The 144,179-nt window shown below is 40.7% G+C and overlaps 2 protein-coding genes and 1 long non-coding RNA gene across 7 annotated transcripts; all 3 read left to right on the forward strand.

The window, feature by feature from the left end:
* Positions 1-708: 708 nt before the first annotated feature.
* npas2 (neuronal PAS domain protein 2) lies at positions 709-75,196 on the forward strand. 4 transcript variants are annotated; one of them, XM_036937284.1, is made up of 22 exons: positions 709-876; positions 33,722-33,926; positions 36,908-36,964; positions 38,537-38,691; positions 42,845-42,936; positions 43,153-43,242; positions 45,069-45,189; positions 52,341-52,454; positions 53,838-53,956; positions 63,242-63,324; positions 64,542-64,648; positions 64,936-65,083; positions 65,529-65,613; positions 65,937-66,066; positions 66,284-66,390; positions 66,504-66,590; positions 67,162-67,350; positions 67,619-67,828; positions 70,973-71,166; positions 71,739-71,831; positions 73,713-73,923; positions 74,048-75,196. In XM_036937284.1, exons 2-22 carry the CDS (start codon positions 33,871-33,873, stop codon positions 74,243-74,245), a joined length of 2,646 nt encoding a protein of 881 aa, XP_036793179.1. In that variant the 5' UTR covers positions 709-876; positions 33,722-33,870; the 3' UTR covers positions 74,246-75,196. The 4 variants fall into 4 exon arrangements, with proteins under 4 accessions (XP_036793179.1, XP_021478858.1, XP_021478857.1 ...); XM_021623182.2 differs by lacking the exon at positions 709-876 and adding an exon at positions 28,579-29,149; XM_021623183.2 differs by lacking the exons at positions 709-876; positions 66,504-66,590 and adding an exon at positions 28,577-29,149.
* Positions 75,197-85,822: 10,626 nt separating this feature from the next.
* On the forward strand, positions 85,823-86,899 carry LOC118937880. The gene is made up of 3 exons (XR_005035294.1): positions 85,823-86,281; positions 86,526-86,598; positions 86,748-86,899. It is a non-coding gene; the product is annotated as an uncharacterized LOC118937880 (long non-coding RNA).
* A 20,729-nt stretch (positions 86,900-107,628) lies between these two features.
* On the forward strand, positions 107,629-139,001 carry rnf128a (ring finger protein 128a). 2 transcript variants are annotated; one of them, XM_021623184.2, is made up of 7 exons: positions 107,629-108,175; positions 130,694-130,941; positions 134,479-134,550; positions 136,218-136,300; positions 136,433-136,529; positions 136,726-136,915; positions 137,444-139,001. In XM_021623184.2, exons 1-7 carry the CDS (start codon positions 107,749-107,751, stop codon positions 137,551-137,553), a joined length of 1,227 nt encoding a protein of 408 aa, XP_021478859.2. In that variant the 5' UTR covers positions 107,629-107,748; the 3' UTR covers positions 137,554-139,001. The 2 variants fall into 2 exon arrangements, with proteins under 2 accessions (XP_021478859.2, XP_021478860.2); XM_021623185.2 differs by lacking the exon at positions 107,629-108,175 and adding an exon at positions 125,196-125,783.
* Positions 139,002-144,179: the final 5,178 nt, after the last annotated feature.

Raw genomic sequence — 144,179 nt, forward strand, 5'->3', positions numbered from 1 at the left:
GTTAAGGTAGTGACACAATATCAGTCCATTCTGCAATTTCAATAATTTACTGCGATGGAAGGTTGCAAGTAGCAGAAGCCCTGTACTTGCAAAATAATGGTTGTTGTGTAACTTAGTTGGCTGCTGGGCACACGTCAATTTATGGTGCTTTCAAGACAACTGGGAACTCAGAAAAATTCGAGACCAAATCATAACGTCAGTGATCTTCAAGTGCAAAGTCGGAGCTCTAAAAAGAGGCCCAAAATTGGAATTCCGAGTTGGATGACCATCAAAACGATTTTTCCAATCGGAGTTCCCAGTTGTCCTGAACGCACTGAAGTTAGAAGTCGGAGATTTTCGAGTTTCCAGTTGTTTAATGCGACAATAGAACTAAAGCTACAGCACTATGATGCATGCATAAATCGGAAAAATAGCAATGTGATAAAAATGGGATGAGGTCGTCCTGAAGCACTAGATGCCAGATGGCCTCGATCATTACTGTGAACGAATTGGCTGAGTAGTGAATGTTGTCCATAATTTTAGGCGATGACGTTGGCGGGCTACGCTTCAATGGCAATGAACTGAGGATATGCGCTCGTGCCGGACGCTCCTCCTCCCTCCCCTACTGTAGCGAATCTGGACACGACGCGCTTGGTTAGGTCACTCCCTGTAGCTCCTTTTAAGGTGCGACGACGGCTGATGATGTAAATTGTGAGGTGTGTGGTTTGGAAAATGAACATCAGCAGTGAAAACACTTCGAAGTATCTCATTGCCTACAGAAACGGTGCCAGTTACTTAACACTATTTCATGGTAGGAATAGGAGTCTAAAAGCCTTGTTGTACTTCTCGATGGGATTTTCATATCGGAATCGTCCCCTCGTTGCTGCTTTACATTAAGTAAGTTAATGCATTACTTTTACTCGCTTACAGCAAGTTCACGCGTAACCTACATTGAGCGGACTGAGTGACATCTGGCTAAGGTTGATCGAAAGTTGATGTTCCATTGATATGCCGGTGCATGATAGTCTATGGTTTTATAGTCGTGCAGTTGTCGGAAATGGGAACTTCCAGGTGATTTCACGGTTTTCTATTAGATTACCTAATTTGACAGGCTAGACCAAGTTATTTTAATTTATTTTCATACAGTATTAAGACTAAGGCTGCACGTTTTGGATGTGTTGAATAGCCTGTAGTCTTTTGGAAATACAGTAGGATATCCATGCGAGCCAGACCAGTCGTGGAATTATAGTTTTGGTCCTATATAAAAGTTACTTCGTTCTGAAAGGTTGATCGTGACCACACTGTCAGGAGAGCACTCCTTACAACATCTAATTTATGTAGGTTAATCACTAAAAGAGACATTGTTATGTAACTCATGACTCATGAAGAAGCATGAGCCAGAGCCAGTTGCAGTGACGTCACGCCTCAGATGTATTTATTAAAGAAGGGAAACTAAATTTACCCGTGCTGCGCAGTTGTTCTGGGCGCCAGGAGAAAATATTTGCAACGAAAGCTGTTCATCCTTATGAGAAAATGCAGGCCTATGATTGCGTGGTACGATTGATGATGATGATGGGGACTCTTCTCCACTCACACCGATCCTGAATGTATATCAGACTCGCAGAAATAGTGCTGGCTTAGTTCAGATAATGGATATTATTCACAAAAACAATCTATGATGGCAAAAAGTTTGTGGTCATCGTTGAATTATTCAACACACACTACAATCATGTGAGACATTATTTTGAAGACATCACATTATTTAAGTTTCCATTTGCCTTGATACTGACGATTTGATGATTTTTGGCTCACAATGATCCTGATAAAGTGTTCAAGGAGCAAGGATTGGAAGCCTATGTTGATGGTTTTACTATTGTTCAGTTGGTCTGTGATGAGGCTGGTCCTATGTGGTCAGGTTTTTGGTTGCCACGAGTAGGTGAGGTGAAGTAATGGTGAAGTGAGGTAGCTAAGCTTATTTCACTGAGCCAACCCACTAAGAGTTAGACTTTTAACTCAAGAGATACACTGTCTGCCCTCTACTGGCTGACATCTCCTTTTCTCTTTCTTTTCCTCACTCATCTGCCCATTTTTATCTATCTCTTCATGTAACTTCCCCTTCCATCGATAGATACTTCTACTATAGAGTACCACAGTACCACAGTATGAGTCATAATACCAAAACGGAAATGGTTCCTATCGGTATTTCCACAATTTATTTTTCCCTCGGGGGATTTTAGAAACACATAAAATAAGGGTTATGTGTCGTGTAGGCTTACCTTGGCGTGATGTTTTTATAACCGTGTAAAACTCTCTAGGATAAGGTGACTTATCTTATAAATGAAACGCTAATTAGCTACTAATGTGGCTATCATAAAAAACTACAAATGCCATGATGATCTGGACGAGACTGCCGAATCAAGGCAAAGGTACGAATCTCTGAATTAACTATCTAATGTTATATAAATGTAGTAATGAATAAATTGGCCAAATGTATTTAAATGGACAGTTCTGTGAAATGTCTTGTACGAGTTTTAAATTGACACAGTACCTGTTAGAAAAGGTGTCAGCTAGAGATGACCTGTAGGAGCTTGCAGGGAATTGTAGTTTTGCATGATGTCTACTTTGATTCTAATTAGCATTTTCAAATATGAGAGTAAATCGAGCCGAATATACAGTACCAGTCAAAAGTTTGGACACACCTACTCATTCAAGGGTTTTTCTTTATTTTACTATTTTCTACTTCGTAGAATAATTAGTGAAGACATCGAAACTAAAAAATAAAACATGTGGAATCATGTGGAATCATCACAAAGAAGTGTTAAACAAATCAAAATATATTTTACAGTTGAAGTCGGAAGTTTACATACACCTTAGCCAAATACATTTATACTCAGTTTTTCACAATTCCTGACATTTAATCCTAGTACAAAATTCCCTGTCTTAGGTCAGTTAGCATCACTACTTTATTTTAAGAACGTGAAATGTCAGAATAATAGTAGAGAGAATTATTTATTTCAGCTTTTATTTCTTTCATCACAGTCTCAGTGGGTCAGAAGTTTACATACACTCAATAAGTATTTGGTAGCATTGCCTTTAAATTGTTTAATTTGGGTCAAACGTTTTGGGTAGTCTTCAACAAGCTTCCCACAATAAGTTGGGTACATTCTAGCCCATTCCTCCTGACAGGGCTGGTGTAACTGAGTCAGGTTTGTAGGCCTCCTTGCTCGCACACGCTTTTTCAGTTCTGCCCACAGATTTTTGATAAGATTGAGGTCAGGGCTTTGAGATGGTCACTCCAATACCTTGACTTTGTTGTCCTTAAGCCATTCTGCCACAACTTTGGAAGTATGCTTGGGGTCATTGTCCATTTGGAAGACGCATTTGCAACCAAGCTTTAACTTCCTGACTGATGTCTTGAGATGTTGCTTCAATATATCCACATAATTTTACTTCCTCATGATGCCATCTATTTTGTGAAGTGCACCAGTCCCTCCTGCAGCAAAGCACCCCCACAACATGATGTTGCCACCCCCGTGCTTCACGGTTGGGATGGTGTTCTTCGGCATTCAAGCCTCCCCTTTTTTCCTCCAAACATAATGATGGTCATTATGGCCAAACAGTTCTATATTTGTTTCATCAGACCAGAGGACATTTCTCCAAAAAGTATTATCTTTGTCCCTTTGTGCAGTTGCAAACTGTAGTCTGGCTTTTTTTATGGCGGTTTTGGAGCAGTGGCTTCCAGGTTAAGTCGATATAGGACTCGTTTTACTGTGGATATAGATACTTTTGAACCTGTTTCCTCCAGCATCTTCACAAGGTCCTTTGCTGTTGTTCTGGGATTAATTTGTACTTTTCGCACCAAAGTACATTCATCTCTAGGAGACAGAATGCGTCTGTGTCAGCAGCAAAGCACCCCCACACCATCACACCACCTCCTCCATGCTTCACAGTGGAAACCACACATGCAGAGATCATCCGTTCACCTACTCTGTGTCTCGCAAAGACACAGTGGTTGGAACCAAAAATTGCAAATTTGGACTCATCAGACCAAAGGACAGATTTCCACCGGTCTAATGTCCATTGCTCGTGTTTCTTGGCCCAAGCAAGTCTCTTTTTCTTATTGGTGTCCTTTAGTAGTGGTTTCTTTGTCAGCAATTCGACCATGAAGGCCTGATTCACGCAGTCTCCTCTGAACAGTTGATGTTGAGATGAGTCTGTTACTTGAACTCTGTGAAGCATTTATTTGGGCTGCAATTTCTGAGGCTGGTAAATCTAATGAACTTATTCTCTTCAGCAGAGGTAACTCTGGGTCGTCCCCTCCTGTGGCGGTCCTCATGAGAGCCAGTTTCATTTATAGTGCTCAATGGTTTTTGCGACTGCACTTGAAGAAACTTTCAAAGTTCTTGAAATGTTCCAGATTGACTGACCTTCATGTCTTAAGGTAATGATAGACTGTCATTTCTCTTTGCTTATTTGAGTTGTTCTTGCCATAATATGTTTTTTTTACCAAATAGGACTCTCTTCTGAATACCACCCTTACCTTGTCACAACACAACTGATTGGCTCAAAAGCATTAAGAAGGAAAGAAATTCCACAAATGAACTTTTAACAAGGAACACCTGTTAATTGAAATGCATTTCAGGTGACTACCTCATGAAGCTGGTTGAGATAATGGCAAGAGTGTGCAAAGCTGTCATCAAGGCAAAGGGTGGCTTCTTATAAAAATCTCAAATATAAAATATATATATAAAACACTTTTTTGGTTACTACATCTTTTCATATGTGTTATTTCATCGTTTTGATGTCTTCACTATTATTCCACAATATAGAAAATAGTAAATATTAAGAATATCCCTTTAATGAGTAGGTGTGTCCAAACATTTGACTGGTACTGCATTGATAAAAGTCACCTTGTCCAAGAGAGATTTACATGGTTATTAAAACGTCACAGCAGGGTAAGCCTACACCAAACACAGCCCTTATTTTAAGTGTTTCTAAAATACCCTATTGGAAAATTGAATGGTGGAAAAACAATTGGAACAATTTCCCTGTTTTACAGCTAGGTTATGTGAGTATTATGACACATCCACTGTGGGGCTCTATAAGGTCTTCTTAGCAAAGCTGTGTCATGGCAGTATAGAGGGTCAGTTCAAGCCTTGGCTATTTTATTTATTTATTTATCTAGGCAAGTCAGTTAAGAAAAATATCTTATTTTCAGTGACAGCCTATGAACAGTGGGTCAACTGCCTTGTTCAGGGGCAGAACAACAGATTTTTACCTTGTCAGCTTGGGAATTTGATCTTGCAACCTTTCAGTTACTAGTCCAACATTCTAACCACTAGGCTACCTGCTGCCCTATAAAGGTTGAAAATATGCAACATGCTTTTTATGAGCTTTTAGAACAGATGCAGTGAGCTCTGTTAAAGAGGTGATGCCAAAACCTTTACTTTCACAGAGCTCCTTGACAAGTGTTTATTTTTAATCGAAAGGTGTACAGAGAGGAAATAGGGGTCTCTGCCCCCTCCTTATGCTGTAGAGGGTTTTCATGTCTCTCTGCCTGAAAATATGCTGTGTGAATGTTAGGTAACTCATGACACGCAGCCTCTGCTGTTACGGAGCCTGCTGGAGGGAAAGTAGGTTACTGGGCCATGTCCTGCAAGATTAAACTGAACGCTAGTTGGAATATCGCTGGGGATGCTAAGTGTGACTAGCCATGCACAAATGGAGCAGGTCCGTGTAAAAGCAAAGTCATTTTTCCCCCTGTGCTCTGTCCCTTTAAGAAAGACTCTCTTCAAGGCTTTGATGAATGTTCAACTCATGATGGTTCATTTCAAGCACACAATAAATTAGTGAAACATGACTACAGGTTTATTTCATAGAGGTCTCGAGATGAGCAGTGAATTCACTTTATTGTTAGGTCTAGCTGTGAGCAGTGAGGATCGATCGCACCGCACCATTTCCTGTTTCTATAATGTACCTGAGAATGTTTCATTATGAACTCTTTCAATGGAATGTACCTGCTGGTCGTTTTTCATTGCATGAAGGCTAACCTGAGAAGAATGTCTATTGCTGAAGTGTTTTTATTATTTTGTTATTAGGTGTAGTTGTTAAAGTGAAGCATCAAGCTCAACTCAAGTGTGCTGGCTGGAGTTTTTCTTTTTAAAGGGCAGTTTTATATTACCGAAAACTTCAATTTTATGAAGCGACATTTTAGCATTGTGACACCCAGGTGAACTCCTCTATTTTGGGACATCAGTGAGGATTTAGCCTACTGTGTCGGTTCCCAACCTTTTCCGTTCTGAGGACCACCAAATCATCGTCAGTGGCTCTGATTGGACAGTGCATTCTGCTCAGCAGCAATTCAGGACACAATCTAATCATACCTGCACTTCAGAAAAGTGACTCTGCAGAGAAATAGCAATGCTCCTAATCCAGTGTAAATGCAAGTGTTAGATAAAAAAATACATCCAGAGAATGATTCGGAATGGATTCACTTGATTAAATCAGCCAGACTGTGGTCAGACCGAGACTGTGCCATGACCCTTTATGTCACAGACAGGTCAGGGCCAAGCCGAGAAAAGCGTTTAACTCCAAAACTATGATGGTTTGATTTGGGGGGCTAAATGCCTGGTAGCGTTAGTCGTCAATTGTCTAGTGTGTTTGTATGGGAACAGGAGGTTTGAAAGATAGCAGATGTCAGGGGTTATCATAGCTTCACAGGCCAGTAGAAGTCAATAGTTAGTGATTTTGAGTACATTTTTAACCTCCTTATACCTCTAGAATTTGAAGTAAAAATAAAGGCAGTCACGTTGGCAGTGAACAGCTGTTGCACAGCAAGCATCTATTTACGGGCCCCTCTTCACTTGTTAAATCACCTAGTGGTTGTAGTATGTTTCTTTGGGACACTGACAATGGAATGTCACATGGGTGTCAGCTGCACTGTTCCACATTAGATATCAACATAAACATGCCTCCCATCACCAACGTCATGCATTTGATGGTTGGTTTCCTGCGGCTTATGTCCTCAAGCAGTGACTGACATGAATTGACCTGGACAACGGGTGCTTGTTTCCTGGAAATTTGTTGAATAGTCAAATATTTATTTAATTCATTTTTGAAGGGGATTGCTAAGCCCTACTTTCGGCACCTAATTGGAATGGATGTAAGAGCAGTAATTAACATGTAACTTCTGTACTGAAGTGACAGTCAAGTGTGATGCATCTATCAACAGGATAAGAATATGACGTACTTATAATCACCTCATGAGCAATTCCATGGTAACGGATTTACGCTTTGACTCAGTTTATTCACTTGAAATTGTATGTCAAATAAAAAACATTGATTTGAAAGTTTAACAAACCATACAAATCTATGCACAAAGACTACTTTTAACAATTTCCACTGAAACATTTACAAAAACGTATTTAGTGGAAGAACTGTGCAGAGACAAACTTTGGTAATGGAATCATGGTAAAATCTCCCTCAGGTTTTTATGCGACCACGTTTTCAAAAAATTCTCAAATATCTGCTCCATATTAAGATTCAAAGATGTCTGCAGAAAGAATGGGGTGTCAGCTATGACATGACACGTTGAGTTATTGAACTACAATAAAAAGTGGATTTACAGCCGGTAATGGAATTACATCATGGGTCCCTGATCTCTAATACCCAGAAATGCATAATTATGGATATGAATGTCATTCTCCTCATGTTTCACAAGTGTGGACATCACAGTGTAGCAGCGCTGTACTCCTTGTATTGTACTGTACTACTGTATTGTACTGTACTCCACTGTGCTCTACTCACTGTACAGTGCTGTACTGTACTGTGCTAACCAAACTTGTCCGGTCCGTCTGTGGACGTTAACATCAATACCAGGTTGGGCTGATCAAATGTAAACTACTTTTCAACATCAATGGATGTCCGGTGTCGGTAGGTGCTCATTGGGCGAGGATGCTGGTTAATGTAAATGGAAAGGTAGAAGGCTCATGGGTAGGTGTCAGTAAGAGCTAGGACCGGTGACATTAACTGGAGAGTGAGAGTGAAAAGGCAGAGAGAGAGAGAGGGAGGGGTTGTCTAGACTTAGACTGTTTTAACATTCTTGGTTTGACCACTAGATGACAGAAAGACAAAGAAAACAGTTATGAGCTCAACATAACAGTATGGCAGTGGAAGGGAGGACAGTAGCAGGTGACCCAACTGTGGGTTGAGACTATTCTGATTTCCCATTGTAGCCAATTCAGTTGTAATAATTCGGTTACTGACTTTTTTGGGTATTCCATTACCAATTTGGTAACGGAATTACGAGTTTTAATCACTTAATAATTCATTTTAAAAAGTTCATATCAGTAAAATCACTAACTAATTGGTAGGTCTATCATTGCTTGTTACTTTTGTAAACTTTTATTATCCTCCCTTCTCATGAGGGACAGAAATTAGAAACTATCTTGAAGATATGTGGGTTTTTAGTAATGGAATTATAAGGCACCAGGCAATATTTCTTAAACTTAAGGTAAACAATGTCTCAAACAAAATACAACTGTTGATATTAGTTGGCAGGGGTCTTTACTAGAGGTCGACCGATTATGATTTTTCAACGCCGATACCAATTCCGATTATTAGAGGACCAAAATAGCCAATACTGATTAATCGGACAATTTTTATTTTTATATTTGTAATAATGACAATTACAACAATACTGAATGAACACTTTTATTTTAACCTAATATAATACATAAATAAAATCAATTTAGTCTCAAATAATTAATGAAACATGTTCAATTTGGTTTAAATAATACAAAAACACAGTGTTGGAGAAGAAAGTAAAAGTGCAATATGTGCCATGTGAAAAAAGCTAATGTTTAAGTTCCTCAGAACATGAGAACATATGAAAGCTGGTGGTTCCTTTTAACATGAATCTTCAATATTCCCAGTTAAGAAGTTTTAGGTTGTAGTTATTATAGGAATTATAGGACAAGTTCTCTCTATACCATTTGTATTTCATATACCTTTGACTATTGGATGTTCTTATAGGCACTATAGTATTGCCAGCCTAATCTTGATAGGCTTGAAGTCATAAACAGAGCTGTGCTTCAAGCATTGCGAAGAGCTGCTGGAAAACGCAGTAAAGTGCTGTTTGAATGAATGCTTACGAGCCTGCTGCTGCCTCAGTCAGACTGCTCTATCAAATATCAAATCATATACTTAATTATAATATAATAAACAGACAGAAATACGAGCCTTAGGCCATTAATATGGTCAAATCTGGAAAAATATCATTTTGAAAACTAAACGTTTATTCTTTCAGTGAAATACGAAACCGTTCCGTATTTTATCGAACGGGTGGCAACCCTAAGTCTAAATATTGCTGTTACATTGCACAACCTTCAATGTTATGTCATAATTATGTAAAATTCTGGCAAATTAATTACGGTCTATGTTAGTAAGAAATGGTCTTCACAAAGTTCGCAACGAGACAGGAGGCCCAAACTGCTCCATATACCCTGACACAATTTCCCTAGTTAATATTGCCTGCTAACATGAATTTATTTTAACTAAATATGCAGGTTTAAAAAAATATACTTGTGTATTGATTTTAAGAAAGGCATTGATGTTTTTGGTTAGGTGCATTGGTGCAACGATTGTGCTTTTTTCTCGAATGAGCTTTTGTTAAATCATCACCCGTTTAGCGACGTAGGCTGTGATTTGATGATAAATTAACAGGCACCGCATTGATTATATTCAATGCAGGACAAAAAAGTAGTAATATCATCAACCATGTGTAGTTAACAAGTGATTTTGTTAAGATTGATTGTTTTTTATAAGATAATGATGCCTCTCCTTAATGTCAATATGTCTTGTCTATTGCTGTTCTGGTTAGTGTTTATTGGCTTATTTCACTGTAGAGCTTCTAGTCCTGCTCACTATACCTTATCCAACCTATTAGTTCCACCACCCACACATGCAATGACATCTCCTGGTTTCAATGATGTTTCTAGAGACAATATCTCTCTCTTCATCACTCAATACCTAGGTTTACCTCCACTGTATTCACATCCTACCTTACCTTTGTCTGTACATTATACCTTGATGCTATTTTATCGCCCCCAGAAACCTCCTTTTACTCTCTGTTCCAGACGTTCTAGACGACCAATTCTTATTGCTTTCAGTCGCACCCTTATTCTACTCCTCCTATGTTCCTCTGGCGATGTAGAGGTGAATCCAGGCCCTGCAGTGCCTAGCTCCACTCCTATTCCCCAGGCGCTCTCTTTTGACGACTTCTGTAACCGTAATAGCCTTGGTTTCATGCATGTTAACATTAGAAGCCTCCTCCCTAAGTTTGTTCTTTTCACTGCTTTAGCACACTCTGCCAACCCGGATGTTCTAGCTGTGTCTGAATCCTGGCTTAGGAAGACCACCAAAAATTCAGACATTTTAATTCCAAACTACAACATTTTCAGACAAGATAGAACTGCCAAAGGGGGCGGTGTTGCAATTTACTGCAAAGATAGCCTGCAGAGTTCTGTCCTACTATCCAGGTCTGTACCCAAACAATTTGAACTTCTACTTTTAAAAATCCACCTTTCTAAAAACAAGTCTCTCACCGTTGCCGCCTGCTATAGACCACCCTCTGCCCCCAGCTGTGCTCTGGACACCATATGTGAACTGATTGCCCCCCATCTATCTTCAGAGCTCGTGCTGCTAGGCGACCTAAACTGGAACATGCTTAACACCCCAGCCATCCTACAATCTAAACTTGATGCCCTCAATCTCACACAAATTATCAATGAACCTACCAGGTACCTCCCCAAAGCCTTAAACACGGGCACCCTCATAGATATCATCCTAACCAACTTCCCCTCTAAATACACCTCTGCTGTCTTCAACCAAGATCTCAGCGATCACTGCCTCATTGCCTGCATCCGTAATGGGTCAGCGGTCAAACGACCTCCTCTCATCACTGTAAAACGCTCCCTGAAACACTTCAGCGAGCAGGCCTTTCTAATCGACCTGGCCGGGGTATCCTGGAAGGATATTGACCTCATCCCGTCAGTAGAGGATGCCTGGATATTTTTTAAAAATGCCTTCCTAACCATCTTAAATAAACATGCCCCATTCAAGAAATTTAGAACCAGGAACAGATATAGCCCTTGGTTCTCCCCAGACCTGACTGCCCTTAATCAACACAAAAACGTCCTATGGCGTTCTGCATTAGCATCGAACAGCCCCCGTGATATGCAGCTGTTCAGGGAAGCTAGAAACCATTATACACAGGCAGTTAGAAAAGCCAAGGCTAGCTTTTTCAAGCAGAAATTTGCTTCTTGCAACACTAACTCAAAAAAGTTCTGGGACACTGTAAAGTCCATGGAGAATAAGAACACCTCCTCCCAGCTGCCCACTGCACTGAAGATAGGAAACACTGTCACCACTGATAAATCCACCATAATTGAAAATTTCAATAAGCATTTTTCTACTGCTGGCCATGCTTTCCACCTGGCTACTCCTACCCCTGTCAACAGCACTGCACCCCCAACAGCAACTCGCCCAAGCCTTCCCCATTTCTCCTTCTCCCAAATCCATTCAGCTGATGTTCTGAAAGAGCTGCAAAATCTGGACCCCTACAAATCAGCCGGGCTAGACAATCTGGACCCTTTCTTTCTAAAATTATCTGCCGAAATTGTTGCCACCCCTATTACTAGCCTGTTCAACCTCTCTTTCGTGTCGTCTGAGATTCCCAAAGATTGGAAAGCAGCTGCGGTCATCCCCCTCTTCAAAGGGGGGGACACTCTTGACCCAAACTGCTACAGACCTATATCTATCCTACCATGCCTTTCTAAGGTCTTCGAAAGCCAAGTCAACAAACAGATTACCGACCATTTTGAATCTCACCATACCTTCTCTGCTATGCAATCTGGTTTCAGAGCTGGTCATGGGTGCACCTCAGCCACGCTCAAGGTCCTAAACGATATCTTAACCGCCATCGATAAGAAACATTACTGTGCAGCCGTATTCATTGATCTGGCCAAGGCTTTCGACTCTGTCAATCACCACATCCTCATCGGCAGACTCAACAGCCTTGGTTTCTCAAATGATTGCCTCGCCTGGTTCACCAACTACTTCTCTGATAGAGTTCAGTGTGTCAAATCTGAGGGTCTGTTGTCCGGACCTCTGGCAGTCTCTATGGGGGTGCCACAGGGTTCAATTCTTGGACCGACTCTCTTCTCTGTATACATCAATGAGGTCGCTCTTGCTGCTGGTGAGTCTCTGATCCACCTCTACGCAGACGACACCATTCTGTATACTTCCGGCCCTTCTTTGGACACTGTGTTAACAACCCTCCAGGCAAGCTTCAATGCCATACAACTCTCCTTCCGTGGCCTCCAACTGCTCTTAAATACAAGTAAAACTAAATGCATGCTCTTCAACCGATCACTACCTGCACCTACCCGCCTGTCCAACATCACTACTCTGGACGGCTCTGACTTAGAATACGTGGACAACTACAAATACTTAGGTGTCTGGTTAGACTGTAAACTCTCCTTCCAGACCCATATCAAACATCTCCAATCCAAAGTTAAATCTAGAATTGGCTTCCTATTTCGCAACAAAGCATCCTTCACTCATGCTGCCAAACATACCCTTGTAAAACTGACCATCCTACCAATCCTCGACTTTGGCGATGTAATTTACAAAATAGCCTCCAATACCCTACTCAACAAACTGGATGCAGTCTATCACAGTGCAATCCGTTTTGTCACCAAAGCCCCATACACTACCCACCATTGCGACCTGTACGCTCTCGTTGGCTGGCCCTCGCTTCATACTCGTCGCCAAACCCACTGGCTCCATGTCATCTACAAGACCCTGCTAGGTAAAGTCCCCCCTTATCTCAGCTCGCTGGTCACCATAGCATCTCCCACCTGTAGCACACGCTCCAGCAGGTATATCTCTCTAGTCACCCCCAAAACCAATTCTTTCTTTGGCCGCCTCTCTTTCCAGTTCTCTGCTGCCAATGACTGGAACGAACTACAAAAATCTCTGAAACTGGAAACTCTTATCTCCCTCACTAGCTTTAAGCACCAACTGTCAGAGCAGCTCACAGATTACTGCACCTGTACATAGCCCACATATAATTTAGCCCTATCAACTACCTCTTTCCCAACTGTATTTAATTTATTTATTTATTTTGCTCCTTTGCACCCCATTATTTTTATTTCTACTTTGCACATTCTTCCATTGCAAAACTACCATTCCAGTGTTTTACTTGCTATATTGTATTTACCTTGCCACTAAGGCCTTTTTTTGCCTTTACCTCCCTTCTCACCTCATTTGCTCACATTGTATATAGACTTGTTTATACTTTATTATTGACTGTATGTTTGTTTTACTCCATGTGTAACTCTGTGTTGTTGTATCTGTCGAACTGCTTTGCTTTATCTTGGCCAGGTCGCAATTGTAAATGAGAACTTGTTCTCAACTTGCCTACCTGGTTAAATAAAGGTAAAATAAATAAATAAATAAAAAATAAGTTTAATGCTAGCTAGCAACTTACCTTGGCTCCTTACTGCACTCGCGTGACAGGTTGTCAGCCTGCCACGCAGTCTCCTTGTGGATTGCAATGCAATCGGCCATAATCGGCATCCAAAAATGCTGATTACCGATTGTTATGGAAACTTGAAATCGGCCTTAAAATCGGCCCTAATCGACCATTGACCTCTAGTCTTTACATCAACATTGTTTTTTAAAATGTATTTCTCATACCTTTTTAAGACTTTTTCTGGTAGATACTTTCTAAAACCTATTTTCCATCTGTTTATCCACAAAATAAAGCCTTTACTTATGCCTAATTGTTAAGATTGAAAATAGTTGACAAATTTATCTATGCCTTCTTTCCCCCAAAATATAGACTCTTAGCTTTCATTTGACACCCAAAATGATATGCTTTTATGAACTTCACAGGTTGGGGCTCATGTGTCCTTTTCGATGGAAATGCCCTCATGGAAATTATAGTCTTGTGATTTTGGTGTCCTCTGCTGGGATAGGTTGAGGATACAACTACAGATGTAGGATCTTAATTTGATCACCCAGTTGCAGGATAATTTTTTTTTTATCTTGTAGTGTATTTGAGGTTTAAAAAGGGTTCTCAAGTTTGTAATTTCCACTTTGAAATTTCAGACTTGATTTTCAGTTACAAAAATGTATCAACCCCTACAAAAATATCCATGAATTATAATCCACATAATAATTAACATATTCTGTTGCTTATTATTTTCCTGCTGTAGCAAACTTGCTCATATTAAGATCCCACATCTGTATTGATCTGTTATAATTAGGTCACATCTGGAATACATGATTCATTAATCACACCTCCTTTTTTGAGGCAGTGGGCCCAGGCTGCATCTGTCACCAGTGTGATGAGTGATTAAAATAACAGCTAGCATGAACTGGAGATTTTCTATGAAAGCTGCCTCTACTGGCAATTACTTGTAACTGAACTACGGCAACCTCAGTTCATTCTTTGTAGATTCCTTGAATTGAATTTAGGTGAATTGATAGCTTGTATAAACCTCTTGAACAGTGATATATTATAGAGAGTAAAGTATCTTTCCCCTACTCTTTTATGTCCCAATGCATAGTGATAACATTTTGATAAAAAATAAATCATAACCAACCAAGCATTTTTGGAAAGTCATTCATGGCACCTCCACTTCTTTCAGCAGTGGGGAATATTCTTTGCGTTTCACGTTTTGAAAAGGAAGTGTAACAAAGATGAGATCAAGGTTCACATGCTGATAATTACCCCAGTTGATAAGACATGACAGACTAAACTACAAGTATGACACAACACAATCCTATCAAACTATGGATTATATGACATGTACTACTTAGTGCTTGTCATATAAGCAACAAATAGGCATTCCTGCTACTGTCAGACAACTCACCTAACATATTAAACATATGGTGAAAATATAGCCATTCAAATCTAGAGGTAGAAAGCTTGACATGATAATCTAAATACAGTGCATTTGGAAAGTATTCAGTCCCCTTGATTTTTTTTCCACATTTTGTTACGTTAAAGCCTTATTCTAAACTGGATAAACATATTTTTCCCCCTCATCAATCTACATACAATACCCCATAATAACAAAGCAAAACCAGGTTTTTAGATTTGTGCAACTGAAATATCACATTTACGTAACTATTCAGACCCTTTACTCAATATTTGTTGAAGCACCTTTGGCAGCGATTACAGCCTCGAGTGTTCCTGGGAATGACGCTACGAGCTTGGAACACCTGCAAATCCTCTCAAGCTCTGTCAGGTTGGATGGGGAGCGTCGCTGCACAGCTATGGCCACTCAAGGACATTCAGAGACTTGTTCCAAAACCACTCCTGTGTTGTCTTGGCTGTGTGCTAAGGGTCGTTGTCCTGTTGGAAGGTGAACCTTCGCCCCACTCTGAGGTGCTGAGCACTCTGGAGCAGGTTTTCATCAAGGATCTCTCTGTACTTTGCTCTGTTCATCTTTCCCTTGATCCTGACTACTCTCCCAGTCACTGCTGCTGAAAAACATCCCCACAGCATGATGCTGCCACCACCATGCTTCACCGTAGGGATGGTGCCAGGTTTCCTCCAGACGCGACACTTGGCATTCAGGCCAAGAGTTCAATCTTGGTTTCATCAGAGCAGAGAATCTTGTTACTCATGGTCTGAGAGTCCTTCAGGTGCCTTTTGGCAAACTTGAAACTGGCTGTCATGTGCCTTTTACTGAGGAGTGGCTTCCGTCTGGCCTCTCTACCATAAAGGCCTGATTGGTGGTGTGCTGCAGAGATGGTTGTCTTTCAGGGAGGTTCTCCGATCTCCTCAGAGGAACTCAAGAGTTACCATTGGGTTCTTGGTCACCTCCCTGACCAAGGCCATTCTACCCCGATGGCTCAGTTTGGCCAGGCGGCCAGCACTAGGAAGAGTCTTGGTGGTTCCAAACTTCTTCCATTTAAGAATGATGGAGGCCACTGTGTTCTTGGGGACCTTCAATGCTGCAGAACTTTTTTGGTCCTCTTCCCCAGATCTGTGTCTCGACACAATCCTGTCTCGGAGCTCTACGGACAATTCCTTTGATCTAATGGCTTTTTCTCTGACATGCACTGTCAACTTTGGGACCTTATATAGACAGGTGTGTGCTTTTCCAAATCATGTCCAATCAATTGAATTTACCATAGGTGGACTCCAAGTTGTAGAAGCATCTCAAGGATGATCAATGGAAACAGGATGCACCTGAGAGCAATTTCGCATCTCATAGCAAAGGGTCTGAATAGAATAATATCTAAATAAGGTATTTCTGTTTTTTATGGTTCATTTTGCAACATTTCTAAAACCTGTTTTCGCTTTGTCATTATGGGGTATTGTGTGTAGATTGAGGAAATGTTTTTATTTAATCAATTTTAGAATAAGGCTGTAACGTAACAAAATGTGGAAAAAGGGAAGGGGTCTGAATACTTTCCGAAGGGACTGTATATCAGGTAGCTTGTGGTGCAGTATGTCATTAAGCAGAAAATCCTGGTGATCCTGTGTGCTGTAGTAGTACTGTAGCATTCCTTGGTATACTTGGCGGCGGCTTCATTCACCCAGTGGAACTATGTTGCACATGACCCTTGAGAGTATGTCTGGTATTCATGTCACCCTCTTTAACCTTCTTACTGTGACAGACGAAATGTTCAGCTCGGGTTATAACTGCCAGTACAGACGTCATTAGCCTCTCTGCTGATGTCGCTCATCTCTGGTCCACAGCACACTGTCTTTGTACTCACTAGCTACAGGCAGAGACCTACTAGGGCATGACAAGACACTTAATTGCTTTACCTTTTATGTTCCTTTCTTCCGGTTGTTCAAATATGATTAATGTTTTGTGTGTCAGCATCTCGCTTCAGAGAATCCATGGAAATTAGTTAGGGGAAATGGCATAACGTTTCTCACAGCATTGTTTTTCCCCATAGCACAGTAAGCTGTGGGGTGGTTACTGTAAGTAGACGACCTGGAATCCTCAAACATACTGTGATCAGTGCAGCTTGTTCATGGAAGTGTCCTCCCACATAATGAGTCTAGTTAACTTAGAGGTAAATTTACTTCAATCTGGGTGTATTTTAATCCTTGACCGTGTGCAAGACAGGGAGGCCTTCTGTATATCTGGGCTATTCCTTTTTTCTGGAGTGTCTATTCTCATGTCTTGTTGTGATAATCCTGACTGCTCAGGATTTACCGGAGTCTCCCAAGGCAAAAGGTCACAGTCAAGGGTTGGGTGTGGCTACACTGGTGTCTCAGAGGAAGACAGTTTGGTTTCACAATCTGAGTAGGCCCAGCCCTTCAGATCTTGTTCTCAGGGTGTTGGTTGTGCGTCTCTATTACTGACGTAATAATTTGTTTGTGTTACGGAATACTACAATGTACAGACGATCCGTGGATTGTCTGAGGCGCCACTCCCTGAACATTTAATACATTTGCAAATGTCTAATTCACTGTACAGTAGAGCAGTGCTTCCCAAATGTTTTCACTCATGCCACACCTAAAAGCCCCTACCTCTCTGCCAACCCCTTGTACCCCACAGTTTAGGAACCACTGCAGTAGAGTGTAGGTCTGACAACTCCCTGGTATGAACCAGAAAAAAGTATTTACACCTGTTCATACATTTGAATGGATCAGGATACTGTACATGTCATTTTTTACAGGTTATAAACTTTTACTCACATGGGTTAAAATGTCAAAAGTGTGCAAATTCTGTGTACACATGTCAAGAGTGAGACATATATATATCTTAAGCAGTTTCTGGTGAAAGCATTGGCATTCCCAGACCAGACTAGAGGGAGGATAGGGAGATGTGCTAAACTCTTACACAATGAGGAAAATGAGGTAGCAATTGACAGGAATAGGATCATATTTTTCATGGGTAGTTTGCTTTCACTCTCAAAGCTGTTCCAGTGTGCTTTGCTTCCAACTGTATCAGCTGCACCTCTTAAATGTATGTGGTTTATTATAATGATGGTGACGATGATGATACTTTGTTCGCCTAAAGTATCCCTTCAGGGTATTGTAACATAATCAGCGCCTTTCTGCAGCCAATAATTGAATTAAAGATGTAACCTCCTCTCAGAGCTTGTGTGCACAAAGTGTGAGCTGCATGGTCCTTCCATCCGTGCCCTAGAATCATGACCTACATACTGTATCTGCTCACACACTGCTTTAGGTAATTGTCATCATGTAGGCCGCAAAGATCATGTCTTTTGCTCCTGAGCAGGACGGTATAAGAGGCCTGTTCAATCATAGGACTGATGATTTATTTATTTTGTGGTGTATGCTTAGCAGTTTGTTAAACTGTAATAAATGTCTGAAATCTATGTAGTGTAATAGTGAATAAGTATTTAATAAAAAACAAAAACATCTTTACCAAGCTACATAAAAAATAATATTTAGTTTTTAGGTTGAGTATTATTCAAACGTTCACCTTTTAAATAAATGCAATACAGCAGAGTCTATTGAATGTTGGTATAAATGTTAGTTTTAACGTAATTCATAAGTTGCAAAGACATTTGCTTTAGGCCCAGTTCATAATGAAACCCTTTGATTAATTGATTTACCTGATGTTCATTTATAAATTATAACATTTGTACAAGGACTCTATTTGCTCGCTCTCCGAATGATTGATGAATCTGAACTTGTATTAATTGATTGAACCAGATTAGTACAATCAAACATCTCCGAATAAGGCATTCCCTAGAGTTATCTGAATTATATAGGGCGGCAGGTAGCTTAGCTGTTAAGAGGTTTGGGCCAGTAACTGAAAGGCCACTGATTCCCCCGAGCCGGCTAGGTGAAATATCTGTCGATGTGCCCTTGAGCAAGGCACTTAATCTTAATTGCACCTGTAAGTCACTCTGGATAAGAGTGTCTACTAAAATGTATGGTTTTGCTGTTACCAATGGATTATTTAGGAATATTCACCTTTGGATGTTTATTTATTTGTCACCTAATGATTGTTCATTTCTTGGTCAATCACTATATTCATGTCACTCATCATTTTGAAGATAACAAATACATTGATGCATGCTTTGTAGGCTGCTTGTTTACTTATTGTAAGGTCCATTAGTGTCAAATGCAGTTTATGCTTAAGCAAACCATCCAGTTACTTTCTGTTAAGCTGCTTGATAAGATCAGATATCCTCATTTTATCTCGATGTGGAATATGTGAACATACTGAGCATACTCAGTTCCTGCATGCATGGCATGAAATTAATTCTGAGGTACAGTCTATATTTGATTTGTGATTTTTAGACCTGTCAGCTGCTCTCCACTCACATGATACCTGCTGCCTCAAGGCCTCCAAAGGTGTCTCATTTGGAAACATTGTCTACACAATACATCTCAAACGGTCATAAGGACAGGATGACTTTTTGCCAGATGAGATGGGACATGGGGCGTTTCATTTTGCAAAGAAAGAAAAGCTATGTTAAACAATGTTAAGCCTTGTGAACATCAATTGCATGAAAAATGTATCAACAATTTACTCTTAGTTTTGCCAACAAGGATGATGAGGCTACATTTAAAAGGTTTAGGTTAGGATTGCATCAGACTTTAGAAAGCTAGTCCTCGGTATAAAGCCAGTCCTCAGTAGAAAGCCAGTCCTCAGTAGAAAGCTAGTCCTCAGTAGAAAGCTGGTCCTCAGTAGAAAGCCAGTTCTCAGTAGAAATCCAGTCCTCAGTAGAAAGCTAGTCCTCAGTAGAAAGCCAGTCCTCAGTAGAAAGCCAGTCCTCAGTAAAAATCCAGTCCTCAGGAGAAAGCCAGTCCTCAGGAGAAAGCTAGTCCTCAGTAAAAATCCAGTCCTCAGTAGAAAGCCAGTCCTCAGGAGAAAGCTAGTCCTCAGTAGAAATCCAGTCCTCAGTAGAAAGCCAGTCCTCAGTAGAAAGCCAGTCCTCAGTAGAAATCCAGTCCTCAGTAGAAAGCCACTCCTCAGTAAAAAGCCAGTCCTCAGGAGAAAGCCAGTCCTCAGGAGAAAGACAGTCCTCAGGAGAAAGCCAGTCCTCAGGAGAAAGCCAGTCCTCAGGAGAAAGCCAGTCCTTAGTCTTGTGGAAATGAGGCCATTCTGAGACTAACTTCCAATAATTGTGTACCTATGGTAGGACTCTGCTTTGAGTCAGTGAGTTGAGGGGAAGAACTGCGTTGGCTGATGGAAAAGAGAGGACCGCATGCGTTTCCACCACACAATGTTTCCATGGGAACACAGAGAGAACCGAAGTACCACAGCCTGATACATTTTATTTGATTTAACTTTTATTTTGGCAGGGATCATGCAGATGAGCCCAGTAATTAATGACAGTCAGTGCATCAAATGACGACTGTGATGACATCACGACACCAGCATCACAGATGCCTGCTAGAGGTAGTTTGGCTCAACATCTCATTGATTGCAATGTTAAAAGACACTTTATTTTTCCTAAGATCTGAGGGTAACAGCTAGGCTTTAGGTACAGGGGAGTGACACACGCTGCAGTCCCTCAATTTATTACGTAGAAGGGGACCATTTATGAACACTGAGTGTCATCCCATTATCCAATCGCCTGACCTACATAACAGAGGAACTAATCTCTACGTAGGCGGATGGTGAATAATGCAGTAAAATGTGGGTGATCTTTATGAATCATAAATGCCTCAGACTTGTTGGCCGCTGGCATAGGATGGTTATTTCAGTGTGATACAGCATCATCATCCTGGAATCAGTTCACTCTGGGATCATCATGCAATAAGGGTACATTTTTGACAAGAATGAGTGAATGTTTTTTAGGTTTTACTCAGATAACCTTATTTGAATCAAAACTATGGTCAATATACACTACATGGCCAAAAGGATGTGGACACCCCTTCAAATGAGTGAATTTGGCTATTTCTGCTACACCCGTTGCTGACAGGTGTATAAAATCGAGCACAAAGCCATGCAATCTCCATAAACACATATTAGCAGTAGAATGTCCTGTACTGAAGAGCTCAGTGACTTTAAACATGGCATCATCATAGGATGCCACCTATCAAACACGTCAGGTCGCTCTGGATGGGAGTCTGTTAGATGACTGAATGTAATGTAAATGCTGGATGGTTTCACTGCAAGTAGATTCTATGTTTTAATACTCACTAAAAATAAAATAAATAAAAAAATTGTTCACCATGTGCTATGCCACATGTCAGCTGGAGTGGTGTTAAGTTCGCCGCCGTTGGACTCTGGAGCAGTAGAAACGTGTTCTCTGGAGCGGTGAATCACGCTTCACCATCTGGCAGTCCGACGGACCAATCTGGGTTTGGTGGATGCAAGGAGAATGCTACTTGCCCGAATGCATTGTGCCAACTGTAAAGTTTGGTGGAGGAGGAAAAATGGTCTGGAACTGTTTTTCATGGTTCGGGCTAGGCCCCTTAGTTCCAGTGAAGGGAAATCTTAACACTACAGCATACATTCTAAACGATTCTGTGCTTCCAACTTTGTGGAAACAGTTTGTGGAAGGACCATTCCTGTTTCAGCATGACAATGCCCCGTGCACAAAGCGAGGTCCATACAGAAATGGTTTGTGGAGGTTGGTGTGGAAGAACTTGACTGACCTGCACATAGCCCTGACCTAAACCCCATCGAGTACCTTTGGGATCAATTGGAATGCGTACTGTGAGGCCTAATTGCCCAACATCAGTGCCCCTACTTCACTAATGCTCTTGTGGCTGAATGGATGGAAGTCCCCACAGCAATGTTCCAACATCTAGTGTTAAGCATTCCCAGAAGAGTGGAGACTGTTATAGTAGCAAAATGGGGGACCAAGTCAATATTCATGATTTTGGAATGAGATGTTCGACGAGCACATACTTTTGGTTACATAGTGTTTTTGAATAATTCTGATTTAAAAACTGGCCCCGTCAACACCAATACGGGCACATTTTTATATCTAATAAAATATATATAATTACAATGATGGCATCATGGTTCATTGAAAGATCAATCATTTTCCTAATTGAATGGATAACTATAATTCTAAGAGCCACGACCAAGAATATGGCATAGTTACCATAGCTTAACATTATCACAAATGCTTGCAAAATAGCAAGGGTAAAGTCAGCAATATTATTTGCCATATGAGTAAATTAGTCTGTTATACTGTATGTAGATGAATGAAACCACATGCACAACAACTTTTTAAAGGGTACTGTAATTAATGAAACATACTTGCAATTAACCATATTCCCTTGATATTAATTAAGCATGGGACTCTGAAAATAGTTATATTTCTTTAATTATGCCTTTGAGCAGCGTTGTTTTCGCAGACCTGTAAGAACAGTGGTTAATGAGTCAACTGTCAGTCATTTTTTTCACTACTCAGAGATTATATGGAAAGCAATTGCTGTAGCCGGTAACACAAATGCTCTTCACAGCCTGCAAGCCTCTGATTTAATTGAGCTGTCATTTGGGTTTTCTGTGTGATAAAAAAGTGGCTCGTAGTTAAATTCAAAACAGGTCACCTTAATTATAGGCTCCTACATTGTTTAATTAGTTTGAGACTTTCCTCATCTCCTCTTATACAATAGACCCACATGTAAATGTTCATTTACCATTCATCATGAGCTAGGCCTAGTGTAGCTTACGGCTTTAATGAAAGAACATTAGTCTGATAATAAAGCAAATTAATAGACAGAGAGAGGGAGAGAAAATTGTAGGTTGTTCATAACTGTAACCTTGCTTATTATGGTCTATGACGCAAGTGTGTAGATGCAAGTGCCATACATATACAGTATGTAAGGTGTACTAGGTTCTAAAAGTAAGGGCAAAATTCCTCATTTCAGGTTAGGATTGTGTCTTGAACTAGACAAATAGGGGGTGGTGTGTCTCTGTGTGTCTGACTGAATGATTGTTGAAGGGAAATCAGGCATCTAAAACCTGCCAGAATTTCTGCATCAACTTGCATTTTGTCATTACGAGATTAAGAGTTATTATTGTGTTATTAATATATTACTACTGCAATAGGCAAAAGTATATACAATATAATTAAATAGAATAAAACAGGAAATGATCTCATGATTATTTAGATACACAGGACATGGCAATGCAGGAGACAAAACGAAAGAGCTGATTGTGGACTTCAGGAAACAGCAGAGAGACCACGCTCATATGCTCATCGACGGGATCACAGTGGAGAAGGTGGAAAGCTTCAAGTTCCTCGGCGTACACATCACTGACAATCTGAAATGGTCCACCCACACAGATAGTGTGGTGAAGTAGGAGGCTGAAGAAATTCGGCTTGGCCCTTAAGACCCTCACTAACATTTACAGATGCACAGTTGAGAACATCCTGTAGGCCTGGTACTGCAACTGCACCTCCCACAACCGCAGGGCTCTCCAGAGGCCCAACGCATCACCGGGGGCACACAGGAAGGCCAAAAAGATAATCAAGGACATCAACCACCCATACCACGGCCTGTTCACCCCGCTATCATCCAGAAGGCGAGGTCAGTACAGGTGCATCAAAGCTGGGACCGAGACTGAAAAACAGCTTCTATCTCAAGGCCATCAGACTGTTAAATAGCCATCACTAGCCGGCTACCACCCGCTTACTCAACCCTGCACCTTAGAGGCTGCTGCCCTATATACATGGACATGGAATCACTGGCCACTTTAATAATGGAACACTAGTCACTTTTATAATCTTTACATACTGCTTTACTCATCTAATATGTACATTGAGGGAAACAAGTATTTGATCCCCTGCTGATTTTGTACATTTGCCCACTGACAAAGAAATTATCAGTCTATAATTTTAATGGTAGGTTTATTTGAACAGTGAGAGACAGAATAACAACAAAACAAATCCAGAAAAACGCATGTCAAAAATGTTATAAATTGATTTGCATTTTAATGAGGGAAATAAGTATTTGACCCCTCTGCAAAACATGACTTAGTACTTGGTGGCAAAACCCTTGTTGGCAATCACAGAGGTCAGACGTTTCTTGTAGTTGGCCACAAGGTTTGTCCCACTCCTCTTTGCAGATCTTCTCCAAGTCTTTAAGGTTTCGAGGCTAGGCCACTCAGGACCTTAATGTGCTTCTTCTTGAGCCACTCCTTTTTTGCCTTGGCTGTGTGTTTTGGGTCATTGTCATGCTGGAATACCCATCCACGAACCATTTTCATTGCCCAAACCATTTTCATCGTCCCCTTAGCAGAAAAACACCCCCAAAGCATAATGTTTCCACCTCCATGTTTGACGGTGGGGATGGTGTTCTTGGGGTCATAGGCAGTATTCCTCCTCCTCCAAACACAGCAAGTTGAGTTGATGCCAAAGAGCTCCATTTTGGTCTCATCTGACCACAACACTTTCACTAAGTTGTCCTCTGAATCATTCAGATGGTCATTGGCAAACTTCAGACGGGCATGTATATGTGCTTTCTTGAGCAGAGGGACCTTGCGGGCGCTGCAGGATTTCAGTCCTTCACGGCATAGTGTGTGACCTATTGTTTTCTTGGTGACTATTTTCCCAGCTGCCTTGAGATCATTGACAAGATCCTCCCGTGCAGTTCTGGGCTGATACCTCACCGTTCTCATGATCATTGCATCTCCACGAGGTGAGATCTTGCATGGAGCCCCAGGCCGAGGGAGATTGACAGGTCTTTTGTGTTTCTTCCATTTGCGAATAATCGCACCAACTATTGTCACCTTCTCACCAAGCTGCTTTGTGAAGGTGTTATATCCCATTCCAGCCTTGTGTAGGTCTACAATCTTGTCCCTGACATCCTTGGAGAGCTGTTTGGACTTGGCCATAATGGAGAGTTTGGAATCTGATTGATTGATTGCTTCTGTGGACAGGAGTCTTTTATACAGGTAACAAACTGAGATTAGGAGCACTCCCTTTAAGAGTGTGCTCCTAATCTCAGCTCGTTACTTGTATAAAAGACACCTGGGAGCCAGAAATCTTTCTGATTGAGAGGGGGTCAAATACTTATTTCCCTCATTCAAATGCAAATCAATTTATAACATTTTTGACATTCGTTTTTCTGGATTTTTTTGTTGTTATTCTGTCTCTCACTGTTCAAATAAACCTACCATTAAAATTATAGACGGATACTTTCTTTGTCAGTGGGCAAACGTACAACATCAGCAGGGAATCAAATAGTTTTTTCCCTCACTGTATATACTGTATTCTATTCTACTGTATTTTAGTCAATGCCACTTCGACATTGCTCGTCCTGATATTTATATAATTCTGAATTCCATTCCTTTACTTTTAGATTTGTGTGACTTGTTAAATACTACTGCATTGTTGGAGCTGGGAACACAAGCATTTCGCTACACCCACACTAACATCTGCTAAATATGTGTATGTGACCAATAAAATTGGATTTGATTACAGAAGAGAGAGCATGTCTTGCCATCAGTGAGTGTAGAAGTGACTCCCCTGGTGTGAATGTGCATACTAAGTACTAAGGGACTTTTGAATCTGATTTTGCTCTATCGGTTTGACTATTGCTGGCATTGAAAACCAAGCCTTGTATTATCCAGCTTGTGCTTCACAGTATTTCCAAAGGTCTCAAAAGGAAAGAAACAGTCCTGTTTTTTATCCAGTGTGAGTTCGTAGACAGGTCTTGGAGCTGAAGCCTGTATAGAAAGAACATATTTCCACCCTTGAGACTTTAGCTGCAGACATTTTACATTTTTTACAGGAAGCTTATGGCTGTAATTAGTTATTCATTTACTGACAAGTTTAAAGTTGAAACGTGCACAATATATGTGTCCTGATGTTCAATTTCATAGACAAACAACGTAATAAGGTTTTATTGCAGCCAGTTAGGTAGTTACGGCTGTTATGGCTTGGGAAGCTTTCTCATTCATATGATTCTCTTTTCATGAGGAGGTTGTCGAAAGCTGTGTGTTGTGGACTAAATGTCACCTGGACCCCGGCAACAAATGCAAATTGTAAGTTGTCTAGTTTAAAAGATAAATATAAAATACAGATGAGGGATTCAAATTATTTTGATGCTACAGACAAAAACTGTGGAACAGTTCTATGGGAACAGACTTAACCTAGGACAGAAAGGTGTTTTAATAAATTTGAATATCATTGTTAAATTGAGAGTGTATGTGATACAGTGCTTAGACTGTGTGTGACTCAGTTGTGATTGGCATGAGTAGTCCTTCCATCTGTCATGTCCCTCACAGGTGGCTGCATGTGTGTGATATATCACTACATATATGTGTACAGTAGCCTGCATTTTGTGTATGTGTACAGTAGCCTGCGTTTTGATACTCATAAAGCATTGAGTAACATGTGTTTGTTAATAGATAAGAGCAGCTTCCAAACACATTTATTGATATATCAATATTTCCAGTGTAGCAGAAGTTAACAAGCGAGGCTAGTGGTGAAGGGACATTTCATGCACAGGGTATTCATGGAACTGGACACTGACCTTACTGAATAATGTTTTTGTAAAAAAAATACAATATGTAGAATCTGAATCTGTGTGTCACCATGTGTGCACTGTAAATGTGGGTTTGTGTGTGGTTGTGACAGTTTATCAGATATTGGGCTATTTCCCATAACTGGGTTGTGTATATACAGTATCTCAATGGAGAAAGCATCCGAGCGAACAAAACAGTGCCCCTCTGTCTCTGTATGTGTAGGCCATCTATCTGATGCGGTCTGGTCATAAAGAGTATGACGTTGTTGCTGCCAGTAGCATGGAATGCAAGAGAAGCATATGGTGAGCATATGGTTTCACTTGATTAAAAAAGTATAAAATAATAGCCAATCATCATTGGGCTAAACTGAGTGAGCTCAACTCCACACCCCAAACAAGTGTCAACGGAAGCCAGTTTGGATTTGGCTTCACTCCTATTAAAGAGAAATACATCATCGATAGAAACAACTTGAATTGTTGCATCTTGTTATGTTGTTGTCCTCCGGTGGCTAGCCAGCTAGCTAAAATGGTCCCTTTACTAAATTAGCCATGGATGGAGATAGGGATTTGGACTTGTGGTTTTACTAAATTCTCCGTACTGGCCAATGATTATACCGGCAATTCTGATCCAAGCATAAAATACATTGTGCCCCTGGACTGAGAGGATGGAAGTTCAATATGTGTAATGGGTGCTTGCTGATGGCAGGGAAGTCAGACGCAGGAGAACGAACTTGGTATAAACGGAGTTGTTTAATAAGTGCTCACAAAACTCAGAAAACCATAATATACAAAATAATAAAAGTGGGTACAAAACCCGTCGCACACCAAATCATAACTTGAACATAACATACAATCACCGACAAGGACATGAGGGGAAACAGAGGGTTAAATACACAACATGTAATTGATGGGATTGGAACCAGGTGTGAAGGAAGACAAGACAAAACAAAGGAAAATGAAAAATGGATCAGCGATGGCTAGAAGATTGGTGACGTCGACCGCCGAACACCGCCCGAACAAGGAGAGGGACCGACTTCGGCGGAAGTCGTGACAATATGTAGCTAGATGTAGAAGCCTTATGTTAGGTATCTAACGGTGCCCATGAAATAAAGTTCGGCTAGCGAGCAAGCATTTTAGCCAGGTAGCCTAGGACAACAAAAAAATAAAAGTGTGTACTGTATGACAGAGTCATAGACCATTTAATCAACATGAAAGAGAGGAGGATGGCATGTTTTTTCATGTTTTTTCTACTTGTACGAACACACACACACACACACACACACAAATCAGAACCATGGACAGCAACACCATACTGTATTTAGCTTACGTTGATTGGACTAAATTGTTTTTGCTGTAATTTAGTTGTCATTGTATTAGAGCCATTGCATATGGCATTTGATGTTGAAATGTTGAAGTTGAAATGGTGCTGAAATAGTGGCAGCAGCTCCTGTTTTCTTTGCAACTTGCAGTAACTCTCTGTGGTTCTAAATCAATAGTTGTTTAGAAGTCAGAACATTTCGGGAACATGAACTTTCTTAACCAAGCTGTAGGTCATGTAACTCTTTGTTACATGCAATATGTTTTGTGGACTTCACCGGACAGTGGTTGCTCTCCGGTTTTGTGATGAAACAAAGATGTGGATTTATTCTGCCACTGGGTCTTCTTATTGTCTCGGCCTTAGGCCTTTTTATCTCGGCCTTAGGCCTTTATATCACGGTGGCAAGGCATATGAACTAACACGCTATAGAGCAAACAATGCAATTTTGACATGTTGTAATATGGCTTTTTTCTGTATTGTAGCTCTACTGCAGTTAGGGCAAGATATTTTATTAGAATAGACCTAAGAATTGTGAAAATAATTTCCCCTTGTACAGTATGTTGGCCAACTGCAAAGACTGGTAAAATGTCATTCATCTTCATCTCAGAACTTTTCAGGATCAAATTGTAATTACAATATTTGATAGACAACCTAACCTGATTTGTCACCATGTCATGAATTTCCAGCCTACAGGCTACATGAAACAGGTAACACGAAGGTGAGGCCTCAATTGTATACGTCATTAGCAACGTTACTATAAACGTTATTACAGTGATCGGGAGCCAAAACCATTGAGAGCAAACCTCGAACCTATCAGAGATACTACATGTCCCGCTCTCTACCCCATGATGTTGGCTACAACGTTTAATGGAATAAACTCGGCACTGAAAAGAATACATACGTTCGAATTCAGAATAATGTGACCTAAATGCCGTTCAAGTGTTAGTATTATCCGAACTATTATTTTTCTCACTATGTATACTCCTAGTCGTGTGTTGTACAGCCGGTTGCTAATGATGTCCTTAGCTAAGTATTGAGCTACCGACTGACCTACTTTCCCTGTTCGCAGCGGCTCAGTCCTGTTTACAAGGGACTGCCAACGGAGGTTGAGTGGTAGAGGAAAACAGACAGAGCATAGACCTGAAAACGATTACTCCCGAAATCTTGTACAGTGTATGTACCGAATAGGGATTGTTACATGAATCGGATTTCGAATGATACTTAGGCAGCGTATGTATGCAATAATTTATGGTCTTTTCGCGATGCGTTTGTGGTGAGTCAAGCTTAGGATAGTCTACTTGGCTCAGTGAATTGCACGGTAGGCTATGTGGGAAAATGAGTACCGACAAAAGTAAAGTATGGATCTTTATGTCAACTAAAGTCTTGTTTTCAAGGTATGTAAAATGTTTATGTCCTTTGCATTTTTTGTCACTCTAGTCTCGTGATAATGAAAACGTTTACCGGTTGGGTTTGCTTCCATTTTGGATGAATAGATCTGTAGGCTACTGCTTCTAACTAACGGTGTCAAAATACAAATAAAGTAGGCTAACTATTATCAATGTTAATTTATATGCATTATATGTCGTTTTCATAGAGAATTGTTATATGTCCTTTGTGTATTCCCCAACGTAGTTATTAATTTTCTTAACAGGCTCCATGACAGTTCAGCTCACTGGTAGCCTATAGATTTACGAGTAGAGCGTGTCCTTGCAAGTGTATGAGTTGTCTGTTTTGAGAAACATCGTTTTAAAACCATGTTTACGTTGATTAGAACATAGTGCTTTTGGCACTTGCATGGTAACTGATTGGTTGAGGAGGCTTAGTGCCTTGTCAAATCATGTCTGGTCAATTAATCAAGTGAGGAATCTTGAAGTTATTTAAATGATGTATTTTGGGAACTTCCAGTAGGGCTTTTAGCAAGCTCTGGATATAGCTCAGTGACTTGTCATCTGAGGAGTGTAATATAAATGTACCTACAATTGCTGTACAATACTTCATGTAAATGTTGCATTTGCAAATATTTAAATTTTGATGAATTTTCACATCATGATTTGAAAGGTTTGACATCTGTCATTTGACATTTCCATATAATAATTTGTCTTCTTCTGTCAGCAGCCTAAGTAGATGGTTAGCTAAGTAGGCCTAGTGTATGAAACCATATGAATTAATTATCTGCCAATGTAATTTTCCCCCAGTTTAGTCAGGGGACATTATTATTTCTTCACCTCAGTGGATGTTGGTTGGAGGAGAAGGTCAGTGAGTGCGTGAGATGTCCCTCCCATTGTTTGGCTTAGGGAGCCAATGGAGGTGAATCTCTCTGATGTTGTTTCCTTTTCACTCAAGACAGGGTTTAGTTAGTTGACTAGTTTAATCATGGAGACGCACATTGATCCAGGAAGTAAAGTCAACGATTAATTCTCTTTCCAGATTGATGGTTGTCACTACAAAAAGCATTAATGGTTGATTGATGGTTGTCACTAACATTAAGCTTAGGCATAAGGTTAGCAGTGTGGTTAAGGTTAGGGTTTGGGTTAGGGTTAGGTTTAAAGTCAGAATTTAAGAAAATAAATTGTAGAAATACTATGCAGGGTTTAGCCATAATGATTACTTTGTAGCTGTGGTAACTAATGACGACCCAGATTGATTGGCGGTATTGGTTTGTAAAGGCTAAGTGAATCTATGATAAGAAATGATCGTGAGCCAGAAAAAAACCCTGGGCAAATTATGTTGTGTTTCTAAAGAACATTTGGCACCCTATAGGCTAGTTCTACATTTATCACAAATCATGACCAAGTTGAGTTTTTTTTACATTTCAAATTACACTAATTCAAGATTTAAATATTACAGTAAAAGTGTTACAAGAATCCTACTTAGTTGAGGAGTAAATTATGGCTTTGAATCTATTATTCATGAGGCCACGTAGGCTTGTCCAAAAACAAAGCTGAAGACAAGTAGAAAATATGAGCCTAATATAATTTAGACCGGGGTAATGTAGATTGGGGAAAACACTGGCATTACATATCACAGAAACATCACATTATGATTGGTTTGTGTTGAGAGTCAAGTACAATGAAATCACCCCCTCGACCCTTAAAGTATATATCATCAGCCCGAAACACTTCATGTCATATGTGTTTAGTCTCACATTCTCTTTTCCTGTTTCCACCGTATGTGTCACTGACACTTCAGCCTAGATTTACTAACCTTATGCCATCTTGGGCCACCTCTCACCTCTCATGGAATTACATCCTTGATGAAGACTTAAATACGTCACCTTTTTTATGAAAGGGTTCAGATCTATGACCAGCAGCTCCCGCCCAAACCATTCTCAGCAGTGATATCTTGACAGGTGTAAGAGTTAAAACATTGTAAGATTAAAGATGGCTGCTTCAATAGAAATTATAACTCTCTGAATGTGTGTCTGTGTGAAGGTGAACCATTGACAGTGTGAATATACTATTGCATGGCTTTTCAATAAAGGGAAACATCACAATTGGAAACACTTATCTTTCTCCATCTTTTTACTACAAAACATAGAAACACACCATTTTCACATATGTTGATGTTGGGGTGGTGCTGGAGATGATGAATCAAAATTGTGATGTTTCCCTTTAAGGAAACAACCTGAAATACGGAATGATTGATTCATTCTTTGACACAGGCATGAGGTAAAGTCGAGACTTGATTGAAAAACCCCTCAACAACAAAAGGGAAGATTAAAGCTGAAGTAGGTATCAATTGTGCCTAAAATATAATCTTTGAGTTAAGCGAACCCTCTGAGTAATGAAGGGAGCCATAGTAAAGATTTATTGTGCATAATCTTATTGGGCATGGTGACAAGCAGCAGGCACCATCAAGAAACCATTTTCATGTCAGTGTCATAAATACCATAAAGTGTTTTGGTTAATTTGTTGAGCTTTGAAATGTATTATGAGAAAAAAATGTGTTTTTTATGGCTCATCATTTTATCACAGTTTACAACTCTTATTGGATTTTCCTTTCAGTTTTCCTCGCCTGAGCGCATGGATTTCATTTAGATGAAGAGAGCTATGTGAAATGTAATATCCATGTTGGCCCCTTCTCAGGCCGCTTCTGTATGTCAGTCAGTGAACGTATGGAATAAGAACTGGGTCTCGGCCCAATGGAAATGGGCACAGAGTCACCATTCTCAGACATCCTGAACCGCAAAGAACGGAAAATGGCCACCAACTGTCATAATTACACAGACATAATATATATATATATTTTAAACATTTCCAGCCCACAGACCTCTATTCTTTTAATTGGAGTAAAGGAAAGAATGATGTGTTGTTCCCCCACTCAAGATTATTGGAAAGATTTTTGCATGGAATACTATCTTGGTGTAAGAGTGGATCTTGGTTCATTGGTTTCATTGAATTTGATCGAAAAGGTTGGTGCCTGCTGTAGTTTACTACATCTGAAAGTGGAAGATGGAAAAGGAGGGTATCTCAGATTTTAAAGAAGGGAAAGGGGGATACCTAGTCAGTTGCATAACTGAATGCATTCAACAGAAATGTGCCTTCCGCATTTAACCCTACCCCCCTGAATCAGAGAGGTGCAGGGGGCTGCCTTAATCTACATCATCAGCACCTGGGGAGCAGGTGTTAACTGCCTTTCTCAAGGGCAGAACAGCAGATTTTCCCACCTTGCCAGCTCAACGATTTGAACCAGTAACCTCTAAATTACTAGCCCAATGCTCTTAACCTCTAGGCTATGATTCAGACACTGCAGACCTGAAGCTAAGATGAACAGGGTTCAATCATGGGGCTTAATAGTACATGGCTAATTAACTCTTTCATCTGACCTCAACATGTCAATCACATTCCTCTCGTTTAAACACATGGTTAATGGTTCCTCCTCGGTTGTATTTGATTTGATGGCTTCTGATTTACTTTTCTATTAGGGTTACATTTGCAAATGGACAAAGGCTGTTTGAATTCCCAGAGGTGTTACTCAAGTTTTTCTTTATATTTCGTGATGGGTTGAATGAGGTAACTCTTCCATTCTCTTTGTTAACAAAAGAGGTGTCTCTGCCTCTGGGATTTTTCTAGGTCAGTAGAGCTCCTCCCGCACGTAATGCTGCGTCCTCCGTGTTGAATTGCTGTGTCCAGGTGGTAATTTATGTTTACCACACTTCCTTTAATACATGCTGTTCACTGTTGGAAATCATGGCTAACAATGAATAATTGTTTTTTTCTGGTAATGTGTTCAATCACTGATATTATATTCACTGAGATATGCACAGGATCTGGGTGGATAAATAATAGTTCTCCTTGTATTTTACAATAAACATAATACTTTTGTATGCATTTATTGTTGTTGTTTTTCACAAGCATAGCTGCTGACCTGTTGAACCCTCTACAACCACTGTGATTATTATTATTATTTGACCCTGCTGGTCATCTATGAACGTTTGAACATCTTGGCCATGTACTGTTAAAATCTCCACCCGGCACAGCCAGAAGAGCCTGGTTCCTCTCTAGGTTTCATCCTAGGTTCCTGCCTTTCTATGGAGTTGTTCCTAGCCACTGTGCTTCTACATCTGCATTGCTTGCTGTTTGGGGTTTTAGGCTGGGTTTCTGTATAGCACTTTGTGACATCGGCTGATGTAAAAAGGGCTTTATAAATACATTTGATTGATTTAGCTCCAATGAAAGCTCAAAAGGAAGCATTACAAAGTACACCTGTTCAGAAAATAATTGGAAATAGGATGACTTTCAAGTAGGTTTGGGGACTTGCTTGAGTGTGAATAAGAAAATACTGAGGGCAGTACTGTTGCTGGGCATAATACAGCTATGATACTTGAATTAAACTACTGCAGATTAATTAAGACACAGTAATTATCAGATGTATGTGTAATTGACATAGATATGCCATAACTACAGTAGACTCCCCCCCCCCCCCCTTTAATTCAAGCCCACTTTCTGTCTTATTATCCTCCCCAGGTTTTTGTATTTCTGTGGCGGACTCCTGGAGGAGGAGGTGGGCAGCAGCAGCAGGTGATCACTAGATTTTTCCTGGGAGTTTCAGTGCAGCTAGCGCGAATGGGATACATCAGACTTCAGATAGGGCCTGGCTGGGAGAGGGAGTAAGTATGGACAACCTTTCCGACTTTGGGTCCCTATGTCCGTCTAGCCGGAGGGAATGGGAGTGAGTATCTAGGCTACTTTTATTGTCTTTGTTGTGTTTTCTGTCACTGCTAAATACATGTGTTTGTATGGAGAAATACATTATATATACAAGAGTATGTGGACACCACTTCAAATGACTGGATTTGGCTATTTCAGCCATACCCGTAAACAAATATTGGAGCCATGCAATCGCCATAGACAAACATTGACAGTAGAATGGCCTTTCTGAAGAGCTCAGTGACTTTCAATGTGGCACCGTCATAGGATGCCACCTTTCCAACAAGTCAGGTTGTCAAGTTTCTGCCTTGCTAGAGCTGCCCCGGTCAACTGTTAGTGCTGTTATTGTGAAGTGGAAACGTCTAGAAACAACAACAGCTGCGAAGTGCTAGGCCACACAAGCTCACAGAATCGGACCGCCGAATTTTGAAGCGCGTAGCACGTAAAAATCATCTGTCCTTGGTTGCAACACTCACTACCGAGTTTTAAACTGCCTCTGGAAGCAACGTCAGCACAATAACTGTTCATCAGGAGATTCGTGAAATGGGTTTCCATGACCGAGCAGCCGCACATAAGCCTAAGATCACCATGTGCAATGCCAAGTGTCGGCTGGAGTGGTGTAAAGCTCACCGCCATTGGACTCTGGAGCAATGGAAACACATTCTCTGTGGTGATGAATCATGCTTCACCATCTGGCAGTCCGACGGACCAATTTGTGTTTGGCAGATGCCAGGAAAACGCTACTTGCCCCAATGCATTGTGCCAACTGTAAAGTTTGGTGGAGGAGGAATAGTGGTCTGGGGCTGTTTTTCATGATTCGGGCTAGGCCCCTTAGTTCCAGTGAAGGGAAATCTTAACACTACAGCATACAATGACATTCTTAACGATTCTGTGCTTCCAACTTTGTAGCACAGTTAGGGGAAGGACCTTTCCTGTTTCAGCAATCCCCCCGTGCACAATGTGAGGTCCATACAGAAATGGTTTGTTGAGATCAGTGTGGAAGAACTTGACTGGCCTGCACAGAGCCCTGACTACAACCCCATTGAACACCTTTTGAAGGAATTGGAACGCCAACTGCGAGCCAGGCCTAATCGCCCCCACATCAGTGCCCAACCTCACTAATGCTCTTGTGGCTGAATGGAAGTAAGTCCCCACAGCAATGTTCCAACATCTAGTGGAAAGCCTTCCCAGAAGATTGGAGGGTGTTATAGCAGCAAAGGGGGTACCAACTCTATATTAATGGCCATGATTTTGGAATGAGATATTTGGCGAGCAGGTGTCCACATACATTTGGTCATGTAGTGTATGACTTACCGGAATACCCTACATTCTAACAATATACAGTGCCTTTAGAAAGTATTCACACCCATATACTTTTTCTACATTCTATTGTGTTACAGCCTGAATTTAAAATATTAAACCGACCTACACACAATACCACATAAAGTAAAATTGGAATTGTCTTTGTAGAAATGTTTACAAACAAAAAATGTGAAAAGTCTTGAGTCAATAATTATTCAACCCTTTTGTTATGGCAAGCCTAATTAAGTTCAGGAGTAAACATGTCATAATAATAAGTTGCATTGACTCAATCTGTGTACAATAATATTGTTTAACAATTTTTAAATGACTACCTCACCTGTACCCCACACATACAATTAATGACATGTAAGGTCCCTCAATCGAGCAGTGAATTTCAAATACAGATTCAACCACAAAGACCAGTTTTCCAATGCCTAGCAAATAAGAAATAAAAAAAACAGACATTGAATATCCCTTTGAACATGGTGCAGTTATTAATTAGACTTTGGATGGTGTATCAATACACTCATTCACTACAAAAATATAGGCGTCTTCCCTAACTCAGTTGCCGGAGAGGAAGGAAACCGCTCAGGGATTTCACCATGAGGCTAACGGTGACCTTAAAATAGTTACAGAGTTTAATGGCTGTGATAGGGGAAAACTGAGGATGGTAGTTACTCCACAACACTAACCTAAATGAAAGAGTGAGAAGAAGGAAGCATGTACAGAATAAAAACATTCCAAAACATGAATCGTGTTTGCAATAAGGCACTAAAGTAAAACTGAAAAAAAATGTGTCAAATAAAGTTAATTTATCACTGAGTACCACTCTTCATACAGTATGTTCATCATGTTATGGGTATGCTAGTCATCGGCAAGGATTTGGGAGTTTTTTTTTAGGATAAACTGGGAGACAAATTCACCTTTCAGCAGGAAAATAACCTAAAACACATGCCCAAATATACACTGGAATTGCGAACCAAGACGACATTGAATGTTCCAGAGTGTTACAGTTACAGTTTTGACTTAAATCGTCGTGAAAATCTATGGCAAGACATGAAAATGTCTAACAATGATCAACAACCAACTTGACAGAACTTGAAGAATTTTCAAAAGAATAATATTGGACAATCCAGTTGTGCGAAGTTCTTAGAGACTTACCCAGAAAGACTAATCACTGCTAAAGGTGATTCTAACATGTATTGACTCTGGTGTGTGAATAGTTATGTAAATTATATATTTATGTTTACATTTTCAATAAGTTAGCAAAAATGTCTAAAACATGTTTTCACTTTGTCATTACAAGGTATTGTGTGTAGATGGGTGATTATTATTTTTAAATGATATTTTATCCATTCTGAATTCAGGCTGTAACACAACAAAATGTGGAATAAGTCAAGGGGTATGAATACTTTCTGAATGCACTGTATGCAGGGATATACTTGGTCGACTACTGTACTATGTGAACACCCTAGAATAAAGCATCTGGGCACTTTTGGACCATAGTTGGAGACTGCTGTTGTATAAGATGACATTTTGAAGAATGGTTTACATTCCAAGGGTGTCTATCTCTGTTCATAATGTTGTATGGGAGAGGGGGATTTGTATCTGCTTTGTATCTATCTGTTGATGACTTTGGTGTTAATTCAGAGAAACAGCATTCCAACTGATTTCCCCCTCCCCTCTCCCTTCTCCCTCTAGCACCAGCAGCTGTGTGGACGATTTGATGGATGAAGATGAGAAAGACAGGGCAAAAAGGTATTCCACCACTGTGTGTGTGTGTGTGTGTGTTTAATGGTGGTGTGTCTGTGTGTAATAGTTGTGTGTGGGTTGTGTGTATGTTTGTAATGGTTGTGTGTGAGTGTGTGTGTCCAATGAGAGACAGACGGTTAAGTGTAAGGACGAGAGACGAGGCAGACGGAGAAGTTCCCTACTTCAGCTTGTATGTGTTAATGAAAGGTCCTCTTGGCATGGCCCTACTTTGACATTCCATCTGTGAAGGTGTTTGCTTTCCTGATGTGAAGACTCTTCACACTTTCAGCTCTATAAACCTCAACACTTTCAGCACAAAGACAAGTGTTTCTGTGCCTAGACAGTTTACAACATATCATAGGAAACTGTTAAATATAGTCAACAAGGTCAAGCCATTTTTTGCTTTTCAGTTATGATGCATACAAGCCTGACTGAAAGTAGACTTTTAAACCATTAGTCAGTGTATCAGTTTTCTGGTGGGTTCAGCTGGGGTCAGATTCATCGAAGGTTTGTGTGGGGAGAATGGCAGCAAAAACTACAAGCACAAAAAAAGATATGTTTGTTTGTTTTAATGGTAGATTTTGTACATGCTATGCTGTTGATATCAGAGTGTTTTCCATAAAAAATAAGTCCATATGGGATGAATCTTCAGAAACGTTTGCTTGTGATATCAGAAGGGATACGGTTGGGTTTCACTAGACTGTCATCCTTCTCTTAGCATCCTGCAAGCTGTTTTATGGTGGCTGAGGAATGAGTGAATTGTGATGGTGGTTATTTATTTGCAGCTGTCACTTCTTAGCTTGAGTGTGTTTAATAAATAAGAAGCTGTATGTCGAATCGTTGAGCTCGCAACTTCCACTGCATCTTTTGCGCATTAGCTACTGTCCTCAAATGCACTTCTTTATAAATCATTTATAAAGTGTATATGTTCAAAGTTTTAAATTACAATGAGTGTACAAAACATTAGGAATACTTGCTCTTTCCATGATGGACTGGCCAGGTGAATCCAGGTGAAAGCTATGATCCCTTATTGATGTCACCTGTTAAATCCACTTCAGTCAGTGTAGATTTTTATTTTATTTTACCTTTATTTAACCTTTATTTAACTAGGTAAATCATAGATGAAGATGATACGATAGGTTAAACAAGGATTTTTATGCTTTGAGACAATTGAGACATGGATTGTGTATGTGCCATTCAGAGGGTGAATGGGCAAGACAAAATATTTAAGTGCCTTTGAACGGGGTATGGTAGTAGGTGCCAGGCGCACCGGTTTGAGTGTGTCAAGAACTGCAACGCTGCCGGGTTTTTCATGCTCAACAGTTTCCCTTGTGTATCAAGAATTATCCACCACCAAAGGACATCCAGCCAACTTGACACAACTGTGGGAAGCATTGGAATCAACATGGGCTAGCATCCCTGTGGAATGCTTTCGACACCTTGCCTGATGAATTTAGGCTGTTCTGAGGGCAAAAGGGTCTGCAACTCAATAGTAGGAAGGTGTTCCTAATGTTTTGTACACTCAGTGTAAAGGGTGAGAAATGTAATCCTGTACATTTATCATGTTTTCTATTAAAGGGCATCTCGTAACAAATCGGAAAAGAAAAGAAGAGACCAATTCAATGTGCTCATCAAGGAGCTGTGCACCATGCTGCAGGGCCAAGGTCATCCGCGCAAGATGGACAAGTCCACCATACTGCAGAGAACGATCAACTTCCTGCAGACACAGAAAGGTAGGAGCGTGTAATGTAGTCGGCTGCGTCATTCCTCACATTGACGTTGGCCACCTGCTGACCTGTGTGTGTGGCGTCTAAAAAACAACCAGAAAACATCAACACTTGAACTTTTCCTAAAAGCTCTGACTTTGCTGATAGCTACTTTATTGAGGAAAAATGCACTTACTGTGATATGTGGTTGTCCCACCTATCTTAAGATGAATGCACTAGCTGTAAGTCGCTCTGGATAAGAGCGTCTGTCTGCTAAGTGACTCAAATGTAAAATGCGTGTGCATGAGGCACTTGTGTCCTGCCGTACATAAAGAACATCACTGCTCCCAGAACGGGTGGGAAAAGAAGGAAGGAACTAGGAGGGTGGAGGGCATTAGCTGTCTAGTATAGTATTTGTTTGGACAGGAACATAGAGAAAAGAGAGGAGTTCTCCACTTTCCTACCAAGCTTGGCCCAGACAGACAGAACTTCAACTCACATGGAACCCAAACCGTCTGTGTGCGTGCGCCATCGTGCATACATGTATTTTGTCCCCCCACACCAAACGCGATCACGACACGCAGGTTAAAATATCAAAACAAACTCTGAACCAATTATATTAATTTGGGGACAGGTCGAAAAGCGTTAAACATTTATGGCAAATTAGCTAGCTAGCTTGCGCTTACTAGCTAATTTGTCCTATTTAGCTAGCTTGCGCTTACTAGCTAATTTGTCCTATTTAGCTAGCTTGCTGTTGCTAGCTAATTTGTCCTGGGATATAAACATTGAGTTGTTATTTTACCTGAAATGCACAAAATCCTCTACTCCTCCAATTAATCCACACATAAAACGGTCAACCGAATCGTTTCTAGTCATCTCTCCTCCTTCCAGGCCTTTTCTTCTCTTGACTTTATATTGTGATTGGCAACTTTCATAAATTAGGTGCATTACCGCCACCGACCTTGTTTATCTTTCAGTCACCCACGTGGGTATAACCAATGAGGAGATGGCACATGGGTACCTGCTTCTATAAACTAATGAGGAGATGGGAGAGGTAGGACTTGCAGCGCGATCTGCGTCACAAATAGAACTGACTTCTATTTTAGCCCTTGGCAACGCAGACGCTCATTGGCGCGCGCGTGGGTACAATAATTTAAGAATATACATTTCTAAATTTATTTTGCAACGCTCGCTCACGTGACGCGAGCAGTGTAGTCAGCCTGTCAGTCTCCTGTCAGAATCAAGGTCACAGCTGTCAGTGTTTACGAGATGGCTTTTAGACAGAAACAGTCCCGATCTGGGATATTTCTTAACCGCTCTTCCACTTCTGTTATGCTTCTCCTATTTTATCTGAGAGATTGATCAGTTGGGTCTATTCAGAGGTATTCATCAGGATCCTTCTACTACTAGCCGATTTAGCAGCGATGGTCCCCTGGATGTTGGTGTGTTTAGTCGACTGGCCGATTGTTTGGTCGATAGGCTGTTGGTCGACCATGATTTCTTTAGTTGAGCAGTAGAAAAAAATGTTTTTTTGATCATGGTGTACAAGACACCGGAGTTAGGAGACGAGAAAACAGCCCTTGCTGTAATTGTCTAAGAAAAATGATGAGAGAGGAAACCCCAACTTAATTTGGTCTGTAATCAATAGCCTACAGTAACTGTTAAATGTGCCTGGCTTTATATATCATCAACACACAGTGCATTTGGAAAGTATTCAGACCTCTTGACTTTTTCCACCTTTTGTTACGTTACAGCCTTATTCTAAAATGGATTAAATAAACAATGTTCCTCATCACTCTACACACAATTCACTATAAGGACAAAGCGAAAACATGTATATTTTTTTGTTTGTTACAGAAATACCTTATTTGCATAAGTATTCAAACACTTTGCTATGAGACTCGAAATTGAGCTCAATGAAAACAGGATTCACCTGATCATCCTTGATGTTTTCTACAACTTGATTGGATTCCACCTGTGGTAAATTCAATAATTGGACATGATTTTCAGTGGCAGGGACTGGGAGACAAGTCAGGATTGAGGGAAAGATTAACGGTCAAGTACAACGATCCTAAGCACACAGCCAAGACAACGCAGGAGTGGCTTCAGGGCAAGTCTCTGAATGTCCTTGAGTGGCCCAGCCAGAGTCTGGACATGAACCCGATCGAACATCTCTGGCGAGCCCTGAAAATAGCTGTGCAGCAACGCTCCCCATCCAACCTGACAGAGCTTGAGAGGATCTGCAGAGAAGAATGGGAGAAACTCCCTAAATACATGTGTGCCGCCAAGCTTGTAGCATCATACCCAAGAAGACTCAAGGCTGTAATCACTGCCAAAGGTGCTTCAAAAAAGTACTGAGTAAATTATCTGAATACTTATGTAAATGTGATATTTCCCTTTATTATATTTTATTACATTTGCAATAAATTAAAAAAACTTTTGCTTTGTCATTATGGGGTATTGTGTGTAGATTGTTGATGGGGGGGAAAAAACTATTTAATCTATTTTAGAATAAGGCTGTAACGTAACAAAATGTGGAAAAAGTCAAAGGGTCTGAATACTTTCCAAATGAACTGTATATCTACAGAAATAAGACAGATGCTGCTTCTGTTGCCTGTGAGTGTTTGTTTAATAACCTACTGATCACCAATCCTCAAGCAACCACAACATGTCAGATAAACAATTTCACAAATGTGGCTGTTTTTAATTTCTGCTATGCTGTAAGAAAGGCTTTACACTTTTTTTGTTAGACCAGCCTCTCTGGTATTATTTATCATTTATTTGCTGTTGTTTACACTCTTCCAAATTGTCAGAAAAATTATATTTATAATAATAATCCTCCTTTTTCCTTGATGTCCTTCTTGTTATTATTACTATTATTATTATGATCATCATTATTATAATAATAAGTCATGTTATTATCATTAGTAGGCTTCGTATAGCAGCCTTGTATACCCTCATCGAGCTATAAGCCTAAGAGCTCATCCTGTTTAGTCTTAGTAGCTTAACTAACTTAGGCCTATATTTCAATACTTTTATAGGCTACTGTATCAATCAATATTTTATTTGTTCATGTCATCACACAGCATAGGAGTCATTCATGATATGAAATGCAATCAAGGATTTTAGTTTTAAAATAAAATAACAAAGTGACATTACATAATTAGCGTAAACAATAAATAGGCCTAAACCTTTCCAATTCGAAAATTGCATTCACAAATGAATGCGACTGTTTTTAGTCTTTGCTGTAATAAAGGCTTTACAAAACACAATTACAACAGACCCTCTGGTACGCTTATTTATTCAGTGTTGTTTACATTGTTCCAAACAGTCAGAAAAATGATGTTGTCATCTAATAGATACTGTTTGGCAAACATAATATGCATGTGGAACTTGCTCCTTAGCTTCTTTTTCTTGATCTCCAGTATTTTCCACAACTAGTAAAATGTATTCCACTCTTCAGACTTCCTCCTGAGCAACCAGTAAACATTCCCTCAATTCGAGTGTATTTGTCACGTCCTCTGCATCTGATTTGCTGTCACTTGTTACTGTGTTCAGAGTTGTGTATTAACCAATTTATTGATGTGATTATGATATGTTATAGGCCAGGTCCTATTGGTTACGTGCATGTGATGCGTACATGTGTCACGTAAAGAGAGCAACGGTTGAGGGAATAGGGAATGTTTTTCCTAAACCAATGAGAGATTTTGGTAACATAACTTTTCAGTCAGAAATGGATGTAATTATGTTGCAGCTTCAGCAACACGAACAGCGTGATACACACTGTTGATGTTCTGTGGTGGTCGCTGCAGCAGGGAGGAGAAAGAGACAATAGGTGCTAGTCACACAGTCACTCACAGTTTTTTTTAACACGGCTCAGCAAGTCTGAGCCAGGCCCGGCACATTCAAATCAACTGCGGTCAAACGAGTCACGAGTGTGTCTTAATTATTGAATCAAACAGTTTGCTTAAAGCATCAGACAAGCTCAGTGCATATAGTTGATTTGATTAAAACACATAGGATGTGTCTAAAAATACACATTTTGAAATTTCAACAAATCGATTGGTTGAAAAAACAGATGATTTTTGGTCGACCAAGATTTATTTTTGTTGGGGACAGCAGTAGTGTCGTGCTAACAGATCTATCTAACCCCTATACTTGGCCTTATCCTCTGTTTCAGAAATCACAGCACAGACCGAGTCGTGTGAGATCCGGCAGGACTGGAAGCCTTCGTTCCTCAGTAATGAGGAGTTCACCCAGTTGATGCTGGAGGTAAAATCAGCTTAGCACCACGTTAATCTCCTCAGATATTAAATAAAGCCAAAGGACATCCTTCACTTGTACTGGAAGGAATACTGTATTTTGACATCCTGATGAACCGCTGTACGCCAGCACCAGCATTACCCATGATGCACCTCTGAAACAAATGTAGCACACAACAATTATAGTTGCTGGTATTAGAATAATCACTTTGTTTTCCTTCCACAGGCTTTAGACGGTTTCCTCATAGCACTAACTACAGATGGAAACATTATATATGTGTCCGACAGCGTGTCTTCACTCATTACCCATTTACCGGTGAGTGAGAGTTAGGCTGATCTAGCTCGTAACAGCATTGTTCTTTGTAACTTAATATTCATGTACAGTGGGGAGAATAAGTATTTGATACACTGCAGATTTTGCAAGTTTTCCTACTTACAAAGCATGTAGAGGTCTGTAATTTTTATAATGGGTACAATTCAACTGTGAGAGACGGAATCTAAAACAAAAATCCAGAAAATCACATTGTATGATTTTTAAGTAATTAATTAGCATTTTATTGCATGACATAAGTATTTGATCACCTACCAACCAGTAAGAATTTCGGCTCTCACAGACCTGTTAGTTTTTTTTAAGAAGCCCTCCTGTTCTCCACTCATTACCTGTATTAACTGCACCTGTTTGAACTCGTTACCTGTATAAAAGACACCTGTCCACACACTCAATCAAACAGACTCCAACCTCTCCACAATGGCCAAGACCAGAGAGCTGTGTAAGGACATCAGGGATAAAATTGTAGACCCGCACAAGGCTGGGATGGGCTACAGGACAATAGGCAAGCAGCTTGGTGAGAAGGCAACAACTGTTGGCGCAATTATTAGAAAATGGAAGAAGTTCAAGATGACGGTCAATCACCCTCGGTCTGGGGCTCCATGCAAGATCTCACCTCGTGGTGCATCAATGATCATGAGGAAGGTGAGGGATCAGCCCAGAACTACACGGCAGGACCTGGTCAATGACCTGAAGAGAGCCGGGACCACAGTCTCAAAGAAAACCATTAGTAACACACTACGCCATCATGGATTAAAATCCTGCAGCGCACGCAAGGTCCCCCTGCTCAAGCATGTCCAGGCCCGTCTGAAGTTTGCCAATGACCATCTGGATGATCCAGAGGATGAATGGGAGAAGGTCATGTGGTCTGATGAGACAAAAATAGAGCTTTTTGGTCTAAACTCAACTCGCAAATGCAAATGCAAATGAATTACTTAAAAATCATACAATGTGATTTTCTGGAATTTCGTTTTAGATTCCGTCTCTCACAGTTGAAGTGTACCTATGATAAAAATGACAGACCTCTACGTGCTTTGTAAGTTGGAAAACTTGCAAAATCGGCAGTGTATCAAATACTTGTTCTCCCCACTGTATATTAAAAGAGCTGCACAGTAAACAAGGATATAGATTAAATCTTGCAACCACCATGTTTCTGATTGTATCATGCGTTAAACGTTAAGCTTCCAAGGCCTCTCGAGTAGCGCAAAGGTCTAAGGCACTGCAATGCAGTACTAGAGGCGTTACTACAGATCCGGGTTCGATCCCGAGCTGTGTCGCAGCCGGCCGTGACCGTGAGACCCATGAGGCGGCGCACAATTGGCCCAGCGTCATCCGGGTTAGGGGAGGGTTTGGCCGGCTGGGATGTTCTTGTCCCATTGCTCTCTAGCGACTCCTTGTGGCGGCTGGGTGCATGAACACTGACTTCGGTCGCCAGCTGTACGGTGTTTCCTCCGACACATTGGTGCGGCTGGCATCCGGGTTAAGTGAACAGTGTGTCAAGATGCAAAGCGGCTTGGCGGGGTGGTGAGGCCTTCGACCTTCGACTCTCCTGAGGCCATGCTGGAGTTGCAGCGATGGGACAAGACTGTAACTACCAATTAGGGAGAAAAAAGGGGTAAAAAAAGTACCCACAAAAAATTACTTTATGATCTAAATATACTAATTCAAATCAGTGTATACCATATTGCAATTGGGACACTAACTATGGTATGTAATACAGTATCTTATAATATGACTGTGATATGACATGTGCATGCATGGACAATGATGGGCCATAGACACTGACGTTCCCACCTTTTATCCTTTTGTATCAGTCAGATATGGTGGACCAAAATATCTTGAACTTTCTCCCTGAGCGTGAGCATGGGGAGGTCTATAAGCTGCTATCATCCCACATGCTGATGACTGACCCCATCTCTGCTGACTTCCTAGACAGTGAGTATTTAGTCCTCCTCTTCACTCCCTCAGTACTGAACCCATATTTCTTCTTCACTCCCTCAGTACTGAACCCATATTTCCTCTTCACTCCCTCAGTACTGAACCCATCTTTCCTTCGTAGTACTGAACCCATCTTTCCTCTTCAATCCCTCAGTACTGAACCCATCTTTCTTTCTCAGTACTGAACCCATATTTCCTTTTCACTCCCTCAGTACTGAACCCATATTTCCTCTTCACTCCCTCAGTACTGAACCCATCTTTCCTTCTTAGTACTGAACCCATCTTTCCTCTTCAATCCCTCAGTACTGAACCCATCTTTCTTTCTCAGTACTGAACCCATCTTTCTTTCTCAGTACTGAACCCATATTTCCTTTTCACTCCCTCAGTACTGAACCCATATTTCCTCTTCACCCCCTCAGTACTGAACCCATATTTCCTCTTCACTCCCTCAGTACTGAACCCATCTTTCCTTCTTAGTACTGAACCCATATTTCCTCTTCACTCCCTCAGTACTGAACCAATATTTCCTCTTCACTCCCTCAGTACTGAACCCATCTTTCCTTCTTAGTACTGAACCCATCTTTCGTCTTTTGTACCTCAGTACTAATTCCATATTTCTTTCTCAGTACTGAACCCATATTTCCTCTTCACTCCCTCAGTACTGAACCCATCTTTCCTTTTCACTCCCTCAATACTGAACCCATCTTTCCTCTTCACTCCCTCATTATTGAACCCATCTTTCCTCTTTTCTCCTTCAGTACTAAACCAATCTTTCTTTCTCAGTACTGAACCCATATTTCTTCTTCACTCCCTCAGTACTGAACCAATATTTCCTCTATACTCCCTGAGTACTGAACCCATTTTCCTTATTAGTACTGAACCCATCTTTCCTCTTCACTCCCTCAGGTCTGAACCCATCTTAACTCTTTTCTACATCAGTACTAAGTCCATCTTTCTTTCTCAGTACTGAACCCATATTTCCTCTTCACTCCCTCCATACTGAACCCATCTTTCCTCTTCACTCCCTGAGTACTGAACCCATCTTTCCTCTTCACTCCCTGAGTACTGAACCCATCTTTCCTCTTCACTCCCTCAGTACTGAACCCATATTTCCTCTTCACTCCCTCCATACTGAACCCATCTTTCCTCTTCACTCCCTCCATACTGAACCCATCTTTCCTCTTCACTCCCTGAGTACTGAACCCATCTTTCCTCTTCACCCCCTCAGTACTGAACCCATCTTTCCTCTTCACTCCCTCAGGTCTGAACCCATTTTTCCTTGTCAGTCAATCAGTACTGGGTCGATCTCCAGCTCTGGCATCACCAGGGATGCTTAGCTTAGGAGATGTCTGGATAGAGATGTCTGTGTATTTCACAATAGTGTTGTTTGATGAGACGTTTGAAATGTTCTTACCTATCTCCGAGTGTCTTGGACTCTTGTATTTAAACAAAATGTTTTCACCTTTATTTAACCAGGTAGGCAAGTTGAGAACAAGTTCTCATTTACAATTGCGACCTGGCCAAGATAAAGCAAAGCAGTTCGACACATACAACGACACAGAGTTACACATGGAGTAAAACAAACATACAGTCAATAATACAGTAGAAACAAGTCTATATACGATGTGAGCAAATGAGGTGAGATAAGGTGGTGGCAAAGTAAATACAATATAGCAAGTAAAACGCTGGAATGGTAGATTTGCAGTGGAAGAATGTGCAAAGTAGAAATAAAAATAATGGGGTGCAAAGGAGCAAAATAAATAAATAAATAAAATAAAATAAATACAGAAGGGAAAGAGGTAGTTGTTTGGGCCAAATTATAGGTGGGCATCACTCTTGGTGATGACACCAAGAATCCAAGTCATCTGTGCTGTATAATCAGAGAGTCAGTCCATCACCATATTAATTAGATTTTACATAAATATTATGGGTGGCATTTAACCAACATTTACACTTTAATTATATTGTTGTTCATCCACAGGTCTAAACTAGGGTCACTGAATGAAAGTTAGTAATGCTTTGTTTTTCTTATTGGCATTATGTTGCAGAACAATTATTCATAAGCATTTGTACCAGCCTCCTATTTTGTCCTGTAGCTGTGCTTTGTTTTGCTTAATTGAATGCACTACAGCAATGAACAGGGCTGTGGTGACCTTTTATTTCTTTTGATGTTGGCTATTTCACTTTTATGAGCGATATCCCCATGAATTATACATCAAACCATGCAGTGGCCCAACAGTCACACGCCACAGCCTTCAAAACAAACAGCGATTTTATGCCAACATTGGGAAAGATTCTGTTTGACAAAGTGTTAAATCTCTCCTGTAGGCATTCATCCAGTTCTATTGTATTTACATGACTAATTCCTCTGTGTGTTATTCACACTCTACTGTACTGAACCTCACACTTCTGCCCTGCAGTCCTGATACTGAATTGACCGTGAATATAGGGCAGGTTGCCATGTTTGGTGCTGCCAGTTTATTGGATTGCTGGACACTGTGGTCCTATGATTAGTCCTTTAGCTAATAATAGTAGTTAGCCTAGCAGTGTGGTTAGGAGTTTTAATCACTGTAGCTTCAGTAATACTGTATCTAGGGCTCGAGACACTGAGCTTAATCCCATGCTACAATTGTTCTCTTCTGAGAAAGAGACTGATGTGGAATCATCTAGGTCTATGTTTAGAACTATAGGAATACAAAGCATAGAAAACTATTGTAGACGCTGTGTGTCTGGAATAATCATAATTTTCTCCTAGCCTCATTAACAGGCAGTTCCTGCATTTATCTTTCATCTCCTTTCTTTCGTTAAAAACAATACTGCTTCTCCTGCTCAACACACAAATAGTTTTGGAAGTCAGCTATCTTCTTGGTTGACGTGTTACTATCATTCTGTTGAAGAAGAGCTATGGGAATGTTTGTTGCGCTGAGTTGAGTGTTCATCAATAATACATACATTATGTGCACTGCACTCCCACCTGAGGACAAAGGAGCTCTCAGGTACTTATGAACGCCTAGCTACTCTTGGATAAGTGAACTCAGATACTTGACTCGGAGCTTATGGTACCACAGAGGAAGCATTTTACTTAATTTAATCCCGTTAGATATGTGTAATAATGGAGTGATGATATCATTCTTGGTTTAATAAGGAACCTTTTTTCCTTTGCACTTTAAATCCCAAATGTGTGTGTCATTCTATACAGATGTTTGCAAATGTATTAAAAATACAAATCGGAATTATATCATTTACATAAGTATTCAGACCCTTAACTCAGTACTTTGTTGAACCACCTTTTGCAGCAATTACAGCCTCAAGTCTTCTTGGCTATGACTCTGCAAGCTTGGCACACCTGTATTTGGGGAGTTTCTCCCATTCTTCTCTGCAGATCCTCTTGAGTTCTGTCAGGTTGGATGGGGAGCGTCGCTGCCCAGCTATTTTCAGGTCTCTCCAGAGATGTTCGATCGGGTTCAAGTCCGGGCTCTGGCTGGAACACTCAAGGACATTCAGAGAATTGTCCCAAAGCCACTCCTTCGTTGTCTTGGCTGTGTGCTTAGGGTTGTTGTCCTGTTGGAGGGTGAACCTTCACCCCAGTGTGAGGTCCTGAGCGCTTTGGAGCAGGTTTTCATCAAGGATCTCTCTGTACTTCGCTCTGTTAAACTTTCCCTTGATGCTGACTAGTCTCTCAGTCCATGCCTCTGAAAAACCTCCCCACAGCATGATGCTGCCACCATGCTTCACCATAGGGATGGTGCCAGGTTTACACCAGATGTAACGCTTGGCATTCAGGCCAAATAGTTAAATCTTGGCACCATCCCTACAGGGAAACATGGTGGTGGCAGCATCATGCTGTGGGGATGTTTTTCAGCGCCTTTTTCAGTGCCTTTTGGCAAACTCCAAGCAGGCTGTCATGTGCCTTTTACTGAGGACTGGCTCCCGTCTGGACACTCTACCATAAAGGCCTGATTGGTGGAGTGCCTCAGAGATGGTTGTCCTTCTGGAAGTTTCTCCCATCTCCACAGAGGAACTCTGGAGCTCTGTCAGGGTAACCATCGGGTTCTTGGTCACCTCCCTGACCAAGGCCCTTCTCCCCTGATTGCTTAGTTTTCCCAGGCGGCCAGCTCTAGGAAGAGTCTTGATAGTTCCAAACTTCTTCCATTTAAGAATGATGGAGGCCACTGTGTTCCCAGGGACCCTTCCCCAGATCTGTGCCTCGACACAATCCTGTCTCAGAGCTCTACGGACAATTCCTTCGACCTCATGTCTTGGTTTTTGCTCTGACGAGCGCTGTCAACTGTGGGACCTTATATAGACAGGTGTGTGCCTTTCCAAATCATGTCCAGTCAATTGAATATACCACAGGTGGACTCCAGTCAAGTTGGAGAAATACCTCAAGGATGATCAATGGAAACAGGATACACCAGAGCTCAAGTTCGAGTCACATAGCAAAGGGTCTGAATACTTACAGTACCAGTCAAAAGTTTGGACACACCTACTTATTCAAGAGTTTTTCTTTATTTTTAGTGTTTTCTAAATTGTAGAATAATAGTGAAGACATCAAAACTATGAACTATTAATTAGCACATATGGAATCATGTAGTAACCAAAAGTGTTAATAATATATTTTATATTCTATATTATTTTTATATTATTCATATTCTTCAAAGTAGCCACCCTTTGCCTTGATGACAGCTTTGCACACTCTTGGCATTCTCTCAACCAGGTTCATGAGGAATGCTTTTCCAACAGTCTTGAAGGAGTTCCCACATATGCTGAGCACTTGTTGGCTGCTTTTCCTTCACTCTGCTGTCCAACACATCCCAAACTATCTCAATTGGGTTGAGGTCGGGTGATTTTGGAGGCCAGGTCATCTGATGCAGCACTCCATCACTCTCCTTCTTGGTCAAATAGCCCTTACACAGGCTGGAGGTGTTTTGGTTTGTTGTCCTGTGGAGAAACACGTGAAAGTCCCATTAAGTGCAAACTAGATGGGATGGTGTATCGCTGCAGAATGCTGTGGTAGCCATGCTGGTTAAGTGTGACTTGAATTGTAAATAAATCACTGACAGTGTCACCAGCAAAGCACCCCAAACTATCACACCTTCTCCTCCATGCTTCACAGTGGCAACCACACATGCGGAGATCATCCGTTCATCTACTCTGCGTCTGTCTCACAAAGACACGGCGTTTGGAATCTAAAATCTCAAATTTGGACTCATCAGAGGACAGATTTACCTCAGTCTAATGTCCATTGCTCGTGTTTCTTGGCGCGAGCAAATCTCTTCTTATTATTGGTGTCCTTTAGTAGTGGTTTCTCTGCAGCAATTCGATCATGAAGGCCTGATTCACACAGTCTCCTCTGAACAGTTGATGAACAGTTGATGTTGAGATGTGTCTGTTACTTGAACTCTGTGAAACATTGATTTGGGCTGCAATCTAAGGCTGGTAACTCTAATGAACTTATCCTCTGCAGCAGAGGCAACTCTGCGTCTTCCTTTCCTGTGGCGGTCCTCATGAGAGCCAGTTTCATCATAGCACTTGATGGTTCTTGCGACTGCACTTGAAGAAACGTTCAAGTTCTTAAAATGTTCCGTATTGACTGACCTTCATGTCTTAAGGTAATGATGGACTGTCGTTTTTCTTTGCTTATTTGAGCTGTTCTTGGCATAATATGGACTTAGCTCTATTTGGTGAAGTACCATCTCTGTATACCACCCCTACCTTGTCTCAACACAACTAATTGGCTCAAACACATTAAGAAGGAAAGAAATTCCACAAATTAACTTTTAACAAGGCACACCTGTTCGTTTTCATCCATTCCAGGTGACTACCTCATGAAGCTGGTTGAGAGAATGCTAAGTGTGTGGAAAGCTGTCATCAAGGCAAAGGGTGGCTACTTTAAAGAATCTCAAATATAAAATGTTTTGATTTGTTTAACACTTTTTTGGTTACTACATGATTCCATATGTGTTATTTCATAGTTTTGATGTCTTCACTATTATTCCACAATGTAGAAAATAGTAAAATATTAAGAAAAAACATTAAATGAGTAGGTATGTACAAACTTTTGACTGGTACTGTATGTAAATAATATATTTCAGTTTTTTTTATTTGTAATACATTTGCTAAAATTTCTATTAAAAAAACAGCTTTCACTTTGATATTATGGGTTATTGTGGGTAAATTGATGACGACAATTTCTTAATAAATCAATTTTAGATTAATGCTGTAACGTAACAAAATGTGGAAAAAGGGAAGGGGTCTGAATACTTTCCGAATGCACTGTATATCTCAGTTTGAATGGCACAGGGCCACTGGTATTCCCAGCCTCCTGACAACGCCACAATGCTCTATTTTTAGTGTAATGAAGAGCCACACATTGGCTTTGGAGGATTAGTAGAACATTAACACAGTGAGTCCCCTCAGTGTGTACAGTATGTCTGAGCTAGTGCTCTGACAGAAGTCCGCGGAGGCATTCTCTTCCGCAAAGGTAACCCGTTTAAACGGAGCCATGGATTCTGTAGAAAATGGGATGACTGTATTCAGACATTCTGTGTGACTGTGACATTGTGTCTGATTGAGGAGTATTTAGAACATCATCAGTGCACAGTTTTAGTGTGTCGATTGCTCAGTGACATACTCCCCCTCTTCCTCTCCCACCACTGGTCTCATTCCCCTGCCAAGTGAAGCCTCGTCTGTAGGAACAACACTGCTGAGCCATCCCATGACAACTGAGACAAACTATGCTGGGTTCAATGCCATTTACTGGGAGCTGTGTGCTGATTTCCAGCCATGAGAGAAAAGCCAAAACGTCTGAGCTGTCAGTGGTTGTTAGGAGCAGAAGTTGTAATGGCAAAATAATTATTGTCATCATTCTTTTCTCTGAGATTTACTCTGTCAGAGTTTTATCCAAGGCTCTTACATAAAATTTCAACCTATTTGAAACGAGTTTATCATGTTGCACCATGAAGACTTCAAGATGATTTATATGAAAAAGATGTGCCAATAGAGTATGTGTAAATACACACTGAAAATGGGTTATTCGCTTTGTCAGTAAATTATTTTTCTTACTTTATTTTTCTTCATGATGATGGAAAAAGCATTGTTTTGTTGAGGACACTGCAGCTAACTTCCATTTGGTATTTTTTTTACAGGTAAGACACACATTGAGTTCTGCTGTCATTTAGCCAGAGGAAACATCGACCCAAAGGAACCCCCTACATATGAGTACGTGAAATTTGTAGGAGATTTCAAGTTTCATAACAATGGTGAGTGTTCTGTTATTCTATCCTGAGCTCGCTTGACATTTTAAAGTTGTGCAATACTTTGCAATGTTTTAGTTCCCAAATCTTTGTTTCCTTGACATACTTGCATAACAACAGAAATGACTTTCCCTTTCAACTGCCAGAACTATTGTTCTATGATCATGTGTATTTTATGTGCCATTACATCTACAACTACTGACCGAGCTTCAACCTGATGAATGGACAGTAAACCATCTAGTTATATTAATAAGGCCAAACTCTGCATTCTATTGAATATTAGAATGGAGATGTTATGTCATAAAAACTTACTTGAAACATAAAACAGGACAGAAAATCAAACAGGTTATAAAACCGTTTCAGAACTGCATATCTCATTGTTGATCACTATTCAAATACCTGGCTAAATGACTGGAAAATTAGACGTATGAGGAAATGTTTCCCTCTCGTCTGAAATTATGCTTCGGACTTTTGGATATTTCCATACTTTTTTAAATTTTGGACTTCCAGTCGTTTGAATGGCATAATGACGTAGTAAGGTCATCAGAGTGTGGTGAGATGGAAAGGTAGAGTGTGGTGAGATGGAAAGGCAGAGTGTGGTGAGATGGAAAGGCAGAGTGTGGTGAGATGGAAAGGCAGAGTGTGGTGAGATGGAAAGGCAGAGTGTGGTGAGATGGAAAGGCAGAGTGTGGTGAGATGGAAATGCAGAGTGTGGTGAGATGGAAATGCAGAGTGTGGTGAGATGGAAAGGCAGAGTGTGGTGAGATGGAAAGGCAGAGTGTGGTGAGATGGAAAGGCAGAGTGTGGTGAGATGGAAAGGCAGAGTGTGGTGAGATGGAAAGGCAGAGTGTGGTGAGATGGAAAGGCAGAGTGTGGTGAGATGGAAATGCAGAGTGTGGTGAGATGGAAATGCAGAGTGTGGTGAGATGGAAAGGCAGAGTGTGGTGAGATGGAAAGGCAGAGTGTGGTGAGATGGAAAGGCAGAGTGTGGTGAGATGGAAAGGCAGAGTGTGGTGAGATGGAAAGGCAGAGTGTGGTGAGATTGAACGGTTATGTAAAGTTATTTGGCACTCGTAGAATAACTCCAGTCACTGCTAATCAAAGATTTATTGCCTGATTTGCCATTGCCCCCGACCCTCAGCTGGGGATCACTACCACAGTCTTCAGGGGCCACAGTCCTTCTGATTTTCCTTTCTCAAATGAGTGTGTGATTAAAGGGCAAAATCCCCAGCACACACTCCTCTTGTAACAGATATACCTGTTTGGGGTTGATGATAATCACTCCTCGTGTCTATACTATACTGTTGTAATGCACCAAATGAATTGTTGCTATGCCTACATTCATCCTCTGGGGAGGTATTGAGTGACTGTTTTTGTTGTTTGACTCAGTGCCTACTTCCTCTTGTAACGGGTTTGAGTTGACATTACCAAGAACCCTGCAGTCATCACTGGAAGAGCAGGTCTGCCTTGTTGCCACTGTACGATTAGTCACTCCGCAGTTTTTAAAGGTAAGATCATGTTTCTTTTGCTAAATCTTTGCTGATTCCATTTGAGAACATACAGATGTTTTATATTACCTTGTAAAGAGGAAGAAGAAAATAATATATTTTGAAAAGCCATGTATTTAATTTTTAATTTTTTTTATTTCACCTTTATTTAACCAGGTAAGCTAGTTGAGAACAAGTTCTCATTTACAACTGCGACCTGGCCAAGATAAAGCAAAGCAGTGCGACACAAACAACAACACAGAGGTACACATGGAATAAACAAGCGTACAGTCAATAACACAATAGAAAAAAAGAAAGTCTTTATACAGTGTGTGCAAATGGCGTGAGGAGGTAAGGCAATAAATAGGCCATGGTAGCGAAGTAATTACAATTTAGCAAATTAACACTGGAGTGATAGATGAGCAGATGGTGATGTGCAAGTAGAAATACTGGTGTGTAAAAGAGCAGAAAAGTAAATAAAAACAATATGGGGATGAGGTAGGTAGATTGGGTGGGCTATTTACAGATGGGCTATGTACAGCTGCAGTGATCGGTTAGCTGCTCAGATAGCTGATGTTTAAAGTTAGTGAGGGAAATATAAGTCTCCAGCTTCCGCGATTTTTGCAATTCATTCCAGTCATTGGCAGCAGAGAACTGGAAGGAAAGGCGGCCAAAGTAGGTGTTGGCTTTGGGGATGACCAGTGAGATATACCTGCTGGAGTGCGTGCTACGGGTGGGTGTTGTTATCGTGACCAATGAGCTGAGATAAGGCGGAGCTTTACCTAGCATAGACTTATAGATGATGTGGAACCAGTGGGTCTGGCGACGAATATGTAGCGAGGGCCAGCCGACTAGAGAATACAGGTCGCAGTGGTGGGAGGTATAAGGGGCTTTGGTGACAAAATGGATGGCACTGTGATAGACTGCATTTAGTTTGCTGACTAGAGTATTGGAAGCTATTTTGTAAATGACATCGCCGAAGTCAAGGATCGGTAGGATAGTCAGTTTTACGAGGGTATGTTTGGCGGCGTGAGTGAGTGAAGGAGGCTTTGTTACGAAATAGGAAGCCGATTCTAGATTTAATTTTGGATTTGATATGTTTAATATGAATCTGGAGGGAGAGTTTACAGTCTAGCCAGACACCTAGGTATTTGTAGTTGTCCACATATTCTAATTCAGAACCGTCCAGAGTAGTGATGCTAGTTGGGCGGGCGGGTGTGGGCAGAAAACAGTTGAAAAGCATGCATTTGGTTTTACTAGCGTTTAAGAGCGATTGGAGGCCACGGAAGGAGTGTTGTATGGCATTGAAGCTCGCTTGGAGGTTTGTTAACAGTGTCCAAAGAATGGCCAGATGTATACAGAATGGTGTTGTCTGCATAGAGGTGGATCAGGGAATCACCCGCAGCAAGAGCGACATCGTTGATATATACAGAGAAAAGAGTCGGCCCGAGAATTGAACCCTGTGGTATCCCTATAGAGACTGCCAGAGGTCCGGACAACAGGCCCTCTGATTTGACACACTGAACTCTGTCTGAGAAGTAGTTGGTGAACCAGGTGAGGAAGTTATTTGAGAAACCAAGGCTACTGAGTCTGCCGATAAGAATGAGGTGATTGACAGAGTCGAAAGCCTTGGCCAGGTCGATGAAGATGGCTGCACAGTACTGTCTTTTATCGATGGTGGTTATGATTACGTTTAGTACCTTGAGCATGGCTGAGGTGCACCCATGACCAGCTCGAAAACCGGATTGCACAGTGAAGAAGATACGGTGGGATTTGAAATGAATCCGGTGTTGTAGTGGAGAAAACAGTCCGATACTGGCAGGCTGGCAAGTATTATCCAGGCAAAAAAAAGCAACTGGTGTCTGTGCAGAAGGTAAATGCAACTAGCAGTGGCTAACAATGACTCAATAGCTAGTAGCTAATTAGCTGGTTAGCTTCTGATGGAGGTTCTGGCTATAAGGTCTAAAAAATAGCGGATCCGTGTCACATTGGGTGAGGCAGGTTACCGGAAGGTATATTTAATTTAAAAATTGAAAAGATATTTAAAATATATTGAAATATACAGTGCCTTGCGAAAGTATTCGGCCCCCTTGAACTTTGCGACCTTTTGCCACATTTCAGGCTTCAAACATAAAGATATAAAACTGTATTTTTTTGTGAAGAATCAACAACAAGTGGGACACAATCATGAAGTGGAACAACATTTATTGGATATTTCAAACTTTTTTAACAAATCAAAAACTGAAAAATTGGGCGTGCAAAATTATTCAGCCCCCTTAAGTTAATACTTTGTAGCGCCACCTTTTGCTGCGATTACAGCTGTAAGTCGCTTGGGGTATGTCTCTATCAGTTTTGCACATCGAGAGACTGACATTTTTTCCCATTCCTCCTTGCAAAACAGCTCGAGCTCAGTGAGGTTGGATGGAGAGCATTTGTGAACAGCAGTTTTAAGTTCTTTCCACAGATTCTCGATTGGATTCAGGTCTGGACTTTGACTTGGCAATTCTAACACCTGGATATGTTTATTTTTGAACCATTCCATTGTAGATTTTGCTTTATGTTTTGGATCATTGTCTTGTTGGAAGACAAATCTCCGTCCCAGTCTCAGGTCTTTTGCAGACTCCATCAGGTTTTCTTCCAGAATGGTCCTGTATTTGGCTCCATCCATCCTCCCATCAATTTTAACCATCTTCCCTGTCCCTGCTGAAGAAAAGCAGGCCCAAACCATGATGCTGCCACCACCATGTTTGACAGTGGGGATGGTGTGTTCAGCTGTGTTGCTTTTACGCCAAACATAACGTTTTGCATTGTTGCCAAAAAGTTCCATTTTGGTTTCATCTGACCAGAGCACCTTCTTCCACATGTTTGGTGTGTCTCCCAGGTGGCTTGTGGCAAACTTTAAACGACACTTTTTATGGATATCTTTAAGAAATGGCTTTATTCTTGCCACTCTTCCATAAAGGCCAGATTTGTGCAATATACGACTGATTGTTGTCCTATGGACAGAGTCTCCCACCTCAGCTGTAGATCTCTGCAGTTCATCCAGAGTGATCATGGGCCTCTTGGCTGCATCTCTGATCAGTCTTCTCCTTGTATGAGCTGAAAGTTTAGAGGGACGGCCAGGTCTTGGTAGATTTGCAGTGGTCTGATACTCCTTCCATTTCAATATTATCGCTTCCACAGTGCTCCTTGGGATGTTTAAAGCTTGGGAAATATTTTTGTATCCAAATCCGGCTTTAAACTTCTTCACAATAGTATCTCGGACCTGCCTGGTGTGTTCCTTGTTCTTCATGATGCTTTCTGCGCTTTTAACGGACCTCTGAGACTATCACAGTGCAGGTGCATTTATACGGAGACTTGATTACACACAGGTGGATTGTATTTATCATCATTAGTCATTTAGGTCAACATTGGATCATTCAGAGATCCTCACTGAACTTCTGGAGAGAGTTTGCTGCACTGAAAGTAAAGGGGCTGAATAATTTTGCACGCCCAATTTTTCAGTTTTTGATTTGTTAAAAAAGTTTGAAATATCCAATAAATGTCGTTCCACTTCATGATTGTGTCCCACTTGTTGTTGATTCTTCACAAAAAAATACAGTTTTATATCTTTATGTTTGAAGCCTGAAATGTGGCAAAAGGTCGCAAAGTTCAAGGGGGCCGAATACTTTCGCAAGGCACTGTATATACAAAACAGACGAAAAATACAAAAAGTAAACGAGAGGACGACAAACCACGTCTGCACTGCTACGCCATCTTTGAATGACAAGACAAAACAAGAGTTTTTTGCATTGTGAATCATTATATTATTATTTTGTCACTTCTGGTTGGGTTGCATGTTTCACTTGCAAACGGAAAATAATATATATATTTTTTTTTACCAGACCTTGGAATAATTGTACTTTTTGGGGATTTTTTTGTTTGTTATTCACATAGTTGCTCTTTTGATGATCCATCACGTGACATACATTGCACCCCTCCCCCCTTTTGCCCTCAGAACAGCCTCAATTCTTTGGGGCATGGACTCTACAAGGTGTCGAAAGCATTCCACAGGCATGCTGGCCCATGTTGACCCCAATGCTTCCCATAGTTGTGCTTTGGGTGGTAGACCAGTCTTGATACACACGGGAAACTGTTAAGCGTGAAAAACCCAGCAGCGTTGCACTTCTTGACACAAACCGGTGCTCCTGGCACCTACTACTTACTATACACCATTCAAAGGCACTTAATTATTTTGTCTTGCCCATTCACCCTCTGAAAGGCACACACACAATCCATGTCTCAATTGTCTCAATGCTTATTCCCTTCATCTACACTGATTTGAAGTGGATTTAACAAGTTAAATCATTAAGGGATCATAGCTTTCACCTCAATTTACCTGGTCAGTCTATGTCATAAAAAGAGAAGGTGTTCTTAATAAAATAAAATACATCTATTTACGATGACATTTTTATAATTTTTTTAATCTGCGAAGCAACTTTGAACTTGATCTTAAAAGGTTCTATCTCAATCCAATCACACATTACTGAGTTTCCAATCAAACATATTTGCGTGTAAGGGGATGCATTGAGTCATGAAAGAGGAAGACATCACAAAACACTTCTGAGATCTGGGACTTGAATAATACTCCATATCTCAGAACTATACATTTAGTAGATTAGTGCTGAGCGATTAATGCTTTTTGAGGTCAGTTTGATTATTAAAAAAGGTTTTCGGTTTCGATAATTGTTTTAGACATTAAATGAACTATGCTTTACGTGGGTTGAATGCTGCAACAACACTGAGTAAAACAATTCATATGTCCCATGATGGTAATGACTGCCCATTACGGCTTATCAGAGGTGTGACCAAGTCACTATTATTCGAGTCACAAGCAAGTCTCAAGTCACAAGGTCTGAGTCTCAAGTCGAGTCCCAAGTAGAACGGGTCAAGACTCGCGTCAAGTCCAAGTCGTGCATTCTAAGAGCAAGTCAAGTCGAGTCACAAGTTTTCAAGCAAAGTCTCAAGTCAAGTAACAAAAAAATCTATACATGCAACGACTTGTTCAACTACAAATCTCTGTCTATTTATTGAGGCCACCAGACAGCACTTTTCATTATTTTGATTAGCATTTGTAAGTGTAAAATAGGGACATGTAGCAGTCGTAAGGGCATGACATCAGCAGAAAACAAGGCAGGTTGACGTGCTCAGAGTGTACATTTTATTTACAGGTCTTGGTAATCCAATGGTGAAAGCGCCAGATCATACAAAATAGCCTCTGTATCAGGCTTAACCTGTCCTATCTGAACTGACACAGATAGAGGGCAAGACTATACAGCCTCCTTTTGAGAAAGTAAATCTGTCTAACAGGAGCTCAAACAGGTAGGCCTACATAAAAGGCACTTGGCCCCCAGGACCATACAATTATCCAATTGGCAATTAAAACCAATAAAACTGGTTCTACAATTTAAAAGGAAAATTCCACATCCATTGTTACATTCGTATTAATCCGACTTAATGATTATTAATGATATTTCAACACTGTGCATACATGGAACAGTCATTTTATCTTGTTCAACGTTCTGACTCCAGAGCGTGGAGAGCAGACCACGTAGCCTATTTCTATGCACACTGAGGCGCTTGTGCAGATATTACGCACAACCAGAATGACCAGAATGACAGACACACAGAACCCAGACATAGCTCAAGCAATATGAACAAAGGAAACCATACATTTAATTAAATAAACAGTACTTCTACCTCATGAGTCTTGCGAATGTTCATGGGCACAATAGAAATCATGCCAACTCATGCCACTCGTAGCACACGCTCCAGCAGGTATATCTCACTGGTCACCCCCAAAGCCAATTCCTCCTTTGGTCGCCTTTCCTTCCAGTTCTCTGCTGCCACTGACTGGAATGAACTGCAAAAATCACGGAAGCTGGAGATTCCCATCTCCCTCTCTAGCTTTAAGAACCAGCTGTCAGAGCAGCTCACAGATCACTGCACCTGCTCATAGCCCATCTGTATACAGCCCATCTATCTACCTCATTCCCATACTGTATTTATTTATTTAGCTCCTTTTGCACCACAATATCTCTACTTGCATATCCATCTTTTGCACTTCTACCATTCCAGTGTTTAATTGCCACATTGTAATTACTTCGCCACCATGGCCTATTTATTGCCTTAACTCCCTTATTTGACCTTATTTGCACTCACTGTAAATATACTTTTTTTTCTTTTTTTTCTACTGTATTATTGACTGTATGTTTTGTTTATTCCATGTGTAACTACTCTGTGTTGTTGAATGTGTCGAACTGCTACGCTTTATCTTGGCCCGGGTCGCAGTTGCAAATGAGAACTTGTTCTCAACTAGCTTACCTGGTTAAATAAAGGTGAAATAAAAATAAAAATAAAATAAAATAATTAATGTTTGGCTAAATGCAAATGTATCGTAGGCCTGTCAAACATGTAACAGAAATATCTACGTGTTGCAAAACACGGTATGGGGATGGAATGATGAAACGCTAGCAATTATTTTAATATAGATATACCACATAGGGCCTATGAATTTAAACATATGAAAGCAAGAGAAAACATTTCAACAAGAGAAAATAATCACTTTCCACTGGCTGGAGTTTGGAGAGTGCAAGTGAAGAGCAGTGCCTATGGTAATAATTCATTTTAAACAAATTCCAAATGCAAGTTTCATAAGCAAATGATCAATTTCAAGCAATTGTTAGATACAAAAATAGCAGTAGGCCTTTGCTAAAAATGGTTGCCCCTCTGCTGATGAGCTTGTAAAGTAAACAGTTCATATTTTTGATCACCAACATTGTTTTGAGCTGCATATTTAACTATTATGGCAATACTCTCTTCTTATAATTTGACGTTTGTGCTGCACCCAATCCTATAGCTGTATAGCAAATCACCAATATGTTTGCTTATTCACCACCTGAGCTGTGTTGATTGACAGTTTGACCCTCCTCAGGGGGTGGCTGAATGGAAGACATACAAGAACAGAGTTTAATGGCTGTGATACTGTAGGAGATAACTGAGGATGGATCAGCAACATTGTAGTTACTCCACAATACTAACATAAATGACAGAGTGAAAAGAAGGAATCCTGTACAGAAAAAATATATTCCAAAACATGCACCCTGTTTGCAATAACTCACTAAAGTAATACTGCAAAAAAATGTGGCAAAATAAATAACTTTTTGTCCTGAATACAAAACATTATCTTTGGGGCAAATCCACTGGAGTTGCTTACTAAGACAACATTGAATGTTTCTGACTGGTCTAGTTACATTTAAAAAAATATTAAATTGACTTGAAAATCTATGGCAAGACTTGAAAATGGCTGTCTAGCAATGATCAACATTATTTGACAGAGCAAATTTTGTGCAATCCAGGTGTGCAAAGCTCAGAGACTCACTCAGAAAGACTCACAGCTGTAATCACTGCCTAAGGTGTTAACATGTATAGACTCAGGGGGTTGAATACTTTTCTAATCCAGATATATTAGTGTTTTTCTTTATTATTATTATATATTTTTTCTAACTTTGACATTACAGAGTATTTTGTGTAAGTGGTTGACAGAAAATGTAAATTAAATCAATTTTAATCCCACTTTGTAACAAAATAAAATGTGGGAAAAGTCAAGGGGTGTGAATACTTTTTGAAATCACTGTAGGGTAGTTGTCATTTCATTGAACTATTGTCAAAATCAAAATCAAATTACATTTTATTGGTCACATACACATATTTAGAAGATGTTATTGGTTACATACACATATTTAGAAGATGTTATTGGTTACATACACATATTTAGAAGATGTTATTGGTTACATACACATATTTAGAAGATGTTATTGGTTACATACACATATTTAGAAGATGTTATTGGTCACATACACATATTTAGAAGATGTTATTGGTCACATACACATATTTAGAAGATGTTATTGGTCACATACACATATTTAGAAGATGTTATTGGTTACATACACATATTTAGAAGATGTTATTGGTTACATTGTAACGACGTTCGTCTGTAGGAGGAGAAGCGGACCAAAAAGCAGCGTGGTGGTTACTCATGTTCTTTAATGGAAACCTGAACGATACATGAAATAACTTAAATCTACAAAACAACAAACGGAACGTGAAAACCTATACAGCCTATCCTGTGACAACAAACACAGAGACAGGAACAATCACCCACAAACACACAGTGAAACCCAGGCTACCTAAGTATGATTCTCAATCAGAGACAACTAATGACACCTGCCTCTGATTGAGAACCATACTAGGCCGAAAACATAGAAATGCCCCAAAACATAGAAAAACAAACATAGACTGCCCACCCAACTCACGCCCTGACCATACTAAATAAATACAAAACAACAGAAATAGAGGTCAGAACGTGACATACATACACATATTTAGAAGATGTTATTGGTCACATACACATATTTAGAAGATGTTATAGCAGGTGTAGCGAAATGCTTGTGTTCCTAGCTCCAACAGTACAGTAATATCTAAAAATTCACAACAATACACACAAATCTAAAAGTAAAATAGAAAGAATGGAATTAAGAAATATATAAATATTAGGATGAGCAATGTCGGAGTGGCATTACAGTATATACATATGAAATGAGTAAAGCAGTATGTAGTGTTCCATTATTAAAGTGGCCAGTGATTCCATGTCCATGTATATAGGGCAGCAGCCTCTAAGGTGCAGGGTTGAGTAAGCAGGTGGTAGCCGGCTAGTGATGGCTATTTAACAGTCTGATGGCCTTGAGATAGAAGCTGTTCTTAGCTTTGATGCAAGGACAAGTGTTTGGTGATTTTGAATTAATGTTGAATTGATGTTGAATATGAAATTATGTATTACATCATGTGGTTTGAAGGAAGGAAGGTTATTCTCTTCATTTAATCATTAAATGGCTTTACTTTTCTATTAACGTTGAAATAATCGTATCATTAAGTGCCAGAAAGAACCTTTTTACACAACACGGATCCACTTTTGAGACTTACAAGGTTACAATTACAACACCCCCCTAAAAAAAACAAATTTACACAAGTCTCAGGATTTTGATACTCTGCACTTTAAGTACCTCTATGGTGAGGGACTTGATTAGTTATGAACGAGGAATTCACTACAAAGCAGTTCTGAGATATGACGTGAAAACTTATAACTCAGATCTAGACTTTTTGTAGATAGAACCTTATAATTACATGGTCACCAATAGTTTTTTTGGGGGGATTTAAGGATTGGTTCTCTAGTGCCTGAAATTGTATTTTTGTTACTTTGACCAGGATTTGTGTAATGTGGAAGATCCCTGTGATGAATTCACATCCAGACACAGCCTTGAATGGAAGTTCCTGTTCTTAGATCACAGGTAAGAGGAGCAAAGAAAACTGTACATTTTGTACATCTGTTATCAGTCTTTAATTGAGTAGCTTCATATCCTGATGGAAAGCCACACTGTCATCGGTGCCCATCAACTGACATCCTCTGGGCTGCACATCTTTGGCGCTACAGTAACATATATATTTAAGAGGACAACTGCTGTTCTCTCCTGTCCCTATCTTGGCATTAACATGACATTGTTGTTTGTAAACTCTGTCTACTGGCGTGTCATACTGCCCCGCTGTGTCCCTTGGTTATGTTCCATCTGATTGGCTTTGGGTGAACAGGCTCAGTGTTCAGCAGACTGCTGGTGCTAGTGGCGTGACTGACTGATTGTGCTAGTTTCCACTGTGTGGCCTGGCGTCCTCACTAAGTAAGGCATTTAGACCTGCTGCCCTGCCCTGGATAGTGAGAGTGAGACACAAGATTAGTCTGCAATGTCACAGCTAATAAAGGACCAATGAGAAACAGCCCAGACTGCAACATTCTATCATTCATGACACCACCAGTGCAGTATCAAATCAAATCCCTTAGTACCTGCTAATCAAAGACCCTTGTGAATTCAGATCAGGGAGGATGGCAACCTCCCCAGGATTATTAGATAACTGTAAAGAAGGTAAAACCAAGGGAGGAAATTGTACGTCCAGTGCTCTGCTGAGCTATAATTGGACATTCACAGCTCCTTGCCAAACTGCTGTGCTCTGCGCTGGGTCTCAAGAATGGCTCCCTCTATAATGTGACCTGCATGCCATTCTGAATTTGGCTTATGGGGGCCTAGGCTAAGTGGATTTAACTGAGCATTGATGAATGAAATGCACCAAGTGAGCCAAAATCACGTCATAATCATAGCTGTGATTATACGACATTGCCATGTTTACGCATTTTTTAGGCATTCGCAACATCGCACTCGCTCAGCCCTAGCCTATTTAGAGTGGTGATATTCTGTCAATGTGTCATAACTGTATGGATCATATGAAGTTATATTGCCCTGTGTGCTTGAGGCAGTACAAACTTAGGTTTATTAATCATAATGTTTATGCATTTTTCAATGTACTTGTCAAGGTAATTATGGCATTATCAATCAAGTTATTCTCTCAAGGCTGCAAAATAGTACATTCTGACAAAATAAATAATGTCACAGTTTAACCAGTCTGTTGTTGTTATAAAACATAGCTGCCTAATATCTTGGTTATTCTCTCTTTCCAGAGCTTCACCAATCATTGGCTACTTGCCCTTTGAGGTTCTTGGGACTTCTGGCTATGATTACTATCATGTGGATGACTTGGAGCTTATAGCGCGGTGTCATAAGCAATGTAAGCAACTCTCTCCACTACCTCTTTCATCCCTCTCTCCCTCTCTCCCGCTCTCCCTCACTACCACAGGATCCAGGCAGCCATTTCAAAGAAAGAGGTCATCCCACTGTAGTTACATTTCTATTTCCACTTCACCAATGTGCATAAAAAGCCTTCTGAGACTTCTGAGACGGCTTAGAGCTTGCTACTCCTGATGTTTTAGGATTTTGGGAACAAGGGCAGTGTAGTGATTTGTGTATGCCTGACTGCTCTGTTGAAAATGTCCCTGTGTTGTGTTGTCTTCACAGTAATGCAGTTTGGGAAGGGTAAATCCTGCTACTATCGGTTTCTGACCAAGGGTCAGCAGTGGATCTGGCTCCAGACACACTACTACATTACATACCACCAGTGGAACTCCAAGCCAGAGTTCATAGTGTGCACTCACACAGTCGTCAGGTAAACCTAATTCCTCTGTCTCTCTCTGTCATGTTTGGTCAAATATACTCTGATGCTGCCTGAGGGTCAGAACCCTCAGGCAGCTGTCTGTCATTAGATATTGTAAATTGAGGATGAATATCTGAACGTCTTGAAGAAAGATCTGGCCTTAATGGCCATGTACTCTTATAATCTCCACCCAGCACAGCCAGAAGAGGACTGGCCACCCCTCAGAGCCTGGTTCCTCTCTAGGTTACTTCCTAGGTTCCAACCTTTCTGGAGAGTTTTTCCTTGCCACTGTGCTTCTGCATCTGCATTGCTTGCTCTTTGGAGCTTTAGACTGGGTAGATGTAAAAAGTGCTTTATAAAACAAATTTGATTGATTGTTGATGGAAAAGCTAGGCTTATGGGCAAATCATTTGACATTTGATCTGTCTTTCTATCGCACTCTGTCACGGACTTGAAGTTACGCGGAGGTGAGAGCGGAGAGGAGGAGAGAGTTTGGCTTGGAGGAGACGTCACCTGAGATGGCCACTTCGTCCTCCATAAAGGTATGAAGAAGAGTAACTAGGATCAAATATAAATAATGAATCATAAAGAATGTTACAATAACTTCCAGTATTCAAGTTTCCCAATAAACAGCCATTTTACCACGTTCAATCATGTACATTACAATCATGTACAGTAGTGCTCTACTTCCCTATCCTGTGTCAGTGTTCAGAGCTAAGTGGGATGGTGAAATGCCATGCAAATACAGAGCTTTCAAGTGTCAGGCATTGTTGTGTGTATTCTGAGTGGGTAAAAGCTAATATGTCCCAGATCTTATTGGCGCTGTCAGTACTTGATACTCCTCTGTCTATCCTGTGTGTTCCAGGCTCAGGAGGTGTACCTGGACATCTGTCCCAATCTGGACCCTCCCGGACAGGACAGGATGAGCGGGGCATGCTCAGTGTCCTCCCACAGCTCCCGGAAATCCTCCCACACAGCCCTGTCCGACTCGGCATGTGAGTCCCTCTGTTGCTCTCTTTGTCCAGCTAACCCAAATACCCCCATACTGAATTAGTCCGTTTAGACTTGAACCCTGTACTATACAACACCACTTTCACCCTAATCCAAACTCTGCACCACCATACACTCACTTACTGTATACAATTTTGGATTTAAATGGTTAATTATGAAGTATGCATAACCTTCTACATATTGAATCATTTTCCCCACCAGCCAACACGTCCTTGCGGTTCACAGACGCTTGCACACCATCACGACAGTCTGCATCAGTCGCGGGGACAGAGAAGAATTTGGCCAGACTCATACCCAGTAGTGCAAAGGTCAGTTCACCTCATTAAGAACTAGCCAGTGGAAAAACCAATACTTGTAGAAAAACATCAGCCTGGAATCCTGCTCAACTCCCCGTCTGTTTTTGTTGTCCTTCACCTTATAGACATTGGTACAGAGGCAAAACTCCTTTGACCTCCTTCCCCAACTGAGCCTACCCCCTTCTCCTACCTGCAGCCAGCACTCCGTAATGGTTGGTGTTTAGTCTAATCTCTCCTGTCTGTCTGTCGCCTGCCTGCTTACTGTTTGTCTAGTAGTCTCCCAGTATTATGACAGCTTGCTCTTGTCTGTTGGCTGACATCCTCGTTTGTTTGTGTGAAATGCCTCCACTCCCACTTGATTTTAGACCACAGCAACGTAATTGGGGATGATCATATTATAGCTGTAAATGTAGATGACAATTAAATTCCAGATGTAAAACTACTATTCTCAAGTATGTATAAATTGTCTCAAGATGATCACTTCAACTCATGTTAAATGAGGCCCAGTAAAAGCATCTCCTACATCTGCATGAAAACAAGAAGAAGAGCTGGAAACAAGAAGAGCTGAAGAGTGCTAATCAAGCGATAATGATTGTGAGGATGATTTCTGTGGACCTCAAGTGCTTGAGTGCTGTATTTCTGAACTACAGCAGAGTCCTCCTTGGCTCTGAAAATGTGTGTAGGCAGCTGTGAAGGCTTGTGCCAGAGCATCGCCCATGCATGGTACTTTGTTGTGAACCGCCGTTATCATGATGGCTGTGTATCCTATTATTTCCATCGCAGCAACAACAACAACAACAACAGCAGCAGCAGTCCATGTACCAACAGCAGCCCCAAGAGCCTCAGCTAGGTGTGATGAACCAGCTCAAGGAGCAGCTGGAGGAGAGGACACGCATCCTGCAGATGGACATCAAGACTCAGCAGCAGGAGCTGCATGACATCAAGGAGAAGCTTCAGCTAGCTAACCTCCAGGTAACCCTGCTTACCGCTAGTCAGACTCCCGGCCTAAAGCAGTCCCTTAACCTAAGCCAGGGTTTCCCCAAACTTGGTCCTCTGTTTTGTTTTTTGCCATAACACTACACAGCTGATTAAAATAATACATTAATCATCTAGCTTTGCATCAGCTGTGTCGTGCTACCCTTGGGGTCCTGAGGACCGAGATTGGGAAATGCTAACCTAAGCCAATTGTCATAGAGTGGATACAGTAGCTAAGCCCTCCTGTGTTTGTGTGTGTGTGTAGATGTTGTTACAGCAACCCATCCACGGTGACTTTGGCCAGGTCCAACAGCAGCAGCCTCAGCAGCAGGGTCCAGGGAGGCCGGTCCAGCAGCATCAGCCCCAGTCTAGGGTGATCAGGCAGGCCTCGGCCCACTCCAAACAGCCTCTCCATGGAGCCCACGACTCGTCCCCTCACTCTCTCCTCAGAGAGCACAGCACACCCTCCCCTCAGGTACCCCAGCTCTCCATCTATACTCTTATCCCAATAGCTTTAGACTTTTACTTTGTATAGAGTTAGCAGGGAAATATTCACCATAGTCCCTGCGCCCAAGGAAGTGAAGGTAACCTGCACGAATTATTACTGATCCTCAACACTGGGGCCCCTCAGGGGTGTGTACTTAGTCCCCTCCTGTACTCCCCGTTCACCCATGACTGTGTGGCCAAACATGACTCCAACACCATCATTAAGTTTGCTGATGACACAACAGTGGTAGGCCTGATCACCGACAACGATGAGACCGCCTATAGGGAGGAGGTCAGTGAACTGGCAGTGTGGTGCCCGGACAACAACCTCTCCCTCAATGTGAGCAAGACAAAGGAGCTGATCGTGGACTACAGGAAAAGGCGGGCCAAACAGGCCCCCATTAACATCGATGGGGCTGTAGTGGAGCGGGTCGAGAGTTTCAAGTTCCTTGGTGTCCACATCACCAACAAACTATCATGTTCCAAACACACAAATTCAGTCATGAAGAGGGCACGACAACACCTTTTCCCCCTCAGGAGACTGAAAAGCTTTGGCATGGGTCCTCAGATCCCCTCAGAAAAGATTTGGCATGGGTCCCCAGATCCTCAAAAAGTTCTACAGCTTCACCATCGAGAGCATCCTGACCGGTTGCATCACCGCCTGGTATGGCAACTGCTCAGCATCTGACTGTAAGGCGCTACAGAGGGTAGTGCGTGCAGCCCAGTATATCACTGGGGCCAAGCTTCCTGTCATCCAGGACCTAGAGTTGAAGTCGAAAGTTTACATACACTTAGGTTAGAGTCATTAAAACTTGTTTTTCAACCACTCCACAAACTTCTTGTTAACAAACTATAGTTTTGGCAAGTCGGTTAGGACATCTACTTTGTTCATGACACAAGTAATTTTTCCAACAATTGTTCACAGACAGATTATTTCCCAAATAATTCACTGTATCACAATTCCAGTGGGTCAGAAGTTAACATACACTAAGTTGACTGTGCCTTTAAACAGCTTGGAAAATTCCAGAAAATGATGTCATGGCTTTAGAAGCTTCTGATTGGGGCGGCAGGTAGCTTAGTGTTTAGAGTGTTGGACTAGTAACCGAACGGTTGCAAGATCGAATCCTTGACAAGGTAAAAATCTGTTGTTCTGTCCCTGAACAAGGCAGTTAACCCACTGTTCCTAGGCCGTCATTGAAAGTAAGAATTTGTTCTTATCTGACTTTCCTAGTTAAATAAGGGTAAAGTTTAAAAAATAGGCTAATTGACATCATTTGAGTCAATTGGAGGTGTACCTGTGGATGTATTTCAAGGCCTACCTTCAAACTCAGTGCCTCTTTGCTTGACATCAAAAGAATCAAAAGAAATCAGCCAAGACCTCAAAAAAATAATTGTAGACCTCTACAAGTCTGGTTCATCCTTGTGAGCAATTTCCAAACGCCTGAAGGTGCCACATTAATCTATACAAACAATAGTAAACAAGTGTAAACACCATGGGATCACACAGCCGTCATACCCAGCCGTCATACCGCTCAGGAAGGAGATGCGTTCTGTCTCCTAGAGATGAACGTACTTTGGTGCTAAAAGTGCAAATCAATCCCAGAACAACAGCAAAGGACCTTGTGAAGATGCTGGAGGAAACAGGTACAAAAGTATCTATATCCACAGTAAAACGAGTCCTATATCGACATAAACTGAAAGGCCGCTCAGCAAGGAAGAAGCCACTGCTCCAAAACCGCCATATAAAAGCCAGACTACAGTTTGCAACTGCGCATGGGGACAAAGATTGTACTTTTTGGAGAAATGTCTTCTGGTCTGATGAAACAAATATAGAACTGTTTGGCCATAATGACCATCGTTATGTTTGGAGGAAAAAGGGGGAGGCTTGCAAGCCGAGAACACCATCCCAACCGTGAAGCACGGGGGTGGCAGCATCATGTTGTGGGGGTGCTTTGCTGCCTTAGGGACTGGTGGACTTCACAAAATAGGTGGCATCATGAGGAAGTAAACTTATGTGGATAAATTGAAGCAACATCTCAAGACATCAGTCAGAAAGTTAAAGCTAATTAATGGGTCTTCCAAATGGACAATGACCCCAAGCACACTTCCAAATTTGTGGCAAAATGGCTTAAGGACAACAAAGTCAAGGTATTGGAGTAGCCATCACAAAGCCCTGACCTCAATCCTGTAGACAAATTGTGGGCAGAACTGAAAAAGCGTGTGCGAGCAAGGAGGACTACAAACCTGACTCAGTTACACCAGCTGTCAGGAGGAATGGGCCAATATTCACCCAACTTATTGTGGGAAGCTTGTGGAAGGCTACCTGAAACCTTTGACCCAATCCAAACAATTTAAAGGCAATGCTACCAAATACTAATTGAGTGTATGTAAACTTCTGACCCACTGGGAATGTGATAAAATAAATAAAAACTGAAATAAATCATTCTCTCTACTATTATTCTGACATTTCACATTCTTAAAATAAAGTGGTGATCCTAACTGACCTAACTAAGACAGGGAATTTTTACTAGGAGTAAATGTCAGGAATTGTGAAAAAATGATTTTAAATGTATTTGACTAAGGTGTATGTAAACTTCCGACTTCAACTGTATGTAATAGGCAGTGTCAGAGGAAAGTCCAAAAAATTGTCAGAGACTTCAGTCACCCAAGTCATAGACTGTTTTCTCTGCTACCGCACGGCAAGCGGTACCGGAGCACCAAGTCTAGGACCAAAAGGCTCCTCAACAGCTTCTATCCCCAAGTCATAAGACTGCTGAACAATTAATCAAATGGCCACCGGACTATTTGCATTGACAACCCCCCTCCCCATTTGTTTTGTACACTGCTGCTACTCATTGACTCGGCACCGGTACCCCCTGTATATAGCCTATTGTTATTTTTTTGTGTTACTTTTAATATTCCTTACTCTAGTTTATTTGGTATATATTTTTTAAACTCTTCTTGAACTGCACTGTTGGTTAAGGGCTTGTTAGTAAGCATTTCATGGTAAGGTCTACACTGGTTGTATTTGGCGCATGTGACAAATAAAGTTTGATTTGATTTCAAATATACAAGGATGTGTTTTGTTCATGACTGTAGTCAACCTGGTGTTAATGTCCCTGTTGTTGTTTAGGTGCAGCAGAGATTGATAAGGAATGCAGGCGGGCAGATGCAGGCAGTCAGTCTCCCGGTGCACACCCACACCAGCCTGACCATGCCCTTTTACAGCAACCCCATGATGTTCTCTCAGCAGATGAACACACAGCCACTGCAGGACGCAAACCAAAGACACTCAGACACCGAGTTCAGTCAAGAGGGACAGTTACGGTGAGCCCTACAGACAGTAAAACACTCTGATTTCTTGTTGCACAATTTCCTTTCAAGAACGTGTTGAGTCTGTTCTTCATGGTCAGTGTAACTCAGCTTTTAGTTTGGTCTGAATTGAAGCAACTTGTAACGGAATACATTTTGGGAAACATTGACATGGCAAGCTGTATATTATCAAAACAAAGCTTTATGATTTGAAGTTAATCATGACTACATTGTATGAATTCTGAATGAAAGAGCACCTGCTTAACACCAGCTTACCTTGATATGAAAGTCTTGTCCTTCTGTTAACTTAATCAAAAATGAAAATAAAAGTAGATTTGAGTTCTTCAGGTTGAAATCAAATGATTAGAAGAAAAAGGTTAGGGGGATATTGGAGAGGGAATAGTCTCCTTGAGTCACAAAACCTTTTGTCTTGTCTATTGGACTCACACTGTATTTTTGAGATGGATAAGTATGTCAAGGGTGGAAAATACCAGCTTGTGCAATCTCAGCCCTCATGGCCCAGGGGTCATTTTTAGAAAGGTTGGAGTTCCAGATTTGACACTGACATAGACCGTTCTTTCTGGCAGCATGCTGCTCAACCAGCCAATGCATACCCTCTTACCTGATAGCAGTATGAGCTCCCAGACTTCCCAGTGCAACACAGCCATCCAGCAAACCAAGTAAGTGTGTGATTGAGTGTGTATATAATCATTATGTTGACTTTCTTTACATGGTCTGTTATTTGACCCATATGTAGTACATGCAGTGAAATATGAGAACATTTATCCTTGATATGACCTGATTGTACTTAAAACACATGATATAAACTTACAGTTGAAGTCGGAAGATTACATACACCTTAGCCAAATACATTTAAACTCAGTTTTTCACAATTCCTGACATTTAATCCAAGTAAAAATTCCTTGTTTTATGTCAGTTAGGATCACAACTTTATTTTAAGAATGTGAAATGTCAGAACAATAGTAGAGAGAATGATTTATTTCAGCTTTTATTTCTTTCATCACATTCCCAGTGGGTCAGAAATTTACATACACTCAATTAGTATTTGGTAGCATTGCCTTAAATTGTTTAACTTGGGTCAAACGTTTCAGGTAGCCTTCCACAAGCTTCCCACAATAAGTTGGGTGAATTTTGGCCCATTACTCCTGACAGAGCTGGTGTAACTGAGTCATGTTTGTAGTCCTCCTTGCTCGCACATGGTTTTTGAGTTCTGCCCACACATTTTTTATAGGATTGCGGTCAGGGCTTTGTGATGGTCACTCCAATACCTTGACTTTGTTGTCCTTAAGCCATTTTGCCACAACTTTGGAAGTATGCTTGGGGTCATTGTTCAATTGGAAGACCCATTTGCGACCAAGCTTTAACTTTCTGACTGATGTCTTGAGATGTTGCTTCAATATATCCACATAATTTTACTTCCTCATGATGCCATCTATTTTGTGAAGTGCACCAGTCCCTCCTGCAGCAAAGCACCCCCACAACATGATGCTGCCACCCCCGTGCTTCATGGTTGGGATGGTGTTCTTCGGCTTGCAAGCTTCCACCTTTTTCCTCCAAACATAATGATGGTCATTATGGCCAAACAGTTCTATATTTGTTTCATCAGACCAGAGGACATTTCTCCAAAAAGTATGATCTTTGTCCCCATGTGCAGTTGCAAACCATAGTCTGGCTTTTTTGGAGCAGTGGCTTCTTCCTTACTGAGTGGCCTTTCAGGTTATGTTGATATAGGACTCGTTTTACTGTGGATATAGATATTTTTGTACCTGTTTCCTCCAGCATCTTCACAAGGTCCTTTGCTGTTGTTCTAGGATTAATTTGTACTTTTCGCACCAAAGTACGTTCATCTCTTAAGAAGCAGAATTTGTCTCCTTCCTGAGCGGTATGATGGTTGCGTGGTACCATGGTGTTTACACTTGCGTACTATTGTTTGTACAGATGAACATGGTACCTTCAGGTGTTTGGAAATTGCTCCCAAGGATGAACCAGACTTGTGGAGGTCTACACATTTTTTTCTGAGGTCTTGGCTGATTTCTTTTGATTTTCCCATGATGTCAAGCAAAGAGGGACTGAGTTTGAAGGTAGGCCTTGAAATACATCCACAGGTACACCTCCAATTGACTCAAATGATGTCAATTAGCTTATCAGAAACTTCTAATGTCATGACATAATTTTCTGGGATTTTCCAAGCTGTTTAAAGGCACAGTCAACTTAGTGTATGTAAACTTCTGACCCACTGGAATTGTAATAAGTGAAATAATCTGACTGTAAACAATTGTTGGACAAATTACTTGTGTCATGCACAAAGTAGATTTGCCAACTTGCCAAAACTATAGTTTGTTAACAAGAAATTTGTGGAGTGGTTGCAAGACAAGTTTTAATGACTCCAACCTAAGTGTATGTCAACTTCCAACTTCAACTGTATTTGCAAATAATCAGACCATACAGAAATCTAAGCGTTAAAGACAAAATAAACATATTCTGTTACAATGAACACAGTAAATGTAGTTGACCGGTTGATTGCGCTCATCCCTCCCCAGATACACCCTGGAGCAGCAGATGATGACCCCATCGTTCCCCATGCAGCAGGTGAACTGCAACGCTGTCCTGGTCCCCTCCCCTGTATTCACGTCCCCCATCATGATCCCTCACAACAGCTTTATCACGCACCAGGCCCAGCCCACCTACCACCCACAGCAGCAGGCCAACCATCACTCTCTACAGCTGCAGCAGCCACAGCAGTTCTTTCAGGTAAAGTAGTAGTCCTACTACTTGCAGTCGTGTGATCGCAGGCCTTGGGCTGGCGGGGGTTTGGCTCACTCTGTAGAAGAACTAGTATCACCTCACTTATGCCTTGATCCCTTTCTGTTGATAGATGCAGCCCCAAGGACTCTTACACAGTGGACCCACTCAGGCGTTCTTCCACGCCACTAATATCCCACAGCAAGGTACTGTGGGTTATATTCAACAACAACCGCAGCAGCAGCAACCACAACAACAGCAGCAACAACACCACCATTCCCAAAACCAGACTGGCAACCTTTCAGACTTCCGAAATATGCTCACTCGGTAGCACCGAAGACTCAAACAGAGTTGTTAGTTATCCCCTGAAATGTATTGTCACAGGTTCAGTGGCAGAATTATATGGGATGCATAGAAGAGACAGAGGCTATTTGGCGCCATGCTGTGCAGTGTTATTCGCTGTCTAAGAAGCCAAAGTGGCTTTGTTTCCACAGCAACAAAAAAAATGAAAATATGCCTGTGGTGACCTTACTTCTGATAAGGAGCCACCCTTTTCAGACAAAGCAGTTTTTGTACCCCATGCTGGGGTGAACCACAGTCAGAGGCTGCTTGGACCGGTGGCGGCCCCCAATGTGACAGCTCTCCCAGAAATGAAAAAGGAGTCCGTGTGCTGAAGGCTTGTGCTTCACTGCACCACCAGCCTCTCTGTCCCACTCCACAAAGCTACTGGGACCATGCTTACACGTCATACTTCATCATGACACTGCTGGATGGAGAAAACTATGAAAGTAATCATAAGGAAAACAGTTCTGCTATGTGTTTTTATGCAGATATGTTTTCAACAAAAAAAATAGGTTATTGTTAGGTGAGTCTAGTTGTGCACTGACTGCACTTGTTCATAGCATCTGTCCTGATGTTCAGAGAGTAAACACAAGCAGTGAACATTTACTTCTTCAAAGTTGCATCTTCATTTCACATGAAAAACACTTTGTGTCTGTGAGTTATGGTTATGGTTTTGTTGTGCAGTTGTTGCATACTTTTTTTGTTATGAAACAGCAGTTTTACAAACCTATAAAACAACAATATTTTCCCCAGAAGGAAATGTAAAGGAAGGGTTCATTTTGATGTTGGACATCAGTTGTTATTTCATCACACATTCAAATCAGTCATCCTAGATACAGTGCATTCGGAAAGTATTCAGACCACTTCCCTTTTTCCACATTTTGTTACGTTACAGCTTTATTCTAAAATGAATTAAATCCATTTTTTCCTCATCAATCTACACAAAGTACCCCATAATGACATAGCAAAAACTGGTTTTTAGACATTTAGCAAATTTATATAAAATAAATAAAAGGAAATGTCACATTTACATAAGTATTCAGACCCTTTAATCAGTACTTTGTTGAAGCACCTTTGGCAGCGATTACAGCCTCGAGTCTTCTTGGGTATGACGCTACAAGCTTGGCAAACATGTATTTGAGGAGTTTCTCCCATTCTTCTCTGCAGATCCTCTTAAGCTCTGTCAGGTTGGATGAGGAGCGTCGCTGCACAGCTATTTTCAGGTCTCTCCAGAGATGTTCGATCAGGTTCAAGTTTGGGCTCTGGCTGGGCATTCAGAGACTTGTCCCGAAGCCACTCCTGCATTGTCTTGGCTGTGTGCTTAGGATCGTTGTCCTGTTGGAAGGTGAATCCTTGGCCCCAGTCTGAGGTCCTGAGCGTTCTGGAGCAGGTTTTCATCAAGGATCTCTCTGTACTTTGCTCAGTTCATCTTTCCCTCGTTCTTGAATATTGTCCCAGTCCCTGCCGGATGCTGCCACCACCATGCTTCACCGTAGGGATGGTGCCAGGCTTCCTCCAGACGTAATGCTTGGCTTTAAGGCCAAAGAGTTCAATCTTTGTTTCATCAGTCTAGAGAATCTTGTTTCTCATCGTCTGAGATTCTTTAGGTGCCTTTTGGCAAACTCCAAGAGGGCTGTCATATGCCTTTTACTGAGGAGTGGATTCCGTCTGGCCACTCTACCATAAAGGCCTGATTGGTGGAGGGCTGCAGAGATGGTTGTCCTTCTGGAAGGTTCTCCCATCTAGACAGAGGAACTCTGGAGCTCTCTCAGAGTTACCATTGGGTTCTTGGTCACCTCACTGACCAAGGCCCTTTTACCCCGATTGCTCAGTTTGGCCAGGCGGCCAGCACTAGGAAGAGTCTTGGTGGTTCCAAACTTCTTCCATTTAAGAATGATGGAGGTCACTGTGTTCTTGGGGACCTTCAATGCTGCAGACATTTGTTGGTACCCTTCCCCAGATCTTTGCCTCGACACAATCCTGTCTCTGAGCTCTATGGACAATTCCTTCGACCTCATGGCTTTGTTTTTGCTCTGACATGCACTGTCAACTGTGAGACCTTATATAGACAGGTGTATGCCTTTCCAAATCATGTCCAATCAATTGAATTTACCATAGGTGGACTCCAATCTAGGTTGTAGAAATAGCTCAAGGATGATCAATGGAAACGGGATGCACCTCAGCTACATTTTTGAGTCTCATAGCAAAGGGTCTGAATATTTATGTAAATAAGGTATTTCAGTTTTTTTTATATAAATTTGCAAACATTTCTAAAAACCTGTTTTCGCTATGTTATTATGAGGTATTGTGTGTAGATTGATGAGGAATGAATTGTTATTTAATGCATTTTAGAATAAGGCTATAACGTAATAAATGTGGAGAAGGTCAAGGGGTCTGAATACTTTCCGAATGCACTGTATACTGTAATTGATATCATTATTAAACACTATAGTATGTTCACCACCCAACACTATTAGTCCATGTTTGAAAAAATATATTGTTTAAATGACTGACAAAGCAACTGGAAACCTATCCTCATACAAGTATAACCCTATTATGTTCACTATAGAATCAAATATGTTGACATTTAATTTTCTAAAACTAAAGAAAAGTACCAATTACTAATGCCAACATTTTCATTAAATAATTCGTAAAAATCAGGCTTCATATTTTTTTATTTACACTTTAATGGACGGAGCAAACCTTATTAGTAGACTACCATAGCATGTTTGTTAATTTACCATATATTTCAAAACAAGTGTAAGCAGGCAGCCATTATTGTTATGTCTTGCTGTTCTACTGTGTGCATTTTTATTGGGGAATTTAAATATATAAAACAATACCCACTGGGCACACCACATCATTTTAATATGGAAATGTGGGTGATATTTGGTTGAGACGTTGATCAATGAGATTTCAGCATTTATTCACCCACTCAAAAAGACAACCAGAAGTTTTTTGAATTCCCAATGTGTTGTCACTATGCTTTCAAGCATCTAAAAACACAACCAAATTCCAATGGAAAAACAATGTCTGATCTTTGGTTCAGTTGTCGTCTAAATGTGTTATCACTGCGATTTCAACCATTTAAAAGCACAACAAAGTTCAAATGGGAATAGAATGTCAGATATGTTGTATTTATACAACAACTTAATGTGTTATCACTGTGCTTCATCTCATAGCACAACCAAATGACCTGGATTGCATTTGAGGTTACATTTAAAAGTACATAGTGAAAGTGATCAATTCTGTTCAAGATTCTGCACAGATTATTATAGCAATTATTATAACAATCTCTACAGACCTGCGACCTTTGCATGCTATTTTGAACATGCAAGCTTTCTATGATTACATAAGACATTTAGAGTTACAGTAGACTCATTTCAAAATGTGGCCATGGATGCATTACTCATTTAGGCTGAATAAATACTGTTACATTAGTTTGTAAAATAGCCTTAACTTTAGGCTATTTACTGTATCACAAAAGTAATATTGAATTGTGTTTGGTGGACAACAACCAAATATCAACATTTAAAGGATATCTTACGCTTGGATGGTTTCATCTGAGCCACTGGCTTAATCCTATTCTTTAACTTTTATTTTTGGTTAAATTGGAGACGTCAATCCAACATATAATTTGTTAAATTGTCGACAAGTTAATAGGCCATTTACTCTATTGCAAAAGTGGTGCCACTGACTAAGTCTGGCTTCAATTCCAGTATGTCTACAAATGAATAATGAATATGTTGAATTCACATCTCCATCTCAACCAAGACGCAAAGTTAAAGAATATACTAAATCAAATCAAACTGTATTTTAGGTGCATTTAAAGTTTTTGATTCGATTTAGTCCTATTCTTTAACTTGGAGACGTGAATCCAACATATTAATGATTAACATGAAGATGACATTTGAAATCAACCAAGCTTTAAACCCTAGGCCTATACAGTGCCTTGCGAAAGTATTCGGCCCCCTTGAACTTTGCGACCTTTTGCCACATTTCAGGATTCAAACATAAAGATATACAACTGTATTTTTTTGTGAAGAATCAACAACAAGTGGGACACAATCATTGGGTGGAACGACATTTATTGGATATTTCAAACTTTTTTAACAAATCAAAAACTGAAAAATTGGGCGTGCAAAATTATTCAGCCCCTTTACTTTCAGTGCAGCAAACTCTCTCCAGAAGTTCAGTGAGGATCTCTGAATGATCCAATGTTGACCTAAATGACTAATGATGATAAATACAATCCACCTGTGTGTAATCAAGTCTCCGTATAAATGCACCTGCACTGTGATAGTCTCAGAGGTCTGTTAAAAGCGCAGAGAGCATCATGAAGAACAAGGAACACACCAGGCAGGTCCGAGATACTGTTGTGAAGAAGTTTAAAGCCGGATTTGGATACAAAATGATTTCCCAAACTTTAAACATCCCAAGGAGCACTGTGCAAGCGATAATATTGAAATGGAAGGAGTATCAGACCACTGCAAATCTACCAAGACCTGGCCGTCCCTCTAAACTTTCAGCTCATACAAGGAGAAGACTGATCAGAGATGCAGCCAAGAGGCCCATGATCACTCTGGATGAACTGCAGAGATCTACAGCTGAGGTGGGAGACTCTGTCCATAGGACAACAATCAGTTGTATATTGCACAAATCTGGCCTTTATGGAAGAGTGGCAAGAAGAAAGCCATTTCTTAAAGATATCCATAAAAAGTGTTGTTTAAAGTTTGCCACAAGCCACCTGGGAGACACACCAAACATGTGGAAGAAGGTGCTCTGGTCAGATGAAACCAAAATGGAACTTTTTGGCAACAATGCAAAACGTTATGTTTGGCGTAAAAGCAACACCCTGAACACACCATCCCCGCTGTCAAACATGGTGGTGGCAGCATCATGGTTTGGGCCTGCTTTTCTTCAGCAGGGACAGGGAAGATGGTTAAAATTGATGGGAAGATGGATGGAGCCAAATACAGGACCATTCTGGAAGATGATGGAGTCTGCAAAAGACCTGAGACTGGGACGGAGATTTGTCTTCCAACAAGACAATGATCCAAAACATAAAGTAAAATCTACAATGGAATGGTTCAAAAATAAACATATCCAGGTGTTAGAATGGCCAAGTCAAAGTCCAGACCTGAATCCAATCGAGAATCTGTGGAAAGAACTGAAAACTGCTGTTCACAAATGCTCTCCATCCAACCTCACTGAGCTCGAGCTGTTTGCAAGGAGGAATGGGAAAAAATGTCAGTCTCTCGATGTGCAAAACTGATAGAGACATACCCCAAGCGACTTACAGCTGTAATCGCAGCAAAAGGTGGCGCTACAAAGTATTAACTTAAGGGGGCTGAATAATTTTGCACGCCCAATTTTTCAGTTTTTGATTTGTTAAAAAAGTTTGAAATATCCAATAAATGTCGTTCCACTTCATGATTGTGTCCCACTTGTTGTTTATTCTTCACAAAAAAATACAGTTTTATATCTTTATGTTTGAAGCCTGAAATGTGGCAAAAGGTCGCAAAGTTCAAGGGGGCCGAATACTTTCGCAAGGCACTGTATGTATTGTCTATATTTAGTTGAACTCTGGGTTGAATTGAAACAATAGATGCTGATTACTTTTTAAATGCTATATGTGCCTGACTAGTATCATTGATGATATACTGTCTGACTTATAAAGTATGGTTACATTTCATTTGATCTGTTAAACCTACCCATTGGAATGACTTCAATAGCAACAGTGAATATATTGAGTTATTAAGAGGTCTCAATAATCATTCTCACGATAGCACATTGGTAGTAGTCAGTGACAAATATTAAAGCTGGGCTTGGTTAAAACCCTGCATGGGAGACCAAATTAATAGCTGTACTGTAGATGGAGCAACTCTCCAGTAGGAGTTGCTGCCCAGTCTATGTTTTAAAAAAAACTTTTATAGTGGATATAACGTTGAAGATCTGATGTTGTGTCAAGGGTACGTTTGACATTTTATACAAGGTTTCTATGTTGAAAATTGCTTAACTTGCTGACATAATCCTGTGGTTGGAATTTCAGCCTCTGAACAACAGTTTGATTACTTTTTTCCACATCACAATACGTCGACAAATTACATTGAAACAACGTTGATTCAACCAGTTTGTGCCCAGTGGGTAGGGTCCTAATGCCTTAAATGGCTCACAACCATAAACTACTAACCAAGGACTCTTTTTATTATTGTTTTGTATCAAATGTAACAGATGCTGCAATGATTAAGAAGATGTCACTAATATATTGTAATTGTCATACATTGATTATGTATGCTTTCGTAACGCAACTTTCTTCTCAGGTTATTTGTGGAAATAACCACAAATTATTAATAATCACACATTTATTCTCAGTATTACATTAACAACTTGTCATCATTTTCTGGTTACATGGTTTATATTTGCTAGTCAGTTAATATATATATATTTTTTTTTTGGTAGGAGGGAGTCTATTAGTGGATTTATCCATGCATGAGTTATTATGTCCATACACTCTGGTAATTTCAGGAAAACTGTAATAACAAAATACTAACCAGAGATAAATTACCTGCTAATGTAAATGACAATCAAATAATACTACATATTTCTTATTATTTTTCTTTAAAGTTACATTAGCTCAGTAACTACATCATTAGGTATCTGATTTGAGTTCCCCCACGTTCATTAGATATTGTAATATTTGAATGGGAAAGTCCTTCCGAGAAACATCCGTCAAACAAACAGACCTACTGTATGCCTCAAAATTCCTTTACTCTCCATGAGTATGTCAATAGCCATAACAAAATGTAACACCATATTGGAATTCTAATCAAACTAAATGTGCCCTTTGACATGAAGTGAAGGTAGAAATGCATTGTGGAGTAATAAGAATCTTTAATTGTACAATGTTTATGACAATCCTAGCAATCTGCTGTGTACATTGAGTCACTGTCACTTCATCTGTCACAGTCACTCCCATGAAGACTGGTGCTGTTCATTTTGGTTGAAGAGATGCTTAAAGAAAGTTGTAGAATGCTTCGAGTATGTGCTGGTTTACCCTTTTACTATGTGCAATGTCAATTTTGAAAATAAACGTTTCTAGGCAGGTATGTACTCATGTAAAATAGAGATATAGTTGTATACTATAAACCAATGTACTATGTGAATGAAATGGAAATATTTTTGTATTAAAATATCTTTAACATTCCTTCAACCATAAATATAAGCAGTAGCTTTACTGAGGTACAGCTTGTATCTGCTGAAGACTTTGTTAGAATGACTAATCCACACTAAAGACGCAGGTCAACAACTGGTCTGAGAATGATGCTGGCATGAGGGAAAAGGGAGCCATTCTATTTTTCAGTAGAACTTGTGTTGGCCTCTTGCTGGGGTCAGCCCAACGTAAACATTGTTTTAAGTTATATGAGCAACACATTGTTTCAACATCATTACTGTGTCAGTTTGTTATTACTCTAAAGACACAACATTGACTCTATTCAAGACCTACATGCAGATTTGTTTAGACAACTGTCCTGTTAATGCTGCATCATTTTAAAATACTGTTTGTTGATTGTCAGCTAAATGACTCCCTAGGTTGGCCTCCACTCAACCTTATCATTCAAAAAAACTGTTGTTGGTTCAGTGTGCTCAATGTCCAATCATAAGGTAAACTGCCTTTTGATGCTGGTTGAAGGAACATGTAGTGTATGTTTAATTATCAAGCTCATAGAATAACAGTAAACCATGTTCTCACAAGTGTCCAGTGTACTCTCTAGCTAACCATCGTATGTAAAGAATTTGCATTAGTTGCCCCCATTTCAAACCAGAGGCAGTTATTAATATCGATTAACCCAGTGCCACAGATGATTTCCTACATTTAAGGTCATGCTGAGAGCCATTGTGTGTTTGCTGTGTATTGCTTCAGTTTATACAAATGTTCATGTTTATTGGTATGTGTGTTTCTTCATTGTGATTGCTGCGCTAGATCAAATGGTACTGGCTCTTTCTATGATTCTGTTTAATCTGTCTCCCCCAGCAGTAGATTATGCACTTTTTGTTTCACCGTTTCAGACTATATTTTTATGTTCATGAATTCTTCATCAAGTGTCATTCTTTTTTTAAAGGCATCATGTTACTTTGACTTTTGCATTTGTGACCTTTAGAATGGACTGTGCATCCTTGCAGCATATGGGGTGGAGGGTCAATCAATGCATACTGTAAAACATTTGCCAGGAAAAAGTAAGACAAACAAAAACAGAACCTGGTACATATTAGCCATTGCATTGCAGAAAACTAATTGAGAATATTGTATTATAGAATGTACAAAACATGTTGAGATTATATAGTTCTTTATTTTATGAGATGTCAAATAGATTGAATATATGTTACATGATTTTAAAGTAAAACAAACAGAAGTATTTTGTAACAGATTATTGAAGTGTCTTATTTGGGGAGGTGAGGTTATTATTTTCTTCAGTTCAGCAAGTTGGTGTTATGGTGTTTCACAGTCTATTGTATGGCTTGTTTTTTTTCTGTCTGTATATACCATCAAAAATAAGCTTTAACATATTGTTAATATTGTTTTAAAATAAATTAATAAAAAGTTTACATTCTGAAACAGCTTGGATATTAATTATGTGATATTGAATTATTTATAAATCAATTAATCTTGATAATGTGGTATCTTGAAAAATAAATATAAAAAAAAACATGCATTTGGTGCACTTTATTCTGCATGTTTTCATTAATGTGTAACTGAAGTTTATTCTCTCTGATGTAACTCTGAAAGGAGTCCAGTCCTGTTAAAATACACTATATATACAAAAGTATGTGGACACACCTTCAAATGAAATGATTTGGTTATTTCAACCACAACCGTTACTGACAGGTGTATAAGATTGAGCACACAGCCATGCAATCTACATAGACAAACATTGTCAGTAGAATGGCCTTATTGAAGAACTCAGTGACTTATGCCACCTTTACAACAAGTCAGTTTGTCAAATTTCCAGCCTGCTAGAGCTGCCTCGTTAACTGTAATGCTGTTATTGTGAAGTGGAAACGTCTAGGAGCAACAACGGCTCAGTCACGAAGTGGTAGGCCGCACAAGCTCAAAGAAGGGACTGCCAAGTCTTGAAGCTTGTAAAAATTGTCTGCCATCGGTTGCAACACAAAACTGTCTCTGGAAGCAACATCAGCACAAGAACTGTTCGTTAGGAGCTTCATGAAATGGGTTTCCATGGCCAAGCAACCACAAACAAGCCTAAGATCACCATTCACAATGCCAAGCGTCGGCTGGAGTGGTGTATTGCTCGCCCGCCATTAAACTGTCTGGAGTGATGAATCACCGTTCACCATCTGGCAGTCCAACAGACGAATCTGGGTTTGGCGGATGCCAGGAGAATTCTACCTGCCCGAATACATAGTACCAACTGTAAAGTTGGGTGGATGAGGAATAATGGTCTGGGGCTGTTTTTCATGGTTTGGGCTAGGCACCTTAGTTCCAGTGAAGGGAAATCTTAACACTACAGCAAACATTGACATTCTAGACGATTCTGTGCTTTCAACTTTGTGGCAACAGTTTGGGAAAGGCCCTTTCCTTTTTCAGCATGACAATGCCCCATGGCACAAAGTGAGGTCCATACAGAAATGGTTTGTTGAGATTGGTGTGGAAGAACTTGACTGGCCTGCACAGAGCCCTGACCTCAACCCCGTCGAACACCTTTGGGATTAATTGGAAAGTTGACTGCGAGCCAGGCCTAATCACCCAACCCCACTAATGCTCTTGTGGCTGAATGGAAGCAAGTCCCTGCAGCAATGTTCCAACATCTAGTGAAAAGCCTTCCCAGAAGAGTGGAGGCTGTTGTAGCAGCAAAGGGGGTACCAACTCCATATTAATGCCCATGATTTTGGAATGAGATGTCCGACGGGCAGGTGCCACATACTTTTGGTCCTGTAACGTTAGTGTGTGTATGTAGTAGGCTACGTAGTCAGTGCTGCAGCGTTGATGTGTGGAATGACAGCTTCCTATATTCAAATCCACTGGCGCCGAAGTAAAAGCTAAACTCTGATAAATTCGGCCTACTATCAGAAAGTATACTGTAGCTCCAATTTTCCAAACAACTTCGTTTTCGTAAGTCAAAAAGTAGCCAACGTTAGCTAGCTAGCTAGTCATAAACCGGAAGAACGGATATCATATCAGTATCATTGGCATGCTAGCTATCTGGCTGACTAACAGCGGAGTTAGCTATGTAGCTAAAGTTAGTTACTACAGTCGCGTTTTTGTGCAAGATTTGATTTGGCAAGACATATACAGCTAGCACTGGGTTAATGGTTAACGGTAACCCTTGTTTGCGTGGTCAGCTGCTGTACAGTAGTCAGCAAATGGCTGTTTAAAAACTGTGTTTACATAGCTACCAAGATACTTTTTTAAAACCCATTTCGCCCAGTGCACGGTCTGTTATGCATATTAATTAACCATACCTGAAGAAGTTGAGAAAACATCTAATTTGACATATTTCTTACACTCTATTTTGGGACAGTTCTTTACAGCAAAAACTCATACACTTCAAATTGACAAAAGTGATACTGTTATTTGACTATATAGATATTTGACACAACAACAACTTTACAGCTAAGACACGACAGTGAGTCTGGCAAGCCACGTGTATTCTGACCGTAGTTTAAATGATCTGGTCCACAAAAACCTTCGCTGTGGAATTTATAATAATATTACCCAGGACTCATTTGTTTACAATGAGAAATTATTTGGTCAGGTTTGTGTTTACACTGATGATATTGAACATGGTTCAAAGAAGTCTAATGTTTTGCGCAAGATTAAGGACTTTGAGTCCCTCCCCATGGTTACCAAGGATGGATTTAGAAACATTGTGGCATTGCAAAGTGATGCACCCCTGCAGATGGGCCACAAACATTACCTGTCTCTTTGGAATAATGAGGGTCCTGAAAGCAGAGCATAGGTTCTAGATGGTCAAATGAGAATTTCAGTTGCTAACTATTGTGGTAATTACAATGGTGATTACCTGAACCAGGTGAGTAGTATCTATATCATAATAACACTTTACACATATACCATCTCTTCTCTACTCAACCCTGACAATATAATTAACGTTTCTTTGAATGTTGTCTGTATGAAGTGTCTCATCAGGATTGGCGCTCTTTGTGTATTTCTCCATGCTCCAGACTTACTTTGAGGGAGCAGACCAAAGTGTCACCATGCCCCTTGTCATGTAGAATGAGCTGTGGCCCGAGTGGTACCAGAGACTGAATGTTGGAACTGTGCTCTACCTCCAAAACTACACCCTCAAGCAGAGTCATCCAAACAGGTCTCGACCTGACATAGACAACCACAGAATGAAGAGCTTTCACTCAGTAGGTACTGAACTCAACCTAACCTAGTGATTCACAACTTAGCAAATCAACATACATCAACGTACATTGCCAGACAGATACTCCCGATTGGTCATTTTGAAATAATATTCTGTCTGAACACTGTATACTGAATACTGTGAAACTCTTCGTTTTTACTATGCATGGCCTTGTAGAAATCTGTCTGAATCCTTGGAATCCCACTGCACTCCTTACTGGTTCCAGCCAAGTGTGCAGTCTCAATGGGGCTTGCCTAAGGCTTCCTATCAGTTCACTACCAGGTAAGTTCACAACCACATTATGCAGTTTAAATGAGATTGTATGTAAAAACAAAGGCCTTTCCCTGGGTAACATTTACAACATTACTAAGCAGTCTTTATCATATGCATGAACTACTCATTCCTTGCTTCTTATAAATGTTTTTCTTCTAGATAAGAATTGAAGAACAATTCTGCATGTGATGTCATTGGCTTGGTAACTTTTGTGGGTCGGGTGGAGAGAGTCAAGAGTAAGGGGTCCGCAGGTCAGAGGTGTTCGTTAGATTTGGACTAGTCATTTATTCTGAAAATGTAACACAAATACTCATGATTTGTTTCCATCTGTTGCAGGCCCAGAAAAATACTGGACTTAGTGCTGGGTAAATGCAGTGGAACATCCAATAGTCATTTTATTTTGGAGCTTTCTGCTTCTTCACAACCAGAAATATACCATGGGATATACCAAGCAAATATTTTTACTATAGTAATAGCTATAACAGTTAGTAGCTATAATACAAACAATTCCATAGGTAAACGGCAACAGAACTCTCCTAATTGTACTAATTTTCTCCCTGCTCTGTACCCTCCCCATATCCCATTGTAACATACCTGGTGTGCACACAGATGAGAAAGTGTTAAGAGCAAGACTCACTGCCTTACCTCACCAGCAGCTGCAAGACACATATATTTAATACCGGTAAGTGCAGCTGTCATTTGCAAAGAAACAAAGAAAAGATAAACAGTACAACTGTTTTACTTAAAAAATAATATATGGACACAATGCAACATTATGTTAATATAATCTAGAATGTATTGATTCACTTGATTGATGTAGTTTTCCCTCAGGGTATCACAAGGGCCAGCCATACCTGTCAGACCCCAGGGTGAAGCTTCGACCAGTGGACCAAGACTGAAGGACAGCATTATGCTGAAGAAGACTGTTGTTGGTGGCCATTATTGCTTCCCTCACACCCCTCAGATATTCACACAGTCAGTGGCAGATGAGTGAGGTGAACCTTTTCATGAAGGAAATATGTCTGTAATATGCAACACTGGTTTTTGTATGTTTGTTGTTTTTTAACCACAGCAGACATCACCATTTAATCATTTTCATATTTATTTCCCATCCACCAGCTCAAGTTCTTCTGGTTGCTGCAAATGACCTAAAGAGGGAGATCTGCATTATCGTTAGCACAAGCAGCTGGCAATCCAAGGTCAGATCATTGCTGTGCAGTATGTGGCATGGCCAGAGGAGGCACTGTCAGACCAGGTAGGCTTTATTGATTGCTTTACTGTGGGTTATACAATGAACTTAAGGAGGATCTTTTGGTCAGCTGTCTGGACAAAATCTAAATTTTAACAGTCTTGATGAAATAACCAATTATGTGACATTTTATCAGGTAACAATAATGTAAATGCCTGTGCCAAAGCCTGCCACCTTATCCTCCAACGGATACTTTATTTTTAAAAGAGCCTAATTGTCCTTTTAGCCGCTGTACTTTATGCATAAATGTGTATAGATTATGTAAGGCATTAGATATTACGCCTGTACCATGTTTGCCTATGATTGTTTTTAGTGTTTCAAAACTCAGTTTGAGTGGTCCACAATGTGTTTTTTTTTTAAAACAACTGTATTATAGTATCATGGTGGAGTGACACGTCAATACATTTCTCTAACTCTAGATACACTGAGTACACAAAACACTAAGAACACATGACAGACTGACCAGGTGAATGCAATGATCCCTTATTGATGTCACTTGTTAATCCACTTCAATCAATGTATATGAAGCGGAGGTAAAAAAAGAAGAAGATTTTTAAGCTTTGAGACATTTCAATTTAACCCTTATTTTACCAGGTAAGTTGACTGAGAACACATTCTCATTTACAGCAACGACCTGGAGAATAGTTACAGGGGAGATAAATGAGCCAATTGGAAGCTGGAGATGATTTGGTGGCCATGATGGTATGAAGGCCAGATTGGGAATTTAGCCAGGACAGCAGGGTTAACGCCCCTACTCTTACAATAAGTGCCATGGGATCTTTAGTGACCACAGAGAGTCAGGACACCCATTTAACGTCCCACCCGAAAGACGACATCCTACTCATGGCAATGTCCCTAATCACTGCCCTGGGGAATTGGGATATTTTTTCCAAAGGAAAGGGTGCCTCTTACTGGCCCTCTAACACCACTTCCAACAGCATCTGGCAAGCCAGCAGTGTGCTGCAGGGTGGTGTGCTGCAGGGTGGTGTGCTGTGGATATGTGCCATTCAGGGGGTGAATGGGCAAGACAAAATATTTAAGTGCCTTTGAACAGGGTATGGTAGTAGGTGCCATGCACACTGGTTTGTGTCAAGAACTGCAACACTGCTGGGTTTTTCACGCTCAACAATTTCCCATGTTTATCAAGGGGCGGCAGCGTAGCCTAGTGGTTAGAGCGTTGGACTAGTAACTGGAAGGTTGCGAGTTCAAACCCCCGAGCTGACAAGGTACAAATCTGTCGTTCTGCCCCTGAACAGGCAGTTAACCCACTGTTCCCAGGCCGTCATTGAAAATAAGAATGTGCTCTTAACTGACTTGCCTGGTTAAATAAAGGTAAAAAAAAATAAATAAAAAAAAAATTAAGAAAAGAATGATCCACTACCCAATGGACTTCAAGCCAACTTAACACAACCGTGGGAAGCATTGGAGTCAACATGGGCCAGCATCCCTGTGGAATGGTTTTGAAGCCTTGTAGAGGTGCGCAACTCAATATTAGGAAGGTGTTCCTAATGTTTGCTATACTCAGTGTATATAACACATTTCATGTTATTTTAACACACTAATTCTCTTTATCTAAAGTCGATGCATTGTTTTTTTTTACAAGAACAGGACAGGATACATTGAAAGACAAAAAAAAAAACTGTTACCTGTACATGAATGATTTGCCGTTGGTAAGTCAAGTTTAGAATACGATTCAGTCTGTGGGTGAGACTGTTGTGGCTGTACCTAACCCACACGGTGATCAGAAAACTGTAGACGTAACTGAAACACAGAAAAACATGGAAACAGCGCCCTCTGGTGTGCAGAGCTCACTCAGCAGACGGGGGAAAAACAACCCAAGAAGAGGTGAGTTTCAAAACACAGGTGGGCTATATGACTGTCAACATTACTAAACATTTAAAATTGTACTTGTAACTCCCCTTTACTACGGCATTTGAAATTGTATTTGTATATTTTACATTGTCATGATGACGTCACTTGCGTGTTTTAGAATAATTGTATTTAGTCTTTTAGAGTGATAAAGCAATGCTACATCACTCAGGCCAGGATGCAAGAGAAAATGTACTGAATCAACTTCTATCATCTGCCATAATCAGTTCTCTATGCCCATCAGGGACCCACCCAGTAGCTCAGGTTATGAGAGCTTGGTCTGTTCACAGAGAAGCTGGCCGTGGCTTTACAGAATAGGAGCTAGGGGCAGAAAGAGAAGAGTGATTCTGAATCAGAGGAAGAAGTTGGTCCACTAGATAGAAAACGAGACCAAACCAGAGCCAGTGGACAACAAAGTCCATCAGGTATAAGAGTGCTGTGTCACATGAACATACTATCTCAACATTTATCTGTGGCCTAGCTTCTATTCCTCTCTTTATGAACTAAGCATGGCTAGCCTGAGAAATTAACTATGCTGTCTGTCTGGAACCATGGAAACTGCTTGCCATTAATGAGGGGTGTTACAACAAGGCTAGTGACACTGATATGCCTACTATATTTTGTTTCTAAGATATCCCACAAGAGTGACGGCGCTCCAAGAGAAAGTGGTTACGGACTGTGATGGATCATCGTGGGAAAGCTGCTCGTGGCTGAAGCAGAGACGAGAAGTGTCATAATATTTGTGTCAATGACGAATAAGGTTTTCAAAAACATTTTAAAAGGTAAAAATATTAATTTCGAAACACTTTTTATGCTCCCTTGAGTGTTACCTACAATGTGTATGCACATTCAGGATTTGTCGCTTTTTATGCAACTTAAATTTACCTCCTAAAAAAAGATCCCACATTTTGAATGACTGTCAACTGAAACTTCTGTTAGAGAAATTAAAACCATATACAATTTGACAAAAAATGCATTTTTCTCTTAGACTGAGCTTCTCTGCATTTTATTAGACAATATAATAATGTTATTGTTTTTAACCATTAAGTACCTAATGATCATTGCTGGTTGCACCGAATGACTTATTTTACAGTGTCATTTTTTTAGGCAGATCTCTTTCCCTCTTACAGAAACACACACATACATAAACAGTATGGTTTCTTATTCAACAACAATGATGCCTTTAATGCGTAATAAATTACAAAAAATGTGACTCAAATGTTTATCACGCAGAAACATTTCATCATGAACATGGCAATGAACTTCTAAAAATGCTAAAAATTCTGCATTATGATACATTGTTCAAACGATGTTAAAACAGTTAAGATGATCAATGTAATACATACATAGTAAAGTTCTTGAAGTACAGTAATGACATTCAAACATTAAAATACAAAACGTATACGAAAGTGTTCTTCTACATTACATCAATTACTCATTTGATTAAAAACAAATGAAATTGCTCTGTGCAATGTCTTGTAAAAACATTAATGTAACATTAAAACATCCACCGATGTGTTTAAGTTTGTGCAGAACAGTGCAATATTAAAATTGACAATTCAAAAAATGATAAATGTGAAAACAATTCATGAGGTTCAACCATTTAAATACAACTTATTTCTTTGCAGAAACTCAAGTTGACAATTATCAAACTTGCATTTCTCAGTTTGTTTGATGATGTCACTAATGTGACAAGAAAGCAGCCCAGTCTGTGTCGGACAGCCGAGATGCCTTCACATCTCCTTCATAGTACAAGGTAATGTCTGGCACAGATGACCAGACAAAAACATTCCTCACTCCATACTGCTGCATAGAAGTGATCAGCACCTCCTCCCCAATCACCTTCAGTACCTGGCCTACAAAGGGGCGGTAGCGGTGCGTGAGTAAAATCACTGAGAAAGCCAAGCCAGTAAAAACATCATATTATAACCTATGTTGTGATAATTAGGTTGTTTGCTCAAACCCATTAGTTAATTCGCCACCATACAATAAGGCCGTGACAACAGTCACGGAATAAATTCAACTACACATACGTTTGTTTCATCCCAAAACTGGAGAGCAACATCTGTGTGGTGAAGTCCACAAAGCAAATATAGCATACAAACAGTTATTTTTATTATTTTATTTAATCAGGTAAGTCAGTTAAGAATAAATTCTTATTTGCAATGACAGCCTACCCAGGAGCAGTGGGTTAAATGCCTTGTTCAGGGGCAGGACGACAGATTTACCTTGTCGGCTCAGGGATTCGAGCCAGCAACCTTTGCGTTTACTGGCCCAACGCTCTAACCACTAGGCTACCTGCCGCCCCGGCAGTAGCAATTATCACCTGTAGCATGGTCAAGAAAGTTTAAGTTTGACAGTTTACTAAACAACTACTGATTTATCACCATAGAGTTACTGTAAGTCAGCACAAAACAGGAGCACCGCAATTCCAGCACCATTTCAACGTAAACATTTAAACATCATCAAATCAACAAGCTTAGTTTAATACACTGAAATCAAACTTAAAGATGACAAATATCATGTTGCTGTCCATGGAACTGATTTATGTGTGTGCGTGCGCAAGTAAAACATATACAGTACCAGTCAAAAGTTTGGACACACTTACTCATTCCAGGGTTTTCTTTATTTTGACTATTTTCTCTCAACCAGCTTCATGAGGTAGTCACCTGGATGAACAGTTAACAGGTGTGCCTTGTTACAAGTTAATTTGTGGAATTTCTTTCCTTAATGCGTTTGAGCCAATCAGTTGTGTTGTGACAAGTTAGGGTGGTATACAGAAGATAGCTCTATTTGGGAAAATACCAAGTCAATATTATGGCAAGAACAGCTCAAGTAAGTAAAGAGAAATGACAGTCCACCATTACTTTAAGACAGTCAGTCAAGGTCAGTCAATGCGGAAAATGTCAAGAACTTTGAAATTTACTTCAAATGCTGTCGCAAAAACCATCAAGCGCTATGATGAAACTGGCTCTCATGAGGACCACCACAGAAAAAGAAGCAGACCCAGAGTTACCTCTGCTGCAGAGGATAAGTTCATTAGTGTTACCAGCCTCAAAAATTGCAGCCCAAATAAATGTTTCACAGAGTTCAAGTAACAGACACATCTCAGCATCAACTGTTCAGAGGAGACTGAATCGGGCCTTCATGGTTGAATTGCTGCAAAGAAAACACAACTAAAGGACACCAATAATAAGAAGAAACTTGATTCGGTCAAGAAACGTGAGCAATAGACATTAGACCGGTGGAAATCTGTCCTTCGGTCTGATGAGTACAAATTTTATATTTTTGGTTCCCACCGCTGTGTCTTTGAGACAGAGTATTTGTAACACTTGTTTAACACTTTTTTGGTTACTACATGATTCCATATGTGTTATTTCATAGTTTTAATGTCTTCATTCTACAATGTAGAACATAATAAAAATAAAGAAAACCCATGAATGAGTAGGTGTGTCCAAACCTTTGACTGGTACTGTGTATATAAAAAAACTGCCCTACTTGTAGACAAGTTGACCGCAAATGCCATCCAAATGCCAACACTGATGATTTCTCCAGTGAGATTCAGCCACTTGCGAATTGATGGAAAATTATGAAAACACAGAGATGAAATATCAATTTTATATATATATTGTAATTTTTTATTTTTTTTGTCAAATATTTGAGGAAGCCTGGCTTCCCTTTGCGTCCATGAATACGTGCCACTGCAAAGGGGCGGTGTTCGTAGCTGACAGTGACAAATCTGCTTAGACTTGTAGTTAGTGTTGACTTGGCCACAGCTTCATCTTGCTGTACCTCAGTGATGGTGTCCTCTTGATCGTGATCTTCATTGAAGTTCACTTCCTCAGGACTGAAACAGATGTTGCAGATGCTTGGTATGCTACAGAAGAAAGATACTTCAGTGTTTTACTTTCTGTGGAGGTGACCTGGTGCAATTTCATGGTTCCTTTGACTCCAGCGAGGTTGTTGGGCACGGCTTTGTCATATTTAGTTACATCTGCAATCCAAAATAATTTTTATGCTCGATCCACTGTTCTCAAGTAGTTTGAATAGCTCCTTGGGAGTCTGCACATCCTCCCCCCGTTGAACGTGTTTGTCCGCACAACGTTTCACAGCCCTGCCCATGCCATCTGGTGACCCCTTCCCATGGGTCTTTTCAGAAAAGTTCCAGGTGATTTGTTTGAATCCGAAGATATATGAATGCTGAGTAGGTACATATTCTTCTCGTTTCTGTATTGGGTAACCGGACCATCACTCATCATATGTCACAATTTGTGGATTCTTGTTTTTTTACATCTCTTAGGATAGGCTCCAGGTGAGCCCATACTGCTCTCTCATCATGTCTAAGGGAGTCAGATATGGTGGCATAGGACTGGCTTCCCTCTGATGTGTACACATCACTTGTATGGATCGTAGCCTGCTGTTTACTTCCCCCAAAGTGGAACACCTGGATTTCTGTGGCCTATTTACATGCAAAGTTCTCAGAGAAATGTATATGAACGACCACCTCTTCCTCTGTGAGACTTTCCTTCAGAAATCTACAGTTCTCTACTTGGTGGATCCAGTTGAACTGGTGCTTTGCTGGAACATCTAGATTTTGGTTGAAGACCTCTTTCAGGTCCTTAAGGGATCCAGGTTGAGACACTTTCACAAAATGTGTGTATACATTCTCCTCAACAGTTGTCACCCTCTTCTACTGTTGCCAGGAGATAGATAGGCCTATTTGATGTCTCTGATGTCTCCTCCGTCTCAGCAAATTAAACTTAATTGTAGCAACACTTTGCACACACATAAGATGTATATCTAGATTAATAGGATAGTAGTTTTTTATTTACACATATTTTCATTATTAGCTTCTTGATGTGCACTACTATAAAACTGTACAACACAGACATAAAACACCCTTATCCTTCAAAAAATTGTTTTTACTTAAAAGTAAATAATATTATGTATTTCTGTGTACAATTTTTTTTTTTAAATAGATGAATAGATAACTTAAGACAAAGAGATTGATATCATTCAGTATAACTGTTTAGTCATATGGTGTGACTGAATGATAATTTTGGCTGTACCATATGATTTTTCTCACGTAAACATGTTTTACAGGCAACTGCTTGTATACCCATGTGAGAACTTGACTTTTACCTTAAGTATGCATCTTGAGTATCAAAATAATATACAAGCTTTTCAAATAATTGAAAAATGTTATTGTTTTTTAGCGTTTTCTGGGAGGGGTAAAACCTGACAGGGAGTGGAAATGTGAACTTATTACATTGTGCCTCACAGGCATCTTAATGATGTGACATATTGTCACTAGTATATCATCATGTGATTTGATCCAAAATGGTGACTTTATGTCAGTTGCAACGAATGATAATCATGAAGGCTAATTTTCCAGACAAAAGTATTTAAAGTATTTAAAACCTTTCTGCCTAAACTGTCTTACCCATATTAAAATGTAGTGCAGTAGACCATTATAAAATCATGCCAGAATAATCTTTTGACGGTTTTGTTATGATTTAAGATGTTTTATTAACACTTATAGATTGTATAATTTTTTGGGGACAGGTGCACAGAATGAAAAAATGACAATCTTTTCACATCTAACCATTAACTCTTTTAGGACAAAGTAAAAGAGAAAGAATGTAGTTTCATAACATCAAATGTATATATATTGGTTGTTGATTTTTGTAAAATATTTCATTCGGACACCAAAATATGCACGTCAAACCATTGACCCATTTACATTCTAGTTGTGTTTACCCAGATTGCCTTTCTCAGAAATTCAGATTTGTTGACAAGACCCTTCTGCTGCAGCAGAGTAACCTCCTGTCATGTACTGTCATGTTGTGTCTTGTCTCTGTCCTTTCCCTTCACCCTGTCTCCCTCTGCTGGTCGTTGTTAGGTTACCTTTTCTCCCCCTCTTTCCCCCAGCTGTGCCTTGTCTCCTCCTAACCACCTCGTCACCCCGTTTCCCACCTGTTCCCTTTTTCCCTCTGATTAGGTCCCTATATCTCTCTCTGTTTTTGTTCCTGTCCTTGTCGGATTCTTGTTTGTTGTGTTTCATGCCTGAACCAGACTGTCGTCATGTTTGCTGTAACCTTGTCTTGTCCTGTCGGAATCTGCCGGTCCGTCTGAGCCTACCTATGTTTGGTAATTAAAGAAGCTCTGTTTAAGTTAATTCGCTTTTGGGTCCTCATTCACTCACCGTAACAGAAGAATCCGACCAAGAATGGACCCAGCGACTTCGGATCCTCTCCACTCAGCCGTCGGGATCCAGGGAGCGATGCTAGGCAGACACGAGCAGGAAGTGTCTGCTGCTCGACATGCCGTTGAGACCCTGGCCACCCAAGTCTCCAACCTCACAGAACAGGTTCACCATCTCCGCCTCGATCCACCGGCCACTTCCAGGGCTTTCGAATCTCCGGAGCCCAGAATCAATAACCCGCCGTGTTACTCTGGGGAGCCCACTGAATGCCGCTCGTTCCTCACCCAGTGTGATATTGTGTTTTCTCTCCAGCCCAACACTTACTCCAGGAGCACTGCTCGTGTCGCCTACGTCATATCTCTCCTTATTGGACGGGCTCGTGAGTGGGGCACGGCAATCTGGGAGGCAAGGGCTGAGTGTACTAACCAGTATCAGGACTTTAAGGAGGAGATGATACGGGTTTTTGATCGATCTGTTTTTGGGGAGGAGGCTTCCAGGGCCCTGTCTTCCCTATGTCAAGGCAATCGATCCATAACAGACTACTCTATTGAGTTTCGCACTCTTGCTGTCTCCAGTGGCTGGAACGAGCCGGCCTTGCTCGCTCGTCTTCTGGAGGGTCTCCGCGCAGAGGTAAAGGATGAGATTCTCTCCCGGGAGGTTCCTTCCAGCGTGGATTCCTTGATTGAACTCGCTATTCGCATTGAGCGACGGGTTGATCTTCGTCACCGAGCTCGTGGAAAGGAGCTTGCGCTCTCCGTGGCCCCCCTCTCCGCATCACTACCATCTTCCTCTGCCGGCTCGGGTGCTGAGCCCATGCAGCTGGGAGGTATCCGCATCTCGACTAAGGAGAGGGAACGGAGAATCACCAACCGCCTCTGTCTCTATTGCGGTTCCGCTGGTCATTTTGTCACTTCATGTCCAGTAAAAGGCCAGAGCTCGTCAGTAAGCGGAGGGCTACTGGTGAGCGCTACTACTCCTGTCTCTCCTTCAAGATCCTGCACTACCTTGTCGGTCCATCTACGCTGGACCGGTTCGTCAGCTTCCTGCAGTGCCTTAATAGACTCTGGGGCGGAGGGCTGTTTTATGGACGAGACCTGGGCTCGGGAACATGACATTCCTCTCAGACAGTTAAAGGAGCCCACGGCCTTGTTCGCCCTGGATGGTAGTCCTCTCCCCAGGATTCAGCGTGAGACGCTACCTTTAACCCTCACTGTTTCTGGTAATCATAGTGAAACCATTTATTTTTTAATTTTTCGTTCACCTTTTACACCTGTTGTTTTGGGCCATCCCTGGCTAGTTTGTCATAATCCTTCCATTAATTGGTCTAGTAATTCTATCCTCTCCTGGAACGTCTCTTGTCATGTGAAATGTTTAATGTCTGCTATCCCTCCTGTTTCCTCTGTCTCTTCTTCACAGGAGGAGCCTGGTGATTTGACAGGGGTGCCGGAGGAATATCACGATCTGCGCACGGTGTTCAGTCGGTCCAGGGCCACCTCTCTTCCTCCACACCGGTCGTATGATTGTAGTATTGATCTCCTTCCGGGAACCACCCCCCCCCAGGGTAGACTATACTCTCTGTCGGCTCCCGAACGTAAGGCTCTCGAAGATTATTTGTCTGTAGCTCTTGACGCCGGTACCATAGTCCCCTCCTCCTCTCCCGCCGGAGCGGGGGTTTTTTTTGTCAAGAAGAAGGACGGGTCTCTGCGTCCCTGCATAGATTATCGAGGGCTGAATGACATAACAGTGAAGAATCGTTATCCGCTTCCTCTTATGTCTTCAGCCTTCGAGATCCTGCAGGGAGCCAGGTTTTTCACTAAGTTGGACCTTCGTAACGCTTACCATCTCGTGCGCATCAGGGAGGGGGACGAGTGGAAGACGGCGTTTAACACTCCGTTAGGGCACTTTGAATACCGGGTTCTTCCTTTCGGCCTCGCTAACGCTCCAGCTGTCTTTCAGGCATTAGTCAATGATGTCCTGAGAGACATGCTGAACATCTTTGTTTTCGTTTACCTTGACGATATCCTGATTTTTTTCACCGTCACTCCAGATTCATGTTCAGCACGTTCGACGTGTCCTCCAGCGCCTTTTAGAGAATTGTCTTTTTGTGAAGGCTGAGAAGTGCACTTTTCATGCCTCCTCCGTCACATTTCTCGGTTCTGTTATTTCCGCTGAAGGCATTAAGATGGATCCCGCTAAAGTCCAAGCTGTCATTGATTGGCCCGTCCCTAAGTCACGCGTCGAGCTGCAGCGCTTTCTCGGCTTCGCGAACTTCTATCGTCGTTTCATCCGTAATTTCGGTCAGGTGGCAGCTCCTCTCACAGCCCTTACTTCTGTCAAGACGTGCTTTAAGTGGTCCGTTTCCGCCCAGGGAGCTTTTGATCTCCTCAAGAATCGTTTTACATCCGCTCCTATCCTTGTTACACCTGACGTCTCTAGACAGTTCGTTGTCGAGGTTGACGCGTCAGAGGTGGGCGTGGGAGCCATTCTTTCTCAGCGCTCCCTCTCTGACGACAAGGTCCACCCATGCGCGTATTTTTCTCATCGCCTGTCGCCGTCGGAACGTAACTATGATGTGGGTAACCGCGAACTGCTCGCCATCCGGTTAGCCCTAGGCGAATGGCGACAGTGGTTGGAGGGGGCGACCGTTCCTTTTGTCGTTTGGACTGACCATAGGAACCTTGAGTACATCCGTTCTGCCAAACGACTTAATGCGCGTCAGGCGCGTTGGGCGCTGTTTTTCGCTCGTTTCGAGTTCGTGATTTCTTATCGTCCGGGCTCTAAGAACACCAAGCCTGATGCTTTGTCTCGTCTCTTCAGTTCTTCAGTAGCCTCCACTGACCCCGAGGGGATTCTCCCTGAGGGGCGTGTTGTCGGGTTGACTGTCTGGGGAATTGAGAGGCAGGTAAAACAAGCGCTCACTCACACTCCGTCGCCGCGCGCTTGTCCTAGGAACCTTCTTTTCGTTCCCGTTCCTACTCGTCTGGCCGTTCTTCAGTGGGCTCACTCTGCCAAGTTAGCCGGCCACCCTGGCGTTCGGGGTACGCTTGCTTCCATTCGCCAGCGTTTTTGGTGGCCCACCCGGGAGCATGACACGCGTCGTTTCGTGGCTGCTTGTTCGGTCTGCGCGCAGACTAAGTCCGGTAACTCTCCTCCTGCCGGCCGTCTCAGGCCGCTTCCTATTCCCTCTCGACCGTGGTCTCACATCGCCTTAGATTTTGTCACCGGACTGCCTTCGTCAGCGGGGAAGACTGTTATTCTTACGGTTGTCGATAGGTTCTCTAAGGCGGCTCATTTCATTCCCCTTGCTAAGCTTCCTTCTGCTAAAGAGACGGCACAAATCATCATCGAGAATGTTTTCAGAATTCATGGCCTTCCGTCAGACGTCGTTTCGGACAGAGGTCCGCAATTCACGTCTCAATTTTGGAGGGAGTTTTGCCGTTTGATTGGGGCTTCCGTCAGTCTCTCTTCCGGCTTTCACCCCCAGTCTAACGGTCAAGCAGAACGGGCCAATCAGACTATTGGTCGCATCTTACGCAGTCTTTCTTTTCGCAACCCTGCGTCTTGGTCAGAACAGCTCCCCTGGGCAGAATACGCCCACAACTCGCTTCCTTCGTCTGCGACCGGGCTATCTCCTTTTCAGAGTAGCCTCGGGTACCAGCCTCCGCTGTTCTCATCTCAGTTCGCCGAGTCCAGCGTCCCCTCCGCTCAGGCTTTTGTCCAACGTTGCGAGCGCACCTGGAAGAGGGTCAGGTCTGCACTTTGCCGTTATAGGACGCAGACTGTGAGGGCTGCTAATAAGCGTAGAACTAAGAGTCCTAGATATTGTCGCGGTCAGAGAGTTTGGCTCTCCACTCAGAACCTTCCCCTTAAGACGGCTTCTCGCAAGTTGACCCCGCGGTTCATTGGTCCGTTCCGTATTTCTCGGGTCATTAATCCTGTCGCAGTTCGACTCCTTCTTCCGCGATACCTTCGTCGCGTCCACCCGGTCTTCCATGTCTCCTGCATCAAGCCCGTCCTTCGCGCCCCCGCTCGTCTTCCCCCCCCCCCCCCCATCCTTGTCGAGGGCGCACCCATCTACAGGGTCCGTAGAATTTTGGACATGCGTCCTCGGGGCCGTGGTCACCAGTACCTCGTAGATTGGGAGGGGTACGGTCCTGAGGAGAGGAGTTGGGTTCCCTCTCGGGACGTGCTGGACCGTGCGCTGATCGAGGATTTCCTCCGTTGCCGCCAGGTTTCCTCCTCGAGTGCGCCAGGAGGCGCTCGGTGAGTGGGGGGGTACTGTCATGTACTGTCATGTTGTGTCTTGTCTCTGTCCTTTCCCTTCACCCTGTCTCCCTCTGCTGGTCGTTGTTAGGTTACCTTTTCTCCCCCTCTTTCCCCCAGCTGTGCCTTGTCTCCTCCTAACCACCTCGTCACCCCGTTTCCCACCTGTTCCCTTTTTCCCTCTGATTAGGTCCCTATATCTCTCTCTGTTTTTGTTCCTGTCCTTGTCGGATTCTTGTTTGTTGTGTTTCATGCCTGAACCAGACTGTCGTCATGTTTGCTGTAACCTTGTCTTGTCCTGTCGGAATCTGCCGGTCCGTCTGAGCCTACCTATGTTTGGTAATTAAAGAAGCTCTGTTTAAGTTAATTCGCTTTTGGGTCCTCATTCACTCACCGTAACACCTCCATGCTGCCAGGTGAATACTAGAGCAAACCACAGACACCTTCTCACCAGTAGCCTGCAAAGGATACTATAAAACCACAATATTTGGTAATGTTCATCATTTATTTGCATTTCTTTCATTTGATTTGAGTTAATCAGGGATTTTGTTTTATACATCCTTCGTGTTTTTGTTTTATTAATATTTTATTGCTTGTTTGCTTTTACTTCTTTCATTGTTTTACTCTAAAATGTGTTGATTGTATACTATTTTAAATAGTATAATAGTTTGATTTGATTCATTATACAATTCCCTTTGTTAAAGTAGGAATATGCATGAATGTATAATTTTGTATGTTATACTCACTGTATTGTTGAGTACAGGAGTTGGACACACTACCATGTCTCTCTCTCTCTCTCTCTCTCTCTCTCTCTCTCTCTCTCTCTCTCTCTCTCTCTCTCTCTCTCTCTCTCTCTCTCTCTCTCTCTCTCTCTCTCTCTCTCTCTCTCTCTCTCTCTCTCTCTCTCTCTCTCTCTCTCTCTCTCTCTCTCTCTCTCTCTCTCTCTCTCTCTCTCTCTCTCTCTCTCTCTCTCTCTCTCTCTCTCTCTCTCTCTCTCTCTCTCTCTCTCTCTCTCTCTCTCTCTCTCTCTCTCTCTCTCTCTCTCTATATATATATATATAAACCAGTGGATGGCCATCAATGCTGCTTTTGTTCCTGTGATGCCATCTGGGGACCGCAGGTCCTTAGGTCTGCCTCAAGACCCCCATGACAACACACTTCTGTCTTGTCTGTCTGCAGGCTTACTCTGCCCTCTCGCAGACCCCCTGAGCCTGAGTGAAGCTGCTCTCCGCGAACCCGGTAACACACCTGGTAGAGGGGGACAGGAGGGGAGGATAAAGACACACCCCTGGGAGCCAGATATGGGGCACTGCTTTTAGCTGAGGCGGATTTTCAAGCCGACAACTATTCGTGGTTCATGACCTGCTCACAAGCATATTTACAATATCAAATTTCCTAATGTTGACCTTCAAGTGGGGCTTTCAACTTTAAAACTTAAGAGTCCACTTAAGAGAGCAGTTATGGCAAACATGCTGTCCATTCCTGAGGTTAGACTGAGTATTAATTACATGGTACAGTGCAGGTTCAAATCAAACATGATTTTCATGGTACATTCTGTCTACACATAATATTAAGCATTGATTCATTAATTATGTAAAATGTAGACACTGTAATCAGGAGGGCTGTATGCATAATGTTTCTACAACTTAAAGTAACTGTCCAGTGTTTCCAGATTTCTATGAAATATGACCTATAATTAATTACACTAAGAGTAGAATAGTTTTCTTCCAAAAAAAGTGTAATAAAGGATGTTAAAAAGCAGATTTTCTGTATTAGAGTGGTGTTGGCGTACCCCAACAACAGAATGGTGTGGGTGTATAGCGGTCATTAAAAATATTAATGCGAGTATTCCTCTGATTGGTCAGCTCATCCTCCATAGGAGGATGACATCATCCTCTGAGGAAATGGCAAGCATTTTTGAAGCGGTCTGTTTGAGATACAAGGTTGAGGTGGGGTTTTTCAGATGTTTTTTTCTCCAATTTATGCTTTGGCCACATATGAGTATAGAATGCGTCAACAACATTATTTGGGTATGGAGTTAACAGTTTATCAACTTTTAAAAGTGAGATTTTAACTGGACAGTTACTTTGTGTATGCTGGTTTTTCTTTTTTGTTCATTCAGAATCAATTTTGTCAACTGCTGTGGAGCTGAAAGACACATTTTGTGCATATCCCTGACCTCTGTCATCTGGGAGGAGAGAAAGAAGAGGTTCTCATCACCAAGGTGTATAGAATGACAGACATGGCTTTGGATAATATATTGGACCACAATATGTCTGAAATTAATTTGTTCTTTGTTAACATGATTAGGCAGTCACATTTTATTGTTAAATTCTGGAAATATTTTTGTAGATATTGTTTGTGGCAATTTTCATTTTTTTCTGAGTATCTGGAGAAAAAGGAAAACTTTTGGTTTTTGTTTCATTAGTCCATTGTTGATATAGTCCCAAAATGTTTTGTATTTTTTTTTTTTAAGGATCCCTATTAGCTGCTGCCAATGAAGCAGCTACTCTTCCTGGAGTCCAGCAACATTAAGACATTTACTTACAGTTAAAAATATTACATGACATTTCATTTATCCAATAAATTTAGTGTGTTCCCAAATACAATGCTCTTAGTTTAAAAATATATATATTTGGGACTAATTTATTCATTGCCACCCATTGTGAAACTAACTGCAGCTCTTTGTTAAGTGTTGCAGTGATTTCACTCACTGTAGTACCTGATGTGTATAGTGTTGAGTCATCCACATTCATAGCCACACTGGCTTTACTCAAGGCCAGTGGCATGTCATTAGTAAAGATTGAAAAAGCAAGGGGCTTAGACAGCTGCTCAGGGGAATTCCTGATTGTACCTGGATTATGTTGGAGGCTTCCATTAAAGAACACCCTCTGTGTTCTGTTTGACAGGTATCTTTTTATCTACAATATAGCAGGGGGTGTAAAGCCATAACACATACGTTTTTCCATCAGCAGATAATGTCAAAACAGCTCCCACAATCTTTTTATCTATTTCTCTCACTTTGTGTAAGTGCCGTGCTTGTTGAAAGTCCTTCCTTATAAGCGTGCTGAAAGTCTCTTCAATTTGTTTACAGTGAAATAGCATTGTGTCTGGTCAAACACCATTTTTTCCAAAGGCTATTTGACCCAGTAAAGGGGGCTTTACTATTATTGGGTAGCGGTATTACTTTTGCTTCCCTACAGGCCAGAGGGCACACATTTTCTAATAGGCTTAGATTGAAGATATGGCAAAGAGGAGTGGCAATATTTTCCCCTATTATCCTCAGTAATTTTCCATCCAAGTTGTCAGACCCCGGTAGGTAATTCAAAATGTACAATGCTTGTCTTTCATAATTTGATCAGTTATACTGGTGTAGTGTGAGCATTTGTTGCTGACATGTCATGCCTAAGTTTGCTAATATTGCCAATGAAAAAATCATTAAAGTAATTGGCAATATCACTGGGTTTTGTAATGAATGATGGAGCAGAGTTTGCCTTTCTGCCCAAATTTCATTTAAGGTGCTCCAAAGCTTTTTACTATCATTCTGTCATTTGTCTTTTTTTCATAGTATAGTTTCTTCTTTTTATTCAGTTTAGTCACATGATTTCTCAATTTACAGTACGTTTGCCAATCGGTTCTGCAGCCAGACTTATTTGCCATTCCTTTAGCCTCATCCCTCTCAACCATAAACATTTTCAATTCCTCATCAACCCACAGGGATTTGACAGTTTTTACAGTCATTTACTTAATGGGTGCATGCTTATTAGCAGTGGTGGAAAAAGTACCCAATTGCCAAACTTGAGTAAAAGTAAAGATAAGAGAATAACTCAAGTAAAAATGAAAGTCACCCAGTAAAATACGACTTGAGTAAAAGTCTCAAGTATCAAAAGTAAAAGTATAAATTATTTCAATATCCTTATATTAGGCAAACCAGATGTCACCATTTTCTTTTTTAAATTTTATTTTATGGATAGTCAGGGGCACACTCCAACACACTGAGTCCGCCAGATCAGAGGCAGTAGGGATGACCAAGGATGTTCTCTTGATAAGTGCGTGAATTGGATCATTTTCCTGTCCTGTTAAGCATTCAAAATGTAATGAGTACTTTTGGGTGTTAGGGAAAATATATGGAGTAAAAAGTACATGATGTTTTTTAGGAATGTAGTGGATTATAAGTAGTCAAAAAATATAACTAGTAAAGTACAGACTTAAGTAGTATTTTAAAGTATTTTTACTGAAGTACTTAATACCACTGCTTATTAGTAACTGGAATAAGCAATTTCATAAATGTGTTAAGTGCAGCGTTTGGTTTCTCTTCATTACACACCACAGACCAACAAACATTCTTTACAGCAACAACATAGGAATCGCTACAAAACGTATTCTATGACCTCTTATACACTATATTAGGCCCAGGCTTTGGAACTTTGGTTTTCCTAGATATGGCTACTATATTGTGATCACTACATGCGCTGGATTTGGATACTGCTTTAAAGCTAATTTCTGCAGCATTAGTAAAGATGTGATCAATACATGTTGATAATTTCATTCCTGTGCTGTTTGTAACCACCCTGGTAGGTTGACTGATAACCTGAACCAGGTTGCAGGCACAGGTTACAGTTTGAAGTTTTCTCTAAAATGGGCAGCCTGATGAAAGCCAGTCAATATTTAAATCACCCAGAAAATTTACCTCTCTGTTGATATCACATACATTATCAAGCATTTCACACATGTTATCCAGATACTGACTGATAGCACTTGGAATAGCAGCTTCCCACTAGAATAGGCTTTAGGTGAGGCAGATGAACCTATAACCATATCACTTCAACAGTATTTAACATGAGATCCTTTCTAAGCTTCACAGGAATGTGGTTCTGAATATAAACACCTCCACCTTTGGCATTTCTATATTTTCTGTAGATGTTATAAACATATTGCTACCACTATCATCAAAGGTATTATCTAAGTGAGTTTCAGAGATTGTCAGAATATGAATGTCATCTGTTACTAGTACATTTTTGATTTCATGAACCTTGTTTCTTGAAGTCGGAAGTCTACACACACCTTAGCCAAATACATTTAAACTCCGTTTTTCACAATTCCTGACATTTAATCCTAGTAAAAAATCCCTGTCTTAGGTCAGTTAGGATCACAATGTGAAATGTCAGAATAATAGTAGAGAGAATTATTTATTTCAGCTTTTATTTTTTTCATCACAGTCCCAGTGGGCCAGAAGTTTACATACACTCAATTAGTATTTGGTAGCATTGCCTTTAAATTGTTTAACTTGGGGCAAATGTTTTGGGTAGCCTTCCACAAGCTTCCCACAATAAGTTGGGTGAATGTTGGCCCATTCCTCCTGACAGAGCTTGTGTAACTGAGTCAGGTTTGTAGGCCTCCTTGCTCGCACACACTTTTTCAGTTCTGCCCACATATTTTCTATAGGATTGAGGTCAGGGCTTTGTGATGGCCACTCCAATACCTTGATTTTGTTGTCCTTAAGCCATTTTGCCACAACTTTGGAAGTATGCTTGGGGTCATTGTCCATTTGGAAGACCCATTTGCAACCAAGATTTAACTTCCTGACTGATGTCTTGAGATGTTGCTTCAATATATCCACATAATTGTACTTCCTCATGATGCAGCTATTTTTGAAGTGCACCAGTCCCTCCTGCAGCAAAGCACCCCCACAACATGATGCTGCCACCCCGTGCTTCATGGTTGGAATAGTGTTCTACAGCTTGCAAGCCTCCCCTTTATCCTCCAAACATAATGGTGGTCATTATGGCCAAACAGTTCTTTTTTTGTTTCATCAGACCAGAGGACAGTTCTCCAAAAAGTACAATCTTTGTCCCCATGTGCAGTTGAAAACCGTAGTCTGGCTTTTTATTTATGTCAGTTTTGGAGCAGTGGCTTCTTTCTTACTGAGCAGCCTTTCAGGTTATGTCGATATAGGACTCGATTTACTATGGATATAGATACTTTGTACCTGTTTCCTCCAGCATCTTCACAAGGTCCTTTGCTGTTGTTCTGGGATTGATTTGCACTTTTCGCACCAAAGTACGTTCATCTCTAGGAGACAGAACGTCTCCTCCTTCCTGAGCGGTATGACGGCTGCGTGGTCCCATGGTGTTTATACTTGCGTACTATTGTTTGTACAGATGAATGTGGTACCTTCAGGTGTAAGGAAATTGCTCCCAAGGATGAACCAGACTTGTGGAGGTCCACAATTTATTTTCTGAGGTCTTGGCTGATTTCTTTTGATTTTACCATGATGTCAAGCAAAGGGGCACTGAATTTGAAGGTAGGCCTTGAAATACATCCGCACTCCAATTGACTCAAATTATGTCAATTAGCTTATCAGAAGCTTCTAAAGCCATAACATCATTTTCTGTTAAAAGGCACAGTCAACTTAGTGTATGTAAACTTCAAACCCACTGGAATTGTGATACAGTGAATTATAAGTGAAATAATCTGTAAACAATTTTTGGAAAAAGTATTGTGTCATGCACAAAGTAGATGTCCTAACCAACTTGCCAAAAATTAGTTTGTTAACTTAACAAGAAATTTGTGGAGTGGTTGAAAAACGAGTTTTAATGACTCCAACCTAAGTGTATGTAAACTTCCGACATCAACTGTATGTTAACATGGTCTATTTTCAGAACTTTTCTGGGATGCTTGATTGTTTTCATTGCTTTACTTGGAAGCAAAGCAGAAGTAGACATGCTCATGTGATTTATGTTATTGCAGGGTGAGCTGCACACAGTGGACTTCCTGCTAGGGCACACCGCCTTAGTGCTAACAGTATAACTCTGGTTCATAGGCAAATTATTACTGCATACAATAGTTGCAGGACCAGCAGGGGCATTCAGGGCAGTTAGAGGGACATAAATTAGGTTACTTACATTGTGTTTTCCAATGCCCCTTGAAAAATGTACATTTTCTGATGCATTATGATAACTCAGTGACACAATGGTAGGGATTAACTGAGCTGGGCTTGGGTCATTGATAAATCATTGTCTCAATGCAGCCTTATAAGGCTGTGAAAGGATCCAGGAACCAAAATTGTTTGGGTGGATCCCATCCTCCTTATGAAACAAGCTTTGTTTCCAGAAGGTATCAAAACTGTCAATAAATGTTACACCCACAGAGCCAATTATGGAGGGATAAAAGTCTCCTGAAAAGTATAATGTCAAGATTTAGGGGGGGCACAGAGCCAGATAATATGGGGCGTTTGTTGGTGTCAAGCAAAGACCCAATCAGTTCTTTAAAATCCATATTCAGCTGTTCTGAGCTGCATGTCAGCAATCAAGTGTAAGATATATAACTTCCAAAATACAGAAATACAGCAGGCATGAATCATACCAGCAGTATTTCTGTATTTTTTAAGTTAAATATCTTGAATATTTTATTGCTGACATGAAAACCATTTTGGGACTATATCAACAATGGACTAATGAAATGAATACCAAAATATAGTTTCAGGGTGGAATTTTACTTTAAGTATAATTAAACCATTAAATAAAATAATCACATTTTAAAGAGGATTTTGTTTTAAATTGCAAGGGTTTTGACTTGTCAACTCGTCTTCCATATGCACATGCTTAATGTTTCCTTATGCCACAGGATAAAAACAAGCTACATGGGCTCTGGAAAAACTATACAGAAGGTAGAATATTTGAGTAAACATCCTGAAAATGAGGATATAGTTTATGGCTCAAATGTTTAGAGTAAACCACCTTAACTGGTTTCACATTGGGATTCATTTTTCAATTATTGATGCTGCTGCAAATATGTACAAAAGAATTGCCAAAGTTTTTTTGCTAGATCTGTGTTTTAAGCCTACGGTATCACATTATCTTGTGGACTTTTATGGCAGCAGTATTGTATTGACATTTAATGCGTTTGTTGACACTGCTCATTTTCAATCCTGCTAGAACATGTCCTCCTATACACATTTAATAGCGCACTGGCCCGAAACTAATGAAGACAGATCGTGTGTTGGAATACAACACTGCAATATTGCAAACAAAAGCATGTGTCAAATCAACAGGCTAACACTCACAGGTAAACCTGGACTTAAAGCTTGTGAGCAAGGTCCACTGAGATAAGAGAGACCACAACTGACGTAGACTTGGTTTATGTTACAGAGAAGGGAGGTATCAGTTTACTGCACTATAGTACAGCGCTCCAGGCAGCCGTTGACCAGGAAGACGGGGCTCGACTGAACTACAGGAGTTGCGAGTATGTTTGAGAGGAAAATGGAGAAGAAAGGCACACATAGATTTGGCTTGAGATTTCTCACATTGCTCTGCCTGATAACTGCTCAACATGCTGGGGCGGACATGATATTTACGAAAGCGATCGTTCAAACGCGTTACTTTAACACAAGTGACAACCAAACGGTGTTACAGAGCTGTGAGTGTGGATTATATGGGCTCCACTCTTCTGTCACCTCGGTTTCCGGAGAGGTGATTCTTCCTAATTCAAATCCCTTAGCCTGTGGTCTCCAGATAGGCTTTAACAGCTCAGAGCTGTGGATCGCCCTTATTCAGAGGGGGAACTGCACCTTCGCTGAGAAGATCAAGACTGCTGCTGAAAGTGGAGCCACTGGTGTGGTTATTTACAACCTTCCTGGTACAGGCGACGAGGTAACCCCCATGGTGCACCATGGTGAGTAATTCGGTTACCTTCCAATTGGTAGTGCTTCAGCCTTTTTGTTTTTCTATTCCTTACAGAATTGCAAGCTTAATAACTAACTAGAAAATGCCATTTACTTAAGTAAACTGAATTAAATGTGGTGACACTGATGCACATTTGCAACAATGTACATATGTGAGAGTGGATTCTCTGCCCTCACTAGCATGAAAACTAAATGCAGGCACAGACTGTGTGGAAAATGATTTAAGACTGAGACTCTCCAATACAACCCAACATGGCAGAGTTATGTGCATCCTTTCAAGCACACCCTTCTCATTAACCTGTGGTGAGTTTAAAAAAAATTGAGGTAGTTTTGTTATCAACTGTAACAGCCATTGGTGGAAGAAGGTGAGGACCAAGGTACAGAGTGGTACATGTTCATATTATTTATTCGAAGCTGAACACTAAAATGCAAAACAACAAAGAGAACAACCAAAACAGTTCTGTCTGGTCCAGACAAAAACAGAAAGCAACTACCCATAAAAACACAGTGGGAAAAGCTACCTAAGTATGGTTCTCAATCAGAGACAACGATAGACAGCTTATTTTATTTTATTTATTTATTTTTAAATTTAACCTTTATTTAACCAGGAAGGGCTCATTGAGATTAAAATCTATTTTTCAAGAGCGCCCTGGCCAAGATAGGCAGCACCAAGTCATTACAAAAAAATTACAGACAGACAACATGAAAAACTACAAGTAATCTAGTAAAAACCATTGAATTCACAATAGTATAAAACAGCAAATTAAAAACATTGACAGGTCAGGGAATCAGCCTCAAAATCCTTCATCAGTGATTTAAAAACACCAATCGGGACAAGTTCTTCCAGTTTAAAAGTATTTTGTAAGGTGTTCCAAAACTATGGCGCAGAGTACATAAAAGCTCTTTTACCAAATTCAGTTCAGACATTTGGAACAGTTAGCAGGATAAAGTCCAGCGAACGAAGAGAGTACCCACCACATTTCTGAACAATAAAAATGCACAAATAAAAAGGTAGTAAACCCAAAATGGCTTTGTAAATAAAAGTATACCAGTGACTGAGCCTACGAGTGACTAGAGAAGGCCAGCCAACCCTGGTATATAAAGTGCCGTGGTGTGTAAGGGTTTTGCAGTTTAAAATAAATCTCAAAGTGCCATGGTAAAGAGTGTCAATTGATCTCAAACACTGAGCGGAAGCATTCATATATAAAATATCCCCATAGTCTAGTAAAGGCATACATGTAGCTGACACTAGCCTCCTTCTGGCTTCAAAAGAAAAACAAGAAAATAAAATCCCAATTTCAGCTTCAATTTTTTTGTAAGTTGTTGAATATGCAATTTAAAAGAGAGGCCGTGATCAATTAAAATTCCAAGATATTTATATGAGGTTACAACCACAATCTCCTTGCCCTTACAGGTGAAAGGTTCAGAGGTCTATTTCTTGCATGAGAAAACACCATTAGTTTAGTTTTGTCAGTATTGAGGATAAGCTTCAATTGACACAAGCTTCAATTGACACAAGGTATGTTGGACAGTGTAAAAAGCAGTTTGCATGTTCTGGAAAGCTTTTGTAAGAGACGAGGCACAACAGTAAATAACAGTGTCATCAGCATAAAAATGAAGTTGTGCATTTTGGACATTTTTGTCTAAATCATTTATATAAATAGTGAATAAGAGAGGACCAAGTACAGAGCCTTGGGGCACACCATTCAAGACAGACAATTTAACAGACATAAGCCCATCAAATTGAGTGCACTGAGTTCTATCAGACAGATAGTTAGCAAACCATGCAACTGCATGCTCCGAAAGACCTACACTCGACAGCTGCCTCTGATTTAGAACCACACACGGCCAAACTTCAAATAAATACAAAACATAGAAAATGAGCATTGAATGCCCACCCTAGTCACACCCTGGCCTAACCAAAATAGAGAATAAAAGCCTCTCTATGGCCAGGGCGTGACAACAACAAAAAAATATTTCCTGAGCTTTCTTATCCTAGATACAGGACAGACAATGCAACTGTCTTTTTACCATTTATGAATGTGTTATTTAATGCATTTCTATGGGCAATAGTAGTAAAGGTCAATTTTTGGGGGGATACCTACAGGGGTCCTAAAATTCTAAATCAAATAGCTAAATGATCCATGGTATGACCACCTTAAAATAATTCACAAAGGCTTAGACTTTCAGGTTAACTGGTGGAAGACTAGTAGTGACTGGAATTTTTACCATTCAAGTCCCTGAAATGCATTGGGATTTATGGAAATACCGTGGTAGTGTGAAAATAATAAGTAGTATCAAAAGGTTTGTCAAGCAACAGTGCCCGTCTGCACATTATAAAGTTGTTTTGGTAGCTTGAACGGTTAAAGACCAGTGGCGTATCCAAATACTTACCATTCAAATCAAATTTATTTGTCACATACACATGGTTAGCAGATGTTAATGCGAGTGTAGCGAAATGCTTGTGCTTCTAGTTCCGACAATGCAGTAATAACCAACGAGTAATCTAACCTAACAATTCCAAAACTACTACCTTATACACACAGGTGTAAAGGGATAAAGAATATTTACATAAAGATATATGAATGAGTGATGGTACAGAACGGCATAGGCAAGATGCAGTAGATGGTATCGAGTACAGTATATTCATATGAGATGAGTAATGTAGGGAATGTAAACAAAGTGGCATAGTTTAAAGTGGCTAGTGATACATGTATTACATAAAGATGCAGTAGATGATATAGAGTACAGTATATACATATACATATGAGATGAGTAATGTAGGGTATGTAAACATTATATTAAGTAGCATTGTTTAAAGTGGCTAGTGATATATTTTACATCAATTTCCATCAATTCCCATTATTAAAGTGGCTGGAGTTGAGTCAGTCTGTTGGCAGCAGCCACTCAATGTTAGTGATGGCTGTTTAACACTGATGGCCTTGATAGAAGCTGTTTTTCAGTCTCTCGGTCCCAGCTTTGATGCACCTGTACTGACCTCGCCTTCTGGATGATAGCGGGGTGAACAGGCAGTGGCTTGGGTGGTTGTTGTCCTTGATGATCTTTTTGGCCTTCCTGTGACACAGGGTGCTGTAGGTGTCCTGGAGGGCAGGTAGTTTGCCCCCGGTAATGCATTGTGCAAACCGCACCACCCTCTGGAGAGCCTTGCGGTTGTAGGTGGTGCAGTTGCCGTACCAGGTGGTGATACAGCCCAACAGGATGCTCTCGATTGTGCATCTGTAAAAGTTTGTCAGGGTTTTGGGTGACAAGCCAAATTTCTTCAGCCTCCGGAGGTTGAAGAGGTGCTGTTTGGCCTTCTTACCATTTCAGTTTGTACGTGATGTGTATGCCGAGGAACTTAAAACTTTACACCTTCTCCACTGCTGTCCCGTCGATGTGGATAGGGGGGGTGCCCCTCTGCTGTTTCCTGAAGTCCACGATCATCTCTTTTGTTTTGTTGATGTTGAGTGAGAAGTTATTTTCCTCCGAGTGCCCTCGCCTCCTCCCTGTAGGCTGTCTCGTCGTTGTTGGTAATGAAGCCCACTATTGTTGTGTCGTCTGCAAACTTGATTATTGAGTTGGAGGTGTGCATGGCCACATAGTCATGGTTGAACAAGGAATACAGGAGGGAGCTGAGCACGCAACCTTGTGGGGCCCCTATGTTGAGGATCAGCGAAATGGAGGTGTTGTTTCCTACCTTCACCACAAGGGGACGGCCTGTCAGGAAGTCCAGGACCCAATTGCACAGGGCGGGGTTGAGACCCAGGGCCTCAAGCTTAATGATGAGCTTGGAGGGTACAATGGTGTTGAATGCTGAGCTATAGTCAATGAACATTATTCTTACATAGGTATTCCTCTTGTCCAGATGGTATAGGGCAGTGTGCAGTGTGATGGCGATTACATCGTAGGTGGACCTATTGGGGGCGGTAAGCAAATTGAAGTGGGTCTAGAGTGACAGGTAAGGTGGAGGTGAAATTATCCTTGACTAGTCTCTCAAAGCACTTCATAATGACAGAAGTGAGTGCTACGGGGTGATAATCATTTTGTTCAGTTACCTTTGCCTTCTTGGGTACAGGAACAATGGTGGCCATCTTGAAGTATGTGGGGAGAGCAGACTGGGATAGGGAGAGATTGAATATGTCCGTAAACACATTGGGATTGGTATTTATGCAAATGTTACCAACCTGCTCGATTCGGTCTTATGTAGCAACATTTGGAATTGTGTTTTTTACATTGGATAAAAGTAGAGACTCAGAGATAGAAAATGGTATATAATACATTACAGTTGAGGAACAATGGTAAGGTAATTCTGCTTTGATAGTTGATAAACTTGTTACCCCACTTTTGAGAAAATGTCCCTTGAATATTTTGGTACAGCACACCTACTGGAGAGCTCTTTTTTTGTCAACACCAGGTATTCCCAAACTGGGGTACGTGTACCCCCAGGGGTATGTGCAATGCCGTCGGGGGTACGCCAGATAAAAATGGGATTCACATTTTCAAACAGTACATTTATATTTTCCAACGGGGGTATACATTCGGGTGAGTTTTTTTTCTCGCCTGAGTAGCCTCGTTTCACTGCCAAAAATAAAATTAAACCATTTAGTGTTCAGCGAAATAACAACACAATGTCAAATACAGGTAGTCTAGTCAAATAATGAACATCCAATCACAATAACCATTACTCTTTCGCGGGAAAACTTCACTCTTGCGGAGACATTTAGAAACAACACATGACCATTTGAAAAATAAGCCACGGGGGTTTTTGAGCGAGAATAAAGACGACTTTTGAGTAGTGAAACATGTATAAAAGCAACAGATACCATTAATAAGAAGGGTCTAGAAGAGTCTTATATGGTAAGCTACCGAGTGGCTAGGACAGGCAAGCCCCATACTATTGTGGAGGACTTAATTATTCCTGCTGCCGCGGATATGGCTGGGACAATGATGGGGGAAAGGCCCAAAAAACTATACAGACAATGCCTTCATCAAACAACACTGTTTCATGACGCATCAGGGACATGGCAGGAGATGTTTTGAAACAATTACTTCTTTGCATACAAGCCAATGAATTATATGCGTTACAGCAGGATGAGTCAACAGATGTGGTGGGCCTGGCACAGCTCCTGGTATATGACTGTTACATTTATGGGGGGTCAATTAAGGAAGACATCCTCTTCTGCAAACCACTGGAAACAAGGACAACATGAGAGGATATTTTTAAAGTACTGGACAGCTTTGTGACATCAAATTGACTTTGGTGGTCAACATGTGTTGGTATCTGGTATCTGTACTGATGGCGCAAAAGCCATGACAGGGAGACATAGTGGAGTGGTAACGCGCGTGCAAGCAGTTGCTCCCGATGCCACTTGGGTACACTGCAGCATCCACAAGAGGCTCTTTCTGCCAAGGGAATGCCTGACAGCTTGAAATACGTTTTGGACACGACAGTGAAAATGGTTAACTTTGTTAAAGCAAGGCCCCTGAACACTCTTGTATGTTCTGCATTATGCAATGATATGGGCAGTGACCATGTAACGTTTTTTAAAATTGAGAGATGAGCTTAAAGTTTTTTTTCTCACTTGTCTGGCCACTTGCATGGCGACGAGTTTCTCACACGACTGGCCTATCTGGGTGATGTTTTTTCTCTCCTGAATGATCTGAATCTAGGATTACAGGCACTCTCCACAACTATATTTAATGTGCGAGACAAAATTGAGGCTATGATTAAGAAGTTGCAGCTCTTTTCTGTCTGCATTAACAAGGACAACACACCATGATGGCATGATTTTTTTGTGTGCAAATGAACAAGCTTACGGACAATGTCAAATGTGATAACGAAGCACCGGAGAGAGCTGGGTGCGCAATTATGCAAATGAACAAGCTTACGGACAATGTCAAATGTGATAACGAAGCACCGGAGAGAGCTGGGTGCGCAATTATGCAGGTACTTTTCCGAAATGGACGACACAAACAACTGGATTAGTTTTCCCTTTCATGCCCTGCCTCCAGTCCACTTACAAGAGAGCCTCATCGAAACTGCATCCTTTCAAGCACACCCTTTTCCTTAACCTGTGGTGAGTTATTCACAATTTTTGATGAACAAATAAGGTTTTATATGTAAGGTTGCTAAATAAAGAGCAAAATGATTGATTACTATAATATTGTTATTTGTGCCCTGGTCCTATAAGAGCTTTTTGTCACGTCCCACAAGCCGGGTTGTGACAAAAACTCACACTCATTCTTATGTTTAATAAATGTATCGTACAGTATGTGTATGGCAGGCTTACAATGATGTTTGGGAACCACTGGTCTACGCCCATTCAGCATCGTTCACACCCTCTTCAGCCTAAACCCCACCAATTTCTTTAAGGATTCATACGTGAGGCCATGTGCTAAACAGAGTGAGTACGGTAGTGTAATAAACAACCAAAGATTTCAAGACTAAAGACTGTTTTATAATACGTCTACATTATACACAAGTCTGTAGACAGTCGCAGAGACATCTATTGTTGTCTGTTATCAAACTTGTCATGATCATTATAAAAAAGTATAAACCCAAATACGACAGACTGCATGACATCAGCAGCCTGGTGGTCCATAATAGCTTTAATGTTGTATTTTAACACCAATAAACCCATCCGTTTAAAAATGAATTTAGTATATGTCAATCTAGCAAACCAGGCAACTAAAAGTAACTTTCTAAACAATGTTTTGGTTCGTTTCTTGCTTGTTAGCTAGCAAACGTTAGCTCGCTAGGTAGTTCAAATAATAACAATATCATAGCTGACAAAGTTTTAACTTCAGCATATTTTTATTGATTATTACAGGAAAATTAACTCACAACAATAGTATTATTTAAAAGTTAATGGCAAGCAAATTACAAAATATAGCTAACGATTGTGAGTGTGACAAAATAAAAGCAGGGCATTCTACCCAAGAATTTTTCTTTCTGAGATACAAATAATATTACTACACAGATCATACAAGTAACGTTAGCTAGCGAACCAGCCAGTGAATGTTAGCTAACAGTACACTTTAAATTCCAATGAAAACGACTTTGACAAAATTAGAAAATTATAATATCTGAAAATGTAGCTAGCTAGCTAGCTAACAGCACACTTTAAATTCCAATGAAAACGACTTTGACAAAATTAGAAAATTATAATATCTGAAAATGTAGCTAGCTAGACACTCTTACCCATATACATGGCTGAACGCTTCTCTCTCTCTGTCACGGATGCCATGGCTGCCTTTAGTTTGAAGATGTAATCCGGAGACAGGTGTTTTATACAACAGTGTTCTCTTTTCGACTCACTCTGCATATTTGCAATCAAACAGCATTATTTTCTCCATCTCCTTAACTATCATACTCTGCTTCGACCGGGCATTGCACTGATTTCAAAACTAGGTCAACTTCTTCCGTGACAACAACACTGTTGATCGCTGTTTTAGAAGACTCTACAACGTCTGGTTCAATGAAAATATTTCTACCTAAAATCAGGGATTGCCACATCATCGGATTAAGTTGTTGAAAGTGGAGAGCATTAGCATCACTTTTGCAGTTCTTCGTGATATCTTTCAAAAAAGCCACATTAGAAATGATTACCTAGACATACTGAGCAGCTCATGTTATAGACAGAAGCATGGCAGACCAATCCAAACTCATGTCTCAGCATGTCTAGCCCATCCATTATCTCAGCCAATCATGCCTAGCGGGAATGTTCCTGTCTTTTTCCGTGGCTAAACCAACTAGCCTCGTAATTTAACGATTACATTTGTATTTACAGATGGCATACACGTTTGTTATTAAGGCACATGAAAGTTCACATGTTCCAGAAGGCATCTGGAAAAAATTATTTTGATCAAAAATAAAAGTTTACATTCAAATGCCTCTCCTGGGAAGTAGTGACGTGCGACATACGACCAATTTACTGAAACGAGTCCCAAATATGGTTGTAGTGTAAAAAGTATTAGTAGTATAAAAAAAAATTCAAGCACGCTAACCAGTGGCGGTCTGGACGTTTAAAAGTAGTTTGGGTGTTGGTAGCTTTTACGGTTTTGGCGCTACAGGTGGCAGCCAATAATAATAAAATATTTTAAATAACATTTAGGTTGTGCTTTGCTTTTCATGAGTGCATTGTGAAGTTTAATTTAATACAAAAATAAAGCGAACTGGATGGAAAATGTCTTAAATCTTCAACATAGAAATGCTATGAAAAATAATTTACAGATACTCATTGCAAATTATGGAGTAATTGATTCACCAAATTATAGTATGAATGAGGAAGCTAAATATTTTAAGCAAATGTCTCCTCCATTTCCACTGAATGATAACAGTAAGGATTTTTTCCCTAGTAATAATGTAAAATTAACAAATTGTACAGAAATACCTGTGTGAAGGCCAACTTACAGAGTAGGAACTTCAAGGCAATTCAATTATTTCAGTCTGGAAAAGGGCTTGATTGCATACCAGTAGAGGTACAGTACCAGTCAAAGGTTTGGACACACCTATTCAGGGGGTTTTCTTTATTTTTTACTATTTTCTACATTGTAGAATAATAGTGAAGACATAATTATGAAATAGCACACATGAAATCATATAGTAACCCCCAAAAAAGTGTTAAACAAATCAAATTATATTTTATATTTGAGATTCTTCAAATAGCCACCATGAATGCATTTCAATTAACAGGTGTGCCTTGTTAAAAGTTAATTTGTGGAATTTCTTTCCTTCTTAAAGCGTTTGAGACAATCAGTTGTGTTGTCACAAGGTATGGGTGGTATACATATATATAGCCCTATTTGGTAAAAGACCAAGTTCATATTATGTCAAGAACAGCTCAAATAGGCAAAAATAAATGACAGGCCATCATTACTTTAAGACATGAAGGTCAGTCAATACGGGAAATTTCAATAACATTTTCAATAAACTAAAGTTTCTTCAAGTGCAGTCGTAAAAACTATCCAGCTCTATGATGAAACCGGCTTTCATGAGGACCGCCACAGGAAAAGAAGTCCCAGAGTTACCTCTACTGCAGAGGATAAGGTCATTAGATTTACCAGCCTCAGAAATTGCAGCCCAAATAAATGCTTCAGAGTTCAAGTAACAGACTCACCTCAACATCAACTGTTCAGAGGAGACATTGTGAATCCCGCCAAATAGTCACATTTCTGCAAAGAAACCACTAAAGGATACCAATAAGAAGAAGAGACTTGCTTGCGCCAAGATACACGAGCAATGGACATTAGACATGGACATTAGATCATTAGATCAGTGTCTTTGTGAGATGTGGTGTGGTTGAACGGATGATCTCAGCATGTGTACTCCGAACCGTAAAGCATGGAGGAGAAGGTGTTATGGTGTGGAGGTGCTTTGCTCGTGATACGGTCTGTGATTTATTTAAAATTCAATGCACACTTAACCAGCATGGCTACCACAGCATTCTGCAGCGATACTCGATCCCATCAGGTTTGGGTTTAGTGGGACTATCGTTTGTTTTTCAACAGGACAATGACCCAACACACCTCCAGGCTGTGTACGGGCTATTTTACCAAGGAGAGTGATGGAGTGCTGCATCAGATGACCTGGCCTTCACAATCCCCGACCTCAACCAAATTGAGATGGTTTGGGACGAGTCGGATCGCATAGTGAAGGAAAAGCAGCCAACAAGTGCTCAACATATGTGGGAACTCCTTCAAAACTGTTGGAAAAGCATTCCAGAAGAAGCTGGTTGAGAGAATGCCAAGAGTGTGCTAAGGTGTTATCAAGGCAACGGGTGGCTATTTGAAGAATCTCAAAGATATTTAGATTTTTTTAAAACACTTTTGGTAACTACAGGATTCCAAATGTGTTATTTCATAGTTTTGATGTCTTCACTATTATTCTACAATGGAGAAAATATTAAAAATGAAGAAAAACTCTTGAATGAGTAAATGTGTGCAAACTTTTGACTGGTACTGTAATATCTATATATATATATATTATATATATTTGTTTTTTAAATATTTTTTTTAAAACAAAAGTAGTGCACTGAAATAGCAAAATAGTAATAGTAAAAATAAAGACAAACTCTTGAATGAGTAGGTGTTCTAAAACTTTTGACCGGTGGTGTACCTAACTCTTTCTCAACGCTACGGCATTAGATAGTCGGATAGGGTGTAAATGAGCCCCTGTGGTTTCATCAAACACTATCACAACTTTTCACTCCGACACATCATTACTCTTGCTTCCTACCTTGGCCCTTTTTATGCTTACTTTATTAGTTGGTCCACTGCTTTCTGTATCATGGTCTGTCTTCTTCCTATGTCTTTCCACTACTGACAGGTGGCAACCCGTTTTGAGCCCCACCTGTTTAGCTAAAAATGTTATTGTATGTTATTTTGCCATTAATTCATGTCGCATATCAGTTTGCAAACAATGTAAAGACGAATGTATTGAATGAATAAAGACACATACAAACATGGTCTCTTTCTTGCTTTCTTGAGTAAGGCAGCTTCAAAATGCAGGTGTTTCAGCCTAGCTCAGCGCTTTCTGTGGTGAAGGGGCAGCCAGTGGAAAATAGAGTGTAGGCGTTGGTAATCTTCTCTAGTTGTGCAGTGATTGGCTCTGGTGTTCTGTAACTGATTGGGGACACTACGTCACCTCAGAATCTACAGGGAGAGCTAGGCAATTCAAGCCCCATTGGGTGCTGTCATAAATTTACATGAGAAGTGCCCATCCAAGAAGGCCACAACTAAAATGAGATCAAATAAAATAAAACAATAAAATCATATTTTATTTGTCACATGCGCCGAATACAACAGGTGTAGGTAGACCTTACAGTGAAATGCTTACTTACAAGCCCTTAACCAACAATGCAGTTAATAAAAATAAGTGTTCAAGTATTTACTCAAATAAACATAAGTAAAAAATAATTAAATACTAAATTAAAATAAAGAAAAATAGAAAAATAACATAATTAAGGAGCAACAATAAAATAACAGTAGCGAGGCTATATACAGGGGGTACCGGTACAGAGTCAGAGTCGAGGGAATTGACGTAATATGTACATGTAGGTAGAGGTAAAGTGACTATGCATGGATAATAAACAGAGTAGCAGCAGTGTAAAAATGTGAGTGGGGGGGATGCAAATAGTCCAGGTAGCCATTTGATTAGCTGTTCAGGAGTCTTATGGCTTGGGGGTAGGAGCTGTTAAGAAGCTTTTTGGACCTAGACTTGGCGGTCCGGTACCTCTTGCCGTGCGGTAGCAGAGAGAACAGTCTATGACTAGGGTGGCTGGAGTCTTTGACAATTTTTTGGGCCTTCCTCTGACACCGCCTGTTATGGAGGTCCTAGATGGCAGGAAGTTTGGCCCCTGTCATGTACTGGAGAGACTCCTTCCCCTCTGGGAGACTGTCAAACATGATGACAACACCACCCCAACGGGTGTTGCTGGGCAGCTTCAATGTGGTGCTCTTATGAGGTAGATTGCTGCTATAACTTGATGACGCTTCACATACCTAACCATTTCCTTAGCTCTCTTGTAGAGTGTATCCATTGTTTTCAGTGCCATGATGTCCTTGAGGAGCAGAGTCAATGCATGAGCAGCACAGCCAGTGGGTGTGATGTGAGGGTAGGACTCCTCCACTTTAGACCAAGCAGCCTTCATGTTCGCAGCATTGTCTGTCACCAGTGCAAATACCTTCTGTGGTCCACGGTCATTGATGACGGCCTTCAGCTCATCTGCAATGTAGAGACCGGTGTGTCTGTTGTCTCTTGTGTCTGTGCTCTTGTAGAATACTGGTTGAGGGGCGGAGATGATGTAGTTAATTATTCCTTGCCCATGAACATTTGACCACCCATCAGAGATGATTGCAATACAGTCTGCTTTCTCTAGGATTTGCTTATCCTTCACTTGAATTCTGTTGAACTCTGCATCCAGCGAATGAGTAGATAAAGCATGTCTGGCTGGAGGGATGTATGCTGGGCGAAAAACATTCAGAAATCTCTTCCAATACACATTGCCTGTGAGCATCAGAGGTGAACCAGTTGCATACAGAGTTCGTGCAAGACATTCATCAGCATTTCTCTGACTACGTTCCTCAATTGAGTAAAAAAAAACTTCTGATTCAAGGAGAACCATGAGCTGTTGCTATTGATAAGGTGTCTGATTCAACATTTTCACCTCGAATAGAAGTAGAGGGACTTTTGTCAGAGGTTGCTTGTTGTGAGCACTGAGGCAACTTTATGCACTTGGCCAGATGATTCTGCATCGTTGTTGCATTCTTCAAATATGTTTTGGCACAGTATTTGCAAATGTACACAGCATTTCCTTTTACATTAGCTGCAGTGAAATGTCTCCACACATCAGATAGTGCCGTGGCATTTTCCTCTAAAGATTAGAAAACAATTGTCAAAAAAAACCTAAATACAATTCCATGTACAGATAAATAGTTAAGTAGTTAGATTAAACAACTCCCTTGTAAGATACATGTTTTAAAATGAAACATGTATGGAAACAGGTAAATTAACACTCCTCAGTTAGCAGGATCAAGCAAGCTAAAACCCACATGGTAGCAAAACTAACTAGCAGAAATTGTTAACAAGTTAGAAATTATTTAAACACACTTTGCTGTAGGCTACTATGTATTAGTTAACATGTCATAAAATATATTCACCCCACCCTGTATTGTAATCAAAACTTACCAGAAAGCATGTAGTCCTTGTCTCAGACAGTGTAGTAGTTTGGGCTCAATAGCATCTCATTAGTGTGCAAGATCTTGAGAATCAGCTCTACATGTGATGGAAGAATGCACTCGCTGCACATGTGATGGAAGAATGCATTGTGTATGCAGAGGGTTGCAATTCCAATGAATTGGGAATAGTTTCACCAAAATATGCCACAAGACCTAGAATTGCCTTATGTGTATCCCACAAAAAAAGTTCACTGTTATAAGCTAACTTTTTTGATGAATTTAAGCAAAATTCCCAAAATTCCAAGCTTAACTTCCCATGGAAAATGTCCATCCCCTTTGCAACCCTAGTTGTTACCTACCTTTACCACCTGGGGGCAGCCCGTCAGGAAGTCCAGGATCCAGTTGCAGAGGGAGGTGTTTAGTCCCAGGGTCGTTAGCTTAGGGATGAGCTTTGAGGGCACTATGGAGTTGAATGCTGAGCTGTAGCCAATGAATAGCATTCTCACGAAGGTATTCTTTCTGTCCAGGTGGGAAAGGGCAGTGTGGAGTGCTATAGATATTGCATCTTCTGTGGATCTTTTGGGGCGATATGCAAATTGGAGTGGGTCTAGGGTTTCTGGGATAATGGTGTTGATGTGAGCCATGACCAGCCTTTCAAAGCAGTTCATGGCTGCAGACGTGAGTGCTACGGGTTGGTAGTCATTTAGGCAGGTTACCTTAGTGGTCTTGGGCACAGGCACTATTATGGTCTGCTTAAAACCTGTTGGCATTACAGACTCGGTTAGGGACAGGTTGAAAATGTCAGTAAAGACACTTGCCAGTAGGTCAGCCCATGCTCGGAGTACACGTCCTGGTAATCCACCTGGCCTAGTGAATGTTGACCTGTTTTTAAAGGTCTTATTCACATCTGCTACGGAGAGCGTGATCACACAGTCATCTGAGCTGATGCTCTCATGCATGCTTCAGTTTTTCTTGCCTTGAAGCAGAGAAGTTATTTAGCTCATCTGGTAGGCTAATTGTCACTGGTCAGCTTTGTAGTCCGTAATAGTCCTGCCACATCCGACGAGTAGCCGGTGTAGTACGATTCAATCTTAGTCCTGTATTGATGCTTTGCCACTTTGAAGGTTCGTCGGAGGGCATAGCGGGATTTCTTATAAGCTTCCGGGTTAGAGTCCCGCCCCTTGAAAGCAGCAGCTCTACCCTTTAGCTCAGTGTGGATGTTGCCTGTAATCCATGGCTTCTGGATGGGGTATGTACGTACGGTCGCTGTGGGGATGACATCATCAATGCACTTGTTGATGAAGCCGGTGACTGTGGTGTACTCCTCAATGCCATCGGAAGAATCCTGGAACATATTCCAGTCTGTGCTAGCATAACAGTCCTGTAGCTTAGCATCTGCGTCATCTGACCACTTCCTTACTGAGCGAGTCACTGATACTTCCTGTTATATCTACCTTAGCTTTGATTGGACTGATCATGTCAACATCATACTTTCAGAATCTTAGCTCGGCAAGCAGTCATCATCATGAATCATGTTGACAATCTGCTGGCAAATCCTTCTCATATGTCATATGAAGAGAAATCATAGATAAAACGTGTCGGTGCTCAGCGGCCATTGGACGTAAACATTTCACAAGTCAGAAATTCTACTTTAAAATGTTTTTATTTTTTATTTATATACTTTTTTATTTAACCTTTATTTAACTAGGCAAGTCAGTTAATAACAAATTCTTATTTACAATGACGGCCTACCCCGGGCCAAACCCAGACGACGCTGGGCCAATTGTGCGCCGCCACATGGGACTCCCAATCACGGCCGGATGTGATACAACCTGGATCGAACCAGGTACTGCAGTGATGCCTCTTGTACAGAGATGCAGTATGTTAGACCACTACGCCACTCGGGAGCCCAACGAATGGTTTGGTAGGAATCAGTGGCTAACGGCAAACGTCGCAAAGCAATCACTATTTTGCTTCCCCTGCCTGCTATTCAGTGGATAGGGTATGTGGTCCAAGTCTGGGTTTAAGGATTTAAAACATTTGTCTGAAAGGGTCTCTTTTTTCCAAGCTTAAAAGGATAAACATTCACACGGAACACCATGGGACAGTAAAGGTTGAATACATTGGCCATGCTGTCAATCCAGCATGACTTCTGCCGCTTTCAAAACAACTGGAAACTAAAAACTCAGAATTCAGTGAGTTCAGAAAAACTCAAAAAAAAACGAGGCTGACTGGGAAAATAATTTTGAACGGTCATCCAACTCGGAAACTCGGGCCTCTTTCTAGAGCTCCGACCGGAAGATCACTGACGTCATGATTCAACCTTATTTTTTTCCGAGTTTCCAATTGTCTTGAAAGCACCATAAATCCAGAGAATGCCAGACTTTGATGACAGAATTTGCCCTCAAGAAAGACCGCCGCACCACCTTCCTGTTCAAGTGAGCACAGCACAAGGTGAGTCCAAAAATGTCTTGTATGCTGCTGCATAAATTATGTAATATGCCAGGGAGATATGTATACTGTAGCTAATAAAGTAATATTAAGTGTACGTTGTGTAGTAAGCTGTTAGTAGCTCACCCTAATAATTTGGTCTATTTTCCCATCTTAATTTTGCTTACTGCTCTGACTTGGTGGTGCACATGTAGCCTATAGCCTGTTTTAGAGAAATGTCATCATCGAATATTGTAAGAGCTTTCATTGTCTGCTTATATGCCCCCTTTATTTATCCTAGGTTTCTGACTTGGTGTACAGGGAGAATACTGTAAGAACAGCCCATGTTCTGAATTCTGTCGCTGTACATTTCAAAAGTGCTGAACAAATACTACGACTATGTCGGTCCTAGCTCGCTGTCTTAATCAAAATTATGGATTGCCTCTTATCCACTCGTCGTCCCCTTATGCCATAGTTTGTACATCTCAATTGTCAGTAGAAACCAAATTTGTTTAAACAAGTCATCCATATCAGCAATGTTTTTTTTAAAGGCAGTAAATGAGTCTGAATGAACTGTTTTGCTGCCAAACAAGGCTCTGCTGATAACCAGGTGTAGCAGTGATAAGGATTCATCCCATGGTGCTGAAAATAAATCTCTGCTGTTGGGACAGCTTTATGTAGTTCCTAAATAGTTTGTGGTCCCCGTTGTAGTGCAATTAATGTATTGTTTAGTTTTGTATACTGGCTTTGCTGGTATGCATTAAAAAACCTTTTTCGGGAGTTTACCCAACCAAGATGTACATGCTAAAATTTATACTGGATCGACTACTCACACGAATCCTCTTAGGATCCCTCCCCCTTGACCCATCTTCTACTTTCTTCACTGCCTCAGCATATGATGACACCCTCTGCACTATAGCGTTAGACCCATGCCTCGGAGCGCCTCTGGTGTCAAACATAACATCCCTAATATGGCACTACTTTAACTAAAATGAAAAACAAAAAGGCAATTAAAACTTGTTGTATAATTAATGAATATGATTTGTTTGTTTAGGATTCCTGGCAATGTAAATGTTTGTATGTATGCTTGTTTGCATGTGACTATTCCTCTTGTTTGTTGATATTTGTTAATAAAAATAATAAAAAATAAAACATAACATCCCTCCCTACCTGTTTGCCCCTCCCACCTATCTGTTTCACGTCTCAGGTAGGCCTAACCCGCGAAAGTCAGCATGGACAGAATACAATAATGGACTAATATTTGCCATATGCTAATAATTATCACGTGCCAACGGCCAGTGCCATGTTGAATATTGTACTCCTGTAGATCTGAAAGAATTGGATAGTTAAACTTGCCAGCCAACCAGAAAAGCAAGACGAAGCAATTCAGGCATTTTTGAAAGTCATTACAAACAAAAAAAATGTATTTTTCAGGCAGTAGGTATTTATAATTAAATGTTGAGTGAAGCCTTATAGTTAGTAATGTAATGACATCAATTATTTGGCAATCATCATTTATTCGAAAACACAGTTTCCATCATAATTTGTCGCAATTAAGAAAGTTCGACCAAATAAACATGCACTCCTGTCGAACGAATAAAAATGTTGTCGATCTTAAGAACATATCTCCTTTCTGTCGTTTCATTACACATCTCACAATGTTTATTTTTTTGTTTTTTGTCGAATAAACGTGGGTCAATGGAAACCTGCCTATTATTGCACTGTTCAATCAATTACTGTCCTTTCATCAACATAGGCTACGGCCTAGCCTAACATCAGCAAATTTGCAAGCATTTTATCGTTAACATTGTTATTTCGCCGTAAATAACCATCGAGGTTTGGTTTAAATGTGTGCTTCTCCTTTAAGCATGAAGATGGGAGTGTACTACTCAATTTGACCTCGACGTAGAGGACTGTAAGACTTCAAACTAGTTCACCTGTCAGCGGGGTCTGACATTATATTCCTAGTTACACTGCAACTTAAAAAAATAAAAATAAACCTCATACCTTTTATCGACTGTTGAACGCGGAAAGGCACTATAGAAACCCACGTCGTAAACAGGATTATGGAACCTTTAGCGAAACGGTATCTATTGTCATGGCTGTTTGTGGCTTCAAGTCTTCAGGTGACGAGTTTGCATTTTGCGGATGCGACTTACATATGTACAGCCTACCTGAATGTGTCGTTTATTGATTCTGTAAACAACGAAACCGTATGGCGACAAGAGGAAAGCGGACTATATGGACAACAATCTCCTAAAGTCACAGTGATGGGCGACGTGTATTTACCTGATCCGATTTACAGTTGCGAAAGTAATACTTTTTATGATGTACCCAGTGGGTCAAAGGGCTGGATCGCCTTAATTCAACGCGGCCAACTATGTTCTTTTTCAGAGAAGATCAATGTTGCGGCCAGTAAAGGAGCTATTGCTGCTGTAATTTTTAATGATCTTGGTACAGACAATCGAGTCATCCAAATGTCGCACCCAGGTATGTAGCCTACATCAACATTGGCAACTATTAGCCCATAGACGTTATTAACTACCTTGAGCGTCTTCACGAAGGTTCCTTTATCCGGTGGAGTTTTGTTATTAAGAGCCCCGACACTCGTTCTGGAAGTTAAAATGCATCGCTTGCGGTACGGTTTTGGAAACATATGGACTATCTTTCATATAAGCGATACATAATAATACAAACAAAAGGTTAAATGACTAATCACATTTTTATAGGGTTAATGTTCCACCCTGTCATATCTCAGTTTACAGCGCTTGTTTACGTAAAACAGGCGGAAAACAGAGCTCACCTGTGCTAATTACCTAGCATGATCTAACACCTGTGTGTAAGGGTAACTGGGGAGGAAGTGTAGTTCGTCAGCTTTGTGTATGGATCTGTGCAAACATGTTAGTGTACCTTTTTTAACTTGTTATTTCTCGCTGATATCTTGTGACATCACAAGCGATTGTTATTAACGTTTTTAAACGACAGAGCGTCGGAATTGTAGTTAGCATGGTCCCACTGAATCGGTGTTTAACTGACAACTCTTAAATATGCACTATGCAAAAATCGCTCCGCATTATCCTGGTTGCTAAAATTATAATTGTCACAAACGGATTTACAAAAAATGCAAGTGTAGTGTAGAGAATCATTGTACCATCTAAACCGCTGTGAAATATTTTTTATAGACAAAAATATTGTAATTTCAGCTGTTTAAAGCTGGTGTACAAAACCGAAAGTACAAGACGAAAAAACGAAACTTAAGAACGGGAAGCATATAAATATCGCATATAGAACATATCTACAGCTTCTTTTAACTTACTTGCAATTAGAATGAAACGTTATATAACTCACTATTCTATGTGAATATGATCCAGTCACCCAAAAAGTTAAATATTGCAGAATGCTTTGTTTATGCCTTGGGTTCTGGAGAACAACTCTACATGTGTTCCACTTCATTCACTCTACTTTTTAATTTTTTTAAAATGAAACGATCTCATAGCCTAATGGTCAAGACAAGTTGGTTGATTTTAGATTTGAACTGAAACCGCAATTAACCTTGTAATATTTAGTCCCTATGAACTGTACAGTGACTCTGCTAATTTAGGGAATACGGACAACATTTATGAAATGTTGTTTCTGTTTGGATGAGTCACATGGTTGTCAGAAACGAGGGGCCTCTGTTCTAGTGTGATAAGTAAGGTTTGAAGTCAACTGTGTGTAAACATCTAAATAGTACTGTACTCAGAATTATAATTAAATTCTAGTGAAGTACTTGTTAACCTAAAAAAAGTAAGAAATATTCCAAGTTGACATTGTTGGCTAAAACAATTGAGTCTTGTTCAACGTCGCTCATCTGTGCTTGACTGGTGTAAGCTTTATGCACCAGTTGTCATTTCCAATTTAGATAATTTTCATTGTGTTGAATCCAACTAGAAATTAACATTAAGTCCTAACACTTGCTGAGATGGACTGGATGACAACCTGTGTAATGGATCATTCTATTGTTTAAAACTCTGAAGATATGTGCTTTCACAGAGAACAATACACATTGACACTAATATTCCATAACAAGTGGAGTTTGTCTACACATGAGGATCCGGACAAGAAAATCATCACGAAATCGTCTGGGAAAACCCTAACCGTGTGACCTAGTAACTCATAAGTACCACCATCTAAAGATAGGAGACTCACGAACACTGCTCTACGACATCCGCAAGCTTGAGGAAGTCGTCTGAACTCTGTCACGGATGTCCTCATTTCTCACAAAACTGACCCTCTAGACCAAACCGTTGGAGCTACAAACTCATGTCACCAATATCAAAAGGGAAGACTCACAAACACGAAGGTGTCTGTTCTGCTCTATGATGCAGACGAAAGTAACCCAGTACCGGGCTGTAAAAATTGCAGGAGGTTCATATGGGGTAAAATGTGCCACAAATTACATGACCAAACATGGTTCTAAAATATGTATTTCTTTCCCCCTGAGTTTTCTTATCTCATGGATATAGAACAGACACTTCAAAACCTTATCCTAATTTTACATATTTTTTATTTAACCTTTATTTAACTTGTGATTCATTAAAAAAAAAAAAAAATTGAAGGCCAAATTGAAATGTTTCATCGAATACATTTTATATACACTGCTCAAAAAAATAAAGGGAACACTTAAACAACACAATGTAACTCCAAGTCAATCACACTTCTGTGAAATCAAACTGTCCACTTAGGAAGCAACACTGATTGACAATAAATTGCACATGCTGTTGTGCAAATGGAATAGACAACAGGTGAAAATTATAGGCAATTAGCAAGACACTCCCAATAAAGGAGTGGTTCTGCAGGTGGTAACCACAGACCACTTCACTTCTCAGTTCCTATGCTTCCTGGCTGATGTTTTGGTCACTTTTGAATGCTGGCGGTGCTTTCACTCTAGTGGTAGGAGTCTACAACCCACACAAATGGCTCAGGTAGTGCAGCTCATCCAGGATGGCACATCAATGCGAGATGTGGCAAGAAGGTTTGCTGTGTCTGTCAGCGTAGTGTCCAGAGCATGGAGGCGCTACCAGGAGACAGGCCAGTACATCAGGAGACGTGGAGGAGGCCGTAGGAGGGCAACAACCCAGCAGCAGGACCGCTACCTCCGCCTTTGTGCAAGGAGGAGCACTGCCAGAGCCCTGCAAAATGACCTCCAGCAGGCCACAAATGTGCATGTGTCTGCTCAAATGGTCAGAAACAGACTCCATGAGGGTGGTATGAGGGCCCGACGTCCACAGGTGGGGGTTGTGCTTACAGCCCAACACCGTGCAGGACGTTTGGCATTTGCCAGAGAACACCAAGATTGGCAAATTCGCCACTGGCGCCCTGTGCTCTTCACAGATGAAAGCAGGTTCACACTGAGCACGTGACAGAGTCTGGAGACGCTGTGGAGAACGTTCTGCTGCCTGCAACATCCTCCAGCATGACCGGTTTGGCGGTGGGTCAGTCATGGTGTGGGGTGGCATTTCTTTGGGGGTCCGCACAGCCCTCCATGTGCTCGCCAGAGGTAGCCTGACTGCCATTAGGTACCGAGATGAGATCCTCAGACCCCTTGTGAGACCATTTGTTGGTGCGGTTGGCCCTGGGTTCCTCCTAATGCAAGACAATGCTAGACCTCATGTGGCTGGAGTGTGTCAGCAGTTCCTGCAAGAGGAAGGCATTGATGCTATGGACTGGCCCGCCCATTCACCAGACCTGAATCCAATTGAGCACATCTGGGACATCATGTCTCGCTCCATCCACCAACGCCACGTTGCACCACAGACTGTCCAGGAGTTGGCGGATGCTTTAGTCCAGGTCTGGGAGGAGATCCCTCAGGAGACCTTCCGCCACCTCATCAGGAGCATGCCCAGGCGTTGTAGAGAGGTCATACAGGCACGTGGAGGCCACACACACACTACTGAGCCTAATTTTGACTTGTTTTAAGGACATTACATCAAAGTTGGATCAGCCTGTAGTGTAGTTTTCCACTTTAATTTTGAGTGTCACTCCAAATCCAGACCTCCATGGGTTGATACATTTGATTTCCATTGATCATTTGTGTGATTGTGTTGTCAGCACATTCAACTATGTAAAGAAAAAAGTATTTAATAAGAATATTTCATTCAGATCTAGGATGTGTTATTTTAGTGTTCCCTTTTTATTTTTTTGAGCAGTGTATATACACACACACAGTTGAAGTCGGAAGTTTATATACACTTAGGTAGGAGTCATTAACTTGTTTTTCAACCACTCCACAAACTTATTGTTAACAAACTATAGTTTGGCAAGTCGGTTAGGACATCTACTTTGTCCATGACAAGTAATTTTTCCAACAATTGTTTACAGACAGATTATTTCACTTATAATTAATTCACTATCACAATTCCAGTGGGTCAGAAGTTTACATACACTAAGTTGACTGTGCCTTTAAACAGCAGAAATTATGTCAGGGCTTTAGAAGTTTCTAAAGCACCTTCAGTGCCTCTTTGCTTGAATCATGGGAAAATCAAAAGAAATCAGCCAAGACCACAGAAAATAAATTGTAGACCTCCACAAGTCTGGTTCATCCTTGGGAGCAATTTCCAAACGCCTGAAGGTACAACGTTCATCTATACAAACAATAGTACGCAAATATAAACACCATGGCACCACGCAGCCGTCATATCGCTCAGGAAGGAGACGTGTTCTGTCTCCTAGAGATGAATGTACTTTGGTGCGATCAATCCCAGAACAACAGCAAAGGACCCTGTGAAGATGCTGGAGGAAACGGGTACAAAAGTACCTATATCCACAGTAAAATTAGTCCTATATCGACATAACCTGAAAGGCCACTCAGCAAGGTAGAAGCCACTGCTCCAAAACCACCATAAAAAAGCCAGACTACGGTTTGCAACTGCACATGGGGACAAAGCTTGTACTTTTTGGAGAATTGTCCTCTGGTCTGACAATTCAAAAATAGAACTGTTTGGCCATAATGACCATTGTTATGTTTGGAGGAAAAAGGGAGAGGCAAGTTAAACAATTCACCCAAGTTAAACAATTTAAAGGCAATGCTACCAAATACTTAGTGTATGTTGTCATTGGCTCAATGACTGGAAGTCAATGGGAACAGCTAGCATGTCATTGCGCTAGAAGCAATGCACCCCCCACCATTGCCACCACTGCTGGAGGAAAAAAACTATGGGAAACACGGATACTTTGCAATAGATATGTTTTGACATTAAATTACACCATATTCATACATTGCTCGTTAAATATTTTTGATAGACACATTAGGCCTATAGTGAAATTCAGTTGAGGGCACTTGGGGGCATATTTAAGGCCCAGCCTGTATGTGTGAGGATAGTGTGATGTTTCCTCATACTTTGTTTTCCCCCTGGTTACAGGAACAGAAGGTATGGTTGCTATCATGATTGGTCACCGACGGGGCATGGAGATTGTTGAGCTAATCAGGCAAGGGATTCCGGTCTCGATGACTATTGAAGTGGGTAAGCAGCATGGTCCCTGGATGAGCCACTACTCGGTCTTCTTTGTCTCCATCTCCTTCTTCGTGGTAACAGCAGCCACTGTGGGCTACTTCATCTTCTACTCAGCTCGCCGCCTCAACAGCGTTCGTCTACAAAACCGCAAACAGGTCAGTCTCCAGTCTCTCGAACAATGATGACAATTATTTACCCTGAATTATATATGCAGGGCTCCCTTATGAAAGAGACCCTGGTCTCAATGGTTACTCTCTTTATTTTAAATAAAGGTCAAATCAAACAATTCAGTGGTTTGTGATGAAACAGAATACTGCAGCACTATCACCTTTTGATCTGTAGAACAATATGACTGGGGAAATTCCACTGGAAACAGTTGTTTTCCTTTCCTGCGTCAAACATGCCTTCTCTTATGTGTGTGTTTCAACGAACCTGAAACATTATGGAACACTTAGTTGGGCTACACAGTTTGGGGTGTGTCAGCATTCCTCAGCAATACAGAGGGAGTCAGGCGAAACTAAAATAAAGAGAACATTTCCTGTTGAGTCAGTGTATGTAGAGGTGACTCATATATATATATATATTACTGTTAATCACTTGATTGTTGCATGACACGGATCCAGCCAACCAGAGAACCCCTGGACAGCAATGTATCTTATTATAATATTTTATGTTGTTTTCCTGTTTTCTGCCTTTGGGATCTTGTGCTTTAGCTTCTTTCTGAAATCTGTGTTGGGATAGAGCGGCAGTGAGTTTCCCTTCTAAAAGGCATGGTAGGAGTCCTGACCTGTACTGGTTTTCTTTCACATGGTGACAAGATCCCACCTTGTGTTTTGTCTTTTACAGTTCTTTGCCCTTACAGCTTTGCACACGTTCTTTGTCTGCAGGTGTCTGTCCCAAGCAGCTTGTTTATTTGTCTCTTTATATTCTTTTAACACAAGAACCCTGAAGGAAAAAGGAAAAGTTTCTTTGTCCAAAGGTTTTGTCAGATTGTATTCACTGAGTGTAACTGAACTGTCAGGCTTATATGGTGGAGAAAAGTTTACTATGGGAAGAATGCTCAGTTCTACTCAATGGTAGCGTTTCCAAAAAACCTTTGAACCTGCTGCTGCGCAACAAGTATTTCTACTTCATCTGATTGGATCTGGGCTGTTATGCAAGGTAAAACCACTCACGTGAACAGGCCCATGATTTTCAAAGTTACAGTACTTTTCTCAGCACCGTTTCCTCCTGCATATAGGGGGTAACCTTGACTTTGAAGACTGACTGGTCTCAAGTGCTTGCTTGCAGGCTCTGTTTACTTATTAGCAGTGTACCACGTATTGTCCTTGCTTCATGATCACTCCCAGAAGCAGTGAAGCTGTGTGTTGTCTGAAGCACCCGGTGGTCTAAGGGGTGTCTGTTCACGTGGCTGATTATCCAATGCTTTCTGCAGGGAGGCTGGGTAGACAGACTGATACAGAGAAGTGTATTTTTGAGTGGGTAGCTGAGCAGTTAGAGCAGAGCTGACTTCGCCCACTGAGCTAGGACCTTATGCTCAGAGGGCACAGGGCACCATTGTTCAGGCCGTAATCATATGCAAAACTCCAGCTTCGTGCTTGCCCTGTGAACTAGAATGGCCGCAACTTTCCTCCCTCAAATCTACATATCGGTCAAGTGAACATGCAACAGTATTCACTTTAATATCTGCCCCTTTAAGGATTATGAAGAATGTTGTCAAGCATCGAAACCATCTGTGCCATGTTAGTCTTTGATATCCAAAACCAAACTCTTTCTATGCTGAACAAAAACACTTCCTGTTGTGAATATGTTGGCCCAGTGTTTCATCAGCTGAAATAAAAGATCTCAGAAATGTTCCATACTCACAAAAAACGTATTACTCTCATTTTGTGCACTAATTTGTTTACATCCCTGTTAGTGAGCATTTCTTATTTGCCAAGATAATCCATCCACCTGACAGGTGTGGCATATCAATAAGCTGATTAAACAGCATGATCATTACACAGGTACACCTTGTGCTAGGGACAATAAAAGTATTGTCACACAACACAATGCCAAAGATGTCTCAAGTTTTGAGGGAGTGTGCAATTGGCATGCTGACTGCAGGAATGTTCACCGGAGCTGTTGCCAGAGAATTGAATGTTAATTTCTCTACCATAAACTGCCACCAACATCATTTTAGAGAATTTAGCAGTATGTCCAACTGGCCTCACAACTGCAGACAACGTGTAACCACACCAGCCCAGGACCTCCACATCCGGCTTCTACACCTGGGGGATAGTCTGAGACCAGCCACCCGGACAGCTGATAAAACTGGGTTTGCACAACTGAAGAATTTTTGCCGAAACTGTCTCAGGGAAGCTCATCTGCGTGCTTGTCATCCTCACCAGGGTCTTGCCCGACTGCAGTTTGGCGTCATAACTAACTTAAGTGTGCAAATGCTCACCTCCGGCATGCCAGTGGCCATTGAAGAAGTGTGCTCTTCATGGATGGTTTTAACTGTGCAGGGGCAGATGGCAGACAGCGTTTTATGGTGTTGTGTGGGTGAGCGGTTTGCTGAGGTCAACGTTGTAAACAGAGTGCCCTGTGGTGGTGGGTTATGGTATGCGCAGGCATAAGCTGTATCACCCATTGAGCAGGTTTGGGATGCTCTGGATCGACATGTACTACATCGTGTTCCAGTTCCCGCAAATATCCAGCAACTTATTACAGCCATTGAAGAGGAGTGGGACAACATTCCACAGGCCACAATAAACAGCCTAATCAACTCTCTGCGAAGGAGATGTCGTACTGCATGAGGCAAATGTTGCTCACACCAGAAACTGACTGATTTTTGGGTCCATGTCCCTACTTTTTTTGTTTGTTTTGTATCTGTAACCAACAGATGCATATCTGTAGTCCCAGTTGTGAAATCTATATATTATGGGCCTAATGAATTGACTGATTTACTTATGAACTGTAACTCAGTATATTTTTGTTCAGTGTATATCACAGAAAACATCTACATAATGACATTTTCCAGAGAATCCTCAAAGCCAATATTGACCCTGACTCATCCTCTGTCTCCTAAATCCCCTTACATAACGTTGATTCTTCCTGTGTACAATTGTGCACATTTTGTCTTGTTGCCATGGGGAGGCTGCATGAGCACAGAGAGAGTAGTCTTTAATTGTGTATGTACAATATGTCCAAAGCATGATTTTATTCTATTTCCTAAATTATAGTTTTAGAATTGAATCTGTCAAGACTGTCCCTCCAGGATTATTTATGCCTAATACGAAAAGTCCCGGATCTACGTAAATCTGCTGTTTTGCCATCCTATATGCAAGCTGATGTAACGTTTCCAATACATGATCTCAGAGGAACGGCTTAATGACACAGGCAGGGGCTCCTCTAATGAACGCTCTGCTTCTCCCAGATCACCCATGCTCTCTAACATGACCTCGTCGCATACGGTTCTCCTGCTCCTTGTTATTTCAGTTGTTTCTGGTCACAGTATAGGAAATATTTTTATTTGTTTGCTTTGTTGTTGCATTCTAGTTATTACATAGTGATGTTTTTCAGTTGTCCACCCACGTAGTGGGTTGCTGAATGTGTTTGATTTAAATTAGTTGTCAGAGGAAGCAGATGAATGTCATTTAAACAGTAGCCTGCTCACGGTCTAATACTGAACACGTTCTTCTCTCCAACAGAAACGTCTCAAGGCAGATGCCAAGAAAGCCATTGGTCAGCTGCAAGTCCGGACTGTGAAACGGGGAGATGAGGTTAACATGTTTAAGTATAATACAGATGTGTTGATGGTTATTATGCATCACTGAGGATAATTTGAAAAATATGGTTGTTTCAAACTGGTAACATATGGCATACGCAATTCTTACTGATGTGTGTTGTATGGTTATTGTTCTGAGGACATGCAGAGTATTGTAAGCTTCTGTTTTAACCCATTACTCAGACTACTGCACATTTTAAACAATTTTACTTTGTTGGTCTACATATGGAGAAGTGACTGTCTTTGTTCCCCTAATGACCATCAGGTCCTAATGGCCTGGTACTCAGGGCTCTATTGTCCCTCTAACCACTCTGACATCACTGCAAAAATTGAACGAAAATCACATCAAACACTTATCAAAACAGTATCATCAACTCACCTCACTGCGATGATCAGTTTGAAACGGAGTGTAAAACATGGTCATTGTGGATGTTTTAAAGCCTAACACAACAAAATGGACAACGCTTTGTAAGGTGGTGATTCATAAAGAACACCCATATGCATATTGGAGCTTATGCATAGGCTTATGAGCCCAAGTTGTGCTGTTATCCAATACATAGCCCATTACAAATGGCAGGAAAAACACAATAAAACTGATTTAAGATGTCTTTGGCACATTGTTTAATTTTGGGAGTATAGGCTACACCAAATGTTAGTAATTGCCTATGAGTGTGGACTGTATTATTATCGATACTGGATGGACTGGTTACCTTATGTTAGGCTCCAAACTTTCTATCCATGAGTCTGGGAGAGAAGGTAAAGCCCTAGGCGAGGCTGTTGGTTCATTGATTGTGCAAGGCGGCTTACAATTATAGTGAATTTGTATATGATTTTGAATAGCCCAGTAATAGCTCCTCGAATAGTGTTTAACGTGTGGAGGGAAATAAGTGTTCTTGTATTTAGTTCTCTGCTGCGCCTATTACATCTATGCTATAAAACCAAGAATAGTTTGATGGCTGAAAATATTATCACTTGATGAGAACAGCTGTGCATCCTGAGGTAAGGAACGGAGCTAAAGCTTTTTTTTCTGACTTTCTCAAATCATCAATAGCCTATAGTCGCATCATTCAGCCCAAATGTTTTGATTTAAGGTTTGTATGATTCACAACTAAAGTTGCCAAGTAACTCTAAATATAGTATATAGGACCTGTTTCCAATTAATACTTTTATGCTCAACAGCACTTGTGCCGGAATATCCTTTATTTAATTCAGATAAATTCAATGATATACTTCTTACTATAAAATGATAAAATAATGGCAAGGGACTTACAAGCATATATTGTCAGCTAAATGAACAAGCCTACAGCCTATGGCATGGAGCATAGACAGAGACCAACATGCAGTAGATCAACTTATATTCTGTTCTTCTAAAATGTTCATATCTTAATGTTTCTTTAGACCCGGCTAAAATAAATAATGGATTTATTGTGAAGGTGTATATTAAACTGATTTATTAGACGTTTTAAATGTAGATGTTCCAAAGGCGCACATCAGTGGCTTGAATGCAGCTTGTATGTGTGAAAGGCCTGGAGATGCAAAACTTGTTAATGTTTAATTAACGGTAATTTACCGTGAGACCTGCAGTCTTTTGCATGACAACCAGCTGACAAAATGTCATGACAGCCCTAGTCACTACAATACATTTTTGAACATGTTTTTCAGGAGACTGGGCCTGATGCTGACACCTGTGCAGTGTGTATTGATGCTTACAAGTCTGGTGACGTGCTGACCATCCTCACCTGCAAGTAAGTGCCTAACTGCAGTGGCTCGTTGCTAGTTTAATATTGTCACATGGAGTACAGTAGTCATACCCCTGTCTGCTATTACAATTCCCTTAATTTTGTGACGTCATCATGATTCTTGTTTTTTGTTTCCAGTCATTTCTTCCACAAGACCTGCATTGAGCCCTGGCTATTGGAGCACAGGACATGCCCCATGTGTAAATGTGACATCCTCAAGGCCTTGGGAGTAGAGGTAGGCAACTGTATCTTGCATAATGTCCTCTGCATTACCCTGTACTTTGAAATAACCTTTGCCTGTCATTCACTGAAGTTATTGATTTAAATACTGTTGTAGATTAAACAATATTTACATTGCTAGTGCCATTGTCTAAGGAGAATATGAAACTTGTCAGTGATGCTAGTCAGTCCACCTGTATCCCCCTGAGTAGCAGCCGGAGGAGGAGCATCCCAGTCATCAAGTAACCATGCCTCCAGACATGAGGTCCTACCCTAGCATCCCCGTCCCAGATGACACCCGCAGTGAGACAGCCTCCTCAAGCTATGCCTCCTCAGGCTATGCCTCCGTACAGGGCACAGAGAAGCACAGCAGCCCAGCAGACGAGACCCACACATTTGAGAGTAAGACACAGCATTCACATTCGGAGGCAAATTATTTTGATGAAGTCTTATAACATCACATAAATAGCTTTGAGAGCTTTTTCTATAGACATAAGGGGGACTACTGTAGTTCAGTTGGCAGTGGTACTACTTTGTGCATGTTCTTTAGAAGATGCAGGCTTTTACATTACTGTGATAAAGCCGCAACCCTGCTCAAGACAGTGTGAATTTTGCTCCCATGGTTTTTAAATGCTAGTGGTTAGATATTCCCGTTAATTAATTTCAGATACTTTTTTTTGTCTAGTTCGTTTGATTGCTGCAAGTAGATATCAATGAGTCCACTACAAAGTCTATTCCTGTTCAAACAACCACTATTGTTACTGTCTGGTGCTGAAGTGCCTCTCAGTTTCCCTCCTCTTTAGCTTGCTTATCCATTGACCTCTATCAGCCATTGTGCCAAAATAAATATTGACCAGCAGGTTGGTTCTTGTACGGTTTGCTAGCAGCACTTATGAGGCTTGACTGACTGTAATCATGTTTGTGTTGCAGCGTTGGGGCACTATCCTGACCCTGGGTCAGTCCAGGTGGCCATCCAGCCCCATTATGACAACCTGGCCTTCGAGGGCGACTCACAAAACCAACTGGAACCCCGGACATGAACAGCATGCTCACTCCAAGCACTGGAGCATGGCTAATGGGACTTGCACCACAATCAATTACATTCAAAGATGTTTCCTGTGGTCATGAAGCAAGTGAAACCAGGAATGTGGGCCTGAGATTATTCATAGGAAAAGAGGCCTCAACCTACCTATGCATATCAGTTTAACATTAAATTGATGAGGCAATTCTTCGATGCACTTATCACTAAATTAGGAAATTGTAATGTTCACTCTTGTTCAAGTCCAGTTTAATTCCGATTGAATTTAATTGTACGTTTTAATGATTTATTTGATTACGTTTGAGGTTTAATTCCTTCAGTCAATGGATCAGTTAGTTACATATTTTAAAAATAATAATTATAGCTAATTTCACACCCACAGTTTACTGGGATTAGACTACTCTCCATGTGTCTGTTTTTAATTGGGTATTATAGGTGACAGTTCTCATGACAATGAAAGTTTGAGGTGATATGCAAATTCAGTTTCAAAGACCCTTACATTTAGAAACATACAATAATGCAGTAGTTAGTGTAAGGCATTTTCTGATAAGATTTACAGCTTTGAAAATTACTTTGACAGCAAGCACACTGCTATACAAAGCTCAGTTTTACCTATTGTATGTGTCTAAGCATAGGATGTTAGTGTCTCTACATACCTTGGTTTGCCTTGTCTAGCAGAGGAGCGCATAAGATTATGTGAGGAACATTCCAGTTTCGAAATATAGATTTGTCTCATTGTTGCTAATTGAATGTACATGTGAATTTGGTTTGCCACTTGTTTGAGGTAAATTCCAAAATGAGGGACTGCTTCCTCCTTCTGTATGCTTGCGACATTACAATTACTTAGGTGCCCTGGCACACACCCCTGCCCAGCACTTCCTGATCTGTACCTGTAGCTACATGTCTTTTTTTTTTTTGTCTTATGAGTTTGATGCATGTTAAGAGTAGTATTTTAACTTGGAAATACGGAGTCTTGGTATGGGAGTAAGAGCATCTATTTAAACCCCCTGGCTTCATGCAAATATTTGTACATGTTTCAGTAACTACCTGTGCTTTTTGGGTGTGTACCTTAAAATGATTCACCAGTGAAATATATATTCCATGCCATCCTACTTTAATAGAAAAATGCAATGAGTTCACTGTGTATTTTCAACTAGATTGTGCATACACTTCACATTAATTAGTTCATTTAATGTCAATACATGTCTCAGGTTTTAAACACAAAATTGGTCTTAACCTTGTTCAGCCTTTCCAGAGTAAATGTCTTAAGTATTTTTGCTTAAATAAGGGACAAAGGTTAATTTTATTTTACTCTTATGTGGGAAATGTACTAAACTGGTATATATTAATAAAATACTTATTGTAAATACATTTGTTTGATCAAAATATTGCTTAGTGCTAATTTGTTCATTTTGTTTGTAAAGGGGATTAAAAATGTTCTGATCTTCATTCACTAGTGATGCAATTAATTGTTAGAAAAGGCCATGCTCACCTCAGTTTGAGACCTCTGGAATTCTATGGAAAAAAAGTGAATTGGGAAAATGGGCAGGGAAGGGTAATGGCATTTTAGTGGTATTTGCCCTATAGGCTGTTAATACATTTTTCTAATTTTAATGCAAAAATGAGGGACATTATTAGTATTCATAGTGTCAGTCAATTATATCAGCTGCACTTCACCTTAGACTACATATTTGTCGGTGTTGTTTGAGACCACCTAAAGCGAGATGAATTCAAAACAAAGACAGGAGGAAATCGAGTCAAGACGAGTCCATTTCAAGACCATGATTGGAATTATTTGTCAAATCGCCACAATAAGAATTCAAAATGTCCAGTATTTGTGTTCATATTTCAGAACAACATGGATTCTTTGGACATTCAGAATAGGAAAACATTGCTTGCTGAGGGACAACAAAGACACTAAAAATTCTTACTAACCCAAACAGGAACAATGGGCCTTCTGGTACTTCAGAGAAGGGCTAAGGGTTTATAAAAAATCTATAATTAAATTATTTTTAATGACGTTCTGATTTAATCTCTTCCAATTTTGTTAAAAAGGTTTAACACTGAAGAGAAAATATCCAATCAAGATTTTTCATTGCTGGTCTCTGGGGAGATAAATCTAGCTAGCTAGGCCATCAGAAACTAGATAAAGGCATCTGCCATTCAACTTTATTAGTACAACATTTTAGAGTGACATTGGAATCAACCAATCATATTTTGACTTAATGGGTGGGACCGTTTTTACAAAAATTTATGGAAACTTCTGCCTTGAAGGCCAACAGGTAGCGCAATAGCGAGCATTAGTTTTCCCACGGTTTAGCTAGCTAGCTTTTGTTGTCGGCTAGTTTGCTGCAGTTGCAGTAGGCGTTATCAAATAGGATGTTGCTAATTTGTTAGCTTCTCCCTTTTCAAGAATACATTTCAACAAGAAGTTAAGTTTCAAATTATGATCATTTGGTGAGTGGAACTGTGTTTTTTATTGCAGCACGCTTGCTGTTAGCCATCTTTGAAAATAACTTGTGTGAAACGCTGCATTTAACGTGGAACTGACAGAGGCGACTCGTCATTCAGGCCTGTTTTGAATGTTATTTTGGCATTAATATGTCACATATCAGTTTGAAAACAATGTAAAAAAAAAAAGTATAATCATTGAGTTAATAACACCGCATACAAAAATGGTCTCCTTTTTGCTTTCTTGAGTAAGGCAGCTCCAAAATGTAGGTGTTTCAGCCTAGCTCAGCGCTTTCTGTGGTGGTGGGGCAGACAGCAGAAAATACAGAGCATAGAGGTTGGTAATGTTCTCTAGTTGCGCCATGATTGGCTAAGTGTTCTGTCACTCATGGGGACACTACGTCACCACAAAATCTACGGGGAGAGCTAGAAAATTCAAGCCACTTGGGTGCTGCCATAGGGTTACATTGGAAGTGCCCATCCAAGAAGGCTCAATGTCATTGGCAACAGATAAAATGAAGTCAAATCACATATCTACAGTAGTTTGGATTGGACTGATCATGTCAACATCATACTTCAAAAACTTAGCTAGCAAGCTAGCAGTCATAATCATTAATCAAATCGACAATCTACTGGCAAATCCTTTTCAGTCCTTGTCATATGAAGAGAAATGGAGAGAAATTATAGATAAAATGTATTGCAAAGCAATCACTAGCCTGCTATTCAGTGGAGTGGATCTGTGGTCCAAGTCTGGGTTTCAGGGTCTCTTTTCCAAGCTTTAAAGGATAAACATTCAACATTGGCCATGCTGTCAATCCAGCATGACTTCTGCCGCTTTCAAAACAACTGGAAACTCAGAGATCTCGGACTTCAGTGAGTTCAAGTTGACTGAGAACTAGGTAACTACGTTATGAATGGTCATCCAACTCGGAATTCCAAGAAAAAGATCACTAATGTCATGATTCCACCTTGTTTTTTTTTTTCCCCCAGTTGTCGTGAAAGCACCATAAATCCGGATAATGCAAGACTTTGACAAAGTTTGATGACAAAATTTGCTCACGAAAGACCTCCACGCCACCTTCCTATTCAAGTGAGCCCAGCACAACAAGGTGAGTCCAAAAATGTATTGTATGCTGCTGCAAAAATGATGTAATATGCCAGGGAGATAAGAAAGTAATACTAAGTGTATGTTGTGTAATAAGCTGTTAGTAGCCCATATGTCTCACCCTAAAAATGTGGTCCCTTTCCCCATCACATCCATTGGTGGTACACATGTAGCCTATAGCCTGTTTTCGAGAAATGTCATCATTGAATATTGTAAGAGCTTTCATTGTCTGCTTATATGCCCACTTTATTTATCCTACAGTTCTGACTTGGTGTACAGAGAGAATACTGTAAGAACGGCCCATGTTCTGAATTCTGTCGCTGTATATTTCAAAAGTGCTGAACAAATAGTTAGTTGAAGTCGGAAGTTTACATATACCCTAGCCAAATGCATTTAATCCTAGTAAAAATTCCCTGTCTTAGGTCAGTTAGGATCCCCACTTTATTTTAAGAATGTGAAATGTCAGAATAATCGTAGAGAGAATGATTTATTTCAGCTTTTATTTATTTCATCACAGTCCCAGTGGGTCAGAAGTTTACATACACTCAATTAGTATTTGGTAGCATTGCCTTTAAACATTGTTTAACTTGGGTGAAACCTTCTGGGTAGCCTTCCACAAGCATCCCACAATAAGTTGGGTGAATTTTGTCCCATTCCTCCTGACAGAGCTGGTGTAATGGAGTCATGTTTGTAGGCCTCCTTGCTCGCACACCTTTTTCAGTTCTGCCCAAAGATTTTTGATAAGATTGAGGTCAGGGCTTTGTGATGGCCACTCCAATACCTTGACTTTGTTGTCCTTAAACCGTTTTGCCACAACTTTGGAAGTATGCTTGGGGTCATTGTCCATTTGGAGGAGCCATTTGCAACCAAGCTTTAACTTCCTGACTGATGTCTTGAGATGTGGATATATTGAAGCAACATAATTTCCCCTCCTCTTGATGCCATCTATTTTGTGAATACTTTTGTACCGGTTTCCTCCAGCATCTTCACAAGGTCCTTTGCTGTTGTTCTGGGACTGATTTGCACTTTTCGCACCAAAGTACGTTCATCTCTGAGACAAAACGCATCTCCTTCCTGAAATACAACCACAGGTATACCCCCAATTGACTCAAATGATGTCAATTAGCCTATCAGAAGCTTCTAAAGCCATGACATCATTTTCTGGAATTTTCCAAGTTGTTTAAAAGGCACAGTCAACTTAGTGCATGTAAACTTCTGACCCACTGGAATTGTGAAACAGTGAATTATAAGTGAAATAATATGTCTGTAAACATTGTTGGAAAAATAATTTGTGTCATGCACATAGTAGATGTCCTAACCGACGTGCCAAAACTATAGTTTGTTAACAAGACATTTGTGGAGTGGTTGAAAACGAGTTTTAATGACTCCAACCTAAGTGTATGTAAACTTCCGACTTTAACTGTATATTGACTATGTCGGTCCTAGCTCGCTGTCTTAATTGAAATTACGGATTGCCTCTTATCCGCTCGTCGTCCCCTTATGCCATAGTTTGTACATCTCAATTGTCAGTAGAAACCACATTTGTTTAAGCAAGTTAGCCTTTTTTTTTTACCTGGCAAGTAATGTAAATGTAAATAAGAACAAATTCTTAGTTACATTGACTACCCCGGCCAAACCCTCCCCTGAACCAGACAGCTCTGGGCCAATTGTGCGCCACCCTATGGATCTCCCGATCACGGCTGGTTGTGATACAGCCCCGAATCGAACCAGCGTCTGTAGTGACACCTCTAGCACTGAGATGCAGTGCCTTAGACCTCTGCGCCACTCGGGAGGTAGCCATGTCAGCAATGTTTTTTTTAAAGGTAGTAAATGAGGTTGAATTAACTGTTCCTCTGCCAGACAAGGCTCCGCTGATAGCCAGGTGTAACAGGGGAAAGGTGTTGGGTCTGATGTTGGGACATGTTTGTTGTCACCGCCAAAAATCTTTCCTTGGACACTGTTTCAAAGCAATGTGTATGCTTTCTTCGTAAATGTGTTTTGAAGTTTTTCTTATTTAACTTCAGTTTGCAGTGTGGACAAATTACAATAACTTTTCTTGACTTGCCATGTATGTTGGGACCAGGTGATTTCATTATTGTATATACTGTGTGTAGGCTGTGTAGACTCGCTATGTGTAACTTAGGGAATAGCCGTCGGCATCAACGTTACACATTTAGAGCCAGCCAAACACAACAAGGCATATATTGAAGAAACACAGAAAATAAACGATCAAATCGATTACATAACTGTACATGTAAACCTAGGCTTACTGCTCAAATAGGCAAATTGGTCCAAATAAGATGCCCTCATTGCAAGCAATTAGCTAGCTCACATGCAAAAGGGTGCTATTACTAATTAGCTAGCTCAAGTGCAAATGGGTGCTAATTAACGCTATGCTAACATCGGTGTGATAGTTGGTTATCTAAAAATATAACCCTGCACTGGTATAACATGAATATTACAAAGTACGTTATACATAATGACAGTCTCACTTACTTCCAAGGTTTATATTTTTATCCATGTAGGTTAGGTTCAATTAAGATTCTCTTTCAAATTCAGTGTGGACAAACCTCAGATGGACAAAAAAGTGGCAGGGTCAAACGTGGGTGGAGTCAAACGTTTGACTCGGCCCACATTGAACACAGCCCCAAACTGCACACTGCAGTTAGGGGTTCTTGGTTTTATGCGCTGACTGAATCAGTGTTGCCAACTTAGCGACTCAGTCACTATATTTAGCGAGTATTCAGACCCCTCTAGCGACACATTTAAAAAATAAAAAAAAAATCGACTAGTGACTAATATAGCGACTTTATCCGGTGTTTTTTGAGACTCTGACGTGAAAGCACGTATTGTTCTTACTCTTCTTAACGAGCAGCAGGTGCGGCCGTGGGCCCCATTCCCGTCCCAAAGCACTCACAGGCGGCCCAGTCCTCACGCAGCAGTCCCTCCCAACTGCAGTCAGCGCACGAGATGTTCACCCCTCCACATCCAGATTGCAAATGAATCACGCACGCGGGAAGCCGCCGCTGGCTGATCCCACCCTGGCTTACATTCAGGGCGGAATGTAAATG

Source organism: Oncorhynchus mykiss, chromosome 12, assembly GCF_013265735.2.
Source record: "Oncorhynchus mykiss isolate Arlee chromosome 12, USDA_OmykA_1.1, whole genome shotgun sequence".
Lineage (NCBI taxonomy): Eukaryota > Metazoa > Chordata > Actinopteri > Salmoniformes > Salmonidae > Oncorhynchus > Oncorhynchus mykiss.

Excerpts from the sequence above, each read along its gene's own strand:
- npas2 (XM_036937284.1), top strand. The coding sequence starts at position 33,871 with ATGGACAACCTTTCCGACTTTGGGTCCCTATGTCCGTCTAGCCGGAGG. Across the intron at positions 38,692-42,844 it reads CTTCCTGCAGACACAGAAAG|AAATCACAGCACAGACCGAG; the intron begins GTAGGAGCGTGT and ends CCTCTGTTTCAG. Across the intron at positions 67,829-70,972 it reads ACAGCACACCCTCCCCTCAG|GTGCAGCAGAGATTGATAAG; the intron begins GTACCCCAGCTC and ends GTTGTTGTTTAG.
- rnf128a (XM_021623184.2), top strand. The coding sequence starts at position 107,749 with ATGTTTGAGAGGAAAATGGAGAAGAAAGGCACACATAGATTTGGCTTG. Across the intron at positions 108,176-130,693 it reads AACCCCCATGGTGCACCATG|GAACAGAAGGTATGGTTGCT; the intron begins GTGAGTAATTCG and ends CCCTGGTTACAG. Across the intron at positions 130,942-134,478 it reads GTCTACAAAACCGCAAACAG|AAACGTCTCAAGGCAGATGC; the intron begins GTCAGTCTCCAG and ends TCTCTCCAACAG.